Raw genomic sequence first — 144,179 nt, forward strand, 5'->3', positions numbered from 1 at the left:
AGTGTAATCATTCCTAAACCTGACCCTTCCCTGTTCTGTTACTGAGGAGAACTCCCCATATAGAATACAAATAAGTGCTTCTATGTTTGTTCTGCAAAGTCATGCACGGCTCACGCAGTTCGAGAGATATGGTATGTGGGGGTTAAATACCACTAAAGTGTTGCTTGATTTGTTACCCTTAAACCTCTAACCCTCAGCCGGCTCCCATCTAGGCCTTGATCCCTCCATGAGGAGGCCAGTGGGTCAGCGCGGGGTCGCCAGGCGGCCATGGCTTCCTCTGTCAGGCCCCCCCCTGCTCCATGTGGTACAAAACAACTGTCCCCATGTGTCCAGTTAAACTCGGCCCTATTGCCTGGCCATGGAATGCTTAGACATCAGTTTATGGCTCCTGTTGGACACAAAAACAGAGCTATTTTACTCGGGGAGGGAAAATTCTCTATTGAGTTAGAACAGAAAAAATGGAAAACAGCAGATTCAGTTCCTCTCAAGTTTCAAGCCTTCCTGCCATTGTTTTCCAAGATGGCTGTCGCACAAAAGAGGAGCCAGGGTCAACTCCTATAAATTAGGTTCTGCACACAATGCAAACTAAATACAGCTTTTTTTAAATCTACTTCAAAGGCAAGAGCCGACATCAGCGTCAGCTGGCAGTTTTTCCATTGATGTGAGTGCAAATATAGAAGAAAACAAATGTCTGTCTGATGATTTTTAAGAGCCAGACATCTTTATTTTGTGTTTTCCTTGTCCTCGTCTACCACCTCTTTTTAGATTCATTGTTCTTGTCACAACAATGGGCAGTCGAGTGCTCTCCAAATAAGGCGAGTTTGGAGAGGTCGTTTCCTGGGGCAAGGAACACCAGTGTTGGAGAAATTTGATCCACAAGTGGCATCCAGTAATAACAGGACTGACCGTACAGTATTTTCTTTTTTGCAGATATATATAATTGTGTCAATGAGAGAAAATTGAAAACATTTAAATCATGTTCTCCTGGTAAAGTATTTCCAACCTACATTGAGAACTATTTAGTTAAAAAGAAAATGTGTTATAATATTGTTTACACCTCTTTAAACTGAGATGTGTCAGATTAGTTTGATGCAACTCACAGCGTCGTCTGGCATTGGCCTGCAGGCTACTGGAAGTCTACTATTCACTCAGATGTACATATCAGCCCAATCTCTCCCAGATCCTGCTGTTTTATTTCTCTTCAGCCAAGCTGCTAGACCACTGAGACATTGAGAATGAGGAAGAAGAACAGAACCGGAGTTAGACTGAAGGCTAGGTTCTATCCCTCCAGCAGACCACCAAACGGACTTCCTCCATGCTCCTGTGTTATTTATGTGGAGAGCGCTCTGGCCTGTTGCTGCCCCAGGCTGCATAGCGCTTTTAGTCGGGATCCTCTCAGCCTCCCTCAGCCAGCAAGACATCACAGGGTGAAAATAAATAACATTTCTCTTGGAAGATTCAGAGCAGCCAGTTTAAAATTAAAAAAATGATTTTTTTTAAAGAGTGCTTGGAAAACAGCACTGGGAAAAAAAGCAGCCTCTGCCCTGAGCTCAAGCAGATATGGAGAGTTTTTATTTTTATTTTTGGGGAAACTGCCTAATCAGAGACTGTTATTTAAAAACAACAATGGATCATGAGAAAAATGGTCTGGGGGATATTACATGGCAAAGCAGTGGATGTTTGATTGACAGGACGGAGGGCAGATGGTATGTTTGAGGGAAACTGAACAACTATGACACATTAATCCACTCAGTATGGGTGGGGGAGATGAGGGCTCTAGTTTAGTGATGTATGAGTCACTGGTAGTGTGGGACAAGCGGGGACATGGCCGAGAGTTTCCAAAAAACAAAAATCAAAAATCCAGAGCTCTGAACACCCTGCAAAAACCACTCCTGACACTGATGTGACACGGGATCACATGCACCCAGGCTTTGGCCATTGCACTTTTCCATTTCTGACAGCCCTAAATGAGCAACTCAAGTCCCTTTCTGTTAAAAGAAACAGCATGGCTGTGGAAACCTAAATACCTTAGATGGTACACCATGTTAAATGGTAAGGTGTTGACTGGGATTCTTGCTAATTGAGGTATTCCATTTGGTGCCAAGCTCCCATTTGTAAAAACAGTGGCAGTCAGCGTGTAACCCACGCCTTCAAATAAATCCAGGAAGCATATTTGGAGTTCCTTCCAGTGAGACCTGATACATCATGTGTCTGCGGCCATAGCTGTGGCCTGTGACCGTCCAGAGTTTAGCCAAGATGTCACATCAGCCACATTTTACAGAGGCTATTTTTGTAGTCCGCTTTGATTCATCCCCATTGTTTTAACATGTATTGTCATGAATAAATAGGAGTATGTGAATACCGCAGAGCAGCGTAGGGAGTTTGGTAGGGGGAAAAAAAGGTCTGTCAGTGAAATGGAAGGAGCGTGTGCTTGTGGTTGGAGCCAGGGGTGACAGCCTGCACGGAGGCGGCCTGCTCTAGCATCGGCCACCGGAAAGGTCAGCCCCCCTGAGTGGCATTTGGACTGTGACAGAAGTGACCCAGAAACTGTGTCATCTCCTGTTCTCAGCGAGGGGTCCAGAGGAGGCCCCGTTACATCCATAGGTACAGGTACAGGCCAACATGGGGACGAGCGAGGGTGAGGGGAACAGCAGGGTAGAGGAGAGATAGAGGAGGAAGGGACAGCAGAGAGGCAGTGGTAGACATATGAGCACTAGTGACATCCTAAAAGATTAGAGCTGTGTCGTAGGAAAATAAGACGGTGGAAGTGGTTGGGGGGTGGGGAAAGGTTAGTTGCAAGAGGCTGGAGACAAAATGTGATTGAGTCAAAACAAACTCTGGCTCACACGTTCCCTTTTTCCTCTATTTGTGAGCATGATGAGAGCTGTCACAGGCTGGTTATTATGAAATAAGTGCACTCAGGAGGAGGTGGGCCTTCTGTACACAGGCGGCAAAGACCAGACAAGCGTAGATATTATGGGATGCATCAACCACGGGTTTTGATTGGTGCTGAGAGCAAAGCTTGAATCCAGAGCACAATCAGAGTCTGTAATCCAGTTGATCTGGTCCTGCACAATGTGCAAGGCCGCATGCTCTTTCAGAAGAATTTTGCATTTGTCAAAACAAGCCTCACAATCATTTATCACACGGCAATGAATCCAGCTTCAAATCCTGACGCATAGATCAGACGACTCCTCCATTATGTACAGACTCGGCTTAATTTTTGGAAATATTTGAAAGAGCAGATGTGATTGGTTATTTTCTTGAATTGTTGCCATTGGCAACATAATATTTTTGTGCTGGGAAATTGTGAAGGGCAGGAATGGAAGCAGTCGTTTAGCCGGAGGAGACGGGAAAATAAAGAGGCAGTGAGGGAGAAGAAAGGAAGACTGGACTCAACTTTTTTCTTTTTTTTTGTGATGCTTTACGAGTATTTTGTTGGGCCTTCAGTGTGCTGAGCAATTAACTGTTTTGCTGAAAGCACGCTGCCAGCTCCAGTGCTCCTCAGCTAGAGAAATGTGGGCCATTTATCACTTTTACAACTCATTTTCACCCCCAAAACACTCCCCTCTTGGGCTGGATACAACCTCGCTGCTGCCATGTCCTTGAGTTCCTGGTGACAGGTAAATATACACTTCCATCCAAACACATGTCCCACATCGTCTATATTTGACTTATGGGAGGTCAGCCTGCGAGGGATCGATGTTGCAGTTCATTTTTAGAGGCTTGATGATGTCATGTTGCAGTGTACTGTGGGTTATGGGTCCATGAACCTGTTGCTGCAAGAAAGCAGCAGTCATCACAACTGTCTTGACTCAGTGAGCAGTGCATGAGGCAACCCGTGCGCTGCGGTGAGTTTCATGCACACTTTGAGGAATAACTTGAATGAACCGAATCTTGCACACTCTTTACTGTAACTTCAGCACATCACTCCACTGACAACTTCCTAGTCCCACAGGGATCATCGTCAGGTCACACAAGAGGGAAGAATGAATGGAGCGATGTGATGTTGTCATTCAAATGCAATGGATCACTTGAACTCCATTGCCCTGTTGTAATGACCCTGTGTAAGGACCTGTAATGTGGTTTTCCCATTGGGTTTGAGGGAAACCCTATGCCAGGCCATTCAGGTGCGCAATAAAGTGCTTTTCACTTTCTGAGGACTTCCTGTCTCCAGTGGCATTCTCCATTAACTCCTCACAGACAGACAAGAGCCTTTCTATTGGCCCAGACTCTCTTTATCGCAGCAGTTATTCCCCCCAGGTGCGGCGCTACCTGGCCCACAGATAAGATAGGAAGCCGGCTGCCTGTCATTATTGGCAGATGAAGGCTATCTGAATATTGACAACAGTTTACACTCCTTGTTGAGAAACAAAGTTGGACTTGTGAGGCAGTGGCACACAGAGCTTTTATTGTGTAGAGGAGATATGAGAGCCCAGCTTCCCTGTGGTCACACACCCAAATAGCCTTATGTCACAGCCTGCACCCTCCTCCTCCTCCTCCTCCTCCTCTTCAGTGGACTACTATTTATTCCCACCAGCTGTAGTGATGTGCTAAAAAAGTTCTTGACACCAGCTATTGCTTTTCATCACTGCAGCTTCTCACTGCTAACAGGGGCATGTTAGCTTTTCCTTCTTCTCTCATAGGCTGTGTACTGGAGGTAATGCTCATAAAACACACACACACACACACACACACACACACACACACACACACACACACACACACACATTACATTCATCACACTGTTAGATATATAATGTATTTTTTTAAGAATTCTAATAGCATGCGTCATGGGGGTGTTGTGTTCAAAAACACCGGAAATGCCAACCCTAAAAACGGACACTGATGGAAAATAATTAGATGTTACTTCGGGTTGATCTTTTCTTTAAACTGCGACGTAGCTGCGCTTTCGATACAGTTTGTTTTGTAATCGGGAAGATAAATTCAGTCTTCTTTTTATGCTCGTTACAAATGTTGAACGTTTTAGACATTTATTTTGCCCTTTTGATATCAGAAGTCTACAAATTGAAACGAAATCAGTCTCTGCAAAAATAATAAGCCTAAAGAAGAAAATGCGGTTGTTGTTTGTTGAGATACAATTAAGATGACCCGTTTCTGCTTTCGGATCCATACAGTCAAAATGATAATGATAAGAGGTTGCTACTTGTTCATATCTTGTCATCCAGAAATCGAAATGTGTCAAAAATATTGACAAAGCTGTTTAAACAAATTGATAAATAGAGAAAAAAAATGTTTTGCCATTTAAAAAAACATTTCCTTTTTTGTATGTGTACCTTATGTAAAAAATCCGCGTTTGCTTTTTCAAACGAAATAATTGTAATTCATTATTTTGTATTTGATAACGTTACAATATATTGATTCTAAATGATATAGGCGTATACGAATGATAAAAACAATAACCCTAAAATTATTGCTATTAACCTATTTTTTATAGTTATTTAAAGCATTGATATCCATGTGTAGTTGTTTGTTTTACAGAATGATGAGTATATTATTAAAGCAGTCCATGCTACATAATGAAGTGGACCACCTCTGTGTCTCCTTGATATTTCCTCCAGAGGAAACTGTAACTCCATCCCAGTGACACCAGTCTCCCTCCCCCCGTCTTTGGCCCTTTTTTTTTTCTTTCTTAGACCTATATGCCATTACCTTGTTTTGAAAAATAAGGAGAGGTTTTAACTGCCATCCGAGACGATAATGGTTACCGATTCTATACTTTCAGTCATAATCTTCAAGTGGGCCATGATTAATGAGTCAGTGCGAGCCGGGTCCTTCAGAGCCCTGGCTGGATGACTTCAGCCATGCTGCCCTGCTTCAAGCTCTCTCTCCCCACTCTCTCTCTCTCTCTCTCTCTCCTTTAAACACACACATATTCTCGGCCATGCACAGCTCTTGCAGAGGAGATGTTGCGGTCGCATGCTATGAATTGCTCATTTCTCTCTCTCTGTCACACACACACACTCTCAGGAAGGGGAGCCTGGCAACAAGTCCCCAGGTGCGAAGCATAATATTGACCTTACAATCCATCTTTATTGATTTTACCATCAACGTGGACGCCTAATACATGCATAAGGAGCTTTATACATGTAAGTAAATATGAGATGAGCGTCTTTGGAGGTCATTTGCTGCAGCAGGTCAGGGTCTCACCATCTTAGGGGATAAAACAGGGTACAAATGGCGGAGTCCTTTTTGCATGATTTCTTAAGTGCAGGATGAGTGCAGACTGTTTAAAGCACATGTGAATGTGATCTTCTCTGAAGCTGGTGTCACAACAGGCCGTTTCTTCTTCTTCTTCTTCTTCTTCTCTTCCTGTAAACACATTTGCTTTGGCCTCCAGAAGGGGTCGCCAACATGTAATAACAGTGCGCCCAAGGGTGTGGTGGGGAGGGGGTCTCAGATATTTTCTAAAACCAACGAACATCTTTTATATTGGAGTTATTAATTCATTGATTTGAATCGTGCACTGTGCCTATATAGATGTGCATTTATCAATAACCTGGATACATTTAATATTTTTAGAAAAACGCCCTCTCCCTTTCTCCTTTAACTCTCAGCCCTCTTCTGTTATTTACAGTTCTTGTGAAATGTCTCACTTTGCTGCCCTCGGCTACCCGCAAGATATTTCTAACCTTCTTTTTTTCCAAGATCTCAAAATAACCCAAGGAAATTCATTATAAATAAGATCAGTTTAAAGGACAACAAACCATCAATTAAAATGAATCAATATTTTCGCCGTTCACTGTTTGGACTTCCGCCTCATAATGGAATAATGCCAGATTTATTTGCGAATCTTATGGGTACTCAAGCCATAAAGCGTGATCATTTCACTGGAAAAACCGGTCAAATGTTCACAACCTTAGGGGCATTGTAACACAGCGCTGGAGAAGGCACATAATGAGAAGAAAAAAAAGGAGACGGCCGGGCCTGAGGCTTGTCTAATTAAATCTTAACTGATTGAAATAAAGGTTTGAGCACCTCAAGGCTTGACTAAACTCCGGCTATTTCCTTTTTTATTGCGCTTTATTTATTCTGCACTCACATGCCCTCTCTTCCTGCTGCTTCACAACAGACCGAGTGCAGTTTTCGATTTCTTCTCCTTCAAAAACCCCTATAGCTACATTATTTGACTAATTATAATTTTCATATCATCAAGATGTATTTGTGGGGTGAGTGTGTGTTGGGAAGGGGGAGGCTGACTGTCACTCATTTTTAAGAAGACAAGCACCGCTGAAGTGTGAACAAAATCGCCTCTAATTCAAGTAGTTGCAGCCAAGCGCAAAAAGTCCTGAAATCACCCATCTGAGAGATTTATTTTCAATATTTCCCCTAAAACCACACTTTAATTTAACCCAATCCGTCTGAAATATAGATTAATAAAGCACATGTTGTCCATGTGATAATTGTTTTATGATTTGTTTTCTTAATAACGCTGCTTATACATTTGTAAACGTAAAGAAATCTAATTATGCTTATTTAGATAATAATCCAAAATGTCAAGGCTTTATTTTCTAGGATAAAATCAAATTGTTCTATTTAACAAAATGCCATCGAATAAATAAAGAGGCACGTTTGTGAAAGGGCAGTGGAGAGCCATGAGTGAGACTATATCTGTAGAAGCGTTTTCTTCCTCCATTGTCTGAGAAATACTATCATAAATGATAAATAGATAATGGAGCTGTCTCCTGCAGACACGTTCATCAGCGGTAAATGGGAGCTGGCGCGGAGCACCACGGAGAATTAAGGCGAAAGAGTTTGCACCATTCCTGCAGGGGATAAGTTGTTGACAATTAAAGAACACGCACTCACGGAGACACTGAGAGAGAGGTCAAACATGCGTTTACTGGCCGTCTTTTGGGACTATTTATTCCGGTGTAGTATTTCTGCAACCTGGCCAACAATACAAGGCTATTTTTGTTTACTCTTAATTTGTAAGGGATTTCTTTTTCATGGCCGATGTGGATTTGTTGACACTGTATCAGGTGTTCCTGCCATCAAGACACATTATGTTTGAAATCACGCCTTAACTGCTACAAGGTATTTGGCTAAATGTAAGTCATTGGTGAGTTATGTCTTTAGTTTGACTTTTGATTTATCATTAAATAATCACAAGGGAATGATTCACCTTTAGTCTATTTAAATGTACCAGTTGGATCAAAAACGATGCACTCCATATATTTTCTTGTTTAATGAAGGAGAATGTAAATAGTTTTTTTCCCACGAAATAAATAAACTATGGATCGCTTCAAACAATAAATAACACAAAAAGAAAATTAATGAAATACAAGAAAGAAAAAACATTCAGACTCGTGAAATCTGCGTGCGGATGAAGTTTTGCCTCCCACTTTATCTTTCCGGAGTTTGGATTGTGCACATCAACCCTGTCTTTTATTTCCTTTTTTTTTTCAAAGCCAGCCAGTCCCCTTTTTAAAGAAAGCCTTTTCGGTGGTGCTATAATAAACCATTTTCCCTGGGCTTTATTGATCAGTCACTCTGAGCTAATGTAATTATCCTCATCAATAGGGGACTGCAGGGAGAATCATTATGCGGTTGACATTGATAAATGATCAGCCAAATGCGGCCCTTTTCTCCCAGGGACCCCCGCCTCTGACCCGCTCACACAGGCCTACATAACGTAGTCATAGAAACACCTCATGGCAAGAGGAGAGAAAACTGCTGAAATGTTAAAAAAAAGGAGAGAAAAAAGAAAAGGAGGGCAACACACACACACACACACACACACACACACACACACACACACACACACACACACACACACACACACACACACACACACACACACAGGCCTACACACACAAAACCTAAAAACTGTCCCCCAGAGCAAGCCATTTCGGGGAGAGCCAGCTGCAAAGCGAAGGACACTCAGCCCCTCGTGTGCGTCCATTTTTATGACCACTATCCAAATCAGCAATTTGAAAGAAAAACAAAGTAGAAACAAACTTTTTTTGTTGATGCGTTTCTCTCTGGCTGCAAGCAGATGCATGAGTGAATCTAAAAATACCCCTCAGATCATGCACTTTACAAGAAGCTCTGCAGAGAAAACCACAGAGCCAATAATATAAGCATTATTAACATGTTGCGTCTGCACATAGTGTTTCCAGCGAGTAAACTGTGTGTGGACTTTTAATATTGTTGCACGGAGGACCGGGCTGCATTGTGCAGCAGTGCAGAGGGAATATATTCCTTATTTTATTCCTGCAGCAGCAGCCCGGACTGGCTTTGACAGGGAGGAGATGAAGGGGAGGAGTTGTTTAGCTCGGCTGGATCATCCATCATCCCTGTCACACCGAATCGGCAAAAGGAAAGCAGCAGAGGCAATCTACCTTCTGTCTCATCGGGGAAGAGGGGGGGAGGAGGAGGAGGCGAGGAAGGGGGGAGGGTGGGGGAAGAAAAGAAAAAAAACTATTAATATTAAAATCCTCTCCATCCACAGTAATCCTCACGTTTTCTCTCTTTTTCATCTGATAATCTCCGCACAAAACGGAGGGCTTCTTCCTTCCGTTTTATCCACATAATAATAGAGCGATAGAAAAACAAAAAAGGACTTAAATGTTTTGAATAGTTAAGGGAATAAGATGCATCATTCATTAACTAGACGCTGGTGTGAAACTAATACATATCTACAAATGTTCCAACCTGGTTAAGGCCTTAACACTCCTCTGTGAAATTGTTAAACAAACATGAACTGTATTATGTCCGGAATTTCAATAAAACAACCTGTGTAACATTCCAACTAAATGCTAAAATAACTCAGAGGAAAATGAGTTGCACAGTCAGGGTGTTAAACAGAAATTCATTTAAAATCCAAATAAATAAACTGCTAAAAAAAAGTATTTGAATTTTGAGATTTAAATTAATTTACTCTCTACGCCAGAAATGTAACTGTAATTTTTCAGTGTGAGAAACGGATTTAAATCAAAAATATAATATGTTTGTGTATCTTTCTTTTGTTAGGAACGTACATAATCCAACATTAAAATAAATACAATAAAGGCCCAACACGAACTAAACTTAAATACATTATTGTCTAGATTAATTACAAATTAATAAATAGCTAAACATGATTTAGGTCATATTTAGGACAACGTGGGATTTTTTTTAACTAATTGCTGTAAACAAAATAACTTTCAGAAGGCCACAAGAGAATACAAAAATAACCAGCTGTGGATAAACAAAAATCCCAGCTGTTTAAGTGCACTAAAAAATGTAAAAGGTAAACAGCATTATCAAATATTAATCCTATATTTTATTATCCTTTATGCCACGTATTATTTTTTGTTGATTCAAAGTCAGCAGATAAGAAGAGTTTGTAAATTAAATTTAAAGAAAAAATGATTTAAAAAAAAAAAAAGGAGGCCTTGAATTGGACAAAGCACAAGTCTAAACTTCTATGTGAAAGGTAGAACATATTTCAGCCGAAGTGATGTTGTCATTTCTGGTTTAAGGCTATGACTTTGATGGCCGCGGGCAAACACACGCAAAGAGATAGAGAAGAGATAGCCTATCAAAGCCCAGCGGTGCACTCCCACATCTGGCCGACAGGCGGCGCTGCAAAACGGCAGAAACGAGCAGACTACACGGAGAGGGCCAGCCGTGGATCTGGATAAATCACACAGGGGACGATCCTCGCTGTATTGTTTGAAGACTAGAGTGAAGGGTGTATTTACTATATTTGACTTTTCTTTAAATTCCCAAATATAGATGATCCAGCCGTTTTAAACAAACAGAAATATCTGAAATAGTATTTTTCTATATTGTATTAACGTGTGTTTATTTATGTAAAAAGGAAATTGGGATGTTTTAAAGTAAATAAATGTTTTTTTCAGAAAATGTAATTTATTTTTGTCCCCTACATTTACGAGCTGAAAGCCACCAATTACTTTTTTTATTTTTTATTTACCACAATGTCACTCCTCACAGTTTGTCTTTTGGTGTTAAACTAAAGATCTGCTGGTGGTGAATTTGCCCCATTAATTTGTAACCTTCATTTGTGTTTGAGAGCTATTTATCATTTAGAGGACATGTTTGTGTGCTTAAATAAATTGGCATGGCAAGATATATTCCAACCATCATTTGTATTTGTCATTATAAGAGGGCATTTTAATGGGCAGTCTGGTTAAAAGGAGCTAGTGAAAATAGAGTGCTGGAAAAAGTGGTGATGTAACTCTTGAATTTTTCTGACCATTTCAAAAATGAAAGTCTTTTCGACAGGACCTGTTTTTTTGAATGATAATATATAAGCCAATAAATGTTATTACAATTACAATGGGAATGTGGATAAAGTCTCTGTTTATAACACAGTTAATCACACAAAAATCTAACAAAAATCAAAAATGAAATATTTATTACAGCATTTGTGACTGAACACCTTTTAAACATTACGTCACAGTCCTCATACAAGTATTTAATGTATTTTTGACAAAGCTTAAGGGAGACGGCATCTTATCATCTAGTGAGGAACACGTGCTGAAAAAGGAAGGAATTCATGGACATACAATATCAATGCCACAGCAGATCTGAAACTAGCAAAAACATTCTTTTTCAATTGAGGTAAACACATAGAATATCTAACATGAAACAATTAATAGACTGAACTCTGTACGAAGTTTGTTACAATATTCTCTCAGCTTTTCTTCCTCCAAAAGCATTGAGTTCATAATTTAAGTTTTTTTTTTTCCTTTTTTTTGTTTTAGGTTTTTTGGTGCATCAACCATCAAATGCTTCTCCAGTGCCGCAGAATCAACGTTTGTGTCAGTATTGTCCTTATGGCAAGAATGTTGATCCGCAGATAAAGAAGCGCTGTAGGATGTTGCTTTTCCACTATTAAGCTTCCTTCAACAGGCTCTTACCAATGAGAGTCCAGGGTACAAAAAAAATAAAATAATATTAAAATAAAAATGTATAAAACCAACACAATCCAGTGCTTGGGCAATTCAAACAAAGAACTTTTTTCCTTTAAAACCTACAGGGCAACATTCATTCATGAACCAAAAAAAGAGGGGCATGACAAATGTTCAAACTGAATCTTCTGGAAAGATCCGGTGTCATTTAGCAGCCTTTTCCCATCATGCCCTGTTCTTATGGGGGACAGGACCTGATTGCCCTCTATGGTTTGAGATGTTCCATCTTCTTGTTGTTTTTTTTCTTTTATAGTGCTGTGCTGCGAGACAGTTTCTCCTCCAGGAAGGAGCACACACAGTGTGAGAGAAAAGGTTAACCTTTAATTCTAAAACTAGCTCAGGAAACATAAACCATGTGATCAACGAAAAATGCACAAGTTTTAACTTATTTATCTATACTTTTTATACTACAGTAGTTATAACTCTTGGAGTCTTTCTGTCGTTTCTTTTTTAAATCTTCCAGAGTGATTTTATTTTAGAAGCGTTTGAGCGCGTCACATGAAAGTGTACTGAACATGTTTATGTCGGTGTGTGTGAGTTAGTGTGCGAAGAGTGTGTGTTTTTGAGTGTGTGCATATGTCCATTCTTTGCACACGTGTACGTCAAAACATCCTCTGTTGATCTCTACCAAAAGCCCAAGACTTTACAAAGTGTTCTTGTCAGCTTGGTCCTCCGTTTGGATGAAAGTAACAAAATTGACAAGTCTAAAAAAAAAAAAAGAGAGAAGATTTATCACAGCTCATCTGGAATTCTGTTTCTTTAGTGTCAAATTCTGGTCAAAAGGGTTCGCTTTTTATTCTTAAAAATAGTCTCAAAATAGGATTTATTATGGGCTGCTGCTTTCTTTTTTTAAAACTGTTTTCTTGTAATAGCTGCTGTTGTTGTGGTAGCAAAGTTCCCTTATACTATTGGGCATGGATGTCCAGGCCTTGTCCTCCAGTACTGGGGTCAATGGGAGTGAGCAAAGGGGGTCTCTGTGCAGACATGGTCATTCCTGGGTGCGACGAGGGTCCTCCATGCATCAGCATGGCGTGGTGGGGATGGTGATGGTGATAAGGATGGTGGGCGTGGGGGTGGTCCGGCAGGTACGCATGGAGAGGGGGTCCGTGTCGAAGCTGGGAGGGGTGGGAGGTCATCTGATGAGGGTTGGTGAAAGTAGGTGGGGCCATGCTCATGCCCATAGGACCGCTCTGAGGTACGTACTCCCCCGGCATGCCTGGCAGACCTGAGAGAAACACAGAAAGAGAGAAATAAATAAACACACTCAATATAACTTTTGACATGCTCCTTCAAAGGGCTAAGCCGATTTGATGACACTGCTTCAATGACTACATTGCTTTTAGCTCCGACAAGTAAAGAGAGACATTATTGCGCTGAGCTATTTTAGACTATGGTGAGTGGTTTACAATGCCCAATAGCGTTGTGGTCAGGTCTCAGGTTGGAAAATGATCCTCAGTCATCCACAGACACTGCAGTCCTGGAGGATGGGAGGGAAATCAACCGGCGGTATTGATGTGGAGAAGTGCTAATACTCTTACAAGTGGAACAGTCAATTCCCCAGCTGACTTAAGTGACAAAACCGAACAAGCGTTCTCTCAGGGGGACGAGTCTCTGTGAACATATTTGATTTAAAATCCCTTAAAGAGGTTATTAAATCATTTAGGTCTCAGTTAGCTGTACCAGAGAGCGTTAAAGGCTCGGTTCCACCCCCGAATGAAAGCATTTTAAAGCAAAACAAGGCTCTTATATGCATGGGGTGTGGGTTTTGGAAAAAGGGAAACAGTAGCAAGGATAAAAGGAAGGAAGTTAAATGAGCAAAGAAAGAACAAGCAGGTGGGGTATATTGATGATGGGATCCACTTCATATGTGTGGAGACCTCAGCATGCTGGCATCCCTCACACTGTGACAGGACCCAGGACACAGGGCCGCCTCAGCAGTGCCACTGTTTGGCTTTTCACACGCCTGTTTGTCGTAATCAGAAAGAAAAAAGCAAGATGTTGGGGGGGTTGTTCCTGGAGCCCGGGACTGGAGTATGGGAACATGGCTGGTCTACAGGCCTGGACCTTGGGGAGAGGCTAGTGAGAGCAGGGGGTCCCGCTGGAGCCAGGGGGCCTGGGTCTGAGATTGGGTCTGGGCCGACCTGCTTTGTAATGTGAACCCCTGGGGGATTAGAAGCTGTAATAGGAGGGGAGAGGTCGCTGCAAGGTCACTAGGCATGCTCACTCTCTGCATTCCTCCACCTTAGTACACTGCAATTAAGAAATTACACTGGAGGGCCCCGGTGAGGGGAAGAGGAGGAGGAGGACAGAAAGGAGAGGGGGGAAGAAAGGGGACAGCAAAGGCCAAGATTAATGACCAGTCTCATTGGTTGAAAGCTGGGCCATTTTCTAATACTCCCTTTCCATGTCAGTTCATTTGAAATGCACATGTTTGTCAGAGCAGGTCTCTTAAAACCTCACTACTGGGGTCATAAAATAAATAAATCATTCAGGGTGTTGGGGTATGATGGTTGCCCTCACCTCCATATAACCTAGAGCAGCTCCTGTTAAAAGGCCCAGCAGATGTTTTTGACACTGTAAGCTGGTAATCTCCAGTCTTGTAAGATGCAGTCATTCTGTTAAGTAGATCTGAGACCCCCCCCCCTCCTTTATTAACAAGAGTGGTAAAACCATCTGAAGACAATAACCGAGTACAGACTGGGCCTCCCTCCCTCTCCATCTCTCCATCTCTGCATGCTTGCCTCCCTCGCTGGCTGTTCACTTCTGTTATGGCACAGTGGTCCTGCTCAATGGCTGGCCATAATTAAGTACCAAATATACCATATTGTGTGGCTGTGTAATCAAATCAAGAGAGGATAATATTCCTCTGTATTAAGCTATTAATGTAATTGGTCATGAAGCATAAAGTATGTTACGTAATTAAATAGTCTCAAAATTATATAGCCCTATATTAAGAATTAGCCAACCTGAGCAAATGTTGTCTCTGTGTGGCTGTTTTAGGGAACATTGCTTCCTGATTTTTTTTTTTCATGCTGCCATTAGCAAAGACAGGAGGGGACGAGAGAAAAAAAGGGCGAGAGACAGAGAGAAACATAGGGAGAGAGAGAGAGAGAAAGAGAGAGAGATAGGAGGCAACGACTAGAGGGGTGAAATGATCTCTGTCGGCAGAATTGCTGCTGTGACCCTTTGGAAAATCCAGTCTCCATTTACATATAAAGGGTTCTTTTAATCAAGGTAAGTGTTATTATATTGTGCCTCATTGGGCAAGGGAGTTTAGGTGTTAAAATAAAATCTCTTCTGCCCTGCCGCCTTTGGGATGTGATATGTCTTGATTTTCCAAATGTCAGCACTGTGGCACTAGCGGGAGGTGGAATGGCCAGCTTAATCAGACTGCCGCCATTTAGCTGTATAGTGATTGTGTGTGTGTGTGTGTGACAGAGTCAGCGCCACAGAGAGACTGTATCTGAAAGAGATCCCATCCTTTTAGATGCAGTCATGCCTGTGTCTACAACCTTATAAATGTATCTCAATGTCTCCCTGCTCTTGTCTGTGAGACTCAGGTCAGGCTAGTCACTGGCTCCCGCCTCCCCTTAAATCGTCTCCCTCCAGTAAAAAATAATCAAAACACACAGCCCCCCCCCGCACTCATTCCTCCCTTTACACAGCTCAAACCAAACCCCCAGTGAAGGATCGGCCATGTCACCCACGGCCCGTATATCTCGCTCAGGGACCGTAATGTACTGCCGTGTTCCCGTCTTTGCATATAAGATAATTTGGGCATCAATCCTTCCCCAGACAGATTTATGTCACTCGGAGGACAGTTTCACTTCTCCTTCTTTATCGCTTCACTGGAGCCTGCTTAATTTCTCCCCGTCAGCCCCTTCCCCAGGAGATGTTATTTTTTCCCTAAATGTCCAACATTTGCATTGGCTGTCCAGGATGGGGAGAGCGATGGTGCTGTTGTGATAAATAAATGTGCACATGCCATGCCAGCTTGTTTCTTCACCTCCTTCTTGTTGTTGTTGTTCCTGTTGTCTGGCGCCACAAGTCGACGGTTCCTCTCTGTCCCGGGACGGTTCCCCCCTTTTTCCCCCCCAAGTCTTTAATTCATCCTTGGCCACTGGGCCCCCCCTTCTACCCCTAAAGCATCTTGCTTAAACATTCCTGCATACAGGCTCATAGTTGTTGGTGCTAGGGAGAAGGGTGTCGGAGCCTATTGCTAAATCATGGCCAGGGTAAGAAGGGGTAGTGCGGGTGAAGTGAAAGGAAAAAAATGAAACCCACAACCCCAACAGTTGAAAATAAGGAAAAGAGCCCAGTACTTACTTCCCCCTTTTTCTTTGCGTTTTGCTTTACAAGATGGAGGTTACATGTAGTGCCATTGCCCATCCATGCCCATATTCATCCCCATTCCACTCATAGGCCCTAGAAAGAGAAGATAAACGCCAGGAAAAGGGTCAGCAGGAGTTTGAATTATAGGGAAGAAAAACCACTGATAGAAAAGGGTAAGGGTTAGATGGAAAATGGGGAAGTGAAAGGTGTAAAGAAGTGTTTTTATTTGTGCATGCCATCCCACAAATCCCTTTGTTATGATCATTCATAAGGGATTTTCCCAGATGTGTTAGAAGCAAGACAGTCTGGGGAACTGTAAGGGGGTTTAAAGAGAAGTGTTATCGTGGTTGTGAAGCACTTGTTAGTATTAGGTTTACGTTGCCGACTCAGGGACCTGTTCCGTGCTGATGTGACTAGATCTACATGTTACAGACTAGAGATCAGTGTTGCGATAACTGAGGGTGAAACTGGTGTCCGGTAAAGCAGGCATTACGGAGGGAAAGGTGCAAAAGGACAAGAGGTGGACGACCTACCGGCGGGTCGGATCCCCATGTGTTGCTGGCCATCCAGCACGAAGCTGCCCATTGGCTGGCCCTCTGGACTGTATGCTGCTCCTTGGCTCACTGAAGGATCAATAAGAAAACCTGATTGTAGTCAAAACGTGGACATGAAAAAGGGAGGGGGGGAAGAAGAAGAGAAAACACACCAGACAATCAGCAATTGTCCCAGCTCAAGCCCAAACATACTGTAAGACATTGTGCTCATGTTTGTAGACCGCAATGACTGACGCGTGGCATGCAAACACGCATACAGTAGGTCCCAATGCATGCTAGCACACACACACACACACACACACACACACACACACACACACACACACACACACACACACACACACACACACACACACACACACACACACACACACACACACACACACACGCACACACACACACACACACACAGACCGATGTCATTCAAAACCACACTCACAGGAGATACATTGTTCTCTAAGAAGAAAGCATGCAGTTTGACAGGAAAGGAAGAATTTCAGGCAGTTCAGCGAGTCCAAATTTAAGTCAATAGTGATCTAGTCCTAAAGAAAACCCATTAAATTCTTCTTGAAAATTATTCAATTAACTGAATTATTTATCTCATAATCTGTTATAAAACAGAAGATACAGTAGTAATGAGGTTTCTCTGTTGTGTCTCGTTTTGCCTGCTCTAAGCCCTAATGAATTAAAGCTCTGTGGAGACTGTTGAAAAAAAGCGTATTCTAGGACTAAAACATAATTATCTGAGGAAATCTGTAATTTGTACAGATTAGGGGGAGCTGTTAGTCATGCTGTTTTTGTAATGATTGTTGATTGGCACATATCGGTTAAATGCTGACGAATATTTCACAGTGCACGGCATTTGTAAAAAAGTCCCCCACATTTATAAGTGCAGCTTATTTTAATCACGCTTCATGTTGGTTTTGAGCGATTTTTCATCCCGCTGTGTGGTGACTTTATAAAACGGGGAGCTTGCTAATCAACAAAAACAGCTTTTCCCTCCCCGAGACAAATTACTTGGCTTCTTTTGCAAAGCCAAAGTCAATGAAGCTTAGGTTGAGTCAATCATTCAACAGGATCACAGAGCCGTATGTTTACCACTAAGTTAGTGCTTTTTGTAATCTGACCACAATAGAAATGGAAAATGAATGCGTCATCAATTAACAATATGAAGCTTTCCATAATTTTAAAGAAATTAAGATCTCTTTCTGCGTTGGCGTTAAAACATCAAACATCAGATCTGATTTAATCTAGGCAACGTTTTAAACTCATTCTCCCTCCTAAGGGCAGTTTTCATGACTGAAAATACATTAACTGTTACTCTTAAGCTGAAAATTTGACTAAGTAGCTATGTTGAGATCCAGACGTTTAAAATGTGCTGAATGACTACTTAATATCAAAATTCTGAATTCTTGAGGGAATCAAATAAAAACGCAGCAGAAAAAGTGAGGGGAATCCCCCCCTAACCCTCGACCGGAAATAAATTAGAAACAAAACAGCTTAAAAAAAAAAAAGATAACTCGTAAATTGCTGCTAGCATTTCTGGCACTCCTCTTGTGTCCAATTAGTAATTCACAGAGAGAGTGCTAATATACCTCTCTCTCCACTTAGACTGGGAAATCTCCAATTAGAGTCAATCAGCAAACGGCCCGCACCACTGCTGAACGCATCTCATACATAGATGGAAAAGGGGATGAGGGAAGGGAGAGGAAGAGGAGGGAGTAGATGTTTTTTTGGGGGGGGGTAAGATCCCCCTTTTAAAAAAGATCTGGGCTCCAGGCATGATGTGCATGCCAGTAAAGGATTTGGGAAGGGTGTCTTCATGCTGGGGAAAGAAGGAGAGAGAAACAGTACGTAATGTCAGCTGGTCTTATTTTTTTTACCTGCTCGATTTGACTGGTCAATCATGGGCTGTACTATTCTTCTCCTGGCGTTAATGAACCTGGCAGAGGGGGGAGAAAAAACAGAGGAGAAAAACAAACGTTAAATCACCCTGCAATTCACCGCACAGAGAGATTCATCACAAGCCACCACAAAGACAAAACAGTTTTGCATGACTTAATGGCAACATTAGCCACCGAGTCCTTGAGAGAGGCGCTCACAACAAAACAGCAACAAACAAAAGGGCAATTGTATTCTGACTTGGGAACCCAGCGAGGGATACTTTTAATGTTCCTTATGATCTATTCCCCCCTCTTTTAATAAAGCTTTTGATTACGTTTGGTTGCTATGGGCACCAGGGAGACATTCCTCAAGTATTAAGTGCAGCTTGGGCACAGAAGAACCCTCAGCGTGGCACATCACTCTCTCCCTGTCTTCACTGCAGCCAGTCGCCACAGAAACTTTATCCACAGTGTACAGTGTCCTTTCTACAGCTCCTTCTCCAAAACAACGTTATTTCTGTGTTATCACCCATTGGAATTCCAAAGTAAGCTTTAGGTTAGCAAAGTGCAGGATACAAATGGTTCCTTTCATTGCTCCCCACCATCCCACCCCCACTCTACCATTCCCCTCTGTGGGACCCCCACTCTGGCTGCATTGTAGGGGGTTCTGCTCCCCTTCCAGCTGTCTAGAAATGAGGACCAGGCATGGGCCACTCCGTGCTTTCACAAGGTATTGTTATGTCAGCGAGCCCATCAATTAGGCTGTCTGAAGTTTTATCACCACCACAGCAGCGAATAAGTGCAGCTCCACAAAGCCTCCCCAGCCGGCCTTGCTCCTGTGGCTTTTCCACTGTAGAGCCGGAGGTCATCTGGAGGTGACTGCCAGCCAGGGGCAACATTTTTTAACTTAGAATGGAGATGCCCTGGGCTGCGGCAAACACAAGCTGGACACTCAGGTCGAGCAAGCATTATTTATCTCTATATCTTCCTCTTGTATCCCCCTCGTCTTCTCTCTGTGTCTTCCTCTCATTCACTTTTACATACTAAAACATAGTGTGGATTTTAGCACTACAGGTACCGCCATGTGGTTGATATTACAGATCACGTTGGAGCTGTCCAGCGTGGAGTCCTTTGCTGGTTACAAAAAAGGAGAGGAGAGGAAAAAAAAGGCCCCTCTTCTAACGTACAGGCCACGGCACCATCAGAACGGTAAAGAACTGGTCATTAGAAAGAAGGGAGAGCTGGAACCAATTTGGGCTCCTAATCCCCCATGAAGCCCTGATACCTGCCCTTACCTTCTCCAATGAACTTAAACGCCTGTAATCTGCCCGACTCAAAGTGACATGGTTAAACGTACAAAATGCACGGTTGGGAAAAGAGAGACGCGGTGCTCATTTGCCAGGGGGCATCCAGAGTGCAGGTACGCAGGGGTGCCGCGGGCCCCTGAGAGAAAAAGATGAAACGCATCCATATGAGAACGAGTAGAGAACGAAAGAGGAGGTAGGGAGGCGGGGTGCGCCAATGAGTGTTGGATTGGAAATTATATGATTGTAATGCATGGTTTGTGTTTTAAGGAAGGAATGAGGATTACGGTTTATTAACTGTGAAAGTATTTTTTGATAGAACAAAGGGGACAAAGCATTCTTAGATAGCTATGCTGTCAGAAATGCCTGCAGTTGTTAAGATAGAGAGAGTCGCTTCCAGCATCAAAACCAGCTGAGCAAGTAAACAGTAAGACATTCCTGGTGTCACACTCCCTTCTTTAAGCTCAACTAGTGCCTGCTGAAAGATATGTCCTGCTTTTTCCCTTCCTACACGCACCAAAGGGCTCAAAATCACAACCATGTGCATTCTTACCTATTCTGGGATATAACTATAAACACATCATATTTTAAATGTTCTTCCCAGGTGCTAAATTTGCCCATACGGTTTCCAGTGACTGCAGAGGAAATACTTTAAGATCAAAGTATGGATCTATAGATAATATAACATCAAACAGTATTCTTCCAATGTTGTCTCCCCCGCTTCTTACCAGCAATGTGTGACAAAAAAAAAATGCAGGAACATGTTTAGCTGTCAGCGTATTTACTCTCATTGAAATACAATTTGTTTAATTATCAAAACAGCTTATTGCCGTATTCACAAACATATGTATATTCAAATATGTTCCCCCCTGCTGCTTCTGACATGGACCTGCTTCTTGTCAACATTCCCTATTGGCCAACCACCACCATATCACACCCACACACACATTAAGGCTCTGTTTTTGTCCGCTAAACAAGTTGCCACAGTAACTAGGAGGCGATGCTGTGCAATGGAGGGAGTGGGGGGTGACTAAGGGCCCCTCTCGTGGCCTTAGAGCACCTTTTATCAGTCTGAGTAAAGCCAATTGAGATTATCAGAGCCAGTCCTGATAACACTGTTTTCTCTCAACCCGTGAGCTGCTAATGGTGTGTGCTTAGAACAACACAACCTGGAATCCTCCAGAGATGAAGCAAACTGGGATGGACGAATAGATGGACAGATCTGAGGACCCGAGGCCCTGGAGAGACACAGAGGTTGACCACAGGGACTCAGAATTCCCAACCACTCGCTAAAACATACGCATGGGCTGTAAATCTACACATCAACACCATGGACATGACCACAACCACCGCCAGTGTGTCTGTAGACTAACCAGAACACAGGAGGCTCACAGGGGACACTAGCTAAAAACCTCCAAGCCAAAGCCCATGTTTTATTATCTACATCTGGTGGTCGAGCTTATTATGGCCTGCCTCTGCTCAATGTTAGAGCACAGAAACACCAACACACACACACATGCACTCTGAGTACCTCTCAGCATGGGAACTCCATGCTGTCTTCAAACAAATAATTAAAAGCAAGGTTAGGGGGTCGTGTGGAGGTCATTCCTTGGGATACAGCTCAGAATGTGTACATTACCCCGGGAGAAAGCGGGCTGGTGGGGGCAGCGGCCAACTGCTGTTTAACGTGGGCAAGTGGCCTCCTTTAGTCTTAAACACATTTTCAAGTTGTATATCAAAAACTGCTCTTGGAGTGCTAAGAACGAGTTGGAGCGTGAATGTGAATATGTATGCACATGTCAGTCAACATGTGTGTATGTGCACAATGGCGCATTCTTTACATGCTACTGACAATTGGCCGAGAGTAGCACTTCCTGCTGACATACCCTGAAATGGCGTGAGCAACACGAGTTTACAAACACATGTATATGCACAGATACAATATGTCCACTGGAAGACCCTCGCTCCGTATACATCCTGATACAGAGTGCTAAGTTTACGAGCGCTCTGAGTGTTGTGGCTGTGCAGGCCGCAGGGGAAAATAAGCGGCAGATATGACGGATGGAGCCAGGGCAGCAGGAGTCTCCTTGACACGAGGTCTCCACGAGGCTGGATCAACACGGCATCCCTGGTTACTAATATCTGCTCACATACACAGGGTGAAAGGGGGGAGGGGGGCTTCAGAGACTGTCTGCTTAGGTGTTAAATACCCTGGCTAGCATACAATGTTATGCTATAACCCTGTGTGTGTGTGTGTGTGTGTGTGTGTGTGTGTGTGTGTGTGTGTGTGTGTGTGTGTGTGTGTGTGTGTGTGTGTGTGTGTGTGTGTGTGTGTGTGTGTGTGTGTGTGTGTGTGTGTGTGTGTGTGTGTGTGTGTGGTCTGAGACAGAAGTAGAGACTTTATTGGGAACTTACATAATCCTAAAACATGCCTCGATTTTATGAAGTCCTTTCAACTTTATGGCCCTTAAATGCAACAAACCAACTGCATTATCATCATGAAATTAAGTTGACAAACACTATGAAAGTCCTGGAACTTTGAAGATGAAATCACAGAAAACCGCTCTGTATGTCTGATACAAGGCTTGTATTTATTCTTTTTTTTCTTGCTTACTTCCTCCTCTCAATCTGTCAGAAAGGCCTTGTTTCTGGTTAACTGACTTGCAGCCACACCTGGTAACTCGCTCCTGTTGTCAGCATTCCTTCTCTGAGAAATTGTCTTGCCAAACCACCCTACCCTGGAGCACAGCCAAGAGAGGGAGAGAGAGAGAGAGAGAGGGAGGGAGCAGGAGAGCCTCGCTGCTTGACTGGCCAATTGCCGTGGAGATCGGAGGGAGTAGACCAATCAGGAGTAGGGTCACTCGTTTGACGAGTTTGCGATGAAAGACAGAAACCGAGCAAGAGCCAGTGTGAGAGCGGAGAGAGAAACAAATGCTAAACATGTCTCTTAAGAAATAACTGCAAATGTTGCCCCGTCAAGCGTGCAAAGAAAGGAGGCCGTTTTCAAATTGCATTAAAAAAAAGTTGTCGACAGTTCAGTGCCTTAACGGCTTACCTGTGCATGCCATTTTTGAGAGATCATATGCCAGGTACATGGGAGCAAGTTTCCGTTTGTCCGTCAAATTCCTGGGACCCTGTCTGTGTTTGCAGGAAGATTAGATGCAACACAATCTGAACAAGAATGTGCTGAACTCAATCCCTGATCACTGCTTGCAAACATGACTGTCCTCTGGTTCCTATTAGAGCTCATTGCTTCCATACTTCTGCTTTAGACAGAAATAAAGATTCCAAACCCCCAGCGATTGAGTCACAACTCAACGGAATCAAAGGAGGAAGGCTTTAGTTTGATCCACTCCCGCTAAAAAAAAAGCAAGTCAGGCAGAAATGAGTGAAGAACTCCGTGTCCTTTGACCAGGAAGTGCATGCAAATTAACCCCATGAGGAGAGTGTGTTTAGTATAAGCAAACCCTAATTATGGTACAGTCAGACAGTGGGGCAGTCTGGGGCTACTGAACCTCCAACACTGATCTACTGTAGTGTCAACAACACTGATTAAATCAGCTCACATGCTCCTAACAGGCCCCGTGCAACAGTTTATACATAGCTTGCCACCAGGATGAACCTACAGTATCTATGGATTTATCATAAACTATAACAAGGGAGCTTTTCACAGGCCCCACTCCTTCAGGATGGAGATAAGAGACAAAGAGATAGGGTAGGAACGGGGAAGCTTCCTCAAGCTCATCCTATCAGAGACAGAGTTTCCCCTTTTCCATCCCTTCTTCCCTTCTCTAAGTTAAAACAGGAGTCAAGAGACATAAGCTGGGCGAACATTACCTCACCCCCGTGTTTGATTTAGTGCAGATGTGAAGCGGAGCGAGGCAGGATCGTTTTTTAGGAACGTCAGAGAGGGCCTACGTTTAGGGCAGCCACTGTGTTTACATAGTTTTACCTCTGTCTCTCCCTCTCTCTTTTTCTCTCATCCACTGTGCCTCCATGCCCCCCTCCACAGTCTTTTGTCTGCCTCTCAAAGGGGGACTGTTTCACCTCTCCTCCATGCACTTTCACTGACCTGTTTTTCTTTCCCTTTTTATTACTCCACTCATTGCCCTTTTGTGGCATCCCCCCCCCCCTCAGTCCAATATGAGTAACATTTGCGTTGCTCTGTCAGTCTAGCTGCAGAAGTAATTCCTCTCTGAAACCCGGGGAGTACGAGTCATTAAGACTCGAGTGGAAAATCAGACAAAGAATTATATATTTGTGTTGCAAACTGACACGATTTAACGAGCAGCTAATTAAAATAAATCAATAGCACTGCGGCATGCTCGCTCCCTGTCTGTCTCTCTTTTCTCGCTCTGATTTTCTTGTCAGCACCAAAGAGGTGGAATACTGCAGTGTGGAGTGCAATGCTATTATAATGATGGTTGTACCCTTAAAATAAGGATTCAACTACCACCTATGCATTATGATGAACACACTGGTTCATTAAGTAAGGGTACATATCTTACTATCCATTTGAAATGTACAGTAAACATCCCAGAAGTAACTCTCTTAACTACAACAGCAAACACAAACAACAAAGGAAACAAACATAGACATCTCTCCCTCTATTTACCCTCCCATCTAACACCTTCTCCCCTCTTCCCCCTGTCCAGTGAGGGCATGTCACCCCTGGGCCTTGCAGTCCAGCAGCCTGACCCCTACATGGCGAGCTGTGCGGCCCCAGCTGCTGACTGTCCGTCAAACACCTCCAGAGCAGCGTTGGGCCAGGAAGACCACGCTTGTTGCCCCTTTGATCCGGCAAGCAGCAGCTGCTGCTCCACACAGCAGCACTTTGTTCCTCCGTCTCCTCACCACACTGTCCTACGGCACAAAAACACTGATTCCAGTGCAGAAGTAGAGGGAGAGAAAGGAAAAAAATATGGGGATAATGGAGGTGGAGGGGGGGGGGGGGGGGGGGGGGCGAGTTAAAAAAAAACTTGCCCGTTTTTTCCTCCCTACAACATCAACAAGCTCTGACAACGGCAGCGGGGGTTTTTCTTGGCCCCGACACAGCTCTCAGGCATCTCCTTCTTGACGCTTCACCCTCCCTTCTCTTTTAAGAGATATGATAGTTATTGTTCAAATCAGCCAGGGTGAATGGAATGGACTGAGGCCAAGCCTGCCCCAGGCGTCAACACACCTGTATGAAAGAGACCTTATTGTAGCAACCCAACGTGGCTAACCTGCCCGAGCTCTTCCAGTTTTCTGACGTAAGGAGGGTAGAATCATCTCTTCTTTCTCTTTCTTTCTTCCTCAACCAGACAGTCCCCTAATATTTCCCGTCATTAACCTCCCTTTCCTCAGAGGCTGGCACCTCTGCCCTGGATTCTTTTACTAACGCTGTTATTTTTGAATATCACAACCAGACAGGGGGATTAAGGGAAAGAGTTGATGCACATCTCCCCTTGTTAGCGAGGCCCCTCTACTCTTACTCTTGGGCTCCCTCCCTTAAGACAACACCTTATTCATGTGCATAGGTAGACAAAAGGTATTCTCTGCCTGCCTGCCGAGGAGCCGAGAAGACCAACAGCTGTGTTTTACGTTGTTTGAAGAGCTTCAGAAAACATTCAACATATGTCAATATTAGCCACTTGTCGACGAATCCAGCATATAGCATGTGACAGAGGTCATCATCGCTGGAAGGTAACGCTCATTCCTCATAAGCCAGCTTGTCACTTTTTGGGTGGGTGAGGGCTTCCTGCTTTCATGCAGGGCCAACGAGAGAGAGAACAGAGACGTGCTGGCAGGCTGGCACACACACACTGACACACACATTCTCAGACACACAGAAAGGGAGGAGAATACAAAGAAAAAATAAATCCAGCTCTATCATTACCCCTGCCTACCCACCAGCCCTCCTGAGCTGAGAGGGTGAGCTTACAAGATCGCCCCATTTTCTCACTTGTGATGAGTGCCACCCCTATTGCCCGGATTTCTTTTTTTCCCACAATGCCAAGCCTGTTGGGCTCCTTTGTATGCGTCTGCGGAGCAGGCAGGTATAATCTCCGTTTGCATCCACTTCTCCCTGCTATCATATAAATGTGTGACTTTTTTTAGCCTCTCCATCTCCCTCCTGCACTATCTTTCCATCTCGATTTCTTTCACTCTCTCTTTGTCTCTATCCTCTTCTGCTCCCTTTCATTTCCAACCCTTTCCCCCTTTCTGCCTGGTAATCGAGTGAGAGATTCCACGACTCTGTGACTCCCCCTTATTGTCAGATATCAAACAGGGCGGCTTTGTGGATTACCAGGGGAAGCTGATAATGGCATGATAGAGGCGTGATATTTCAAACAAAATTGAGTGTCAATTGCCTGCATCGTCTAGGCAACACAAGTGTCTGCGCCGCAGCAGCCAGGCAGGAAATAGGGCCAATCTATTTCCTTTGCTTCATATCAAACGTCTCCTCTTCTCCCTCTTTTATATGACTATAATGGGTTCAACTCAAAGAGAAGAAGAAGAGGGCCTGCCAAGAGGGGCTTCAGCAGTTAAGTCCTTATGCAACACACATACATGTTTGGAGACATTAACGCTCCTGAATCTCAAAGTGGGAAAGCAATGCCAATGGGAGGTTGCCCCCATTTTACCACCCCGCCCCCTAACATATATCCCCTCTCTCCTCTTGCCACTTTTTTTCTCTTCACAGTATTAACCATGAATTTAGGGCAGTGAGAATGCACAGCAGTTTGAGCAATTAAAAAGTGACATCTAAACCTAGTGGATAGACGACTGAGATTCTTTAATGCCGGGGTTTAGGCGCTGTTGCACTTGCAGCCTTAAGAGCTGGTGTGTGTGTGTGTGCGTTTTGGGGGGTGGGGTGTGGGGGATTCTTCCTCCCAGTGGGATATTATCATCTTCTCATGATTGTGTCTCGGGTGCGAGTGACTGTTTCCACCAAGCACCTTTCCATGATGTGTCTTTGTTAGTGTGTTTGCACATACAAAGTGACCACGAGAGTCATTGGTCAAATGTTGTCAGCGTGCCTCTGACTCCCCTATTGAATAATTGATCTTCGGTTTCAATTGCACATAATCGCTTTGACACACATAAGCATGAACACATGCACACAAACACACATGTGTAGGCTCAGTCAGAAGCAGAGTTTAGGGCTAAAAAGCCCAGCAGCAGGCAAGTGATATAAATAGCTGTTGTTTATTGAGGGGACTGCTGGCAGAAGCAGCACTGAGACTGTGGAGCGGACCACAGGGACCCTGATGTGTCTGGTGGCCTGAAGCAAGCCCTCTGCCTCTCAGATCAGCTCTACCACTGACTGTGTGCAGCTTTTACTGGCCTCTTTCATATGTGACAGCCTAAAACAAATACAACAGTCTCAGTGTTTCACAAAAGCCACATTCAGTTAAGCCTGAACTGCAGAATTATGATCCTTGAATGTAAGTATGCTCTCATGTCATGAGTGATTCCTCCCTATACAGATCTTAATTATTTTATTTTTTAGGCTAAGATTAAAATATCTTTGAAAATAGTCAGTCAAATTAAAATTGATCAGAAAGCATCACTACAGTGAATTGCTCTTGAATAGTATGTGTATGTAAAACTAAGGGTTACCACACGTCTTTACTTCGTAACTCCTGAAATTGCGTGTGTATTTATGATGTTAACGTGTAAAACCAACATAAAACAATGTCCATGCTGCCTCCACATCAACGATCAGGTCTATTCCAATTTAAATGAAATAGGTCATATAATAAAAACCTTCTTTACCTCGCACCTGAGAGAAAACTGCAGAAAGTCTCAATACAATATGAGGATGATGAAGCACATATTTCTTAGTGGGGTAAAGTCAGATGCCGTCCACCCCCACTAGGGAAATGATATTTCCGCCTCCCCCCCTCTATCCTGCACATGCTCACAGTCTCCCAATTGAAACATCATCGTCGGAAATGGGAGGGATAAATATTCATAAGGCTGGAAGAAAGAAACCCTAGATTAGGGTAATGTTCTCCTCATTGTTCTCCCCCTTCCTTTATCCAGCTCTGTATCTCTGCATCTTGTTATGCATGTAAAAGTGTTGGATAATGGTGGCTAATTCCTCGAGCTACGTCTGATAACTTCATCAAAGCACTAACACACGTGTGCGTTGGCGTATGCATGGAGAGAGCGTGTCCGTAGGATTCACCGTTTATTTCTCACCAATCCCAAATTGGCAATTATTGGGTTTGATTTCTCCAAGATTTTGGGCAACGGTCCAATTAAGATTGGATTGTTTTGTGCAGAGGCATCTTTGCCTTTCCCGCCTGGCACTGAATGCACTGATATCTCATCCATAACAGGCCTGAACCAGAGTAGAGCATGGCTAAAACAAACAAAGGGCTATATTGATTTATAGAGTCTTCCATGATGGGCTTATTGGCCTGTACATCAAAGCCACATACAGTAGGCCACAAGGCCACGAATCAAAGCCACAGAAAACACACAACAGGTAAGAAAAAATACATGGCAGTATTCTTAATCATGGGATGAACTCTCATCTCCTTCATATCTAAAAACACTCTTGTTGTGCCTTTAAGGATGGTGGGGTCAAAGGAGGTTATTTTGAATGTGACACCACACAAACAGAGCAAAGATAGATGCTTATTTACATGCTGTTACTGTATATCCAAACACAGGGATAGAGAGAATGCAAAGTGTGAAAGAGGGAGGTAAAGAGAAACAGAGAAAGAGTGAGAGAACGAGCATGCCTGGACAGAGAGAAAATACCTTGTAGAGGTTCACAGAGTTTAAAGAGCTCAGCTAAAGAAGGAGCTCCTGTCCTCTCTGGCTCCAACACACACACAGTGTCACACGCACGCAAACACACACACCCTCAAGGCCATTCTGCTACACCTGGTCACCTTTATCCTCTTTAGTCCCCCCCCCCCCCCCCCCCTACACCCTCACCCCTCCAACACATACACAACATTCAGCAACCCAGAACATATCAGCACATAGATACACACTGCAGCACCCTGTGGCCAACACACAGCTCCTCTGGCTATCTCCCTCAGCAGATAAAACTAATTATGCCAAATCTACTTTGTCAGGTTGTCTGATCCTCTGGGGTTTAAACCTCTCGCTCTTTCTGTCTTTCTCTCACCCTCTCTCTCTCTCTCTCTTTCTGTCTGTATGTCTGTCTGTCTGACTCCGTCTCTCTCAGTCATAAACCAAAAAAAGGCCAAGAATCTGTGCCAACTGACCTCCAGAGTAACATAAACAGAGACTGCCTAGCCATAAAGTAGCTTATAGCACCATAGCAGCTGAAGTGCACAGCTTTTCTGTGTGAAAACAGACCATTCCAATTACCTTCAGAGTGACATTACATTTTTCATTTGTATTCAAATGCATGAATCAACTTCATTCAAAAAAGGCACTCATCAAGCACTCTAAACAACTCTGAACAATCACAATAAATGCATGACATCATCTAGCATACAATCCCAAGGATTTATGCATCTATTCATACTCCTAGTCCCTCTGCTGGCACTTGCCGTTGGCACCCATGTCAGGCCTCAGAGCGAAATAACAGGCCAATATCCCAGGCTTTCCAGCTGCACGCCCTGAAAGCCCATGGAGAAACCATTCGTCCCAATGAGCTCTAAAGGCAAATGGAAGCTCATAAACAGAGACTTGACTGTATAGACTTTGCATTTTATCTCTCAGCAGTTTCCCCTTTTATGGGCCAGGGACCCCTATAACAGGGGACGGAAAGGAGGGATGAGCAAGAGGGGAGGATGGCAGGGAGAGAGTAAGGATGACAGTGAGGATGTTAAGAAAGAAGGAATAAGAATGAGGCACAGGTTGGCAGAATGAGACAGAGGAGAACTGGGGTCACAAATCTTGCTGCTATTCTAGTACGTGACATCTTCGCTCGTTTGCGGCTGCTCATTAACAAACAATACTGCTGTGAAATTGGTTTAATGACAAAGTAATAAAATTGCTATTCTGCTCACAGATGGCCTCAGGCACAGGGAGATTCTGGCAGGCTTACTGTGGCTGCACGTGTGCATTAAGCTGCTTGTTCATGAAAACAGCATCCTACACTTTCTTTCTCACTATCACCAACCTTTTTCTTCTTCTTTTTAAGTTCGCTCTCTCCCTGCAAATGAAATAAATTAACCTACTTTCCTCCCTTGTATTCTCCCTCTCCCACACTCTCACCCTTAGAGTTTCTCTCTCTCTCTCTGGTGTATTCTCTTTCTCTCTCTCGATCTCTCTCCAGTTCTCACCCCTAGTTCAGAAATTACCATCTTAAAATAAAAAAAAGGGAGGCTCGCCCACGCAAACGCAGCTCGACTTCATTTCAAAACGCAGAGCCCCTTGTTATTAAACGACCCACCAATAAAACCAAGCCGTTGAGGAATAAAAGAGCCAAAAGGAGCAGAGGACTACAAAGACCTCCCTCCTCCCATCTCTCTCCATCTCTCCCTCTCTAAATGCTTCTTTCAGCTCTTTGCCTCTATCTTTCCTCGTCTGGCTTCGTTCTCCTCGCATGCCGTCTTTGCTGGGAGAACTCCACAGCCTTGGAGAGTCTTGAGCATGAAATGGGAAAACAAGTAAAAAAAAAAAAAGCATTCGTTTTCACGCATGATCGCCCGACAGTGCCAATTTCTTTTTTTAAAGCTCCACCTGTTTTTCATGACTCTGGGCTCGCACAGAGGTGGGCACAGGGCTTCTCAATTGCCACGGTGGGTGTCCATGCCATGCTATGACCCAATGTGCCCCCAGTGCCTGATAAAGTGGGAGTGGGCCCTGTTAATCACACTGAGCGTTTCAACAGCGGCATGTGTTCATGTATCACACGCAGCACATATACTTTGAGTGCACGCATAAACACTGTGGCGCACATTAGCATCAGCTGTTCAAGACTGCCATGGCTTATCCTGTAAGTACGGCATGTGTCTAGATTGCACCGCAAACAGACATTTGGATATGTAACAACTGCGGAACAAAACGAAAAACAAAATGAAACCTACTCCAACGCCTGATCTGTTTTATTCTGCCAATAAAGAACATATTTTTCCAAATGTGTTTCCCCCTCCAAAACAGATAAAATGGGATTATTATTACAGCATCAAGAAAGCCACCAGATCAAATGAATTTAGCGGGTAGGGGGTGATGGTAGGGGGGCTGGCACTTGGGATCTGACAACAGAGTCAATTCTGCTAATTAACTGCCAATTAGCAGTCCCTAAATGAGAGGGATCATGATGCCTGTGTTGGCAGTGCCCCGATAGTCTCTTTCTCTCTCAGTCAGACTCACATATACACTGATGGTCTCGCACACAGACACACTAGTAGGATACACACACAAACAAACACACACACACACAGCCGCAACCTCTCCACACTCCAGCTGTATATTTAGAAAGCCAGGGGCATAAGATGGTCACTGTTGGGAGTCCCTGGTTGCAGCCAAAAAAAGGCCTGACATTTCCATCTGGGTCAAAGTTAGACAGATAACCAGCAACTTCAGTCAACTAGCTCCACAGACCCAAATGCAAGGAATATGTAGAAGAGAGAGGAGAGGGAAAAGGGACCTACAAAAAAAAGAGCTAAATACTTTGAAAGAATGTGGAAAAAAAGGCGGCTGGGCGAGCTTAATAGCTTTATGTTACATTTGGAAAATATTAGTTATTATTTTGCATTTCATAATGGGTTCGCCTGCCAAACCAGAGGATCATAAAAAATCATGAAAGCAAGTGTTTCTAAGTGTCTCACTGGACTGAGGAATAAGAGCTGGAAAATGCTTTACTAAGTGGAAGAACAAATTTGGCTTTGGTTTTTCACTTTCATGCTTTCTTAAGACACCACACACAATTGTGTTTGACCATATAACACTTTGCAAGCGAACCTGCAGTACAGCTACTTTGTGCTTCTGTGATTTAAACTTTGAGAAGTTTGGAGGGATCCATGAAAGGGAAAAACTGAGGATCTGAATGGGAATGGGGATCATGCTGTGAAGAGAGCTCCAGAGCAGTCAGTTTAGAGCGAGATCAACTCAGTTTATCTGCAAGCTGTATTACAGCAGGATGCAACCTTATAGGAGACTTGGTAATAAAGCTTTGCCTTACTTCTGAGCTCCTATTTTATTTATTCCACCTGCACACCTGCCTCATAATACATGTTGGTCACACTATTAAATACTGTAATTTTGGTAGTCCAGTTGTATGACCTTATTCTACGTCTCAATACAAAGGAATTGAATATCTAAATCTTGATGTAAATGTCAATCAACAGTAAATGAACATGGAATAAAAAAAGACTGTTACTTAATGATGAGTATGTATTTCTGGTGAGCACAGATTATCCAGAAAAAAAAACAATCAGTGCACCGTGCCCTGCCCTGAATGGCCGGAGAGATTGAGAGTCATCTCCTCAGTGGGCACAGGCTGCTTGGCGCCGTCGTCTGGCGGATATCCTTCCCTTATCATGTGACCTGTGCTCCGACAGGGGGCAAAGGTTGGCTGCGATCCGCCCCTGTGTCTTAATAACTCACTCATTGTATTCCTTTCTGCTGCTAATTAGAGCCTCTCCCCTGTGTGTGTAAGTGTGTGTGTGTGTGTGTGTGTGTGTGCGTATATTTGTGTATGTGTCTATGCATGTATTCCCCCCTGGGCAGTAGAGAGGAGGCAGAGAAGTAAAAATAGAGTGTGGCTTAGTGCCCTCTTTATTGTTATTAGTGCTCCAGTGGCACAGCAGTCAGTCATCATAGATGCCAAGAACTGTCATATTCACTCTTTGACTTGCTCTACCTCTGCCCTCTCTCTCTCTCTCTCTTGCTGCTGTGGAAATGACCAACTGGCTGCCTCTGAGATGAGGGAATAATGAGGGGACGATTTCCTTCCTTTTTTTAGATGCTGTTTCTCTCAGTCATCTGTCATCGGCGTCATTTCTCAGGCCCATATAATAACCCTGCGTGCATGTATGTATGTGTGTGTGTGTGTGTGTGTGCACATTACTGCGGTGGTAAATAACGGCAGGATAGTTGGCGTGTGCGTTTATGGCAGTGAGTGAGGGCGCATCGTGCTGGGTCTGACGCTGAGACATGAAAAGACTCGGTCAGGCCCCATTTAGCCCAGACTGATAGCAGGACACCAGGAGCTGCTGAGGCAGGCAAATATACCGCTAGAAACTGTAAACTGTAAACGATTCTGCAGCATATAGACCCCTGAGTCTGCCGTTTCACCTACTTTGCTATCCCAGAACCCTGCGTGTGACACGGCCCTCACCTTTTTCCTGCAATCTTAAACAAATGCAATTACACGTCGGACCACTCCCCGATTCTGTTAGCATGACGCCAGCTGTCTTAAATGTGGCCAGAGCAAACACCAACTAATGGTCAACTAATGGCGCCCTGATACACTGTACACACATCTGAACATACTAAGGGAGAGTAGCGTCCCATTGGAAATAATGTGCACACATACTTACACAGAGACTATACTATTAACAGGATAATCAAGTCTGCCTTCTTGTCTGCTAAACACCAGCGCAGGGAGATTGTGGACTTTAACCTTTTCTTTTGTTTCTTATATACATCAGACAGCTAATGGGGTGTGGGCTACAAACAGGTGAGGCTGGCAGCTAATGGTACAATCTAGATATAGAACAAGGTGGAGTATCTTCTGAAACAAAAAGTTTGAAACCAGCGAGAACTGAGGGTTTTGTTTTGTGTGCTGCAGGTAAAACGTAAAAGAAGGTGTTAGTTGGAGAGTATGATTTGCGGAGGTTTGATGGGGCAAGTGGGGAGAGAGCGAGATGCACTGTCTATTGACTATCACACAGAGCACCCTTGTGCCCTCGCTAGGCTGCGATTGTGCCCGGCGGACAAAGCCCTGATTCAGCACATCCTTTCCCCGAGGGAGAGCTCTGGAAACCGAAGACGGCGGCCATCCCCTCCCTCTCCCCCCTCTCATCCTCTGCTTCTGTCTCTCCCTCCCTCTGTCTCCATCGTCCTCTCCCTCTATTTGGCCAGTAACGTGGCAGCGGCCGTGCATCAAAGGGAACTACAGAACAATGCAAGGGGCCAGCCAGGAATTTGAAGAGCTTTTTTTTTTTTTTTTTTTTATAAACAGGAATTTCATATGGCAAAGTTCTGTCATATCCTGGGTGGACCCTCTCAGCGGTCACTGGAACATGAAACCAAAGAGGAAAAAGCAAGGGGACAACCCAAACAAAGCGATATTAAACAGTCCTGCCTGGTTCAACTCACTTTAAAATAACCAATAACTTTGCATCATCTGAATGAACCAGAGATAGAGCAGCAGAGTATACGCTTCTCTAATGACTTTATTTGTGAAAATTGATTCTTGGTGTGTTTTTGTTAACATGGTTGGTGTAACAGTAGTACACAGCTTCATGGCCACCTATGTGTGTGTGTGTGTGTGGATGTGTGTAAACAGGGTTCATGAGGATGTTGCCCAGCACGAGATTTGCTTTATAAATGGATCTGAGGCATTTCGGAGCCAGGCTTGGATTTCATGGCTTCTGAGAAGGCAGGGACTCTTCCTATATCTATCTCTGTCTCAGTCTATTTCTCTCGCTCCCTCTCTCCTCGCAGGTTTGCAGACTATTTCTGCATTAATCACCATGACACAGGCAAGGCAACTCAATTTTCTGCTCCTGTAGGTAAGGTGCGTGGCGTCCCGAAACGGTGGCACGAGGCATGAAACAGGCAAGCGGGGGCTAATCTTTGGTTACTGGTGTAATTGAAATGCTATCCACACTGTAGGGTGCATTAAAGTCTGATAACAGCGGTTCCTGTGGCCAATTTAAGTAGCTTGACTTCCCTTGGCTAGAAGGGAATAAAGAAAAGGGTGAGAGACAGAGACTGGAAGAGAGAGAGGATGTCAGAATGGAGGGGGGAGGACGAGGGAGGGGGCTGATAGATAAGGCCGACAAACCAGGCTAATTCTCTAGGCATGTTTCTCATTGTGATCGAGGAAAAATGAGAAAAAAAATGTATCACGGAACCAAAAAATCAATTGACCCTCGGGTGGCTTGTCAGGCTGCGAGTCTGATAAACCTAAAAGCTTCGTTAATGTCGGCCTGCCTGTAACCAACAGATAGAGCACTTTGTAAATGAACCCGCTTTGATAAATATATTAAGGAAAGCTGTGAATAAAAGGCACAGACTTGTCATTTGTAAATAGAACCCCCGCTACATGGAATTAGAATGATAAAATGGGGTTCCATATAATTAAGTTTGTGTAAGACCTGAAATCCGTGCAAATACCTTCCCGGAAATTTGAAAAGAAGCTGTCAGTTCAATTAATCTGAACATCACCCTGAGAATGTACTGAACAAAATTAAGCTGCAGATAAAACCTGGGCTAGTATTTTGATAAGTAATTCCTGTATCATTTCTTTGCTTCTGTGATCATTTTATTTAATCCACCACCCCCAGTTATGTGCTAAGCCATCTACAAAGGCCCTGCTGGCCAGGCCACCAAAACCTTAATCCACCATATAGCTTGCGTAAAATGGGGAGGGGGTGGCAGTCAGTTTTGCCTTTTGTCGAGGGCACCAGTGACGGTGCTAGGTATGTTTTTTGGATGAAGGGGTGGGGTGGGTGTGGGGGCTGTAGGGGTAGCTTATGATCGCTGCCTTTCTCCCTTAAATATATCCCACTGAATACATGTGCATCAAACCACAAAGGCCACTGACTTAGCCGCAGAACACTTTGCCGATAACACCGGAACATCCGAGTAGCTTATACGTAATAATGTTACAAAGGTTGTCCGTGTGTAGATTGTCGCGTGCTGCTACGTGTGTGTTTATATGCGGCGAGGAGGGCTGCACATAAACGGTTTTCACACTTGGCGCGGAAGAAGGAGGCGAAGGCTTTTGAAAATGAAAGGCAGAGCGATGCTGGTGGTGGAGATAGGGCGAACGGAAATCTTGACTCACCAGTTGTTTACTTGTAAGATGGTGAGGCCTGTGTCTTGGGCTAGCTGCTTCTTCTGCTCTTCAGAGGGGTATGGGTGCTGCAGGAGCAAACAGAGAGAGAAACATACAGATTAATATAAATATTCAGATAAAAACACTCATTAAGGGAAGCGCTGGAAGGGCTTGCTCCGAGTCAAGTTCCCGACTGTTGCTTGTTACTGTATGTATTCAATATGTGCTCCTGTTTGTGTATTGTGTAACCCAACACTGCACCTTCTTATGACCTACACCCAACCCTGCCCCTCATTTTCACTGTATAGACATTCACAGCTCACACGTGTCCACCCACACAACAACACACATGCACAGTTCAGTGTTAAAACTGCCAGAGCTGGCCCAACAAGTTTGTCAACTGTGATAACCCCCTCCCCTATCCCCACCCCACCCACACACACAAACAACATATAATGTGCAGACTGAGCATATGTACTACAAGCAGAAATAAAACCAACTCTTACAAGCAAACACAAAGATTTACTAGCGGGCCTAACAGCACATACTGTGGTGTCTGAAGATCCTTTTATAATACTGAGCAACATAATGAGTGGGTGCAGATTTACAGTGAATACATTTATCTTTTCTTGAATGTCTGACATGTATCTTGGTATTGGCTCTTTCATAGAGAGCAGCTGAATACAGACTAATGCTAAAAGAACAGAATGCTGTGAAATCTCCTCCACAGCCTCGCCAAGAATTTTACCTGAAAATGTAATTCTGCGACCAGGGATGCAATGATACTATTTGTGTCAGGTCCAATCTAGAGAACATGGGCTGATATAAATGGCAGACCTTGGTCTGCCTTGCTCCCCCTGGGCTTGCTATGAAGCATGACAAAACAACAGTGATCGCTGGTGACAGATGTCTTTAAGGGCCAGATTAGGAGTCGGGGCGCACGCAAATGAAACAAATGAGACACTATGCGTTTCATTCAGCCACTGGAGACAGAACCCATGCATGCAAACAGAGATACACATTCATTTGTGTACAACTATGTGCAAAGAGAAATGCACACAAGCAAATATTCATAGACATGACACCTGCAAATCACAACACACAAAAAAAACCTTTTTAAAGCTGACACTTAAATCCTTCTCTATATTCGGATGGCTTCAAGCTCCATTAACACACATTCTTCCCCTTCAATGAAAACACCTATAGCCACACATCTTAGACGCTTTTTTCAGCCTCACACTCATCGAGAAAGCAAATTGCATGAAGCTGGTAATGTCTGCCTGACTCGCGTTCATTTAATTCAATTTTAACTTGAAATGATAACAGTTGCTCAAGAACAGTTTTCTCATTTATTACTGCTGAAATAATTGATGTAAGTGAGGTTCCATATCAGCAGAGAGGACTATTTCTCCTTTCAGGTAGTACTGCCTGTCTAAATGTAGTCTGTTTTAATTAAAGGAGAGACCAAAAAAATGGGTAGAGGAATGTGCTCAATTAATAACAAACAAGGCTGAGATTGGACAAATAATGAGTCCCGGCTGCAGAAAAGGATTACTCTGATTTGTACTTGTGTTCGTGGTCCCTTTTAATATGCTAAAATTATTAACAAAGGAAAGATGATAATGCTTGCATAGGAATACATTTTTTGATTGCCACGTGTTGACATTTCCTTGGCTAGGCAAGACAGAGCAATGTCTATTGGTTTCTGTGTGTGTGTAAATGTGCTTAGTAAAATGCAATGTGTGCAACAGATATACGTGTGTGTGTGTGTGTGTGTGTGTGTGTGTGTGTGTGTGTGTGTGTGTGTGTGTGACCGTTTTGAACAACATGTAATAAGAGCACAACCTCTCTTTCCCTCCCCCTTACACACCCAAGCTTCCTAGGCGTTTTCATATTAGCTATGACCCCGGTCACGATCAAAACACGCTCGCAAATCCAACGGGACACACACTCCCTCCCACTCTTTTTTGTGCACGCACACTACACAAACATGTACACAAATTGAGACAGAGCTAAAGATGATGTGGTATGGAGGTGTGGGGAGAGGAGCGGCCTAGATTGGAAATGGGAGTGGGTCATTTACATTGTATTAAGGCTTCCTCAGCCTCTCAAACCCAGACCCGGTCATCAATCGCATACTGTCAGCCGGAGCGCGCTTTAGCCCGGTGATAAATACGCCCGGCCAGCGGCATAGCTCGTCCAGCAGCCACCACGTAATGAATGGTTTGAACAAACAAGAAAGATGTCTCATCAAGGAGAGTGGGGACGTTAAAGCCCCCCTCACACACAAAACCCTGAGTAAGGAGATTTACTCTGACCACATAGACACGACATATAAAAAAAAAAAATCCTATTTCGTTCATCTCATACCCCTCCTAGCTCTGGCTCATCCACCTCTCCTCGCCTCCCTGTGTCAGACTAGATTTCTCCCCTGCAACCCCAAGACTTGCATGCACATATGCACTGCCAAGCACAGACACGCAAACACACACATACAAACATACACACACAATATGTCTGTATACAACCTATCCTCACTTCATCTATCCTCAACTCTTGCTGACCCCCCTCCCCGACACACACATACTTTTTATGACTGTTACTGCAGGCCACCCACACTTTATGTTGTGGCAGCTTTTCTTAGAGTATGGGGCTCAGAAATCCCAGCTACAGAAAATAGTGTGTGGTGGCAATGGTGACACACACACACACAGAAACACAGACGTGAGAAATAAGCCGACATGGTGGGCCCAGTGGTTACAGCGCTGCAGCAGCCGTGAAATTGGAGAACGTCTATTTAGACCTCTGGGTAACCTCTTAATGTTAATTGCCTCAATAAAAAAATATATATGTTTGTAAATCACCCAATGAGCACAAAAAAAAAATCTGATATGAAAAGAGTAAACGTGAGATGAATTGGCGAATGCATTTTAAACAAAGTGCTAAATCTGTTCTAATGTGTTTCTTCCTGGATATGTCCTTCCCTACCCTCAGGAGACAGTATGACATGGTTATTTAATGGATGAAACACAAACACGGAGCAAGATCAAAGATGGTATTGATAATCTCCCCACTAGCTTTGGATCCGCTCAATATGTTCAGTTCCAACCACCAAGGCCAATATCCTTAAAACAGGATTGACCGCAAAACGTAAAACATCCAGTCTATAAATAATTAGAGCTAGAAATGAGCAGCCTTAATTTGTTGTCTAGGCAGAGTGGGATCGAAAACACCTCTGTTAATTATGCTGGAGGCTGTTAATGGCACAAGCCTGCACTATCCTGATGCACACATGTTGTCCAACTCCTGCAATCTCACCTAAAAAAGCACAGCTAAACATCAACACAAACACACACACAGGTGGATCACATTCTGCCAGTCATTCAGAATGAAGCTGTGTGTGTGTGTTTGTGTGTGTGTGTGTGTGTATGTGTGTGTGATGGCTAAATTACAGGGTGTGATGTGTTCTGTGCTCTCTGATAGTGCTGGATGTAATGGCCCCTGTGGTTGCAGAACATTACAAGCTGAGGGGGCTCCATCATCTGCTGTGTACGGTCCTTAAACCCCCCCCCTGAGCCCCAGCTTGGCGTTTCACCATATACAATAACCACGGCCAGTGCTGGACCACTCTTACTTCACACCACACCACTCCTATCTACTCCTTCAACATCCCGCCTGCTGTATATCAGATTCATACTCTCCTGACACCTATTTCGCCGCCGTCCTCAAACCCCACAGCCCGATCATTATCCCGGTCGCTCCATTCAACCCTTGCAAGAGTCGCTGGTGGACCCCATTGATTAATGACATCATCAGTGTGTGACATGAGTTATAGAGCCAGGTCACAAGGTCGCAGTGGCTTGCAAACCTATTCCATGCTAATGACTTCCAGGAAATCAAAAGCCATTGGCTGTTTACCCTGTTGCCGGGGCAACACAGAGGATCTGCTGATGACGATTCATGTGATTTAGCCTTTGCTTCTTTCTCATTTGCATTGGGTTATTAGATAATCTCGTGTATATATTTTGTATATGTTTAAAAGACTTTGTATTAAAGTTTTAGCGATTATAAAAAGTGGCAAATGCTTACAGACATCATTTTATATAATAGCTTCTTGCATAGAAATGCGTGGTGGAAATATTTGATGGGCTTCAATGTGAGTTTGTGTTTAGTTTTCAGCATTATTGTATCTCAGTATTTCCTTTCATATATCCCCTCCCTCACATTGATTGGAATCTTATTTGTTTTTAATCAAAGCGACGGGAGGATGATAATAACATTCACTGTCAGAAATAAACGCAATCAAATATAGGAATGACATTTTAATATGAATTCTGCATAAGATTGGCACATTTTAAATATGAAGTTGCCATTGTTAATAATGCTACAATTGGCTCCTTTGACAAATGACAATGAGATTGAATGCATATCGGCATTACCGGGAGATCAAACAGATATGACAAATAAATCCAGTTGGAGATTTCGAATCCATCACGCGTGTTTACTATGCACACAGCAATCTCTGGCTTTTTAGCTGCAGTTTTCTGACAGATTGTGTGGTTTAAATGGAAGCACACAGTTAATAACTTCCATCTGTAAACATCAAATAGATCGATGATTGACAATTAACAGAGGAGCTTCATATTTATATGATAATCATTTTTCAAATGTATCAGCGAAGTATTACCATCAAATAAGAATTCTGACCGAAGTAATGCTTTGTGATTTCAAACTTAAATTAGATTTTTTAATCAATTGTGAACTAATGTCTAGTTTATTATCATACTTAGCCGAGCATTAACGAATATGAATATATATGTATTACTATTTCCACACCTATCATCACCATTTATATCTTTATGCTCAACGCTATATATATCTTCTTTATTCTGTCTTTTCTTCCATCACTCTCTCACTCCCTCTCTTTGTGTGTTTTGTTTGAGGCGGTTTGAGATTGGGGGAGTCAAGTTTTTTTTGTTTTTTCTGTGTTTGTTTTATTTTACTGAGAACTAAACCGCTTCCTGACAACAGTCTGAAAACAGGCAAGAATGCCACATGACTCAATGACTGAACCCGGCTGCTCTCTCCCTCTCTTGATTGCACACACACACACACACACACACACACACACACACACACACACACACACACACACACACACACACACACACACACACACACACACCACACACACACACACACACACACACACCACACACACACACACACACACACACACACACACACACACACACACACACACACACACACACACACACACACACACACGACTTATAAACAGAACTCACATGATGCCAACCTACAAAACTGCACACACTGCATGCCAACCTCTGATAACAGCAAATTAAAGTACATCCATATCTACACCTCACACGATCTGCATTCAGAACATACCACTGCACTTGTGTCTTTCTCACTCCAGACTCCAGCTTCCCCAGTAACTATAAGGGCTCTCCGCGGACTGCCCTCTGACAGTAAAAAAAGTGATGATTGCAAATACAAGGCGGACTGGCGAGGCCCGCGGCATCTATTATAGAGCGAAAGGGCCCCCAGTCTGTCTGTCTGCCTCTCTGACTGGCTGGCCGGCTGGTTGGCAGTGCTTCAGTACTACTACTACTGCTGCTGTTGCTGCCATGGCCCGCCACAACAATCGCTGGCTGGGCTCCTGAAGCCAGCTGCTGGACCACAGCCAGCAGCCTGTTTGCTCTACACCATTAATTTATGTTCACTGGAGATGGCGCAAGGTTGTATGAAAGCTCTACAGCATAACTGCCCTGCTCGCCTGCCAAGCTACAGTAACAGTAAAGCGGGTGAGGGGAGTCAGGAGGAGCGATGTGGGTGAGGAAGGAGCCCTGGAGGATATGCGAGTTTATAGGCATCTGATTGTACAAAGCTCCATGAGGCTAAATAGCAATCACTCCCACACAATCCCAATGCACCTCCAGACTTAGCGGATCGACCAGCAAAAAAAAAAAGAGAAATGTTTTAGGGGAAAAGCTATCATGCATAATGATAACAAGGTATCACTTTTATCCAATAAAGAAAATGAAGATTCATTATCTATGCCGAAATCTGTAAAAGACTCCCAAATGTGGATCAACTGAACTCAACCTATAGATCTATTGGAGTTTGCCAACAGTTATAAACACATACTGTGTGCGTGCTCTGTTGTGGTCCTGGTCTCATTTGTGGCCTGCAGCCATAGAGATGCGCCTATTTAATCGTCAGATCGAGTTCATGGCTTCTTTTTCCACCACACGGCTGCCCCTCCGCTTTCAAGAGGAGGAATACGATCCCTCCATCCTTACAGCAGGGGCCTGGTCTCCTCTCTACTCTCTCCCTCGCTCTCATTTCCGTCGGTCTCTCCTTCTCCTGCCGTACTCCATAGGCCCCAGCAGCTATCCTTTTCTCGCTACACGCTAACCCGCCTGGCCTCGTCTCGTATCCTTCTCACCCTACCTCTTTCCCTCCTCTCCTCTCATCTCGTCCCCCTCTTTCAAAGTTTCCGCTCAAGCTTTAAGCCAGGTCCTAGAGGGCAGGAATTTGGCCTGGTTTTTGAGACCAGTCTGTTGGCTTTGTTGTGGTAACTGCCTGCTCAGGGGCACCCAGCTCTGTTCTGCTCTCCAGCTCGCCTGATGTCAACACACAGCCACTACTTGCTCTTAAGAAATCTTTAAAACATCTTGTTGCAATGACTACAGCGAACCAAAGGGTTTTGTTCCTAAATTCAATACATTTAAATTAAGTCTTGGGTGGATTTTATTATGTTTGATAATTCTCTAAAAATGAACCTCCTGTTCTTGTACTCTCCATGATGTTGCCTGTTGGGAGTGTGAAGTAATTGCTCTCTTGCCTTTGCGAGGGACTTTAAGGGCCTATAAGCAGATCATTAGAGGCCTGGTGGGCCTGTCAAAGCAGAAGACCCACCCACTTCGCCTGCATTGAACAATCTCATATCCACACCACTTGTCACTGTTGCCAGTCATAAAGTCACCGGGAGCACATGCTGTAGCTAAAGTGTAGTGAACAAACCACCTAAGCCACTGAATAAACACCGGCAATGGTTTAATGACGTATGTACACATTGTAAAAAAGCAATGATTTTCTATACTGACTAACTGAGAGTTGGCCTAAAAAACTATACCATTAGGGGAATAAAAACAAAACACTGCGAAATAAGTTTACACAATAAATATATTTTATGTTTTTCAGTTTTAATGGGTAAGGAAAATATACTGTTTGAGTCATTTCAAGAAATAGCTTCTAATAAATGCGATTTTGTTGTTTATGTAGAAATAAATGTATCTGTATCAACAAGTCTAGGTTTTAAGAGACTGTTCAGGCAGGGTAGAGCACTGACAACCTAGAGTCTGTTGATAAAGTGTGTTGGGAAAAGGACTTAATATTAACATACAGGGTCCTTTAAGATTAACCTCTTTCTCTATTGTGTTCTGTGGACTGTGTGTTTAACTTTCGAAGTCAAAGTAAAGTGATGCTGATCTTTCAATTGAAATAGAAACAGAGTAATTTGTGGAGAGATGGACAGACAGAGGGAGAGAAAAGGGGGGAGTGATCACTCTTCAAACAGAAGATTGTAAGAGTTACCACTTGATGGTTGTCCCTTTCATTGTGCATTAACTTAATGAGCATAAGTATTCAAATACACAACCAGGACCCCTCTTAGCTTTCTCTTTCTAGTCTCTCCCTCTGTCTCTTTAAGACTTCACATTCTCAAGAGAAAGGCTGGTACATTCTAATAGCGAGCCTCAGGACACAACAACAAGAGCACAACCACTTACAGAGGACAAACAAGAAACCCCCCGGGGCCGGCTATGGAATGTCAAGCCAATTTGAAGCTATCATAGGACATTTGTAATGTCAATTTTTGTTTTTCAGGTCAAAAATCAAAGGCAAACATGTTTGGTAACATTTGTCCATTACAGTGCAAGCAGGAACACCCCCTCCCCCGCTCAAAAACAGCTGCAGGGGACACTTCCTGTTTGCTAATGATGCTAAATGTGTTCAAGTCAACCATGTCAAATTTTCTCTCCCTTGAATGGACAGCTGGGGTGGAAGGAAAGATTTTCTCTTCCAATGTCTCCCTATTTCTTCTATCCTGTCAGCGAGACAAGCTCTTAGGCCTGTGACAGACAGACAGACAGACAGACAGATAGACGGACAGACAGACAGATTATGTCTCTGTCAGTGAGACAGAGCAGCATAGCTGAACCAAAGGTGCATTCATCTGAGATCACAAGTACTTCCATGGAACAAAGCCAGCCAAGCCCTGATCAGTCACCACCCCGTCCCTACCTGTTGTGTCTGTTCTCTTTTACTGAAAACCGTTTCTGCCTTTCAGAAATGCACGTCTTCAGAGCTCTCCTTTCATCTAGGGGTGCATGAGTCAAGGAGATATCTCCTGTCATTGCTCAACACCCAGGGGCGGCTGGCTGCATGAGGCTGTGTGGACTGACAAATGCCCTCAGGATCTTTCACTTTCTTAATGTTCCTCAAAGCAGAGTCGACATGTGATGTAGAGTTAAAATGCCTTTGTGAAGTGCCGCCAAAAACAAGAGAAGAGGAGGGAAGAGAAAGGAAGAGAAGGGGTGGTAAGGCAGGGATATAGCTTTTAGGCCTGGTTAATAGCAGCCGATCTTTAAGTGCATTCTTCCATCCTCTCCCTCTCTCTACTTGTAGTGCTCTTAGGCTCAATCCTGCCTGGGGGCCGAGGTGACCTTTGACCTGGCTGGCCTGCCTAGCTACAGCCCTCTCGTTTGTTAGGGGCTTTATCCACTGACAAAGCAGGCAGGAAGTTGGCAGCCACCCAGCAGCCCCATGGGAGGATGACCATCAGCTAGCTCAGCTTACCGCTTATTACAGGATGGTGGAGAGCATGTGTGTTTGTGTGTGTGTGTGTGTCTGTCTGTCTGTGCAGTGGCGTGCGTTTGCCCTTGTGCTTGCATATACTGTATGCATGCTTGTTTATAAACATACTTCTGCATATTTAACTGCATGCATGTTCGACTGTAGCTGTACACTCGCATGCACATGTGTAGAAGAGTGACACAATCAGAGATGGAACTGACCTTTTTTTCGTCGTGCCGGCAATTTTGTACTATGTTAGCTAATGACACGCAAAGAATAGGCCTGGAAGCTACGGACGTCCCTGTCTCCAAGCTAACCCGATCAGCTACGCATGTTAGCAACAATCAGGCAACCTTCCAGCCGCCGGACTCAGGGGACCCTGCACACTTCAGTCTCTCTCTCTCTCTCTCTCTCTCTCTCTCTCTCTTTCCTCCTCCTCCCTGCAGCCGGCTCATCAGAGCGCTCAGAACAGCTCACTAAAACATTATATCATAAGACACTCCAGTTTCACTCTCGCCACTCCATAAAAGTCAGGTAATTCATACTTCATTTATATACCTTCCCATTAATAAAGCTGATGAACTTTCACTCCTTAAATCTAATGGGCCATTTTGCCGTGACTGCTAGCACTTGCCGTTTTCTCCGTTTCTCTCTATCTGCCTCTCCTCTTCCTTCTAGTCTCTCGGAGAAAGCTCATCTACAGTCGCTTAGCCGCTGCTCACGTACAGTGTTTTATGGGTGACGAGAGAAAGAGAAGGATTTACAGATTTTTGAGGATTTTGACTGACCTCTGCCACTGACAAGCGGTGACACGTACCATATGGGGATATGTTGTAGCTTTTGGTGGTTCGCCTCCTCTCTCTCTACCTGGTTCTCTATCTGGGTGCGACACAGGGTCATTGACCTCCGGGCCTAAAGCAAGGCATGATGGCTCCCTAGCTCAGAGGCTGTTGACAAGCGTCTGTGTTCTTTTCAACAACTCGTTGAACCACCCCCCTACCCCTTCCCTTCTCAGGAATGTAACACAACCGCTCACTGAGGTAACCCAAGCCCCTCCCCTCTCCCATCCTTCATTTACAGAAAGAAAGAGAGACAGAGAGTGAAAGCAAGACCAACTGGGGGTGTGAGACAGCTGTCCCCCATCTCCCCATCTAACTCTTGCTCCCTCTCTATTTCTCTTCCTCTCTTTAGATTTGCTTCTATCCAACTGCCTGTGGAATAATTAATGATGCAATTGAGCCGAGGAGAGGACTCTGACCAGCAGGGGCCGATCCTGAATGCCTGGGTAGCCGTTTTTTATGGAAGACCAGAAAACAGAAAGTGAGAAAGACATGGAGAGATAGATAGGCAGAGGTAGAGAAAGACATAAAACAGTCAGACAGTGAGAAAAAGACATTGTTAATAGTCTGTTTCCCAACAAGCCTTAACCCAGTCTTTCTGTTTTCGTCCCCTCTAGTCTAATCCTCCATCCCCATCCCCCCTCTCCTCTCCTTCATCCTGATGGCGGGATCGGGGGGCCTGACCTGTCTGGTGATTGATGGTAATGTCTCAGGAAGTCATTTTCCCCGACAGCACCCTGCCGCCTTTCGCCAGGCCTGGTGCAGAGGTGAGCCTATCACATGGACGCTTTTAACTCTTTGCTCACTCGCCGCCGGACCCATCTATCTTATTCACCCACATCCCATTAGCCTTCTCCCTCCACACTGTACCCCGTGCCAACCACCAACCCCAAGCCCCCACTACTGGCACCGAGGCAGGGGTGAGAAAGTTGGTGACGCAAGATTTAAAAAGTTTGCAGAGGAGTATCTTGGCAAAAAAACACAGGCCATCTTGAAGTGGATCTGCCAAGTGGCCCCTAATTCAGGTTGCTGGGGATGGATCCCCACGACTCCATTACTGTCAGCGCTTACCACCTCCATTATGGCAATTAGGACGTGGTTCCGACACTAGGAATGCTTTGCTATGCTGTGGAATTGCTAACATCTGCCGTGTCTCCGCTCCATGTGTCAGAGCAGAGTTGTCTTTTCTTAAACACACATCTTTTTACAGTCACACTCTCCACTCTTTTTTTCCTTTTCCCTCCTGTTTCTTCAACACTGCTCTCCACATTTATTTTCTTAATTCGACTCAAACTGTGCCTTAAAGAGATCCCTCTCTGTTTGAGTCCAAATAACCTAAAATGATCCGTGAAGAGCCTCGCGGTTCCCGTTTTCAATAGGCTTCATTAGTTTTTCTTATCTAGCCAAGGAACGGAGGGGAAAATGGCATGGAGATAATCAATGGAAAGGGGCTGGTAGCCTATTAATCTCCCCCAAAGGATTGTGGGTTAATACACGCTCTTGCATAGGCAAACATGGCTGTGTGGTGAACACATCTGTCTGCCTGGATGGGCTACTTAATGAAACAGCCAGTGTTTGGCTGCTGAGATGGATGTCGTTCCCCCAGTGAAAAATGAGTTCTCTCTCCCACTACGCTGAGCCGCACATGATAGGGCTCCATTCAATTCACTGGAGACCTGACTGTGTCCCCGTGTGAGAGCAGCTCAAACAATGAGGGTGCCGGGCAGGACAGGCAACGCATGGCCACTAGAGCAAGTCTTCATGGAGATCATATCAGGGAATCCTAATGTGAACAAGAGGGTGACTGATCTGGGAATGGGAGAAGACCGAAAGACTAGAAGAGCAGTAGTACAGTAGGCAGATAAAGAAGAACAAGGGAGGAGGGAGATGAATGCTGAGCCACCTGGGATAGATAAGCCGGCTAAATGTGTTGGAGTGACACAGTTTGTGTGTAAAAACCTTGGTGTGTGTGTACCTGATTGTATGCATGTGTGTGTGCATGCAGTCTTGCTTATCTGCTAGGACATGTATGCATGTTTCTTTCAGTGTGTGTGTGTGTGTGTGTGTCTAACGTGACCCCTGGTCAGGGAGTCCTGTAACAGGAGCGCACCTCCGGTTCTGCGAGCTCTCCTCTCAGTGTGCTAAACAGCCACCTGAAGACAGGATTAGCCATTGTGACCCGGCCCCAGAGGTAACCGAGATACACCTCCGGGGACAGACATGAAACGCACACTGTCACGTGTTTGCAGAGACACGGCCAGGTGGGAGGAGACATGCACAGGAGAAAATAGAGAGAGCTGTAAAATGGAGACAGGATGGGACAGGTGGCGGCAGGGATTGTAAGTGCAAACAGGACACCTATAAGAGGATGAATATAAGTAGGATACAGTATAATGTGGAGCAAGCTAAGAAGGTGTCAGAGGTGTTTGCTGTTGTCTACTGCAAACAAGGACTCAGAGCATAAGAGGATTGTGCGACCCAACTCGGTGCCTTGGGGTAGCTGAGATTTGTGCCTGCATGGAAATTGATGCCTGTCAGCCAGTCTATGACTCAACTCTGACAGTAGGCATGCATGTGTGTTTCTGTGTGCACATACAAAGTGTGCGTGCTGTGACAAATGAGCTGTGCTTAATTTGCGACTGATTATGCGGGCTGCTGGTGCCCTAAACCCCTTTGAACTTGTAATTGCCCCTGGTTTCAGTAATGAACATTAAGGAGGATTCAGAAACGTGTGGCTAATTACACATTTGCCCCCTTTTTCATTTTCTTCATCTTTTAATGCAGGATGAGAAAGGGGAAAAGGAGGAGCAGGAGGAGTAGTAGTAGGCGGATGAGAGCCAAGGAGGAGGTTCTGGGTTGCGAGGCATACACTGCTGTTGTCGCCCTCTTTATCTAAATAATTGTACAAGCTGGTTTATGGGCTTAAGAGAGGTGCTTTGTGTGTCAGTCGCTGTAGCCTGGGGGATAAGGGGGGCTAGCTTTCCCCATGATCAATATTCAGAGATTCACATCTGGAGCCAAGGCCTGCTCTGCTTAGATTTGGATGTATATATATATATATATTTATTTTGTATTTGATTTTCTTTCTTTGATTCTCTTCCTTCTCTATCCATCTGCTTTTTCTTATCAGCTATTTTTGATACAGGGGTTGCTATCTATCACATATGCTCATTTGTATAGCCTTACATGATCTTAGGGGGATGTAGCTGCAGAGCAATGTAGATGTCTGAAGTGTATGAGGTCGGCTCTGTGTGGAGAACAGACACTAACATCACACGGCTCAATATATATGCTAGACAGAGCTGCTTGAGCAATGGAGCATTCTGGGTAAATGGCTGCGGTGCAGGGAGGGTCCACTGAGGCCTGTGCGGGGGGAAGAGTCGGGGAAAGAAGCAACAAATTGACCCGCTCAGCCTCAGTCTTTGATGTGGACCGGGCTCTCTCTTAAAAACTAGTCCATATGTTCAGAGAGGAAAAGCGAGAGGATATCAATGGGGGGAAAAAATGAAAAGGTGAGGAAGTGGGGGGAAGAGGTGAGAACAAGAGACATGGCTCCCAGTTATAAGGACCCCACTGTGCAGGAATCCCACTGCCTGCCCCTGGACAGAGCGCTGGGCAAAACAAAAGCACGCATTCGAGAGCAGTAGGAAAAGGGAGGAGAGAAAAATCACACAAAATGGCAGGAGTGGGATTTGGTGCAGCAAGGGTCTCATGACAAACTAAACAGTGAAACACAGGGTCTGTTTTTAATTTCTACTCAATGCCTCCATCCCTCAACCTTTTCTCTCTCCTCGCCTCCCTCCCTCCCTCCCTCCTGAGCACCTAGTTTGCCGTTTCCACGGTTGTGCTGCTCCTTTTCCCTTTTCCATTATTCTTCTCTTGTTGTGAGATGAATATCAAAGCAATGCTGGGGCAGCTCGGAGGCCTGCAGCAGAATATCATTGGCCTCAATGGTCCCCAGCATGTAGCATCCACCGTTCTTGCCACAACCCCGCAATCAACCGTTGGGGGAAGAGGCGAGCCTGCAGGGCGGTACCCCTGCTAGGGTAAGGGGTAATTTGAGGAAACCAGCTCTAAGATGTGAAACCAAAATCCTCTTATTCATTTTGTTATGAGTAAGATAACCCCAAATGTGTAGAAAAGGGAAAACGGCGCAGAATCAGCCACCACCATCTTAATAACCTTGGTTTTCCACCGGGGGCATGTACATTATCACAGCATCCCTTGCGGGGTCCCTTGTGACGTCATTCAGCCCAATTTCTCATGGAGTCGGCTCAGACAGGCCCTAGCAGACGGATCAGTGTTATGACTACAGCAGCAGCGGATTGCACTGCTGTGCTGAAGGCAGGGGAACAGTGCCGGCTTATTCTCCGTGGAGCATTGGGCCTTAAAGAGGTCTCTTCAGCTCTGTTCATGTGTGTTCTTGGAGGAGTCCCTCACTGTTGAGGGATGTGAGTTTTTAAATCTGACTGCCCTCCCCAGGTCTCGGCCCTGTTCTACTTTGTTGTGGTCAGGGCATGTGCAGTCATCTCTACAGGGGCCGGTCAAACTCATGATGCGCTCTGGTTTTCCATGATGACACCAATGTCTTGCACATACACTCTGCTCCTTTGTCACCCCCTTGCTTTTGTCTTACTGGTGTATATGTGGAGGGTTCCCTTTTTTTTCCTTTGGCAAACACTGTGCAGATTCACACAGCTTAATCACCTCCATGCAGTGGGAATGTGTCGTAAACAGTCCCTTAGCGTAGGCACTCATTTCTGCTACTTCATTAAACAACCTGCTTCAAGATGCAAACAACAGGAATGGAAATTAACTTGGAGGGAGGGAAAAGGGAGGAAATATGAGGCAGAGGGTGGAGAAGTGTTGGGGTTTTTCCAGGTATCTCTGCATTTCCACATGCACAACATTTATAAGGTAAACAAGCCTATAGGGGTGAAAAAGAAAAACATACACACTGTAAAGTGTATGCAAGGTTTACGTGCCGTGCTTTATACGTCAGTGGATTCCACTTTGGGTATGTCGGCTTTGAAGTGCAACTTTGACAGAGCGGGTCTAGGGGGCAAAGTGTAAAGGTCTGGTGTCGGAGCATGAAACAAATTAGGGCTTATTACATTATAATGCAACACTAAACCTCTGGAACGGCTACCTACTACGCTGAAGCACACTGTAAACAAGGCTTTCATCAGCCACTGATCTGCAATACCCTTTCACTAGGAAATTACCGCAAAGCTGCTCTGCAATGAGATGGCAAAGTTGATGCGGCCCGTCATATAATTATACAGCCTGTGAAAATTGGACGTCACTGGATCCCTCTTCTAAGCTTTCCTTCTGTGTTCTCCTCTCTGCCTCTACCAAAAAGCATCTTGTTGACATGGTTGATTTGTTGACAAGGAAGTTGAGATTCTTGTGTGAAATAAAGAATTTCTTAAGTGTGTTTTCATTGTAGTGCCTGAGTCTCTTTCCATGCTGTCGTAGCCCCTCTGTGGTGGCCCGGCTGGGGAAGAACAGATGGCAGGCTGAGGTGGCTTGTGTCTCTGTTTTCCAGGGTCGCTGAGCAGCCACTATTAGAACACAGCGACTAGACAATGGCTTGGCCTCAAACCCCCAAAGATCTCCTTCAGAGTCATTATCAATGACTTTCAAAGACTCCTGTGCTAAACATGACCAAACTACCCTGTCATATTGTCACTAACGCCTGTTTTGTAAACACACGTACAAAGGCTTTGGGTGTTTTCACAAAAGTAATGTGATGACTCTTTTTCCTGCGTCTCCCACTGATAGTCACACATGTGGGCAGCGGCAGTGAACCAAACTGTCGCCTGGGTTGCTACGGGTGACTGGAGAGCTGACTTTTGGGCTCCGAGGCAAACGAGCACATGACAGATTAGTGTGTGGGCCTCCTCCAGGCTTCCACCTCTGTGACCCTCAGGAGCCCCCTCTTTACCCCCTCCTCACCCTTGCTCCTACCCCTAAATCCCCCCCGTCCTTCTGCTTTGTCTCCACCTTCTCTTCATCCAAACACACAACAAGCTAAGAAAGTAAAAAGCAAACTTGATTGTCACAGTCGCTTCTTGAGACTTTTTATGGCTTTAAAAAGTTAATTTTTCAAAAATCAACAATGTAATGTGAACTAACTATCTAAGCATGATTTTTTTTCTCATAAAAGTAAAAATAGTGTGATATGTATACTGCGAACAAAACGTGAGAGCGGCAACTATGGAATAAACAGCTTTCAGCAGTTCAGTGTAAAAGGAGAAAGGGCTTGGGTATTTCAAAGTGTTTGCAGATGTGTGTCTCCACCAGTTAAATGCTACTTGTACTGGAACAACACACAAGGATTAGAAGGACTAGAGGAGCTTAAACAAAACTGGGGTTCCAACAGAGCTCACTGTTTAGTCTACTCAAACAACATGCCCTCTCTTTTTGAGGGATGGACTTGTACACTTGTTTATCGTATGGGACAAACATCCGTTGCCAGGGTTTGGCCTTGCCTGTGCCTATGTCTTGTGAATGACCCTAGCTGGCTCTTTTATAAGCGTCTATAAAGGGCGGTTGAGAGAGCGGCTAGGAGGGCTCGACCTGACGATGACACCCTGTTGTCATGGAGACTAATGCTATGTTGGGCAGTGTAGGTGGGGTGTGGGGGGCGGCCACTGTCACTAGTGTCTAATGATGTTTGCGGCACTCATCTCCTCACAAAGTGCAATGTGTCCGCACTGTGGTTAACGCCTGTATTAACAGGGCATCTTTTGAGCTGGCTGTAATCATTTAAGATATATTTTCATTCTGTCAAAGCATTACACAAACTGTTTTAATACTATGGATGTGGCAAACCGATGGAGCATTGCACTAATACAAATATCTGAACATTCATCTAATACCACATGAACGTTTCCTATCTGAACTCAGTTCTGCTGCTCACAGTCCAAGGTCTTTCCAAATGACCAAGGGATATATCACTTCCCTTTCAAGGAGCCCAGGGGACCAATACACCTGGCTTAGCAGCTTAACAGAATTTCCCCAAACACCCAGGCCAAAGGGTGGCCCGACACAAAACCTGAGACGCTTGATGCTTGAGAGGGCTACCTCTTTACTCATCTGACTGACCACTCTCCCCCTCTCGCTCGATCCTTCCCTCCCTCCCTTTTTTTAAGCTAACACATACACACGTGTGCCAACCCTCAACTGGCCTGGCTTGCTCCTGAGGTCCCCTATTTATTTTCATAGGTGTTTGAGGGTTTACACTAGTCAAAAGACAAGGCCAGAGCCCAGAGTGGTATCTTTGTATCTGAGTGCTTCCTGTTTTCATTGCGTGGCCGACCCTTGTCTTTACAGGGGTGAGTAAGGGCTAGCAGGGGGCTAGCAGGGGGTGAGGAAAGGAAGGCCAGGGGCACCAAGGGGCTAATTGTAGATTTTAGAGTTTTCTTTGGCCAAAAAAGGGGCATCACCTAGTGTAATATAAGAACAATTCCCATCACAGCCTCTATATTTCTCTCGCTTACACACAATTGTTTCTCTTCTTCTATCTTACATTCCCTCTATCTGCCTACCCTCTTATGAATTGTGTAGTCCAATGCTTTTGAAGTGCAGTATAACATTTTACCCCTTACAGGGAAGTTTACCTTTCTGATAACATAATCTCCCTGTAGTATTGAAAAGCTTATACCAACAGTCTGGGATTTTCCTTCCCCTAATGTGGCTGGAAGACATCCAGAAACTCGTAGGGAGGGAGAGGGGTATTAGAGAGAGAAAGAGTGGGAGGGAGGATGGAAGGTGGGAGTGGAGAGACAGTCTGACCCTCTTCTGCCAGCTAACACCAGCTGATCTGTCCTGCCGTTTGCCAATTACATATGGGGCATTTAAGGTTGCCAGCTCACGTGCTTTCAACAACATGTGCATATGGGCTCAGTCTGAAAGAGCTCGGAGATATATCAATCCCTGTACACACTCGTCGTGGAGTCTTTGCACATTTCTGTTCTGTTTGGCAACAAAAACGGTATGTTTCCCTAGAACGTTAGCATGGTAGGGATGTTGGCAACCTGCTGACTGTCGTGAAGAAAAGCATCTTGTGATTTCTCCCAAGAGAGTGTGAGGTCAGAGTGAAGCAAAGGAGGGTGGGAGGGGAGAGGGAGAGGGCAATTTTGTTATACTGAATCCAAAAGCCAACAGTTGTTACTATTGGCCTGTGTTGTTTTTCGGTGTGTGAGGGGGGGTCCAGTCCTTTTGAGCTTTTCAGAAGATGTGACAATAGCTGGATGTTGAGAACATATGTAGAGAGACCCCTGTGGCTCATAGAAGAGGAGCTCCATGCTGGCCCCGCAGTTTGAGGAAAATACAAGGCCGCTCCTTTCACTCCTCACCCCTCAGTTAATGAATGCATGAATGGCAGAATGCCGCTATAGGCCATTCAGGGGCCAAAGTCCCCAAGAATTCACCCTTGCACAAACGCATCCAGCAAAGGCAAATACATTTGCTTAACAAATTAAAAGAAAGGAGAATGGCTAATGGGTGTGTGTGTGTGAGGGAGAGAGAGTTTATTGGTGGGAGAATTGGATGGTGAGAAGGGGGATAATTCAATTAGTCCTCTTCCTCAGTAGAGAAATGAAGGCAGGTTAAAAGGGAGGGATTATTATTTGTACAAGACTGGCCAGGGCTTTACACAAAAGAAACAAATAAAGATTGGAGAGAACATCTACAAGCAGGGGATGGGATAAAGGAGAGAGGGACAGAGAGCGCATTGAAAGCTCTGCTCTGTCTGAATTAACCAGCGCTCTGAAAAAATGCGCCTGTGCCCAACATAGGGCTCTCATTCCCCCTCCTTTGCTTTCCACTCTTTCAATTGAGTTTTAAAACAATTCTAAAGATAATCGTTGGCGACTCTTCCAAAAGCTCTGTATGCTTCATTATGTCGGGAGCACTGAAGCAGTTTGAGGCCTTGGCCAGGACAGATGCTAAATCATTACTTTTTTAGTCTTAATTCAAGTTAGGTTAACAGTAAAAACAAACAGTAATATCTGCTTTAATAAAAACGTTGCCAATGTTGCTTGGCCCTTTAGAGCACAAACAAGGCTCCTTCAAAATTATAAAAAGAAAATGGCCTAAAGCACAAACCAAGCAGAAGCAAATAAAGCAAAAACATTTTGGAGTTGATCCTGCCTCCGGCCCTCAGCCACTGAATGGTCTGAACGGTTTGGTGAGAGGTCTCCAGTCAGGGAGCGATGAAGCTGTGAACAGCTGTGAAGTCATTTTGATAATGATGAGAATAATAAGCATGCAGACTAGCGTGGTGGAGCCGCTAAGGCCTGCGAGGCTCAGGGCTTTGCTGTTGCAGCTTCACTGCTCCTGAATAGATAAAAGTGATTAAAGCACTCCTGATTATCCCTGACCAGTATGTAATGGATTACAGGCCTTTCAATTAGGCCGTATTTGCTGGCCACACATTACTTGGGCTTTTGGTTAGGTAATCAGGGTACAGGGGCTTTGGGCAGGTGGCTGGGCATTGGTAAAAAAGGGGGGACAAGGGCTGCCTGACCCTCTTAAATTTGTGGATGATCCATAAGACTGAACCTCTAAACCAAGTCTCCTTTACTCTCTCTTATTGTACTTCTCCCTCCCCCCCTACACTGTCCCCTCCATCTCTGGGACAGGGAGCCACGTGCTCCGAGAGCAGCTTATGTGTCCTGGTGAGGCCACCTCCTTCTGAAATCTGACCTGTGTTGCAAAATCAATACAGCCTGATGTTCTGATAATGTCCTGACATTAGTGAGGGTGGGGGGGACATGTGGTTCATCCCCTTTTACATGACACACACAGACAGACGGAGAAACAGACTGACACACACATAAATGGCTAGGCAGGAGAACAAAAATAAGGATGTACCTGAAACATGAGCTATAATGTCCCAAAGTAAAGAGGATTATAACATGTGAAACTGACCAAGAGATAATAGATTAAGTCTTTCCTCATTTCAAATAAAAAAAATACATTATTTTGGTGTTGGTCAATGTGTACCCGCAAACCTCTACAAATCTAGACTTACTTATAGTAGTTAGTGTAAAAACAAATATTTATGTTTGATTTCAATTTCCATTTGTACTTGACCTGAATCTTGACACACCTTTACACTCACAATAGTCCTGCAGTGGCTACCATTGCTCTTAATCTGCCCCAGAAAAACAAACAGAGCATCTCATATTGGAGTAAATGTCTTGGATTGTTGGTCCCTCTCCCTCTTACTCAGAGTGTGCTGAGCAGAGTAAACAGTCCAAACTGATTAGATTGACCTGGTCACTGTGTCCCTGTGACAGGTGGCTGACAGGTGAGCATCACAGCTCAGCCGTCACTCAGTCCCTCAGTAACGACTACGTGACAGGTGTGTGTCTGTGTGTGTGTGTGTGTATGTATGCGTGTGCTTATACCTGGGTTGTTTTCTTACATGTGTATCTCCCCAAAAAAAGCTAATGGCTGTGCTTACCGTGAGATGCTGGAACAGCCACGCCCTCATGATGTTAGTGGCCACCTTGGGAAAAATGCCACGCTTTTTCTGCCTCTTCTTATCCTTGTCCGGATCATCGTCATCTCCTGTGCCGGGCGATGCAACGCTGTTGTCTAAGCCATCTCCTAGACAGAAACCAAACCAGGGGTTAAATAACATCCCACTACAACACTGGCTCAGAATACAGTTTTTTAAAGAAAATCCTGATCTCAAAATTCTCAGAGCTACAGACACTCAAAGCTGAGTTTAAGGCTTATGAAAAATGGATAAACGGACAAATACCAGAGATATATAGGATTTCAAAAGAACTGCACTGAGGAGTAGAGGATCGCCAAAGCAAAGCCAGTGTTGTGTAGTGAAGATATGGAGGTAGGGGGATTTAGATGGCCTTAGAGGAAGGTCTGTACAGTGAGTGAGGGGTTTACACAGAGGCCTAGCAGAGTTGTTGTATACCCCAGAGCACGGGAGAGGGGAATAGGGGTTAATGACGGTAATGTTATGGTTGGACGCTGAAACACTAGGTTCCTCACTCAGTTCTACAGTAGGAGGAGGAGGAAAGAGAACAAAATGGAGCCAGAGGACAAAAAAAAGGACAAGGAGCCTTCAAGTACAGTAGGGGCCTCGGACTCATGTCATTAATTCAATTAAATTTGCATGCTTGACATAATGTAGAGCATTTTCTTCTTCATCTTTTGAAGGGAGCCAAAGGGGACAGGACGGAGTTATGCAGACATATACAGACCTACACAGACATTCATAGATTCATGTTGCGTGCACAGACACACTCACATACAAACACAACTCAAAAGGAGTTGATCATTCACGGCATCCAGTGTAGACGCATGAGTACTAAAGTAGGGATGTGATTTGGGGTGGTTCATTGTTGCACTTCGATGCACATAATGGACTTGTCTGCCTCCCCCACCCCACCCCACCCCGAGCCCCAACTCTGTTAGTCCTCCTCTCCCACTCCCTTTCCTCGCAGCAACCCCTCCCCTAGGTGATTCCGCCACAAGATTAGCATGACAGGCCAGCGGCGGCTTCGCCTGCATTAATGTCCGTCAGCGTTTGATTTCAAGAAGAAAACATGCACATAACCAAGGCACGATTTCTCTTTTAAACCGAAAGTTTCCATCTTTGTTCTTTGCCTTTTTCTTGTTTCCTCTTCCTCGGCATTAATTGTGCATTAGCAAAAATGATTTACTTTTAACAGTCATAGTTATTTTTTCTTGCCCCCGGGCACAAATGCCTTGAAAGCCTTCCTTGAGGGCATCTAAATTATGTATCTGAAAAACTCCTCCACTAAGACAGCGAAGGACCCTGACATTCTCACAATTCAGACTCGCATGTCCTCCTGTTTTTGGGGAAGCATCAATCACAACCACCGATACAAGCCTTAATCTCGCATAAATATTTGAACTAATAACATTAAAAAGGGGGGAAAGAAAAAGGATCCGACTGGTGGCGTAATCAAATGCAAAATAAATGAAGAATACAAGGACAGCAGGGGCCCTCGCTTCAGACTACTTTTTCCACTTCTTCTTCCTCTCCCTTGTTTTTCCCTCTTTTCCCTCTCTCTCTGTCTCTCTTTCTTTTCTTTCAGTGCACAGTGTTTTCCTTCCACATCATTAGCGCAGAGCCACACGAAAGAGGAAAACAGAGAAGTGCCGACTTTGCGCTCCCCGTGTGAAGTTAAAGAAGCAACAGCCCCTCTGAAGGACATATGGGAATGGGGACACAGACTAGGGGTGTTGTAATTGTAGAATGGGCATTCATTAGTGGCAAATGCCGTAAATCCCAGGCTAAGTACGAATCCTTGTTCAGGAAAGCCTAAAACAATAAACTTTGGTCTGGCCATAGCCCTACCCTGACTGCGAGGGGCTTCCTGAGAAATGCGAGCCAGACGGAAGTCAAGTCTTACTCCCCCAGTTTGCTTCCAAACTTCAATAACAACAACTAGTGAGCTGTGAATTTTAACCACCCTCCCCTTGTTTCTGTGCTTTGAGCTTCACTGAATAATGTTGATACACAGTTTGGTTGTTTGTTTGTTGCCGCTAGGTTTTGTGTTGTTTTTTTAGCTAGTCTCTAAATCCCTCTCCTGCTGTGAGCAGTCAGGCTCATCCAATGGAACCACACAGTGGCCAAAAGGCTAGCAGATTAATTTTATTGACGTTTCCATTTTCACTGCAATGCGATAGCCTCCCCCCTGGCCAGGGCCTGAGCGACCTGTGCGTATTTACAGACTGACCTGTCACTTCATTACCCAGCATGCTCGCTGCCTCCTGCCCTAGCCCGCAAGGGTGAAACCGGACTCCAAGGCTTTCAGCTACTCTCTCCCTCTGTCTTTCTCTCACATGCACATGGATACTGTCAAGTGTGCGCAGATCACACATGTGGCGTTCAAGCACAAACGTTGTACTCAGTATTAATAGGGGCTTTGAACAAAAATATACATGCAGAAATGTGTGTATTCAAAATATAGGAAGATCAAATGTGGACAGAAGGTGAAAAGAAAAAAAGAAGGACAGAAGAGGAACATGAATAAGGAAAGTGAAGGAAAGACGGAGTAGAAAAAGAATAAAGAAGACCCAACTTGCACAACCTCATTACATCTAAAGGAGAGCTGGTGCTTTGCATCCACCCCCACTCCTTTCTTATGAGCGAGAGAAGGAACGCTGCAGGGCAAATTGTCCCAAACGCTAATGGCTTCTGACTGTTCCCTGGCAACTCTGCCATTCTAACCTGTGTGGATGTGCACTCTGAAAAAAAATGGGGAAAGAAAAAAAAAAGTGCAGGGCAGAGCAAGCAGGGGGAAGCGTCCCATCATCTGGCCATGTGACACAGATGGGGGTTGGCTATTAGGAGGCAGCCGAAAGGCCTAGGGGAGCCGAGGTGCTGGAGTGTAGCCCCGGGCACTTTTGGAAAAGCAGCGCCCTTGGAGACGGGAAAAAGAAAGCCCCCCCCCTTCTCTCCCACTCTTTCCCCAGTCTCTGTCTGTCTTCCCTCAGTCTTTCCTCCTCTCTCCTTCTCCCTTACCCACTCTATCAAAATGTTGACCGAAAGTGCCTGCAATGAAAGTTTGTGCCTATTTTTTATTCGCACGGAAATCGAGAAGGTGTAATCAGGCAAGATGGAAGACAATGAGCAGACGCAATGAGGGCGAGAGTGAATGAAAACACTCGCAAACAAACAAGCACCAAGTCCAAGAGCGCATTACGCTCACATACATTCCCTCTCTCATCACCAGTGGGTGGTTATTAAAAATGCATTCAGATATATCGCCCTGTGAGTAAATTGGTCTCAGGGCTGAGCTCATTAACGGGTTGGGAAAGGACTGTAAACACACTGCAACTCTGCTTATCTAATGTTGGCACATTCAGGGTCGCTTCAGGATGCCTTGCTTTAGCACAGTGTGTCTGCGGAAAGTAAGAGGTCTTTTTGGGGAAGTCCTAATGACTCTAGAGATCATGCTTCACATCTACGAGCCACCCTGCCCCTCGGGGAGCCACTGAGGTCAGTCAGGCCTGGAAGCGTTATGGATATGGCCGCGAGTAAAGCATATTGCGGGTCTATCAGAACGCCCTCCCTTTGCTGCTCTACCATTCCGATAAACTCACGCATGAATGAATAATGACTTGTCAATAGTTGGAGAACATTCAAACCCAGTCATGGTTAGTTATCAAATAACACCCCAGACGTGTTGGTCCCTGTATAATAAGACCATCTACTGAAAAGCCTCTAGACAAGCTTTAGATGTTGTGTGTGTATTATTCTAAAGGCTTTGCAGCGATTTTGCACTGGGAGGCTCCGGCATTTGTTTCAGGGTAATGAAGCAAGAGTGTAGAGGCAGTGGCTTATGGAAGCTGTGGTTAAAGCGACTAATTACAACAGACCCCCCACAACCCCTGTCAGCCCAAACTAGTCAGGCATGTTCACCCGAGCTCACCCAAATGAAGAGGAGAGACAAACTCATGAGGGTAGTAAGAAGGAAAGAGTGGAAGGAGAACAGAAGCTAAGAGGCTCCTTTGGCCTTCTCTACCTCAGCACACCACTGTGACCCTCCAACCCTCCCTCCAACACCCTCCTCTTACACCACCTCTAGCCCTGCAGGCTTGGCCTCAGAGAATGGAGAGAAAGGAAGAAGGGGATTTAGAGCCTCCCTTTTCCCTCTTTTTCTCCTCAACTTTTCAGCCAACATAAGCGGCGTTTAGCACATTCAGTCCCCCAAATGGCAGCGAATGAGAGAAGCAGTGGGGGCTCCTCTTTTGTCCGTCTGGTTACCCCTTTTATTTACTCTGGATTTACGAAGGGGTCTTTGCCGGCTCTGGGACCACATGCTCTTGACGCACACACACACAATCTCTCTCACATACACACATACACAAACACGTAGAGGCTCTATTCACACCGGCGGAATGGCCAGCCCTCTGTGCTGACGGGGGATTACAGGTCTTCTGGCTATAACCGCATGCTAGCAATATGCTCCTCACTCACGTAACATACAAAACAGACGAGTGCTAACGAGTAGAACATAATCCCGTTAATGATAAAACACACACTTGAGCGTCCAATTTCTAACAGTAAGTAACACATCGGTGTGACCAAACACCATATGGCTTACTGCGCTCATTCAGATCCATACAGTAGATGAGGGCTCTAAACGGAACTCTTTTAGTGGGGCTGCACCACTGCAGCTAGTGTTTTACGCTGATTATTTCCTGATCTGTGCTTAAACAAGCAGCAGCCCCTTGCACTGGACCATAAAACAACAGCTTAGTAAACAGCAAGCATGCTGACAAATTGGTAGCGCTCAGGCCGGAGTCATTAACAGCCCTAAAACCTGTCAGAGCAATTACAACAAACTCTCTCCTTCAGCAAGTCCCCCTGCCAAACTCAGATGTCACAACCCGCCCCCTCCTTACCACCCCCTGTCACCAACAGGACACTGGCTAAAGGTGAAGCAGAGAGGACATTTTGCTCAATTCTTCAATAGCCATGACACCAGGGAGAAATGAGGACGAGGCTCCATCTCAAACACAGCTGTATCTGCATCCTGAGTGCAACGACTGAGTGGTTCCTTTTGCATGAGAAGTAATGCGTAGTTGTCTCCCCCAAAAACACATCATTAAGTGTTCCCTTAAATGAAGTGGAATAAGAGCTTCTAATTAGATGTTTTTTTTCTATGTGTGGGGAAGCGAGGCAGTCAGGCAGTAAGAAAGGCAGGGAGGGAAGGAAGGAGGGAGGAGGTGGTGGGGGCGGGGGGGGGTAGTTGCTCAACAACTCCTGTACCTCCCTCCCTTCTCCGCCCCTTCTCTAAGCCCCCTAACCCTGCCATCAGGCAGATATCTCTCTGTCATCCCTGGAATGCTGGAGATAACTATCGCCTCTCCACCGGTACAAGGCCTCTCTCCTCTCACAGGCACAGCTTTGACCCCACTGTGCACATCCCTACCATAGAGGGCGAGGTTGAAGTGGAGGCAACGGAGAGAATGAGAGGGGAGGGGTGAGGGTGGAGGGTTGTAGGTAAAACTTGTTTTTAACAGCCAGTCGGGCTATTTTACCTTTTAATCCAAAATAGGGCTGGAGCAAAGCCACCCTCCCCTTACAGCCTCTCCCCTGGAGCCAAAGAAGACTAGTTCGTCCAGAAGGGTGATGGGGGGGGAGGTAGGCTGCCTGGTTACTGCTTTTTCTCCAGAGTCACTGACTGCAACTCTCTTGATCTTTTCATAAGATGATCTGCCTAACTCTTCAAATGTTTCACTGTGTGAAAAAAGGTACGCACACCATCCAATGCTGTACACTGAACACATTATTAGTTTGATTAACCTGACCTAAAACAACTCATTCCTCATGACATCATAATATCTAACGTGTAAGGGTGCAAAATGACTACTTTGAAGTTGGTTTTCTATTCCATGGATATACATGTGTATCTGAATGCACAGAAAAGTGCTACTTTTACACAAATAAAATGATGTCAGCTGAGACAAGACTTTGCCAACCTAAGGGGGCTTTATTTGAGGAGGGTAAAAGACCCAAAGAATAGAGATGGAATAAAGATGTATAAAAGAAAGGAGGCAGGCTGTTGCAGATGTCAGGACCCAATTTGCATGAATGGCAAAGGGCTAAATTGCAGGGGATGGGGGAGCTACCCTCCACCCCTTCACCCCGCTCTTTTTGGGGGGACTAAAAGGGAGCTGTGATGCCCATGACTGCTCCTCACTCAGCAGACAGGGATCAGTGGCTAATGAAGGGCTTTGGGTCTCCACCAGACATTTCACACTCTCTGCCTCGCTGACAACTCCACCCCACGTCCCCCTGCACTCCAACACTACTGCTGTGCTCCCCTTAAACTCCAAATCGAATGGGGCTAATTGGTCTCACAGGTAATCGCAGTTCTTCTCTTGTTTCTCGATAAACAAATGAACCAACCTGCCAATGCACCTGTCCAAACCTTGTTTCTGTCCAGGTAGACTTCGTCCTTCTTTTTCCCCCTTACTTAAAGGAACAATGGAGCTATTCTTGATCTTAGTGCTTCAAATGTACGCTACTCCCTCCATAATTTACAATTGTTATGATAGAAAAACAGGGCTGGGAGTCCACAGAGAAGCATGCCTACGTTCTCAGGTTTGATGCTGCATTAAATATCAAAGAATAGGTATTTCCCAAAAGCAAGCGGGGCGATGTTGAATTGAAACAAGAGTGATCATTAGTAAAACAAGCTGCTTCCACACTTTTCCTTTGTTAAAATGACTAAGTTGCGATACTTTGGAACAATAATGTTGTGAAAGCAGGGAATAAAGAGATGAGACAGACCAAAAGAAATGGAAAGCACGAAAATGCATGAATCTGCTTTAGAATCCCCGCTATTGCAAGCAGCCATGTGTTGGTTGCCAGTCTTAACTGAATGTGGTTTTGTGATTCAGAACAGCTTACAGTGTTTGAGGCAATGTATGACAACAGCATCAGCGGTGATGCTCTACCCTCAATTACAATTCAAACCAAAACAAACATACTCCCTGTTTTTATCCCTGAGAGCAGACAAAGACTTGGATTTATTGCAGACATCTTTGCCACACCTGATGGACGGTGGCATCAAAGTATATTTCAGCAGAGAGCTGAGGGGTTGGCAGAGTAAATGGATGTAAAGGTTTATAAATCAACAAGTCAACCATCAGATTGTAGCCTCTGCTCAGCAGCCCTCTCATCAGGCAAATGCCATGAAGTTTTTTTCTTCTACTCGCTTTCTTTTTTTTCACACAAATGTCCTGGAGGCAGGGAACAAAGCGAGCAGAACTGATTACTGCGCTGCTGCCCCGCTCCGCCAGTCTAAACTCTGTTTGGCTTCCTAATGAGCTCACTAAAAACCCAATTCATCACCCATAACCCCTTCTCAACCTGCCTTGAAATCCCCCGTAGTGGGGGAGTCAAGGACAGTCCATTTACAGGCTTTGGGCTGAGGTCAAGGACTGTGAGGGGTGGATATCAGCGGTAGGGGCAACAGCACGACCAAGGTTATTGTGACACTAGAGAAACTTCCTTTGGAGTTCCTGCCGTATCTAAACGTGTTCAGTGTACGCAATTCATTTCCTTTCAGCCAATCTTCTTCTTTGATCGTCACACTCTATGATTTCAATACATTTTTACTATTTGCGCACAGTGTGTTGTTTTTGTTACTCTTTACACTAACATCCCTCATCCCCTACACCCCCCCTTTTTGCCCAATACCAGCGGTGTCCCAGCCTGAGCGGAGGAATGTCCGGCTCGATGGCTGCAGCAGCGGGAATGTCCCGTTCCAGTCAGCGTTCGCACCAGAGATTTCAAGTTTAATACCCCTTCGTCCCATCCCCGCAAAGACAGGAATTTGGTGGGAAGGGAATGTAGTGGGATGGGGGGGGGGGGGATGAGAGAGTAGATATAGTAGGATATTGTAGGGAGATGACAAACAGCTGAGAAGGTAGAAAAAGAGAAAAGGAAGGGAAGGAATATATCTTAATGAGGAGGTGGATGGGTGTTGGTTGGAAGGGAGGGGGTCAGAGGATGGAGGGTTAGGGTAAACTCCCACAGTTCCTCATTACATGGAGCTGAAATGATCCTCCTGACACCTGAGCTGTAACCAAGAGATTACAGAATTGATGAATCCTTGGTTTAAAATGCAGCTGTTTTATTCTGCTTTAGTAATTAATTCTTTTTCCGATAGTGTATTGATTAAGCGTAGCCCCTGATAAAGTTCAAACTGAGAGAGATCCCTGCGGGGCTTTGGCTCGGCCTGCTCTGGAGAGTCAATGAAAACTTCCTTCCTCCACCTGCATCTCTCTCTCTCTGTCGGCGCAGTTTACCCTCATAAATTAGTCAGATCTGTGAGGAGTGAGTATCTGGCTCAGCTAATACTTGCTTTGTCTGGCCTCTTGCTAATACAATTCTCTGTTATGTTCATACTATCACACCTACACAAATGCAGAGGCCCTTTTAACACAACTCACAAACATATTCATCTTAAGGGGATTTTTCTTTCTGGCATACTGATTGAAATACTACATGTTCTCTTGGATACAGCTCTTGCGTCTCCTTTCACAAAACTACCCTTTCATTATTTTTATCGCTGCGTTTTTCCATACAGCTGTGAGTGAGTCTGATCAACAGAGGGTAGAGTGGGTTTCTCCAGGGAGCCAACTAGCAGAAAAATCAGATACAGCTTTACAAGAGAGTCAGACGCTCATGTCTTGTCAAGACCCCTCACCTACCGGCTCCTTTACAAGTCAATAACCAGGGCCCAGTGTCCTCCACTGGGCCTTGGCACACATTTGCCTTGTTCTATAGGAAGCAAAGGCAGAGGGGAGCCCACAGCTACATTTCCCATGGTGTTAATACTGGATTATTCTGTACAGTATTATGAAAATAATATTGTATTTCTGCAGTGAAACTCATGAGGAAATATATGTCCACATCCTAACTGTGCTAGGACACTACCATTATCCCCAACACATAACATGGACTCCTCTGTCATTCCTGTAATACATAGTGACAAATAATTGGTGACCCTGTGAGGACGGAAGAGCCAGTTAAAAGCCTTTTCCAATATTAAGAACTAATGAAAGAGTGAATGAATTATGAAAGGAGAAAGGAAAAATATAATTAGAAGGGGGAAGTAGTGCTTAATACATTTACTCGAGACTATTTCCTTTCGTTAATGGGGCCGCAGCATGCAGAGAGAGGGTTTTGACGAGGCAAGTATTGACTGTCCGCCCTGCTCCTTAAGGTAAATCCAGCAGGTCATTTCATTAAGGCCCAATTCCATGGCACTAATTTTGATTTTAGGGGCTTGACAGCTGTTGGCAGTGGAAATTGCTATGGCAGAAAAAGTGAGAGAGGAGCCTATTACTGCTGTGAAAAATACAAATTGAAAAGCCTTGGTTCACATTACCGCAACTCTGCCTTTGCCGACCGTTCAACATTCGTATTCTTTGCATTCCTGGACCTCAGCTTTTGGTTTTACACAGCAATATCATTTTAAATAAGAGTCAAATGTAACAAATGCATGCAAATAAAAACATGTCCGCGAACAATTACAGTTATTTTATATTAATTTACCAAAGATTTATTTGTTTTTCTATCTTCCAAACTAGGTATAAGCAACTCTCCATCACACCATGGCCACTGTAGGTGTCCTGCAGTGAGATGGACCCGACTCACAATGCAGGCTCCTTATCTTCTTGGCTTGCAAGTTAATAAGAAGCATTAAAGTTCCAGAAGGAAGAAAAAAAAAAAAGCTTTTCCTCTGATGCTATTAATTAGCAGTGCTCTATAGCTCTCAGCTTTTTGAAGCTCTCCATCTCCTTTTGTTTCAGTCTCTTTTTCCTTTTTTTTGGAGCGGCCTTCGTTATTGACTTTTCAATTTTCCCCCTCACATCCACCCCCTGCACTAGCCGTAGCACCAGCGCTTCTGCAGCGGTGCCCAGCCCCAACGATACCCCCAAGCCCACTCTCCGAGACGCTGGCTGGGGAGCCCGGAGTGCTGGTCCAGCCCTACAGCTCCCACCAGCCCACCACTCACTCCCAACGAGACCAGAATCAAAGAGAGAGGCCCTTAAAATATAACCATGGGTATAATGAGGGTGCTCCAAAGAACAATAAGCATATACACCAAAGGAGAAAGGAGAGTAGGAGTACAAAAGAAAGACAGAGAAAACTATAAGACTGCTGGCCTGAAAGTGTTCTTGAGAAGCGAACAACAGAGGGAGGATGAGAAAAAAGAAACAGAATGATACTTTGCTTTGGTAGAAAGGGCAAAGGGCCACAGCCAGTGGTGATGGTAGCCAGGGCCACGCATCTATCCGACCACATATCTGAACCCAAAACAACAAGGGGGTCTGCCGCATGCCTCTGGAGCCAAAGGGAGCACGACTAATTTCTGCACAACAATAGGCCTGGATGGGCGCCCACACAATGGCAGGTGCTTTGAATAGCAGCAGGGCCCTTGCAGCAGGGATCTTCTCCTCTCTCACTCCGAGGGCTCGGGCTCTGGCTTGTGTAACCTTTCATTTTCAACCGGGCTTCCTTTTGACTCATAAAGGATGAAAATGATCTCATGGGGGGTGAAGGGGGGTTGGGGGGGGGGGGGGTGCGAAGGAGTAAGAGACGGCCAGGCCTGTGAGGCACAATCCAGATCAGATCTGTGTTTTCTTTGCATGTTATCTACCTTCTTTTTCTCTATCTCGAATGTTTTTTTTATTTTCTCTCCCTCTCTTTCTGTATTTACAGTATCTCGTTCTCTTTATTCTGCTTGTCTCACTCTCACTCCCCTTTTCTTCCACCTAATTTTTTCCATCGACTGTTGGTCTGTTGTGTTTGTTGTGCTGCTGCTGCTGGGCTGTCCTGTAGGCCATGGTGCAGTGGTAAAGGCAGTTTTCCCCCCACCTTAAGAGCATTCTTTCCGGGGTCACAAGGTCAGGCTTCACAGATGTCTCCTGCAGACACTCAGTTGTCTAAGGACTGCATCCCTGGGAGTAAGCATTCGTTCAAAAACAATGCAGCCCCCCTTCTTACTTTGGAAAATGTTAAATGTTTTTTCTTTTTTTGTCTCTCTTTTTCCTACCTCTCTGATTTCATTGTTTTATTTTTGAATGAAGCTATGTAGTGAGGGCAATTTTTCCAAGGTGGAGGTTTTTGTGTTTAGATAAAGAGAGAAATAACTGGTTATCACAAGATAGTGGTGTTTTCTGGCTGCTTTCATTCTTTGAAACAGTCCCCGTCTCCCTAAGTTTCCTGCAATTGTTCTAATGGGGCCTTAGTCATCCTTGCCTGATGGCAGAGGGAAAGATGCTTTTAAAGGTCTTAGTGTGTGTGTTGCCATGGGAGAAAAATGAAAACATGTAGGAACTGTCCTGAAATTCACACTGAGAGACAGATACAAGCAGCCCCTAAGTAAGCAGGACAGAGGCCAAACAAAGAGCGACCCTAAATGAACAGAAAGGCAATATTTGAACTACAACTGCGAAGCCTCAATCTCAACAAAAACATGTATAGAAGAGAACTCCTTTGCCAAATGGCTTTCATTAAAAATAAATCAGCTTCTGCATTTCTAGGGGGCGGAGCGGGACACTGGTAAAAGAGAGGAGATTTAACATGCAAGTTCTGCCTCAGAACATGGAAAAGTGTGTAATTGGAACAACATTTAAAAAAATCCAGGCAGTGAGCTATCCCTGAATATCTTTCTCCTTTTCATCTCGCTTTTCCTTGTTCCTTTTTCTCTTCCCTCATTTTGATATGGTGTTTTTGCTTCCCCCTCCAAACATCCTCTCTGTATTCTGCAAATTGATAACCCTCTAAATGAATTATGTTAAATGCATAATGAAGGTTTTCTCAGCTTCAGCCCTGCAGCCAGCCAGGATGGAGCTTCTCGTTTGGCATGTTTGATTCGTTTTGTTGCGCATTTAGCCCCAGTGTTCCTTCGGAGTGTTCACTGCTTGGGGCATGTAAATAAGAAATTATCCTTGCTGACTAACATGGCTAATACCTCCTCTGGGGTAATCAAAAATTATTAGACGCTTGCTTCCAATAAACATTAGGGCTCATGGCACTAACCACTGTCAAATCGCTCACTTCCGCCTGCTCCCTAATAGCCATAAAATGGGTGAACAAAAGTGATCAGGTGTGGAAAAAGCACTCTGGCTACGTTGAAACTGAGAGACTGCGGGACTTCTATTATGCCTAAAAAAGCAGCCCTTGGCTTTAAGAGTCATTAAAGCATGTACTAGAGTGGGAATCAGACGAGAAAATGAGCTTATCTTGCATAATGCCCTCAAAAGCTTTGCATAAACGTGAAAGATGTGCGCGTGAAAATCAGCAGCAGAGAGGAAGAACTCGGGATTGTAACACACTTCCTTTATGATCCTCCCACTCTCTTGGATGGCGGCAGCATGGTTAAAGCACTACCTGTAGGGTATAGCTGCTCTGCTATGTTCCAAATATGCTTCAGTGTGTAAACCCTGGTTTACACAAGGGACAACCACACAGCAAGTGAACAAGCTATAGCTGGCCTTGCTAAGCCACTCTACTCAACCGCTTGCTGTCTCTGGGAGGGACCTTTTCTGTGATGTGGGGTTCGGATATTAGGGGGAGGAGAATTGGGAGGGTGGGGGTGGTGGAGGAGATTAAAGAGCCAAGGGAGGCAGAAGAAAGGAAAATAAAGTAAAAGAGCACAAGGCCCATTGGTCAAACACAAAGGAGGAGAGAGGGAAAGGACATTTGAAGTCAGGGTTAAACTCCAAATAAGCACACCTTAAACGGGCCTGTGTAAGCTGGCAGTCAGGGTTTTTGGACTTTCCCTGCAGGTGTGCCTTTGACAGACTTGGCCTCCATAACCTCTCTCTGATCTAGAATGGGGCCCGGGGTTGGACACAGAAGAAAACCAATGGCATCTTGCTGCCTCTGCTTCCCATTCTATGCCTATTCCATTTACACACGCATGCTTAAACTCTCTGTAAACACACATACGGACACAAGCACACTGCCAGACAAGCGGAAAACAAATCTGGTGAGGACATGAGCAATTGGATTATCACCTCTTAAGGGTGACTTCTTGGCTGACCCCCTTCAGGCAAGCCTGCTGAAACAAGACAGAAAATATCCTGGGAAAACACGCTCCCTTTAAAGAACTGAAGCACTGTCATCCTTGTGAAAACACAGCGGCAGCAGCATTAATGGACGAGGAAATGCCCTTTGGGGCACACGCTCAAATCCCTTTTAGACGTATTACATCAGACCCTTGTGCACTCCTCCTCATCACCACATGCACTGGAGTAATCAGCAAAGGAACATGGGTGTGTAAACCCGATGAACTGACACAACAGCACTGCACTCAGCTTTGTTTTTGGCCCAAGCCTTTGCATAAAAGAGAGAAAAAGTCACTCCCTCTTTTTTACTGTCAAGAATACTTCCCTGAAACACCTTTTGAATTATTCTCAACTCACTCACAGATAAGCCAATCTTCATCTACTTCCCATAGAAAGAGAAGAAAAGAGAACAAATGTCTCCCCCCAAGCTTTCCCTTAATGGTGCAAAACAGACATTCCCCTCAGCTGCTGTCAGAATAATCTGGGTAATTTTTTCCCTATGTTCTCCAAACATTAGTTTGCACATTAGGCTGACCCAGTTCATGTGCCTTTCCTGCTGTGTAGGACCCAGTTCGCAGCCAAGCTAGGCCAGGCTGGGTTGGGCCGGGTCGCACTGGGGGCCTGTTCGTGATTATGGACCAGAGGGACCAGGCCCCAGCCAGAACTGAGGGAGAGTGGAGTGGAAACGATAAGAGGAAAAGCGGGAAAGCATGAGCTGCAGTGTGGATGGAGTAGTGGTGATGTTGTGGGTTCAGAAGTATGTTACTGGAAGTGGAGCCGAATCTACTGGCAGCCCGCATCCCTTTTCAGTTCCTTTGCTTTCCTTGTTTTCATGTGTTTTTTTCTCTCATCATCTATAGACTCTAAGAACGTAACACAGGGTCAGGAGAAACACAGAGAGACGTACAAAAAAAAGGAAGAGAGAGCGGAAGGAAGGAGAGAAAATCACATTTTGGACAGGGGCCAGGTAGTCTGCGGTGCCGAGCGCGAGACAGAGATGGGTGAGAGAGGAGAGGAGTGTGAGGGAGAGGGTGGGAGAAAGAGAGGTGGAGGAATAAATGGAAGGAGAGGGAGAGAGAAGATGAGAAAGGGACTTATGGAGAGAGGGAGAGAGGGGATGAGCCTGAGAGCAGAGCCCCTTGAAACAGCTTGAAGTGCAGCAGCGCTTAAGTAAGAGTGCACATATGCCCACACACACTATGTCTATGTGTGTGTGTGTGTGTGTGTGTGCACAGGAGAGTGACAGCCATTCCCGTAAATGCCCGTGAATGCTGAATCCAGCAAGAATCTGGTGTTAGAGCAGAAGCAGGGAGAGATCCATTTTAAAACTATGTGCATTAACTATACTTTTCCCCATAGATTAAGCACTCCACATGAATAATTTAGCCTCTCTTATGCTAATGGGATCATGAAAGTATCCCCTCCGTACCGTGTTTTCTCCCCCTCCACTGCAACACTTCTCAGCTTTCAACAATGGCCCTGCCCCTTCCCAACAAACCATCAGACAGACACACTGCACTGTTTTCACAACAGACACCTGACTAACATGGAGCTGACATGTAGTGACAAGGCTAAAATGGTAGCCTGTTGAGGAACACTGTGGCCTTGTTATCCTCATTAGGCAGGTATATTTTGAGCTTGTTTTCTGTTGAAGTGCAGTTTACTTGCTGACACTGGCAGAGATATAGCCAGTTATAGTTATATTATTATTTGAATAGTTGGCTGCACTTGTTGTAATGTTTATGTGATTGCTGTTGCCATTGAGCTGGTTTTGTAAAGGGCTATGGTGGCAAACTGCTCCACTTACATTCTGCTGAGGTCATGTGCATTTTCTTTCGAGAGGGGAAGTGGACATATCCTGTGTGTTTATGTGTTTCTCTGGCCTTTTTTTGTTCGGCCTCTGCCATCACACACTAAAATATACGCATACACACCCTTGTTGCTTCAGCATTGTTTTGTGGCGAGGTGGGGGCACTGTGTAAAAATTATCAGTGCTCCAACAGCTGGGAGTGAGAGCCATGAAACAGCAGGGCTTGGGTCTGCTTTATTGTTTATCTGTTGTTTATGGGCCAGTGTTCAGCTTTAATTACTACACTAAATTAAACTCTAACAGGCACTTAGAGGGAACCAGCTAACACACGCACATGCACAGAAACTCACCCACACACTCACACTATATACTTTCTATACACAGACACACCTCACTGATCACTCCAGAGATGGAGTATAGGCTACTAAAATGCATCAAGGCTTCCATCTTGCGTTTAGCACAGACTGCTGATCTTTCTGTTGTGATTGCATTTCTTTTTTTAAATGTTCCTCACTAAGTTTGGGTCTTCTTTAGCCCTTAGTGTTGCTGTAAGAAAAGCCAAAGGTCTGTAAAACGCCAGATTCAACAGGCCTTGTTCATGTTGGCGCTCTCTGGGCTGACCCGGGGAGTCGTGTCCCCACCAGGAATGACCCCCCTCTGGTGAGCTCAACCACAAAGACCTTGCTGAGTGGGGCCCCTGGTCAGGGCCAAGGGAGCTCACCACACTCCCCACGCATACACACACATGTACCACAATACCATCAAGCGCAGCATGCTCCCTTGGAGCCGAACACTCAAGCTCTCCCTCTCTTCCTCCCTTTCTCTCCATCTCAGCCTCTCTCAGTCTCTCTGGGGAGTCCGTGTATCCGCAGAGCGTGGGGATTGTTCAATTGCTGAGAAAATGTACAAAATGCTTTCTCCTCTCTTCTGCTGAGCCTTTCCCATTTACAGTAGAATCGTACAGAAAGCCCCTTTGCTCACCACTCAAAATGTCAACGTGGATTTTGGTCTTCATGCATAGCTAATAATTACAAGTGTGGACTGGAGCTGAGGCATGCACGCACACACACTCAAACACATACGTATACACATACAGCAAGAGGGGGGGAAACGTTACCTACCATGCTGAATCAGAGTTGGGGATTTACAATTCATGACTGAGTGCTTTTGACTATACTATGTTTGGTGTGGGCAAACGTGCAGAGTATTTCATCATGCTGCTCCATCACACTTTGGATGTTTAACATATTACGGACACCTGCTTGGAAACGACTGCTATTTTAAGGCATGCACATTTATCAAGTTTAACTCCCTGCAACTGATGTGTCTGATGTTTCTAGATAAGCTAGCTTGGAGGAGCTCCAAAGGACTGTTAATCAAAATGAAGTGCGAGCAGAGCCAATGAAGTTATTGTGTGTTACCTTCTGAACCATCTCCCGTAAATGCTGAAATGTGTTTATCTAGCTAGAACATAGGGAGTCACTCTCTAAGAGTCAGTAAGTGAGAGTGCAGGATTTGCCCTGAGGGTGATAATTCATATTTTCTTTTTTTCGGAGGGAAATTCTGAGAAAAAGCACCAAAAGAAAAGTATGTTAAGAGCGGGGGTTGGGGAGAGGTTACAGATCTTAGTACTCAACCGAAACCTTTTTCATATGTGTCAGAACTTTAACTGGCAATCTTTACTCACAGCTATGAGCATGCTTCACCTTGGTTTACTGCTTGACAATAAATTATTCCACAAGAGGGGCGATACATATTTGCGCACTTGTTAAATTGTTTTTTGGCAGAGGTTCAGAGCAATGCTCAATGCTGAGATACAAGCCGAAGATTTGTGGAAGTGAATTCTGCTCATAGCAACCACCCTGAGTCCTGTATGTACAGTACTAAAAGGTATGCGAGTGATACTGATATTTATACTTCTGTACGTGCCCTAAGAGCAGCCAAATGAAAAGGGAAAGTTAAAACATTTTACTCTTTTTGCAATTGACTGCTTTACCATTCTTTGGGAAAATGGAGTGCATTCATATAATCAACACAGTGATGTTTCTGGCATAACATTTGAGTTTATTTTATTTTTTTCACCCCAACACCTTTTAAAGATGGAAGATGAGAAGGGGAGTTAATGTTTACCTTGGCAGCTAAAACCAAAAAGCACTGAGGGTCTCACGCACTCTTTCTCCCTCTCCTCCCGCGCCCATCTATCCTGTCTTCCTCAACTGATCCACATCGTCACCCCTTTTAACAGGGGCCAAGCTGTTAAAGACCCCATTACTGAAGTGAAGCACACATTTCACATTTTCTCTGTGGACTTGAGAGTGTGGACTACAAATTTTATGTGGAAATGTATTGAGAAAGGAGGAGAGTTCATGCGTGGAGTGGAGTGGAGGAGAGAAGGGGGAAAAGGTGGAGAGGTTGGGGAGGGACGGCTCTTGTCAGAATGGAAGGGCCAGAGTCGGGAGTCAGCGAGCGCTTCAAGCGTTAACGTAATTGCAAGAATGTGAAAAATGAGGCGGCGGGGCTCCCGAGCGGAGCGAAAGGTCAGAGCATGCCTCACACAAAACAACTGGCTGGAGGACGGCCTCATTAGACCATTAAATCAGCTGCCCTCTCTCTTTTTCTGCTTCTGCTTTTTCTCGCTCTGCATACTTTTTCACCTTCTATACTCTTTTCACCTCTGTACTTTAATGTCTCTTGCTTCGCCTTGTTTTAAATCTCTGCGTTTATTCTGTGATGCTTGCTTTGTGGGTTTTTTTCACGAAACATTTAGTGTGGGTCAGGCTCTGGCCCTGATCTAGTCCAGGCCTATCTTGGCCCGATGCGCGTTGCTGTACCGTAACTGTCTTTGGCCCGTATTGATCCGCTGTTACTGGATACGGTGGGGAGAGGAGTCGATAAGTGCTCTGTGGATTACAGGTCACTTGTACTTATGTGTGTAAGATAATCAATAGGCAGTGCATTTCTTTCTCTCGTGCCCCCCGCCCCCCCTTCCTCACTCTGTTGTTCCTGCTGCCTTCATCTCCCATGCTACTTGTAATTGCACAGATGAGTGCAAAAACTCCACTCATGCTGTTTCTTCTGACCTGCAATTATGCAGTGTTTTTACATAATATTATTACTACCAGATATCCAACACTTTATTTTGTCTTCTCTTTTTGTTTCTTTTCCTTTTATTGGCCCACTATGGAGCGGCAAAGAACATGGTGATTTATCCCTATTCTTATTAGTGTAATTTTATTGTACCTAATTTCTCCATTATGCTTATATTGTCAAATAGACATATCCTGTTGCTTAGCCAAGGCCTAGCTATCATCAACTAGCCTGTGATCCAACTAGTCCTGACACAGCCAACCACAGAGGTTTGCTGTGGCCCCTGGTCTGTGGTCAGTAATGGTTCAACTGCTGCTTCTTTCTGAAGAGGAGAAAATGATTTAAACGGCCCCACCACAGACAAACATCCCATCGATACGTTTGATCGCTTATCGGCAAAACGATAGTCTTGAATGGGACAAGACAAGCGGCCTCAGTCTGTGAGCGAGCTGTTATAAGTGTGTGTCTGAGTGTTTGAGCCTGTTTGTGTGTGTAGACAGCGTGATGAAATTTCATGCAAAACCGTGGACACTGCCAGAGGGTACACACGGATACAGACACACACACACATATTCTTCTGCCATTGAAATGAGATCTTGCTGCATTCAAAACAAGGGGAAGGCACGAAAGGAAAGGCCAAGAGCTTATCATCTGTTGTCTTAGTTCAGGCAGCAGTTGCATTTAATAAACAAATTTAACCTCACAATGTTTTGATGCTTGTCCTCACCTCTGAATTTAACTAACAGCATATGCTTCTGTTCGTTTACATGTCAAATTTGATATGGACCGTGACAAAAATACAAGGCAGATAGATCAGACTTGCACAAGCTATCTGTAAAAAATTCAAATACATTTGTTTTGAAATGCATTATTACAGTTGGCAGGTCGTGTACTAGATAACAGAAGGCTCACTAAGACATTATGAGTGGCTGTTGTGTGAGCAAACTTGATATGCTTTAAATGCAATCAAGAACTGGCAGAAACATAGTATTAATCACCAGCTTTTGTTAGGCTCTCTAAATAGCAACATTCTGGAAAGCCCTTTACTAGGCTGGTGTATGACAGTCGCTGTTGCTTGCTTTTGAGAGAGAGTGTGATAAGCAGGTTCATTTTTAGGTGTGACTATGTGTTTACATGGACGCCATTCAAAAAGCAGGATAATCCAATGTGCAAAAGAAGGGACTGGGACGTATATGTATAGAGAGATGTGCCATCTATTCAGTGTAGATCTCACATTAAACAGGGTTGAAGGGAAGTGTTGGCAACTCTACCCATGCATGATGATTAATATGTCCTGCATGGACCTGCTCCTGCATCTATGTATGTTTATGTCTCCGCGCTTGAGTGCACAAGGGCATGTGGAAATGTGTGTGTGCGTGTGTGTGTGTGTGTGTGTGTGTGTGTGTGTGTGTGTGTGTGTGTGTGTGTGTGTGTGTGTGTGTGTGTGTGTGTGTGTGTGTGTGTGTGTGTGTGTGTGTGTGTGTGTGTGTGTGCATGCCCATTTCTGTGCTGGCTCACCTTGTTCGCTGCTGTTGTCACCGCTCTGTGAAGCGTGTCCCCCGCTGGAGGGCCCCGGTGTGCCGGCGGAGTGTGTGGAGGTGGCGTCATCATGGTCTCTCCAGGAAGCTGGGTTCTGAGGTTTGAGAAGAGCGGAGCGAGCGTGGGATCCATCCGTGCATCCATCCACATTCCCCATCCAAACCGCAAACCAGGAGCAGAGAGAGCAGGGAGGCGGGAGAAGGGGAGGAGAAAAAGAGAGAGAGAGAAAGAGACCATATGAGTATACTGGAAAAGTGAGTGACATCTGTAAGAGTCTACAGGCACTGTGAAGGTCCTTGGCCTGCTTACATTCTCCTGGCAAGCCGAAGAGCCCCATCGCATATTTCCCTGCTAGCAGACAATCAACGATGCCACTAAAATCTTAGATGAATAGAAAGTAACTAATGCACTAAAGCAGCTGGCAATAAGTCAAAACACTGTAATCAAAGTGTTTCATTAATGCATGAGAGCAAAATGCAGCACTGTTAATGTGGCGTCTGATTTTGAACGTTGCAAGTGGAGCACTTGTGAGTAATTGTCTAAACACACATGGCAGAGCCCAGTGGAGTTCGTTTATACCATAACCAATTGAGACTTCCGTGTCAAGTGAGAAATATAGAGGTAAAAAGTCCAAACACACCACAGCCGCCATTAATCATTACCACTGTCAGAAATGAAAATAAGATATGACAGTGATTCTCCTGCTAATCTGCCAAAAATGTGTCCACGCCCACAGCGACATAGACACACGCCCACAGAGGCTTGCAGAAATACACTTACGCACACATGCTAATGACATAATAGAGCAAGAAGTATAAACACACATGCACACACACTCACTTTTATATATACAAACACATGCTGAAAAAAAGTGTTAAATCTCTGCTGGCTAACTTCAAAGAAATGTCCATAAACAAATTCATAGCTTTTAAGGCGTCTTTCTTTTTTCGTTCAGCTCAGTTTCTCTCCTTCTGCTCTCTTTCCTGGTCATTCCCTCTGCCCTGTCGGTGCTCACGGGGAAACAGGATTTTCTACTGTACAGGAAAGGCTTTATCAGTGCCACATGAAGGCAGGCTGGAGGTGGAATTTCCTCTGCCATTCAGGCAAAAGAGGGACAGACGGATCACGTCATTTACTATTCTCGATCCCATACACGCTGAAAAGCCTCTCACACAGAGTTAATACGGTTTACAAAACCCTAGCTAGTCTTTCCCAATTTAACCTGTCACCTGAGCACGATGACAACATGTTGGCGAACGTAAGCCCAACGTTGTCTGGGGCCCCGGGAGAAGCGGCCCCTTGAGCCGAGCCCAAGCCAAACAAACACAGGCCTGCACCAAGGCTTCCCACAAACCTCAACCCACTTCTCGGTTCCCGCTATGTATTTTTTCTCTCTCCCTCAAACACACAGCAACACATATACATACATAAGAAAGCAGGAGGAAAATGTACACGCCACAGAGTATTCCAAAACAGAGACCGTTTTTACCATTTTGTCTAACTTCAGTTCCTGATGAACTTCTTTTCCTTCAGCTCCCGCCAGAGAGGAGCCTGCCTGCCTGCTGTGGTGCCCCAGTCAGAGTGAGCTGTACTGGTGGAGGACAGACAGGATAGTGCCCGGAGACTATGATGGTTTGCAGGGAAACAGAGGATATAAGACAAGCGGCTGCCGAGCTCCCCTGGGTGTGCGGCCCTGATGTGCTGCTGCTTGTTCTGCTGTTGATGCTGCTGCTATGCCTGTGAGCCAGGCCCTTTTATCTGCTAAGTTTTTTGGGGAAGGAGGGCTGTTTTCTCAAACAGCTCGGAGCTGAAAACAGCAGACAGAAACACACAAGGCCCTTCAGACCCTCCGCTCCACTCAAGGCCCTCTCAGCGTCAGCTGTTCACCGGATGGCAATCAGATAAAGAGCTCGGAGAATTGCTCAGAAGTGGGGTACGAAGACAGGGTGAACAAAAGCCTGTGCGTGGGTTTTAGCCCTCCAGAGTGAACGGAGGGGAAAATGTCCCTGCTCGATGTGGCCCTGATCACCACATGGCATACTTCATGGGAACAAGGTCTGTTGTCTGTTATTCTCAACACAGCATGCTGCGTACAATCACTAATGTGGGAAAACCTCATCAACCCTCTGAAAACAGTCTAATTCTGTATGTCATGTGGAACAAACAGGGAAGGAGGTAAGAGTACCAGACTGTATAATGTATTTAGCCAGAGCTGGGCCGTTGTTGTTCCAAGAGAAGAAAATGACTGGGTTCTACTTCCTCACAATGAGACATCCACTGTCGGCAAGATGCGAGACAGACCTGACAAACTATGCTGGCTGCTCTCACACACTCTTGTTCACTCTCTCTCTCTCTGTACCACTCGCCAGCAATGGCCACAGCACAGTTTTAATGCAACAGCTGAATCGATAGGACTTAATTTAGCTATCATTGCAGAGTAATGTGTCATTTTTAATGGTGCTGGCACTAAATTAAATTCAAAGACACCACAGCTAATGGTGTTAAAGGGAATGATATTTTGCTGTGATTTGCTACCCTGGGGGTTTAATGGGCCTGTATGCAGGGATATAGATAATGCTTTGTTGGTTTGTTTCTTATTGGGCAAAAAGCAGAGCGCAGCACTTTATATGACCTAATAACAATAATACAGTACACTCTACGCCCAGTGAATATGCAGCAGATATCGTTAATGAAGAACACTCTCCTCGTTTAATACCTGTGAGTCATGTCTCATTCATAACGCTGTCTGCAAAACAAGACAACAAAATATCACAACAAAAGCGTTAACTTTCCACGCTCAACAAGGCGACAAAAGCAACAGCCTTTCCTCCCCATGAATAATTTAGTGGGCCTCTCTGAGCTATGGAGGCTGCATCAACAGACGCCGCACAGCGCAAACACACACAACCATTTTGTCACAACCCTCGTGGGTCTGATAAAGTTCAAACAAGTTGGGAAGAAAAAAAATCATGTCACCCAAACAGTCTTCTTCAACATACACAAGGAGATGAAGAAAAATAGAGGAAGAAGCAAAAGAGAAAATAAGGCCTCTAGCCCATGTGACTATTCCCTAAAGCTGGGCATAATTAGGAGTCAAACATGGTTCACTCCATGCTCTTCACTAATTGTGTTAAAGAGCAGTGTTACCAGGAGGAGGAGGAGGAGGAGGAGGGGGACGGCAGCAAGCAAAAGCACATACATGTGCAGACGGGAACGCACACACACTCACACAATAGGACTAGATAGAGAATAAGATACAAAAGAAGCGTGGTCTCTAGGGGCAGCCTTTTCTATTTGCTGGGGTTAGCAACTGGCAGCTGATAATACAAGTTGTAATTAATATAAAAGCAGGAGACAATATGGGGAGGAAGGCTTGTAGTGGAGCCAGGCCACAGGAGAGCCGGAGAATGCTGCCGTCTCCTCTGCTCCTGTCCCCTGTTTCTCATTTACAAACACCTGCCTGGCACAATCTCACTTCCCTCTCTGCACTCTGCCTACATCCCTAGGAATTTCAAATAAAATTGATTTAGCGGCAACATTGAATTTCCCTCAAATTCCCCTGGAACCCGGAGGAAAAGAGAAGAAATCTGTTGGTGTGGGCTGAGAAACAACTAGCCTTATGTGTGTGTGTGTGTGTGTGTGTGTGTGTGTGTGTGTGTGTGTGTGTGTGTGTGTGTGTGTGTGTGTGTGTGTGTGTGTGTGTGTGTGTGTGTGTGTGTGTGTGTGTGTGTGTGTGTGTGTTGCACAGCCACAGGAATCCTGTGCTGAACATGTACAGAATTGCTGACACACCAGAAACACACAGGAGCGTAAATCATAACGCCAGCTGACATTTCAAGACACATCTTGCTACATAGCATAAACAGAGAAAAGCTACTTTTCTGTTGGGTTGAGCTCGTAATTATACACAGCCTCTTTAGAAAATGTGTAGGTGCACCTCTTCTAAACAACTGAGTATTTACAACACCCCCAATTATCCAGAATATAAAGAGTCCTTAATTTAGAAGCTAATAATTCACCGGAGCGTGTTTTAACAGACACCAGGGATTAAGTGATTGTATTCATGCTTCAAAACTTGCTCTGAGGCAAAAACAACCTTCTTCACGGTAGTGGATGGCACATTACATGTGCAAATATGTACTTATAACACACACCCAAATGACAATTCAAAAGTAGGAAATAGCATAAATACAAAACACATCCATTCAACTTTCAGTTATTCCTTTTCTAAAATATGGGTAAATATACCTTTCACCAGCCACTTTACTATGTTCACCTGTACAAACTGCAATAGAATATACAATCAAATACAACCATAAAGTCTATATGTATGATGTCTGTAATTAACTTTAGGTTGTTGACAATGTCAGAGAGGTTTAATTAAATTGCATGTTTTAATAATGAGGTCATAAAGTTGAATTGTACTGCAATTATTATGCTCTACAATACAGCATCTGTAACTATGACTTCAATAATAAACATATAAGTGAATTTACACAATTGAATAAACATAAACAAAATGTGAAGATTATTATCTTATTAGAGTCAGAATTATTGATAGAGCTGTGAATACTGAGTATATGTAACAATATCTGTATATCGCATTTCAATATAAATAAACATACATGTCATGACTGTAAAACGACTGCCCGGCAACTGTTTTCATTGCGGTCGTTTACAGCATGCATGCAGCCAGAGGAAAGGGAGTGTGGGAGATGCAACAAGTGAGCTTAGCCTCTCTCTCCAGCCGCGGTAGCGATGATTAGATATGCCTGCCAACAGGGCCCTGCCTCTGAACACTAATCAAAAAGGAAATGTAAGGCCAGACATCCCACCATCACAAAACAATTGTGTGGAACAGACAGAGCGGTCCAAGTCAACGCTGCACTGTTTTCATGAGAAGGGGGGAGAGATCCAAACGTAGCCGGTCCCCGAGGAGAACAAAGCTAGTTGAATTAGAACACCTCCAAAACTGAGAAATTCCACGGTTGAGCAGGCCAGCTCGGCCCGAGGGTTTTCTGTCCACGGCTGTGTATGCGCTGCACCATGCATAGAGACATACAGAAACAGGACATTACTGGGCACACATCTCCGTGGATACACACAGTAAATCACTGCATGGGCACAAGATGAACTATTGCTATTACGTGACTGAACCTGTGACATCAACATTTCTGACCACTGTGCTCAGAGCCTGTAGCAGAAAATCAAATGTAAACAGAGAAAGCTTTTTCCCCCCCTTCTCCTTTTCCAGCCATGCAGGGGCAAGATAAGCTACACCATAAACTCTATGGGAACTACTATCACTCCCTGAGAAAAAGCTCTCCAAAACAAAGCGCCGGGACCTGCAAATCCTACACACTTTCTCTGTAAGAAATCTGAAACTATGCACAAATTCAAAGCCACTTTCAGAAGGGTAATGCATATGCATGGAGGAAATGAAAAGCCTTCTGCTAATATGCAAGCTTTACTGGAGAAGCGGCACAATAGCACAGGAAGACACAAAGGCTAATTCATTAGAACAGATAATATTCAGCCAGTGTTAATTCTATTTGCCTCTCTAATTGGATGTAGCACAGAAGAGACAGAAATTGTATTCATTAATTAAAAGACAAGAGAGCAAACCATTGACAAGCACACACACTGTATCAACCGTTTACAAATCTACACCGCTCTGTGTTTTTTTCCTTCTTCCCCATCACCCTTCATGTGTAATACAACATCTTTTTTTTCCTTTCTTTTAATTGGGATGGGGTTGATCTGAGGAGGGGCGATGAGTTAGGAAGCCTTGGGTGGGCTACATGGTTGAGATAGTCACCGCAAGCGAAAATAAGGGAAATCAACAGTGTCAGCAAGGCCTCATCCCACTCTCACTATACCATAATCCAATCAGCTCTAAGACAATGCTGCATTCGAGTGTAAATAAAACTGTGCTTATTATGCTCTGCTGTCAGGTATGAAGAGGGGAGAAGAGGGAAACCGTAAGAAATACAAAAAAGGAAGGAAACACACACACAGATGCACACACACATACAAACAAGCTCAACGTGCCGCCTCCTTCACAGTGAAGAGCCTCATCATCTCCAGAAAAACCAACTTTCACCAAATGAGATGTAGCCCAGGGCTATATATTAAAAATGCATATCAAAGCAAAGAAAAATGGACGTGAGAGAGTCTAACTAAATAAATTAGCATATCTAACTATCAAACTGCCTTCCTCTCCTCAATGAGAAGCGAGGACAGAGATGAATAATAAAATATAGACCCAAAAACAAATGAATAAATTAAATAAATAAATCAAGACAACTAGGACAAAAATTGCTTTCCATTCAGCGGCACAGTTTTGCATCCATGTGCATTTTTGTGCATTGTTTGCAATATTCAAAACACATTTTGGGCATGAAAAGCTGGACTCCTTCCAATTAAACATGGAAATTATGCTGAAGAAGTTAACTATTTACTAGAAGGCTTGTGGATCATGACGGCACTGTTTTCACTTTCAATATGTTTCACTTTGTGCAAATATTATTTCCACTAAAGCCTCACCAGGTGCACACATGCTCTCACACACTGAACAAAAATAAGGCATTTTTATTTATACAAATATAACTATAAACTAAAGCGTGTATGTTTCCATAACATGCAGTGCTCAGCCTTGAGCCACTCTCAGCTCAGACAGAGCTAAAGCAAACAAGAGAGAGAGAAAAAAAACCTCTTCTGCTTTTGTCAAATTCAGCCCAAGCAGTTAGGTATAATAAAAAGTTTACTGGTGCCACAGAAGTGAAATAAATCCTTCAAAACTTAAATACCTAATGAGGTGGTCAGTCCAAATGACTTCAAGATAAATGGCTTGTCATGCAACCTTCTTTGTTTATTGCTGCTCCTGATGTGCTTTATTGGCATATCTAATTTTCTAATTATCAAAAATATTTCTTACAAGTGGACTGATGACAAAGCTGGTGTCTGAGCACTGGAGGCACCATTGGAAATTGGCTTGAGTATCAACCATCTGCCATGAAACTAAACAGGCTAGTTTATCTAATCTCTACAATATAAACAACAGCATGCCTCATTTCTACACTTGTGTTGGAGGACCACAATATTGCCGTTCTGACCGTTTCTCAAACCAACATCAGTATCGTCGGTCTAATTGTGTTTTAATGCACCTTGTGCGGGCGCTGCGTGGCCATGTGAACGCGACGGGCTTTCAGAGGGAAATCCGCTGCTATTAGGCCTATAGCCAGAGCCAACAGATGCAGCGCACCGACTTTGCATAACACTTACAACTGCTTTATTCCTAATAGGCTTGGCCTCGTGCTGCACCGATATTAACCAGTCACTTACTCGCAACAGCCCGCTCCTTTTTTTCCAACCAAACATTAGCTTTACCACAGGCATGCAAGACGCAATAAGTCACAGAAATCAACTCAATAATACACTGTCAGCTGAATCCATAATGCGGGAGGAGCCAGTGTTTATTACACCGAAAATGCACGATTTAAACCAGGGAATCGATTCTCAAATTTAAAGCTACTGTACTTCAGGTGCATATAATTGAATTCAGCATTATGGAGCCTCCAGCCATAAAATGGGCAGCAGAGGAGAGAGCCACTGCAGAGCAAACCGCACGGCAATCAATACGAAACAATTAAACACATTAACATCAACAGCAATGGAAGGCCTCCAGACGAACCATCAGATGTCTTGTGAACTTGACATTGATGGTAAGCCTTTAGCTCTGAGATCTATTTCAATAGACTACCACTTTCTCCACCTCTGCAGCAAAAATCCACAGCTTTACGCAAAGGCCATATCCAGCTCCCACAGCCCCAAATATAAAGCCCTTTTCTTTTTAAATATTGGCCTAAAGCTAAAGCTTAGCACTGATACCCTGCTTTAACGTTAAACCTGCGTAACAGATAATTGCCTTGCGTTTTTTTTCTCAACAACTCTCCATAATGCACGGCAGCGATTTGCACACGCGCACCCTCTAATGCACGCGCACAAACACACACACCCTCTTAGACCCCGGGAACACAAGCAAGCACGGACGCATTATGCACATATGACTGCCCCTAATCAAAAGACTAAAACAATAACTCAGTCTATTGTATCACATCTAGCTTTTGACCTCAGAACATCGATCGGCAGATTTTCCTTGCAGAACAGAGCATGCTCTATTTACTGATAGCACAGCAGGGTCACACACTGAGCACAGGCTAAGTAGCCCAAAAGTTGGCGTTTGGAGACACATCAAACAAATCTGATTATCTAAAACCAACCGATTACTCATTGGCATTGTATTTAAAAAAAGACATAAACATGCTCGGGTGTTCTGTCAGCAGCAGAGACACATGCAGACAAAACCAGCACAGCACTTGTTATGAATACAACGCTGTTACTCACGTGATCTGCGAGGTTAGTCGACGATCCCGAGAGCTCTTCGTGATCTGATTTTGAGCTGCCATCCCGTTCGTCAATAACTAGATCTATTGGCATTTTTCCTTTCAAACAACTGATGTACCGGTGGCAAAAATTGTCGCAGAGCTCGTGCACCTAGAAAAAGAAAGAAAGCACCTTTTGTCAGAATGGGGAAACGCTTGAGTCAGTCCAAGAATAACTCCAATTATGGGGGCATTATCGGCGTCAAGGAAACAATAGTGAAATTGTTGCAGTGCTTATTATTCTCCTGAGACTGGAGCAACAAGTTAAACGACAAAAAATAAACAGCATGCCGTCTAAACTGCAGGAATAATGAGCAGCTGAAACTAAATCTGTAGATCGATAACAATGTGCAACGTGTGCAAAGAGGCTTCAGTATATTTAATCAATAATCACATAAATAGTTGGCTAAATAAAATAGCATATTTTATGAAAATTAGATACCTGAAACTTTCTCCTAATGCATGCCGGTTTATTTTTAAATGTATACAGCATTGCAATGAATATTGAACCACAATTAACAATATCAGTTGCATTAAAATTAAGCTCAGATAAGTTTAAAATAAAGATACAAAATATTTACCTTTTCTAATTCCAAGAGGTGAAACCGTAATACTTGTATGGCTTGTATCATCTGGAAAATGGCAAAAATAAATACAGTTCACATCACAGAAATTAACAGGAATTTATAATTTTTTACAGTATTATGTAATAATCCCCCCGTCATAACACTATGGAGTGCACTACAGCCAGCAGCAGCAAATTATTTTTTTAAGTATACAGGAAGCTTTCACAATGTAGCTGACCATCACACGCTGGTCAGCTGGGTCAGATGGACTGAGCAGTGACAGCGGCAAATGTGGTCACACTGCTTCACTCCAAAACTGATCCGACATCAGTGTGGAAGTTTTAATCATATGTTCACATATTTACTGTGTGATGCTGCGGACACTCCACAGTAGGCCTATCCCAGAACAAGGCAGAGTATAACCGCAGCGAGGCGGCAATTACATTTGGAGACAAGAGAGGTCAAAGGGTGCTCTTACCAAATTGTCCAACTCTGGATTTGATGAAAATAAAGGTTTTTCTGCTCGGACCTAAAATAATACACCAAATGTCAAAGTTAGTTTGGCTTTAAATGTGCGGCATGTGTGTCTATTTCTATTCTGAAATGTAACCTGATAATACAACAATTCTCACGAATGGGTTTGTGTTACATTCTGCAGCGAACACACACTATTAATTAATCATATCAAGAGAAAGTGTTATTGCAGAAACACAGACATGAAGCAGGCAGAGAACTATGTGCCATGACGCAGCCACAACATCCAAAATATTTATTTTTTAATATTTTTTAAATTGACCTGTTTGGCAAAGACTGCAATGTCCTCATTGAAGGAGTCTGAGGAGCAGACATCGCCGCCTGCTACGCCGGGCTCCCTCGGAGTACACGTCGCCAACTCGCACTTCTCAAAAACCAGAGCGAGCAGTGGGAATAAAGGGTGACTGCAAGAGGGGAAACACAGCCTGAGAACAAGCAGCACACCGGCTCCACAATGCCCACTGCAAAAAATGTCCCATCAACCTGCTTATCTGTCGGCTACCTGGCCATACAAATTATATTTTTATAAATCAAACATAAAAGTACGAGAGGAATTCTACTTGTACCCCGCTGTGTAGTTTTAACACACTTCTGACCACATTTTAAAAATAATACTGACAACTGATTAAACAATGCAGTCCGGATTCAATCTTAATTTTAGAAGCGGTTCTGACTTGCAAGCATGGATACACACGAATCTGAAATATGTTTACTCATCGTTTAGGGAATGTAAAGATTTTACACTTAATATTATATTTATCGACTTGTTGAGACTGACATTTTTTGCAGTGCAAACTACAAAACGTTTATAAATCAACAAAACTCAACAAAAACAGGAATGACACACTCTACAACAGTTACTGTTTGTTACAGATAAATTATACGGTCAGTAAAAAAGTTTAAATTAAATAATATGTTTTAAGAGTAACACTATAGAAGCACTGAGGCACCGAGAACTATGGCTTTAAAAGTGGAGCAGAGTTAAATAAAAATACGACTGATACCACTCCAGCAGCATTATGAGACCAACAGTGATCAAGATAATATTTAAAAGATAACATATAATTTTAGAATAAGATACTTTTAATGGAACAAACGTTAATTTTCTAAAACTGGCTTCCTTTTCTATATGAATGTCATTTAGATGTATGTCAGTATAAAATATAAAATGCGAGTAAACGAGATGAAGAGGATTTACTCTGCACTACATCCCAGATTATAATGATACACTGTGGATTATAGCACCTTCTGTGCACGTGTGTTAATTAGTTTTTTTTTTTTTACAATTAGAAGTAAAAGCGTCTATTATTCTTTAATTGTTGAGAATAATGTCATTTACGTATACATATAAAGACACGAGGTGCGTTTTAACGCGCTGTGTGTGTCTGTGTTACATTATTTGAAAACATTTCAGAAGTTTTTCAGGCAGCAACGAGAACATAACAAATATTCCAGACTATTTTAAGGATTGAAAAATTATAGAGGGCAGTAATATTAAACGCTAACTTTATAACATGGAACAATTGTTTAAGTGTTGAAAATACATTTTATTATTTTTCCAATGCAGTCAGTGACTTTGGCACTTGGACTGAGCACAGAGAGCTTCCCTATTATTTTATAGCTTGTATTTCCAGCTCGAGGCTTACTCTTACTTACTGCAGGCTTCACGATGTCTTCTACAATGCGTATAAAATTACACATCAACAACAGCCCTGACCAACAATAGAGTTCCAAACTGGAAACTTAGGAAAAAATAAGTTTACGCTTATTTGGTTCATGCAAACCTTACCCATAAATTTGATCTTTATCCCTCTTTAAAACGTCGTTGACAGCAGAGCCCATGCTGCTGGGCATAACGTTTGGATGAGGCGCGTGGGCTCCGTAGTGCTGGCTGGCGTGCAGCGGCGGTCCGTGGTTCAGGTGGTGGACCTGGGGAAGCGGCCGGGGAGCATGCGGGTCCCCGTACATCGACGCCGAGACTCCGTCCATCCCACCGTAGTGGGCCAGCTCATCGTACTGGGAACAAAATCAGAGCAAAAGTCAGCGGTCTGCTCGGTTACTTTTTAAACAAATGTGAAAAGTACAAAAAGCATGCCGTGTCTTTTTGAATATACGCAAAGGAGAAACTAACACGCGATACAGCGAGGGCAGTTAAAGTGTCTAATATTCAATCTGATAAACTGTTTGTCATTACCAAAAACATGATAACTTCCCGAAAAAGAGTTTGGTGGGTGAAAAGAGCGAATTAGTTTGGAGTCTCCTGTGAAACTGATCCACGACTGCTGTGGAGGCTGTCGGTAAGAGCACAGGCTGTCACTTTGCCTGAAGAGTAGGGGCGCTGCTGAAATGTCAAATATAGCGACTTTGATATGAATACTTTGTGAATTTGCCACCGCCCGACAAGAAGTTATCGATACGAGTGCCTCCCTACAGTGGATTTGAACAGGTAAGTGTAGGAGATTTAAAACCTACCCTTTGCGCCATCAGGCTGCGCTCCAATAAACTCCTGAATCTGTCGTATATTTAATATCCCAGTCCCGTTTAAAAGTGATTTAGAGGCAAGATTCCTTTTTTTCAACCAACTTTGCGACTTCTCCTATTCGCCAGTGTGGTTCAGTTGAAATCGTAGCATCAGGGAGTTTTGCAATTTTTCTTGTTTTCCCTCTTTCCTCGGAAAAAAAAGAAAAAATGCGCCAAAGTGAAGGTTACAATCGGCCCATCAACAACCTGCATGTAACTAAACTGTCGTGTCTCATGGCTTTTTGCCACTCCAGCTGTCAATCAAAGCCAGAGGTTGTCAAGGTAATGAATGAATGACGGTTGGTGATGATGTTCAAGAGAAGGACGAATCTTTTTAGTCCGTTTTCATCCCGCAAGTCCGCGTCTCCTTTAATGCTTCCAGATCGCTATCTTGTTTTATTATCACTGTAAAAAAGGGGAAAAAGCAGTAGGAATTAAGAGATAGCGATTCAGATCTCTCCTTTCTTTCCCCCGTAGGTATTTCGTCTATCTGGCGAGACTGAGATGAGTGAGTGTCAGCGAGTGTTGGCAGGTTGGCTGCTAGCTTGCTTATAGAAACAGAGTCAGTTCGCAGCGCTGAGCGGTGGGCGAATGAAATGACGGATCCCGGAAGTAGCGGTGGCCATAGCCAGTCCTACAGCAGCTCCAGAAAAGAGAGAGGAGAGACCAAATCTTGTGATATGCAGAGTATATGCGAGGCACAGGGACGGATTCAACTCCACACTGGGGGTAAAAGCCAAACCAACAGCTCCAACTCCCACCCAATTTCTTTTTGCCGTGAAGAGTCCTAAAGAAAAAGAAGAGAAGACAGAATGAGGAAGGTTTAACAACAGGGACACTTCGAGCTGCAGCTCCTCTGAGTTCAATCACACACAACACTGACTGGTTTTAATCACAGGAATCATGACAAAATAATATATTTGTTTTTAATCAGTTTTACGCACGAAGCATGCACACTTTGGGAAAGACGAAACGTAACATTTATAGATAAAAGAAATGCACATTGGGACTTTTATTCATTCTTACAGTCAGTGATAGAAGTTAAACTAAATATTATAAAGCATCTGCAGGATATGCTGAGTTTAATATATGAGCATGACGCTTACGTGTTATCTTTTTTTGTGGTTTAAGCTGGTGTGCCTAATATATCAGTAATACGTGCTAATCTTACTGCTAATTATTGCTCTGCTTTTTTTCAGCAAATTAAAGGACACACAGCACCCCTCTAAGCACAGAATGAACTTTTCCAAGAGGAAAAAAAAGAAGCTTTTCAGGAGAAAGTAATTTTGTATGTTTCTTTCGTCCAATCCCCTCTCTTGATAGAAATCCGTGCCTTACCTCAGAGTAGTCAATTATCAAAGCTCCCCAAGATCATCAATCATGTGAGGAGATTGAAGTTTAGAGGAGGAGCAACGCTCCGGCCATCGATTGCAGTGAAGCCCTTTTTGGAGCCTGAGCACTTTTACGCACAACACAGAAGCAGGCCATCTATTCCTTTTAATATTTAGCTCCATCAATGCTAATATGGCATCATGGCTGTATTGATAGGTGCTCTCATAAAGGCTCCGTTTATAGCTCCGTGACATTTTTGTTGTACGAAATTAATTATTCACAGGTTAGGATTAAAGTAGACACACGCTCAGGGAGAGGGGCTGTGGCTACTGTTGGAGGGTCAATAAACTCTCCCAACAAACAAAATCCCAAACAGAGTTGCTTGAGGTCGATCACAGAAACAGCAAGGGCTTTTTTTTTAAGGAAAACGATTCAATAAATGAAACCGTGACAACAGTTATGTTTGTTGGCATAAAGGGGGGTGGGAAGTGTAGGACTGCAGGGTTTGACAAACGGCTGTGTGGACATTTCAACGTGCAATACCCCGGGAAGGAGCTGCAGAGCGGTGCGCAGAGCCAAGGCATTCACCGTCTCCAAGTCTCTCTTAACACTCTGTAAACACAACCAGCCCGGCAGACTCTGCTATTGAAGACTGATATTTTCATAAGCTAAATACTATCGTTCACATTGATTTGTGCACTAACGATTGACTTTTTTTCATCCTTCTCCTTTGGACAACGACGGTAAGTAGCACAAACCTTATACTGTATCTAACGCTTTGTTGTGAACGCGCGTCCTTTCACGGCGCAGTAAAGGGACAGTTTTCAGGCTGGACTATAAAACAATGGAATATATTCTCATATTTATGTTTAATCTGCCGTTAACGCGAACAATCCTTAAAACTCGAGCGCTTGAATGATTTTTTAAATATACATATTTCCAGATCTTAAGCGCATTCTTTCCGCATTTATTGTGGAAATATGTGATTTGCCCCCGAGGAGAGTGATGTAAACACCCGAAGAGCGTGTGAAAATAGCAGAGGCTAATTATGCGTGTCCAATGTACAGCTCCACAGAAACACATCCTTCCCTATAAAACTTCCAGCAACGACTCCTAACGACGTGGACATTTTAAACTCCTTCTTTTGTGAACTATTTATTTGAGTAATTAATGGAAGCTATAAACACAAGACATCATCATTAACAACATTTAGGTGGCGAAACGGGTTAATTTCGCTTAATAACAGCTTTTAATGCGACATCACACAAGTCGGTGTTTAATTTTCTAATTTTATTTTAATCATCATTCACTCGATAGGTAATTAAAATTAATTTTCCTCATAAACAAGACCTGTGCCAACTTAAACTCCCCTGCTTATAACCTGGACGCGTTTTACAAGCCAGATAATTCCAGGAGGACAACCATGGCAGACAATTACATGTTTTAAAGAGTTTTAGATTTCTTACAACGATGCGAGAATTTTTCAGGTGCACCACTATACTCTTACGCATATGAAATAAAATCAGTGGACGGCATTAACAGGCGGTAAAATTTCATCTGGTGGTGTCAAATTGAGGTCAGTTTAGGGTTAAAGCTCTCGGTGTCCGTGTGGGACATGGCCAGCTGCGTTTGGATTCATTAGGGGGGGGGGCAAGATCCATTTCAAGGAAAACACTACTGGGACAATCACCAGGCTAAAGATCCACTGCATGTCACATCCTAAAGGTGCACGAGGACCGCCTGCATGCGCCCCAACAGCAGCACTGAACTTCCACTCCTCTGTTTACTCTTAGCAGGATTTACAATCCCTCTCCCCCTCTCTGCCCTGCAGGGCTCGGTTGTTCACACACACAAGCCTGTTGCTAAATATGGAGAGAAAAGCATTGTTGATTAATTCCCTCAAAAAGACCACTGATATGAAACGAGCCTCAAATCCTCTTAGTGACCTTAAACACTCCTGGAGAAACAATTGGCGCTCAACCGCAGGAACAAATAAAATCGCCCTAATCTTGTTTGTAACTTTGTTCTTCTTTGGCCCTCTTCAGTATTTGAGATTATGCAAATAAGCAAAGCTATAATGTACAAAGGCGCTGGGATAAGACTGGATCATAGACTGACTGCTGGAGAGGCTTGGAAAGTAACAACCTTGCAGCCTGCCTATTTCTTTCTTTTTTTCTGCAGCAGTTTTAAAATTAAAGAAATGCAGCTACTGATGCATAATTTAATTTAAAAGTTTACTTTCTGTGCTGAATAAAAGTAATGGAGCTCGGCGTTTTTCCAAAGAAGTCAACGGGGTAGATTATTTTAATCATCTCTACAGACTGCATTAGATGTTCCTCTTTTGCGGACATGCTTTTAGATTATTTTATTTATGACTTGTTTATAATAACTTCGATCCTCGGTGTTTTCCTCTTACAGAAAGCATTACCTCAGTCATCTGAATCTGAACTTTTTTTGACCCCCTGAGTGAAATGTGACTATAGGGTTTCAGAAAGTGCAGTGAGCAACTCAAATACTTGTAAAAGTTTCGCGACTAACTGTAAATTCTTCAGCTCCAAAGCCTCATTTTCCCCTCCACCGATTCTCAGAGTCTAGTGTCAAAGGGTTAGTAAAGGGAGGGTGGAGAGAGAGAGGGGGAGAGGGAGAGGGGAGGCCAACACCAAATGTAACTGTGGCTTTTCCCTTCTGAGACCAGATAGACATTATGCGGCCCTCTAGCGACACCTGGCGGCCACAGATAATGCCGAGCTGCCGAAAGCTTTGACACGAATAAGAGAAGGCCCATCAAATAAAACAAAACAAAATATCGACTAAATTTCAACAAAATCCATCCCCAAATATTAACAAAATCGTGAGTGATCATTCAAATGAAAGTGATTTCAGTCAAATCATTAACACAGAAACGTAAATCGAAATTATGAATAGGCCTGTTATAAAATGCAGATTTTGTTTGTGTCCACATCGAGCGTCCCAGGGAGTCGTTTCCGTAATTCTTAATTTATTTGCTGGCAAAGCTTCGAACATAAATTCGGTTTAACTGTTTACACCCTTCACATGTGAAGCTGTTAAATAATTGTTACTGTGTCAAACAACCCAGAAAAAATGGGGCCCTTATTAGTCCTAGTGTGTCTTTAATTACGTGTGCAAGAATTATTTTCAATTTGTGAATTTATGAGATTTTCAAAATTAATTTTAAATTCGGTTTTCATATCAATCCAAATCAGTTGGATATATAATTATTTAATACACAGACTGATAAAACACACTGATGTTGGTGCTAAACGATTATTTTAAAATCGATACAAGCTGGACGAGTCTTTTCATCTGATATTAAACACGGTGTTTCATGTTGTAATAAAGAAATACAACATTGAGAATTAAAAAATCGAGCGAAGCCTCAACAATTGAAATAAAATAAAAAATGTTAAGATTATTAACATTTTGATTTGGAAAACAGCGCATTTATGAATTCATAATTATAGTAATAATGTTAAAAAAATCTCCTACATTTTCTTTTATGAGGATACAAAATATTTAACATTAACAACTACATTGCGATTTATTTGTCTTAAATGTATTTGGAAGCTGGGTGCATTTGTACAAACTAAATGTCTGCTGTCAGCCACCTCTCTGTGTGTGCAGCTCAGAGCCTGACACAGTCTGAGCAGGTCACCGCCGAGATTAGAGCCCGTCGTTAACGCCTGTGCGGAAACACCAAATGCTGATTTAATGAGCTTGCATTGGGTGTTTGTCCCAGAATACCTGGTGTGCATGTTAGTAACGCCACAGACTATAATCCCTGTGTTTCCCCCCTAACACGTGGCTTTAGGGACAGCCTACACCTACATCCGCAAAGGCGCTTGTGGAGATTTACGTAAGATTTCTTCCTTTTTTTCGCAGTAAGATTGAACAGGTCGAAGCCTATAAGGCCCTTATCCAGCCACATTACCAGATGTAATTGAGAGAAGTTTAAGTGGAGGCCGGGAAACCGAGGAGTTAATAGCGGTGACCCTCTTGCTGTGCCTCTGTCGCTCATCATTTATCAGGCTTAAGGGGCTTAAACAGGCAGCACAGATCCACCTTTTATTACATATCAAACCCTCTTTCCCTTATCTACATTATAGGAAATACATGCTTCGTTGCCTGTTATGCGGATTTGGAAATAGAAACATGTCCAATAAAGTCGCCCTCCTCCGCTGATCAGAGGAAATATGGCTTTAGGCGCTGCACAGACAACCCCAGCAGTTTAAGCCTTTATTCAATTGTCTTAATTCCCCTCTCCACTTTGAAATGAATAGAAATTCCACTCGTGTGTTGTTTTGTCCACGGCAGGGGCAGAGGAAATGTTTTCATGGTTTCGATATGATTACAAAGTGAATAAAATGTTAAAGCATTGAGTGCCACACTGTTAAACTTGTCCCCATGCGAAATAATGCATGCAGCGTCCGGGAGTGTCAGAGACATGTAACAAGACTGTAAAGGAAGTAGATGTGCATATCTTATCCTAACTTACGCCGAATAGACCAGGCAATAACTATATATACAAATGCACACTGCTTTATACCATTAATTAAGAGGTGAAGAAAAGATCTTTGTGAAAAGTTGGCATATATTTAGCCTGTCTTCTGTGACTTGCGTCATTCTCCTTTATTTATAGCCCTAATGAATTACTTGCCCTTCACAGGGAGGCCATTAAAACAGCTGTCTTTATTTATTTTTGTGATTTAAAAAAAATGCTCGAATAGATAATGCTTTCAAGACTAACATTTGGATTTGATATTTGAGTACATGAGTGATATGGTTTTTTTCTTCATGTAATGTTGCCACAGTGTTCCAGTTCAACTTTAGGACCAAGCCTAAATTGTGTACTGGTTTCCTCCAAGGAGAGTCAGCCTGAACGCAGCTGCATTCACCGAGTGACGGATTTTGATATTCTAGTCACACAACAGAGTAAACACTGCTCTCCTGTTCAATAAACATCATCGACAAGGTTCCATATCCAGCTATTTAAAATACAGAACTTAACCCTCATTGATCAGCATTTTTTTTTAAATATGTAAATAAATTAGTAAACAATCCCATTGGCATCTTTGGTTAGATTACACTATTTGTTTAATCTGTATGTACATGTAACAAATGATACTCTGTTCTCTGAAAACATATTGTAATGTTTGTACTTTCTTTATGCTTTCATAAAACATTTTTTAACAGTTCCTTGGTTTCCTCTTGTCTTTTTTTCTATCTTGCAGACGACACACACACACACACACACACACACACACACACACACACACACACACACACACACACACACACACACACACACACACACACACACACACACACACACACACACACACACACACACACACACACACACTATAAGCTCATCAAATGACTGAACCCAAGAGACAAAAACTATCCATTGGAGTTATAATAAACCTGCACTTAGTGTATCGTCTCTCTTGTTGAATGCATTTATGTACTTATCCACCACAGTATGGGACAGTCCCGGCAGAAAGGAAACACTGCTAACGGTCTAAAAACACACACGACTTGCTTAACACAACACAGTCTCGCTCATGACTCCCCTTGTCTGAAAACAATGCAGGTAAACAAATGCAGATGCTTTGCTTGTTTGTTTTGTTTCTGTCCCCATGCTTTTTTTCCCTTCCTGTTTACATGTTCCCATTTCCATCTCCTCCATGCGATACCCAGAGCCCGGCTCTCCCTGCCTCCACTCTGGTTCTGCAGGAGTTCACACGATCAAGCAAGATACCCAGGTAATTACCCGGCATTGTCAAATAAAGAGACCACTGATTCAAATAAGGAGTGAAATATCAAAGACCGGTGTTGCCTTTGCAGCCACTACTTATCCACACAGGAGACAGAGAGGAGATCTGAGAGCTCGGGGACCTGCAGCGAGGTAACAACAACACTCAGCCTCCCCTTCCTAGATACATATCACCAATGGAAGCAAAAGAGCCAAACATGCCCAGGTTCACAAGTAACAGCACATTTATTTGTATTACATACTTGTTCGTTATTAGCTCCTAGAATCCTTTATAGTGGCCACAGTCAGGGGCGCCGCCAGCGATTTTGGGCCCCATGAAAATATATCACATTGGTTACTTCAACATTTTTTTCTTAATGTTCTAAAATAGTTTGGGCCCTTAGAATCGTCCTAACTTTTCACCCCCTTACGGCGTCCCCTGGCCACAGTGCAACTTTAACAAGAGGGATTTTGCTATATTCCTCGACCTTCCTGCTCTTTTTAGACGTCAGAAGTTGGAAATCTGACCGTGCTCAGAAGCCGACACAAGCAGGCCATGCAAAGTTTCCAAACTTCTGTTACAGCATTGATTCTATAATTTCTGCATCAGACCCAAAAGGAGGAATAAAGAGATGCTGGACGGTCGCCAAGATTAGAATCGAATAGCAAGTTAATGTCTGGCTTTGTAAAAGTCCAAAGTCCTCAGCGTAATTAGCTCAGATAACCGCAGCAATCATTTATAATTTGCAGAGTTTGTATTTTATTTTCCTCTTGCTGAAAGTTGCACAGGCTCGAGTGACCTTTTCTCCCAATGCTTTTATAACATAATCTAATATACTATGTAATTTCTTCCGCTGATTCAAGCAAGGCTGACAACAAGACCTTTGACACGTTGACACAGTAAGTGGAAGGTGATCTCAATGAGCAATGTCATCGCTCTGGAAACAACCCCTACCAAACCTAATTTCTGCTCCCTTCACGTTCGACTCGACAAGCGGCGTCCTGGGATTTCAGTCGAGCACAGAGAGAGTACCTGTAATTTGACTTGCCACGTCTAAATGGAAGTTGAATGGGTTACATTGTGCAACAACAAATAAAATTCTCACAATGCTTTAGTGACTGTTTTCCATGGTTGGAGGCGAAATAGGGCTGGTGACGATGTTTGAGTGTTTAATGCTATAAACACACACACTTCCCTCCCTCTGGCATATGCAAGGCTCCCAGGGACACTTTGCATGTTAATATTCATAGGGTGATGGGATGGGCTATTAATTATTAAGCACAGTAAAGAAGTGTAATACTTCAGCATTTAACACATACATTTAGTTTTTTATTTGCTGTACCTGAGGACAAACATTTCAATACAATTGTCGTGTGGCTGAAAATATATGCTTGAAATAAAGAGTTTAAAGATAAGTAGAAGACGAGCAATGAGTACATACATAATTAACATCTAAGTAAGCTAAACTGAACACAAAACATATATTTGTCTTTTAAAGTTGATTTTTTTTCTTCTGTTTAAATTTCCTTTGATTTGTCATTTTTAATTTTTAGTGGGAGTTTGAGCTCTTCCTATGTAACTTTCCAGGTGAACTACACCAGCACTCATTCCTGCAGCTACGCCTCATGACAGACTGTCACAGTGTGATTGAGCTGGAGTGGGGCCACCAGCGAGAGGTGGTTAGAGGTCCATACCTGAGCTTCACACATCTGACAACTGAGCAGAGAACGGCTCCTATATGACCGTAAAGTTAGAAAAAGGGAAGACCAGCGACCACACTCATGTTTATTTCCTTCTATATTCCCTCCATCGTGCTTTTCTATTATAAGCAGAAGATAGAAATGACCCAGATAACATCAGGTCTTTGAGAGTTCACATCATATTGTGCCAGTGACAGAAATGAACCATTGATCTACATCATCTGTGTTGACATGAGGCGAAATCAAAAAGGACACTGTCATTCCGTAAGATCGCCGCAATTCAATCCAATTCATTTGTGCTCTGAAAAACTAAGCATCATCTGAGTGGAATTGAATTAACAATTTCCCTAGCTGATTTGGTCTTTTAAAACCCTCATTACACAGAAGCATTGTATATATTATCAAATCCCTTAGAGGAATATGGAACGAGGAGTCTGCATTCATCATATCATCACCTAGTTGTAATATTATAATCAATTAGCATGGATGAACTAATTGTCCAATCTCTCACTTGCTAATTAACCCTGGAAATATAAATGGGACAAACTAATGCACCATTCTTTTTAAAGGGGATGCACAAATTGAGCTCATGCTTTAGTTAACATGGCTGGTTTTCTTCAGCGGGTCGTCAATATGTATGAACCACATCAAAGCGTAGAGATAGAAATGAGGCCTGCACAAAAGCGGAACACGTTTCAGATCCAGAATATGCAAATGTGTTGGTTTTTGTTGAACTCTGCTGTTTGCATAACATCGGTTGACACACTGTATGAGAGTTTTTCTGTGCCACTTGTGTACAGAATACAAAACACACCGTCCTCTGGGATATTTTCATTTTAAAAAGGGAGCTCTGTGTAAATACGCTGAATTTCAATGCATCTAGTTCTTATTTACGCGGCCTAAATATGTCTTAAATTACATGACTTTATATGGAGTAGGGTGTGTTTAATGAGCACTGATTATCATCACTCGGTTACATGAATATTATCCTTTGTGTCAACATGTCACACTGCAATTTACATTTTGGCCAGACAAAAGGGGTGTCAAAAAAAGACATAAGCTGGTGCTGTAACGCAGAGCAAAGGTTCCCTACGACTCCAGACAACAATCGAATTCTGAATGAGACACTCCAGGAAAATCAGTTAGATGTTTGCTTGTGTAACCGCACACTTAAGTTTCCAGGGAGTTGCCCTCCACTGACTTACACAATGATTGACTAAGAGAAACCCAGAAACAATAAGCCTAGTGTAACAGCAGCCACTGATTAAATGTCTTCTAATTTAAACGTGACGGATAACAAACACAAATATTTAACCATCTTTTAAAAGCTGTTTTTATAGCAGAAACACCACAAAGTGCTTAAAATTAATGTCACACTTATACAAGACCACTTTTTCTATATTTCATGAGCCAAGGAATAGAACAAATTGGTCAAAAATGTCAGGCAACTTTTTTGTTTTCGCTCTTCGGTCCTTTGTTCTATAGTGTTGTCAAATTTGAAATGTAAGACTTTTTTTCACCTGACTCAATCTGGAGAAAATATATCCTGCATTCTCCTTTAATATTCACTGGTTGTTAATTATTAAAGGTATGTATTTGAATTATAAATATACTAGTTATACAGAAGTAGGCAAAGCAGGCATATAGCCCGGGGCTAAATTCCTCCATTACCCATTATTTTCCAGTCTGCCTTCTCCATATGCCTGCCTCCTATTCCTGTGTCATCTCAAAAAACACGCCAGCATTCCTTTGTACTTACCTACCCCTCCCCACTTTGGCCACCCGAAAAATCTCCCCCCCCCCCCCCACCCCTCCATACATACGTGTGCTGCTACCTTGAAGTAGGATGTCACACTTGTCTTAAATATAATGAATCACCATCTTCAAGGCATCCCTGGATCCCAAACACTCCCCACAGAAACCTGCCTAGTCCTCCCCGTTTCGAGCTTTCCTACATGTCACAAATCATCCGTTGTGGAGGGCTCTCTACTAAATCATTAACATTGTCAGAAATGACTGGGCCACGAATGGGAAGAGCCCCGAGATGCAGCAGAAGCGTGCGTACGTATGATGGGAATATGGAATGGTAAACAAAGAGAGGCAGCCTTATACGCACTCGTTCCCCTTTGCCTCCTCCTTTGGTTGCCTTCCTCTCCTCTTCCATGGGATTTCTGAAAAAACAAAAAAGAATTACAGTGTGAGAAAAAGTAAAGAAACTGTCAAATAAGTTTAACAACTCACAAGAAATGTGTAACTTCTATTCTCTTAACTGCTGTGGAGTTTCTACTTTTTACCTTGGAGTTTTTTCCCCAATAGCTATGTTGTAAACACACTGTAAAGAAGAATGATCTGCAATATATGAGATTATGTTTCTTGGCCATTTTTATTACAGGTATTTATAAGTCCACTGGTGAGGATAGTCAAAAATACGACTTATTTTCCTCATGTGGATTCTCTAAAACTGTAGTGGCTTTGTTGTCACAGAATGATAATACTCCTGTCATACAGCATTAACTTGTTCCATATATGTGGCACGTCTTAAAATGCAAGCTCCTCATGCAACGCTTCTTATCAGGCGATTTCTATTTAATGCTATGGCCACACTTATATCTAACGCATACACTTGTACCTATGCTATCATCCATCAAAAGGATTACTAATTCTTCTTCAATTTCCGTTGCTCTCCTTAAGAATCTAAAGGATGATTGATAATGGATAAAGGAAAAGCACAGTGGTACTGTTTTTAACCTTGCTCAAGTCATTAATCCGCTTTATACCCATGAAGGTAGTAAAGGAGACAATGAATTAGTCATTAAAGCACAGGTCAGTTTATTAGAATTCCTGATTGAACTGTAAAACGACTTCTCCTGGGCTGCACGGGCGGACGGCGGAATCTGCAAAAGCAGGGAGAAAAAAGGAGCTGAGGGAAGCAGACAGGAATTCCTGCACGAGTGCATTTTCTCTTGAAGAAAATGACAGAGGGGCGTATCGGTAGCCATCGTTCACCTGACAACAAAAAAAGCCTAATTAGCGCATGTTGTGTATCTGTACAGAGAAGAATGACATGCCAAGGATCACTTGAAAATGATCAAAGCACAGAAATGATGCCGGCATGACAAAGGAGGAGACACACATACATATAAATACACAGAACCTGTAGTGACCATTTATTTGGTTGAACTTGCTCCATGTCTCTGTTAGTATGTAATGCTGCAGTTGTGAGTGCTGGCTTATGTTTGTCACCATTTATTAAGTCATGCGGTTGCTGGCTCCACTCCACAGGAAAAGTTCAGAAGGTCTCGGATGTTTGCTGCTCCCTAAAACAGAGTAATGATCTAATGACTAGTGGGGGGGGGGGGGGTCACGTAAGGACCCGACAGAGAGGATGTAATGGATAGGATCAAACCAAAACACAGCGCAAAGTTGTTGGCACTGTTAAACAATACATCCAGTCTGTTCACACTGCAAGAAAGAAAGAAAATTGTTACAAATCATGTCAGAAACAAAAATATAATATGGAATAATGATCAAAAACATTCTATTTTTAAATCCATATGTTTTGCCGCCTGAGGATTATCACAGGAGCACCTCTGACATTAGTATTCTGAAATTACTTGGCGAACGCAAGTGTTACATTTAAGAGTTGTAGCTCGTAAACACCGTCTTCTACTGCCAGTAGCCGGCCTGGATAAACACACAGCCCAGTTAAGAGAGACCAGAGTCTGACAGCTGAGATATGCCATTATTAGCCAGCATTCTCAGGCATGTAAACATCTTACCCCATTAAATGGTGATTTTTGCAGCCTGTGTACACTCTGTTTCCATAGCAGCAAACAGAATATTGTTTATTTATGTAAACAAGGGTGTTTGTGAATGGGATATGAAGATCAATATAAACAGCCTATCCTAAATCTGACCTAAATGGGGATGGAATATTCTGTTATCAGCATGCATCACTTGCAGCATTGTAGAATGGCTTTTGAATTCAGTAAAAAAAAAGTATTTACTTTTATACCCGGGCTGTGAGATTGTTTTGAAACCAATCACAGCCCGAGGGCTTTCAAGAGCTGATTGCGAGATGTCATGCTAACCAGGAAGAGCACTTATCGCAGTGGCGGACTTCAGAGGAGCTGGCAGGGCAGCGGGGCTCTCCTCTTAATGTTTTGTCTATGCCACAAGAACTGAACGCAGTCAGTTTAAGGAATGCTTGCAGCAGCCACACCAGGTGCTGTGTGCATGTGGGCACAGGGCCTCGACTCACACCGCGGTGATTTCTTGTTTACAGTCGTTTCTACACATTGTCATCCCAGTCCGTCTTACTCCCTAACTAAATGGAACTTTCATTTCCTGGTTTGTAAATGAGTCTCTCCTCTCTGCTTTTCTTTGATATTTATTTATTCAGTTTATGTGACAGGAACAATGCACATTAATCAACATCTCAGCTTTCACATCACTGTAAATGTGTCAGAGCCTCTCTCCCGCTCTCCTCTCCTCCTTCTCTCTTTCCCTCACAGTGCAGTAGCCTCAGTGTAACTCCAATCAGCAAATCAGCAGCGTAACTCTAATGAGTGAAATTGCTTATGAGGGGAATCTGTTTCCGATGGTGGGCCCGATGATTAATGCGCACTGACAACATGTCTTTCCTCAAGGAGCTTTGCTGGGCTATGGCAGCTGTGTGACGCCACCTCCTCAAAGATGGCCCCCTCTTCCTCTGAGAGGCCGACATCCCACAGGGACAGGGACAAACTGGAGATGCTGCTGAGGATTTCACCACAACTCAACACTGAACACAATTAGAGTGGTAAACACATTTTCCTTATACTACATTCATTCAAGTTGTGCTATGCCATCAAGAACCACATCAAAGTTGCTGTATAGGCTGAGCTGTTGTTATAAAAAATAAAGTGATGTACCCGCAGCCTTAATTTGGAAGTTTCATGAAGTTTAAGAGATTTCCCTGACTAACGGGGTTGTCAAAACTGATTTGACAATCTGCATCTTAAATCAAGTTGCTTATAGATTCTGAATCAGCTATGGAGCTGTGATTTTCCACAATCATTTTGAGTTGGCACTGTAGTATTTAGAGCCGTTCATTTTAACTAAAAACTGGCCATAACATAGACCTCTATGACATTTAAAACATCCAAGAGAGTCCTATGTTTTCTGTTCTAAAGTTATATTGAGGAAACTTAAATTAAATAAATGTAGGTAAAAAACACTCCTTCAAATACAAGTACCCAAAGAGAAGGGATCATATGACATTACTTGGCATTTTGATTTACTGCTGCAAGAATTGAGTTGGAAAGATATTTTTAATTTAAGCTGTATGAATCCATCCGTGAAGATGAACCCAATATTAGACTGTGATAGCATGCTATACAGTACAACTTTGGCTACACAAAGTTGCCAAGACAAACGTTTCATGGTGGATGTTGATCTCACAGGGGACCAATGAAAAAGTGTCCCACCATTGTTTCATATGGAGGGGAATGTGGTAGCTGCAGCTCACACCTCTGGCCTCAGCTGTTCAGCTGTTCCCATTTCATCATGGGTGTACATTTCATCAGGCTCCTGTTAATGCTGAGAGATTGCTCACAACTATTGTGCATTTATGAATGTCTTATTAATGCTACATGCAATTAGTTGTTGTTTGGACAGTTGCTTTAAACAAGTGAGACGATAGCAGAAACAATTATACCTCCCCAACCGCTTTGGGTCTGCACCTCAAAAAGACGTATATATTATCTGCAGTAAAAGTGTATTGGATTTGTATGAATCTATTCATGTTGTAACTTGGCTGTAAAGCATGTGATGAGTCTAGATTAATAAGGAACTATTCATCTCCATACTTCACACTTCAAGAGAATTTCTTATCTACCATAACCATTCAGTAAATTACATTACACAGACTCTGAAACCCTTATCCTTGGTTTGTAAGGCTCTAATGTAACATGCACCATTATCAAAGAATTTCTACCTAACGACCCAAATAACCCGAACACTCTTTACCTCATTCCATGCTTGCAGATGAGAAGAGACCCCACTGAGCCAATGAGCTTCGACAAAACTGACTTGATTGCCAGGGCTTTAGCGTCAATGAGCCTAGAATAACAAGGAGCATATTGTACCATCAGCACAGTCTGCCTGCTGCAGGTTAACGGGCTCTTAGAAGCCTGGGCTCAATGATGGAGCTAATGACAATCTCATGATCCAGCAATACAGGTGACTAGGCAACAATATAGACAGAGGAGACTACAGAGAGGCAACAACTGTGTAGCAGAACAACTGAGCATTTTATATTTTTAAATAATGTGTAAAATTACGTTGATATGGGGGGTTATATGATTCTTAACCAAGGTAAATGATGTTGTTTCTATCATATTCCTTTTAATCTTTTTAAGAGGTCACAGTGTGTTGCACAGAAAACTATTAAGTTAAACAAATAGGACATAATAAATTGATCATGAGTGATTAATTCTGGGGGATTAACAACCCTAAATGAGGTTTGGCATTGTGTCTATGCTGCACATGTTCAGTATCAGCTTGCAAGCAAGTCATTATCACAGTGAGACCAGCGACGCATCCCTGTCAATATTTTGAGTGAAGCTGCAGCACTTTGCACAACTCTATATGAAGTCATTTGACACTCTTATCAAGCATGGAAAATCCATTTCTGTAATTTCCGCTGTAAAGACACGTCGTCAGCATGTCCCTGCCAGATGCCAAAGCAGTGGCGAATGAGAAAAAAAAATCATTTTGATTATTAAGACGTGATTGACATCAAAACAAAGAGCAGTCATACTGCATTGTGCATTTGTTTTTAATTTTCCTCAAGTTTTTAATCACAGCATATGACATCTGTCACACGGAGGCCTCTGATGTGAGTGAGATGGGAAATGCACATGGGGCTCTATTTGTGGTGTTATCATTACAGTATGTTTATCTATGGCTTAATACATGTGTGCATACATGCCCATTTACAAACAGACTGTTTCATTATATTTATCTATATACCTCTTGTTGTTTTTGTATAGTAGTAGTAGTAGTAGTAGTAGTAGCAGTAGTAGTAGTAGTAGTAGTAGCAGTAGCAGCAGTAGTAGTAGTAGTAGTAGCAGTAGTAGTAGTAGTAGTAGTAGTAGTAGTAGTAGTAGTAGTAGTAGTAGTAGTAGTAGTAGTAGTAGTAGTAGTAGTAGTAGTAGTAGTAGTAGTAGTAGTAGTAGTAGTAGTAGTAGTAGTAGTAGTAGTAGTAGTAGTAGTAGTAGCAGTAGTAGTAGTAGTAGCAGTAGTAGTAGTAGTAGTAGTAGTAGTAGTAGTAGTAGTAGTAGCAGTAGTAGTAGCAGTAGCAGTAGTAGTAGTAGTAGCAGTAGTAGTCTGGTATGTGCTTTCTTCATGAAGGTTTTTATGTTCAGCTTTGGTTTACACTTTTTTTTAAAGTTGTTGATTAAACGTTACGGTTATTTGGGAGACTGCAGTTTGTAGTGATATTGACTTGTATTGCGTTACTTTAACCTAAATGTATTGAATAAACTGTCAACCAAGCAATATCCAAAATTAGGGTTCCAAGAAATCTCAAAATATCCCTTAAAAAACACAAAAACATTTCCAAAAGGGTTATTTGTTTAATATTGACCAGTTTGGGCCAATACTCTGTATTTGTCCTTCATTAAGCCAAATTATGTTCATTACATTTTCTAAACTTAAAACTATGTTGTAAATTACCCAATTATTCAGACAGGTGTGACAAAACGTAGTAATATTTGTTTTAATTTCCCACATTCCAACTGAGTGTACATACCTACAGTAGGCTGCTGATTGTGTCCGTTGCTTTACATATCTACCTGTCTGCTACCACCTCTCATGAGTCCCTGTCGCTAGCCGCCTTGGGAGTTCAGATAATGTTCCTTGGCTGGCAGAAGACAGGTTGATAGCTGTCAGGGACAGAAACAGAATAAATGACAGGGTTTCATTGGGGCGCCTCTAAGGCGCATTAGGGACCTCAGGATCCCAATCCCCAAACACGGGATGAAGAATCATTTTCTCACAAAGGCACAGGGTCGCCCATCACTGTCTAATGCATGCCTTGATTAATCGTAGGGATGGATCAACATTATGTCCTATTCAGGGTGATGCTTAATTGCCTCCACCATCCAACTCATCCATTGCCCTAATGATTGTACGTCTGCTTCCCTGGACACATGGTTAGTCTGGTGGACTGTAACTTAGCAGGACAGGACCCCCTTAAACATCATCACCAGCTGAGAGCTTACCCTCTCCAGACACCTTTACCTCCCCCTAACCGCGAATATGTGGATAAATGGAGCTGGGTTCATTGCCCGTAGCCCTGTGTTTATATTCACAGCAGAATGTCTGCGAGTGTTAATGTATGTAGATTTCATTTCTGATGAGTGATTATTTGACTGCTCATTTTGCCTGAGATTTATGGCACTCTCTCTATCTCCTGACTGCAGTGCCACTCTTATCTTTAATAAAAGAGATGAGGACATTAATCAGGTTTTGTTGGCGGCCCTTACTAAGACATTAAATGTATTGTATGGGGTAAGTAAACACGCTTCACATCCTTCTCTCTCATAGTCAAGAGAGAGAGAGTGAGGGAAGGCGGGTGAGGAGGAAAAAAGAAATCCCTCATTATATTTATCATAATTTCACATCTGCTGTTTTTGAAGCAATGTACCATGAGCCCATAAAGTGTATTACAACTGTGCATAAATTCAACTGATTTGTGGCTGGAGTAGCTAATTCCTTGAGTACATTTTAGAAAAACAAGCACTGAGCCCTGAAATTGCAATTCCATACAGGCTTTAAATTACTGAGTACAGAATCAAGAACTTGCCTGATGTGCCGCGCATGGTGACCGTGTTATGGGGAAACGCAGCGCTCTCCGAGATGGAGACAATAAAACCTGAGATGAGTGAGCAATATACTCAAACAAAATAAAGGAACAGAAGATAGGATGGCTATGTGATGAGGGGGAGTTACTATCGTACCCCTGCATCTCATTCTACCCTTTTAACCATGAGGATGCATTTGAGAGGACAGGTTTAGACTTCTTCCCACCCACCCCCCCCCCCCCCCCCCCTCCATTATGGATGGTTGCCAGCAATGCATGCAAAGCCTCCTCATTCACAGGCAGTTTAAACGATATGAATCTCATCATTAGCAGAAAGGGGAGGATGTGTACTGGGGATACTCCTTGAAATACTCAAGAACAAACACACAAAACATTCACACCTACAACTGAAGCTTGTGCACACACACACTCAATCTTGTCTAACGTCCATACATTCATTCATTTCCCAGAATCACTATCAGACAGACACATTCAAACCTCTGGGAGGTTTATAGTCTCCACCTCAGCTGACTTGTATGTCTTGGTAATGGTTTCTTCATAAATCAATAAAAAAAATCCTGCACTCACATCTGGAACAAGGCCTTATTTTGTTATCATGAAAACTTTAGGTGTCACATTGGCTCAGATCGTATTAATATTTCGTGCCATTATTTCTAGCCACTCTCCATCCTATCACCTCCTCTAACCTACTTCGCCCTCTCTCACCTCGCTGCTTTCTCCCGCTTCTATCTAGAGTCATTTGGGATCGGCATGAACAAGATTTTCATATCAGGTAAATGAATATCTTTATCACCGAGGCAGGAGCGTGGATACTCGGGGAGCTGGAGAGAATAATCACACAGAGCAAACAGTCATGGGGAAACAGAGAGGCACTCAGTAATAACAACCTCTCTCTGTCTCCCACACTGCTCTGTGTACATCTAAATAGCCTACTTACTGCGGAGGATGCTCCAGGATCAATGGCTTGGCTGTGGCTTAGCCCTGACCTTTGACCTTTAATGAGCCCAGAGGAAAAAATAAATGGATATGGTGGAGTTACAAAATGAGTCTTGACACTATTTTGGATCAACAAATTGAATATATGTGTAATAATGGAGACATGTTGGCATGGCCGTTGATCTGTCTGTCCACAACCTTGGTCCACACTAAAATACAACACAAACACTATAGGATGGACTTCTATGACATTTTTCACAAATACATGTTCCTCACAGGATCAAATTTACGAGCAACAGAGTGGGGATAATGCTTGTTTTCAAAGTGAAATCTTTAACAATTAATACGTTAGTTTAAAAAATTAAAATTAATGTCCTCTTTTGGATGAATTGCCAACTCTTTAGGGTTTCTCAGATTGTTTAAAGTGGACCTATCATGCTATATTTGAAACATATATTGTAGGGCCATACCTATATAAAACATGTCTGTGAAGTTTTTTTTTCAAAATACCAAACAGATCATGCATTTTAGCCATGCCTCATTTCGCTCTATTTGCTCTTTTCCAGCCCTGTTTTTGCAAGGGCTGATTCTGCTTTTGTGGCAGACTACAGCACCACTTACAGGCCTGGCATATGTACTACAGCGTCTCCAGCGCTTTGGAGCGGTCTCTCATTCCCCTGATAGGTGGAGAGTTGCCCATATAGGCGGAGCACCCCTTTCATGACGTCAGAAAAATTCAAATAATAATCAGATCCGTTGCAGCCCCGTTTTTAGAGATTTGGGGTATGGAGGAAAAGAGAGAGGGTTGTGTTTTCTGACACTTGGTGAGTTCCCTGACACACCAGGGACACATATTCATGTATAAAAGACGTACAAAAGTGCATTTTGCATGATAGGTCCCCTTTAACTGTTATGTCAAACCTGAGTTTTCTTTGATATTTTGGTTCTGCAAAAAGATGACATTATTTCAGCTTTAACTGCCACCTACTTTGTGTTTTAGGCTAATAACCAAATGAAAAGTACCAAGCTAGACTAAGTTGGTAGACGTGCTAAGCATTCCACCTGCTACATTTTAGCATGTTATCATTGTGTGCACATGTTAGCAAGCCGATGTTCAAACCACCACTGTGCCCAAACATGGCTGCAGACTTAGTCTTTGTTCTTGTATAAAAGGTATGCAAATTAATTATTGATGTGTGCATTTCAATAAAACAAAAGTTTGAGGCCACCTTATTATCTTTCCATCACTGGATACTAGAATAATTTAGCACCATTGTGTGTAATGTTGGCATTATTGGTGTTTTAAAAAGAATACTAAAACACTTTGTTTGTTTTTTACTGTTACTTTGACATTTCATTTACATGTGTGAAAACATTAGATGAAACTAATTCAATTTTAATGTGGAATGCAGAACAAAAAGTAACCATCTCTCTTTATTACAACGTCCAATAATATTTGATTTAATGGCTGTAAAATGTGTTCATTAGAATGTTATAGATAAGAAATATTGAAAGTATACCTAAATGTGTCACTTTTATAGTGAATGAACAGGGTAATATAATCTAAAAAGGGTGTGATAATATTCAAGTCTTGTCCTCCAGCATTATCTTGGAGCTCATAAAGAGATGAAGTTTAATATGATGCTTTCAGTCAGTTTAATTGAATTTTAATTGCCACTTTGGACAGAAGGTTTAGATCTAATCAATACAAAATTAAACTTTTGGGGCTTTGACGTGGAATGGTCTCCCTGTCGCCCCTGGTGCAATGCATTCTGGTACCAAAGGGTATAAAATGCCTGTTTATGAGCTGAGGTAGCTAAGCCAACACCGTGCTGTTTTCCATAGAGTTTCGGCAGAATGGAGTGGATAAATAACACGCGGCGAACAAGCTGAGATTCCATTAATTACACTGGTGTGGAAGAGCGGTCGGTCACCTTCAAAGGAAGGCCTTTAATGTGCCAGAGCTATAAATATTTTGAAATGTCACACCTTGGGAAGACAGCATCAGGCCAGAGCTGGGGTGATAAATCAGAGCCTGTGAAGAACCAGGAAAGAAAAGATGGCTCTTTGGTATTTTAGAAATAATTACTGATACAAAAGGGGTAATGAATGAAGCTATAAATTACGTTAAAACAGACCATTAGGGAGAGGATTAGTTTATAAAACTCATTGCTGCTCTCAGAATTACCCTCTCAGAATATCGCGTATTTTACTCCTTACATAAATCATGGAAATAAAAAACATGTATGCATAATATCACACTGTTGATTAATGCTAAATGAATTGATTTTGTTCAGTGAATATTCCTAAAACGCCATATATGACATCATCATAACAGTTCTTTTTCACTAATATAATGCCAATGTAGTAATGTTCATATTCACCTTTTATGGCATCTACTAAAATCTTAAATGAATCAGCGCTTCTTTTACTTATATCAAATTCGAGAAAGTACCGTGCAGATGTGACCCGGACAGAGACCCAGGTGCTATGTCCTAAATGTGGCGCACCACCAGAATCACCACTATCATATACAGTTATAAATCTGAGCGAGCCTTGGTTAGGCTGCTGCACGGATGGAAGGAATTTATCCTCAATCCCTATAGAGAGAGAAAAATGACATGGCCCATCCTCTAAGGCTCATAAAAGTCTAAATTAAATATCAAATGGAACCACTGATGGATAGCGTCCCCTCCATGGATCCCCAGCGCCGCCTCTGCCTCCACTCCCTGACACGACAGGTGCTGCTCACATGACTGGAGAGCCAGACAACTTTGTTAGCTGGATTGTTCTCGGTTCAATGTAAAGCTGCAGTGTACAAAATGAGGGAGTCGAATAAGTGAACGCAGCAAGGAACCATTATTCCTCTCTGGTTCCTGCCGTGGCTGGATCCTCCCTTCCTTGCAAAAGGATACTTAAATAGTGTGCATGTATGACTGAATGAGGATGTTTCCTAAAAGTGCAATTTGTCACATTGTCTGAATTACAGAATATACCATTCTCTGTATCCATATTTATAAACGCATGATTCTCCCATGCTCAGCAAAAGAACACTTCCAAAGATTGCTGTCAGGCGGGAACACCTCATCGGGAGATACTGTAATACTAATACCAACCCCGCCACAATAGCTGGCACTATCGCCAGGCTAAAACTGTACATTATGAATCATCAATTGTCGCCCTGCTTTGTATTATCCCCAGAGAAAATCCCAATCTGGGCTTGAGCCCACGGCTGATGGACACCCCATTATTCACTCGCGCTTCTTCAGCTCTGAGACAGGAGTGGGGATAGGCAGTAAAACGACGGCCTTAAGATTAATCCTCCGCTCTTTTTCCTGCTTCCCGAATCAGAATGAAATAGAACATTCCCTTCCCTTAATCAAAAAGTTTTTATCATCTCCCTCCTCTCCAACTCAGGAAGTGGGGATAATGCTCGTTCCATTGCTCGTCCTGTGAATTGACATTGGGGAGGGTGATGAGAGGGATCTGCTCTTGCTGCCTTTTGTACTGTAACAAGAGAGCACAATTTAGATGAGCTGGTGGTCGTCGATCAATACGCGCATTATCTCCAATACGATGCAGCACACAAGCCTAATAATGGGGTTAGCACTCCACTACAAACCCTCGGAGCACCCCCATCACTGAATGGTCTTCACAATTACGATAATAACATGGTGAAAGTCAAACAGGGAGTAATCTACTGTGAAATGCAGGAGAAAGCAACGACGAAGGAGTTCAGGGAAAAAGTTGACCTCTAATATTACATAAGAAGTGTGCTCATAGCCAATTATATTACCTAAATAGGAACTTCACACTCTTTTTCTTTTCTTCTTGCTCATAGAACAGAGGATGTGTAGCACGAAGTGAGATGTGATTTGGTTCTCAGCGAGGTCACAAGCATCAGGTGAGCTGTGAAGTTGTGGCTCGAGCCTCGCCTCGCAGCCAGCCTCGATGCCCTCGCGCCTCGGCCCGCATCACTTAGCAGAGGGGTGTGAATTTGTTTTCGCCCAGGCGTTAATGAACTGTGGGCTTTGTGTGCTTAATGAGAGCAGGCTTCTATTGAGCAAGAGGTACCTGGGAGGATAATAAGAGTTCACAATTCACAAACTTCTCCCTTTCCACAGTTTAGGAGGTGTTTTAAGTAAAGGGCTGTTGACGGCAGCTTCTGCAGTTCATCTCTGACCTGCCAAATCAACTGCATGAGGAAACAAAACTCCGGGAGTATTCGTCATCCATCAAGAACACGCAGTTTTGTGCCACGGCTCCTGGCTTCCAGCCAAGTCTAAAGCGACTCATTGTAGAGCAGCCAAAAGACAAAGGCAGCTCCCCCTCCGCTGTGTGAGAGCCGTGCGTGGAGGTGTGGGTGGTTATGCAGATCACTAATTGTACAGGCCACCGGGGGGAAAAGAGAACGGAATGGCAGCCTCTCTGCAAGACATGCCGAGGGAGGGGAGGGACGGACTGGTGTGAGCCTCCCCTCCCTCCCCGTCTCTCTCTCTCTCTCCCTCTCTTTCGCCTTCTTTTTCACTCTCTCTACCCTAAATTGGCAGCTGGCAGGCAAATGAATGCGGTGTGAAGTGAGCCCACTGAAGTGCAGGGTCCTGCTGTTCAGGCAACAAAGGAGCTCCATGCGAGACATCTGCTGTTCAGTTATCAGAATACATTTAGTCACGTGCCTCCTTTCCCTCCATTCCTCTTCCACCAAGGCCCCGCAACATCTATTCTGAGAGCTGAGCCTTTTCTTTCTCCGCACTTCTCTTCAACGGCATTCTTCTTCAGATCACTCCTCCGCTGACACTCCCCCCCCCCCCCCCCTCCCATCCCATTCTCATTCTCTCATTTGCCACCGTAATCCCTCTCTCCACCTCTTCTTTTGCTGCCTTTATTTAAACAGTTTAGGTCTGGCAGATAACCCCCGAGTGCTTCCTATCTGGTCCAAAATGCGTTAACCCTGTGTGAATGATCACAAGACGGCCTGAGGAGACGGCAGACTGAATCTTAATGAGCCACGCTCGCACAAGCAAAAGTAAATTGAGCTTACCACCATGATAAATTAACCTAATGAATGCAATTGTTTTGTAGCACGCTAGCTTGGGCTGGAGCCAGATGGTCAATACTTAGCGCCGAGTTTTGTGTTTCCTGTCTTTTTTCTCTTCCTCCATTCGATCTTGCTTTTACAGTCAAGAAGGCATTAAGAGTAAAAAAGCGTAACAAACAAAACATTTCAATTTTTTTTTTTTATACATTTAACGGACATTTTCTGTGAAACTTGAAATCTCTTTATTTTCTCAATGTTATGCCTGTAAATTGGTTTGCAATGGCTTAATCCCTTGTAATAAAGCATCCTTCAAGCACCTCGGTCTCGGGCCTTGCAGCTGAGTAAAACAAGCAACTGTGGTGACATGACAGGGCTCTGCAGAGGAGATGGCGGTGTGTATTTCTTCCCATTTCCTGTCCCAACTCACGATATCCGTGTTTACTTTAACACTTAATCCCTGTAAAGTGTGTCATTTGGTTTGCACGCTCTTCACTCTTCACTTCGTCCTCCATCCTCTCCCAGTGGTGCAGGCTAGCATGAAGGTTGCACATCCAGGAAGGGACAAACCCCCTCCTGTACTGCGTGTAAACTAGATGACTTCCTCTAGGCAGGTGGCACATATCCAGATGTTCTCTCAATTTCCTCTGTGTGTGCGCGCCTCTGCTTATGTGTATGCCTGCATGTATTGCTTGACACACCCCGAGCTGGTGACCTCTCTGCTCTCCCCACAACATCACCACTGGAGCAGTTTACACCATAATGACTTGTACCGCCCGAGGCCCCGCTACATCTGTGGCTCCCTTCCTCCATCTCTGTCTCTCAGTCCTCCCTCTTTCTGTCTCTTTGTCTTTCTGCATCCCTATCACACAACCTGTCCATATTTCTCCTACTCAAAGTTAATTTCATTTAGTGTATTGTTCACTTTGCTAAACGGTCTTAGACATTACTCCATCACTTCTTCCTCAAGCAAGAGTTTTCCTGCTTTGGTCCACAGCATTATTACCGGAGAAGAAGAAAAAAGTGCATGGCTCACTGTGCAAGGACTTAATGCATGTCTGACATGACACCTATCAGACATAATAAACAAACACATCATTCAATGTCAGCAAGCTTGAGAAAGTAGTTGCAGCCCCTCATTGGAAGCGCCTAGTGTCCAGGATAAAGCACAGGGTCTGCTGTGGCAGCATTGAGTGAGTCTAATGTCACATGGAGTGACGTGTGCTCCACCAACAACAACTCAGCTCATTACCCACCCAAGAAGAGAGGGGGGTGGGAATGTTGCGTCCAAAATGTGGCCATGTGCTGACAGAGCATTCTGTCCCCCCCCCTCCCCCTCCCCCCAGGCTGGATATGGAGAGCAATGACCTCTCACTCAGACATTGCGCCATTCGATCGATCATAACTGACATTTTTGGCATTGCATGCATCCAAGATATGCATCTCCACGGTGTCAACTTATCAGTCAAACCCTCTGGCAGGCAGGACATACATATCAAATGTAATGTTCGGCAGCTTTTGAGTCCCAAGTGCGGTTTGACTTGGATTCTTGCACTTTTTACAAAAGGTAAACTGTGCCGACGCTCATTTCACCTTTACAGCTAACATACTCCATGAAATCGTAAACAAACAAACACATAATTGACTTCATCATCATAACAGAGTGCCTATTCCTCACCAGAGATTCACTGTGTTTTTTTTTAACTACACCAAAGCCAGCTCTAAGGTACTGTACAGTTCCCATCTGGATTCATGCACACATGCGCACACACAAACACACACACTTCCCTCACCACACACAGTGTCTTGTTTTCAGGTTCATTAAGCCCCTGTGTTACCGAGAGTGGCTGACAGGATGAGGAACAGTGCAGAAATCTCCCCCTGCAGGTATCCATTCACATTATCATTGGGGAAAAGCCTCTCTCGTCAGTGCCCTTGTTACGGCTCGAGGGGGGACCACTAATTAGAGCGACAAGAACTGCTTGAGAATAAGTCCATTACACCCATGTGGACACAAAAGCTTAAAATACCTGGAATATCAGCCAACTCCAAGCATCCCTTCCAATCATTCCCCTTCTGCCGAAGGCATCTTTTAAGACATGGAGAAATATGGTGAAAGAGTTGCAGGGATGGACAGAAATGGAGGACAGAAGCTGTCAGCTATTGTAAAGTTTTATGAAAATGATCTTCCAATTAGAGGTGATGATCAAATCAGGCATGAACCCTACTCTTCAGTTCTTGATGGTTTTCTCTCTCTCTTTTGCTCCGTGTGTGTGCGAGCGTGCGTGCGTGCGTGCGTGTGTGTGCGTGTGTTCGTGCTTGCGTGCGTATGTGTTAGTTGCACAACTGCATTTCCGATGATCTCATGACAAGAACATTTGGTTTACTTCCTCATCACTGGTAATTATACTAATACATAATTTAAAGTGCGAGAGCCATGTGCGGCACATCATTATAGTCATATGAAATACGACTGAAATGTATATCAAACTGATTATCACCATTCACTGTTTATCCTCCAACACACCGACTGGAACCAAAAGAAGCTCAATACAATGAGAGGCTTGCAGAGTTTGCAGTGGTGAAATTAACTAAGTAAATGTACTTTGCCATTTATAAGTACTTTACTTGATAATTATATGCTACATTCTTCTTGTTCTACATTTTAGTTGGAAATATTCTGTATTTTACTTTTTCAACATGTCATTTAAATCCATAGAAACTAGTAAATAGTTTTTTTACTAAAAATGTATATTGAGGACTTTTAATAGTGACAGAGTATTTGTACAATGTGGCATTGTTTCTGATGATGTTATACTCAAAATCTCAAAATGACTTGTGAATTAGCAAACAGGTGCATTGTGCAAAGTTCTCAATTTCTACTTTTCTCAATAGTTTTGCCTTTGATTTCATTATGAAGCAACAAATGATTCATTAGTTTTGAATGCAAGCTGTAAGTAGGCAGTTGAATTCAGCCCGCGGTTGGCAGTATTTATGCAGGTTGATTTAACTGCTGGATAGGGTCCTCTTGTGAAACATGAGTCAGTTCCAGCATTTAACCTCACCATACTAATTTATGCACCATGGCATAGGATACTTTATCATCTGCTCTTTGGGGAGAGACAGTCATCTCATTAGGCAGGATTTAATGAAATGCAAGGATAGACTTCTTAATTCCATAGATGGCTGAAACAAAAATCCCAGCGTAAATCCTGCACTCCTCCGTGGCTCTATAAATTGTAGCGGCCAGAGGAGGAACCGTGAGGGAGGGAGGATGCCAGCGGAGAGACTTTCCCTCAGGGAGAAAGCAGACGGAGGTTGATATACTAATGTGTAACTGAGTATGTAAGTCCATAAATGGGTTTTTGTAATTGTCATTCCTTGCTTTAAAGTTGTACTAAACAACACCTTGGAAACATGAAATTCAGATATATAGGTTTAAAAAATGTAAGATGTATTGATTAATCATATCCACAATATAAAGGATGCTACTCAAAGCCTCTACACAAGTGTTCCTCCTGGCCAAATATGTAGATATATCTGTACTGACAGCATAAGGCCCGTACTTACAAAGTCCCACTACTTCTCTAGCCTCAAGCTAACTAAGATATGTTAAATCCTTTTAAATATACAGACAGTGGCGGAAAGAAATTAGGGCAGACTGTTGACTGTTCTTGGCAAATGTACATGTTCATTTCCAGCTGGTGACTGCCGGGCCCACAGACCAGAGAGGAGGAACACCAGCCTATCATCAACAGCACAACGCAGAACATTAACACTATCATTTACATAAAATTACTTACATACTGCTGGGGTAATTTAATTTGTTTGACCGGTACAGTGCAACTGCGAGGAATATATTCATACACCAGGGAGCTCTGCTTACTCTTCCACATGGCTAATTCTTTCACACAATATTATGAGGGGAAAATAGAGTCACTAAAGAAACCTTGATTTCATTTACAAGTCGTGTTCCCCGACCAAGACACATTAAGACGAGAAATCACGCGCACACATGCATGTGCAAATACAAATGTATTCATACAAAAGCGCATGCTAATACAAAGATAACATTTGGTGTGTTTGTCATATGCTAACTAACTAGACAATGTACATATTAAGCTACTTCAGTACATAATGGAGAATTACAATGTCTCAGGTTCTCCTTCCCTTTGTTTGGATTTCCCATCTATAAACAGGGGCTTCTGAAATCAGTCAGTTGTACAGATAAAGGGAGGATACAAAGAAAAAATGCTCCATATGTGCAGCAACATTTGCAATGGTTTGTCATGCCGGTTAAATGTTAGCCGGACACTAGCAACATAGAAAAGACCATTATTAGTGTCCTGCGTCCACTGGAAAATTAGAATATGTATTCATATACAAAAAAAATATTAGGGTAATGTGCTTGAAGTTTGCAATGAAGCTTGAAAAGACTTGAAGTCAAAATGACACGTGGGCCACGGAGCTCGCGTATGAACATTGACAGAGCTAGCGGACACAACTAAAACAAATTATTATTACAGACAAATGAAAACACAGCAGGGTAGACCAGTGGTTTAAACTTTTTAGGGCTTTGCAGGACGAAATAATTTCCAAGGGCCCCCTCATATCTTTAACACTGATTAGGCATATGCTAACTACCAATTATACTCTTAGATACCATTGGAACTACATAGATATCTGAGATAATGGAAAAAGTAATATAATTCAAATCTATTTCACATCTTTGCCTAAATTACAAATGGATTAGCCCACAACGTCTGTTGTCTTGTGTTAAACAAGCTGTAGGACTGGAACGGCGTGGTCAGCCAACTTTTCAGAGTCATTAGGTCCAGTGATCACTCTGCAGGGTACCATAACGGCAAACGAATATGAAACCATTTTACAGGACTAGAGGGACCACTGGGTGCCAACACTGTTCTCTCATTATGTTTCCAAAATTATAATGCCCTCATACACATCCCTAAATAGACTAAATAAAGTGTGGTTTCTATAGCCAAGCATGGTGATGTTTAAGCCTTTATCCTGCAAAACACATTTTGAGAAATTGGGAAGGAAATAAAGATGACATGAGAAAGATTAAACTCTGGATTATTTTCTTTTTGATCATCGCTACTTATATTCATCGGACTGGTTTACATAAATAGTGTGATATTAAATACAGTTCACAGGTTTAAATGTTTATGACAATGCATGCCAGTTTTGGCTAAACTGCTGCCAACTTGTCTGAGGATTACTTCACCCATCAGACTTTCCTGTGAAGCCATGTTGATAGTAAAGAATATAATTGATATTAATAATGGTAAACACTATGAAAAATAAGACCAAAGTTGTAAAACATCTAAAATATTTATGGGGATTTTGTGATACCAATCCCAATTCCATTTATCCATTGAGTACTCATATTAAACAATGCCTATTTTGCACCTGGCACCTTACATCTTATCAGAAACATATCTCACCCTTTCTCTCCCTCTCTGACTAAAATCCACAGCCAGATTTTTGTCATATAACAAGGACAAGTATGAGCGAACATAATATGATTCTCAGCTTGTTTTCTGAATGGATTCTTGAACTTAAGGGAGAATTACAGCAGCTCTTTTTCACCGTGGGCCATGGCTGACCTGACAGGAGAGCTGTCACCCTCCCGTCTGCTCGGCCGCTGTTAGCTTGACAGGAAAAAGAAAAAAAAAAAACACCACCACTACCAGAGAAAATAACTTAATGTCCTATTCACCCAGCCGCCCTGCACCGTTTCGAAAATTGCTCAATCTTTTCTTTTCCCCCTGTCCCTGTGCCATATTATTATACATTGTTTCTGAGGAAAAGCATTTCTATTATTGCCATTAAAAATATGAAAGTTTAGAGAAAAAAATAAGGGGGCATGTAGGGCGTAGAAGAACATTTGGGGGAGAGAGGTGAGGGTAAAAAGCGATTGAAAGGCTGTAATTATTTGAAATAGTCTGCTAATGTGTATAATCATGTCATTAAATGTAAATGAGATGGAGCTAAAAGACCCAACGCAGAGGACTTGTGGCTTGCTGTAGAAAAAAAAAATAAGGAGGGGGAGAATAGAAGAGAAAAATCTGTGATAAAAAAAAAAGGAGAAATGTCAAGGCTATCAAGGTTCATTTGTGAGAACATAAACGTTTAATAAGCTGCCCAGCCTGTAACAATGAACTATAACATCCTCATATGATAGTGCCATACATATACAAACAGCTACTGCAACTTACTAAAGCTCTGAGGCTGCTACTGAAACACAGATAAAGAGAGGGCGGATGGTTGGAGCGATTTAGTGGGAAGATCCTGATGCTGTCTGAAGTCCAAAAGACAATTGTCTTGACTGTGAGTGGGTGTGTGTATGTGTGTGTGTGCGTGCATATGTGTTTACTCTTGCATTTGATCCCTGGCGTGAGCGAGCATCATTCCACTTCAGCTGCTTAATAAGGCTGTCTGGGCCAGCGGCTCCTCATGGCCTCCAGCCCTGTTATCAGAAACATTAAGCTGAATATTAATGGCCTGGCCCGAGACGCATGCCATTAAGCTTGGTTGGCCATTTCTCTCTGTCCTTTCCCTACCACTGTACAGGAATTAATGAATCGTGGGTAAAACAGGGAACACAAAAGAAGGAAGGACATAGAGAAAGTGAGAGAGGAATGGGGGGGATTAGTCCGTGGCTATTTCTCAAAAAAGCAAAAAGATAAATACGAGCAGAAATGTAGCGTGTCATGTGTGGACAAAAGAGAAAGAGGAGAAAAAGAGTCAGGTGGTAACATATCTTAAAATAAACTCCGGGTTGTATTTCTCTTTTTCTCGCACTACATTAATAAAACAGGACAGACCTTTGTGTCTTACTCAAAGAAAGAAACAACGCAAAATTATTTGGTAATGATTTGCTCGTCTCCATTTCCTCTGGCTGAGCAGGCGCAGAGGTTTACATTTGAAATGGAACAGGGAGAGGGGAAAGCACTTATTGCTCCCTAAGTGCTGTGCTGGTGCAGCCTAAGCAAAGTGAGCTGTTAACGGATATAATTTGTGTAGAATAGCCAGAGGAGAGCTTTTGATATGCAGAAGAGCTGACCTCTGGACTGCCACTTTAATTGGGTTTTTAATTTTCCAGGCCATCTGACAGTATCAAACATGATCCCTGAGCTTTGCTCCGCTGATTGGAACCACCGTGACAAGACGAGCCTGACGTTCTCTCTACGCTTCTCAACAGAGGGGAAGACAGCAGAAAGAAAAAGCGTAAAGGAGCGAGAAGAGGGGCTATAAAAGCAGGCACGGTCAAAGGAGAGTGGAGGGCTTGGGATGGAGATTTTGCATTAATAGTGAGGAGAGTAGTATTGTACGGGACTGAGACCTAGGCTGTGTCGTTGATGGGATACCACCCTCAGAGACAGGGAGGAAAAGTGCAAGCTGCTAAAATAAAGCCTGTCACTTCTGACTAGCAACAGTACACAGAACTAAACCACACTTCACTGAGGAGCGCAGTAATTGTATACAGAACACTAAAGAGAGGGCAGGCCAGCTAATAGTGACAGATTGTGGCCCTGTGAGAACTTAAAAGAGTTACGTCAATTGTAACTATACAATCATGCAAAAAAAGAAATCTGAGTTTCGAGGTGTGATGCGTGCTAGTTGAGAGAAACCTCACCTCTAATATGTGGAAACGTAATTGCACAGAGCGGAAAGGCTTTCAAATGAGGCTACATCCAACATGGTCCATCAACACGCCAAACTCTAAAATGATCACCTGCGCCAGTCCATCTGGCTCGCTATCGTCACACAGACAAGAGTCTGTCTTGTGGTTTTTGGACAGGGGTTCCTTACTGGTGCCTGTTTGTTCAATCTGCAAGACCACACAAAGAGTTTCAGCCCTCTAATCTCCTAACCAAACAAGACAGCAATTACACAGGCAGATAACTAGAGGACATTTTCATCCGCAGTGACAGTACTGGCACAGAAGTGTTGTAGACAGAGGAAGACAGACACAGAGAGAGAGGGAGACTGTTGTCCTGTTTGAAGAAAAGAGAGGTTCACCTGCCAGTCAGAATACACAAGAGTCGACTGCGACACACACTGTAGTCATTACAAATGGACAGGGTTATCTGGAAGACCACTGGAGGAGGTTGAGCAGGTCCCAAACCTGCCAACAGCATGTGACAGTTATTGACTAGCGGACATATTTAGCCACGTTATTAATGTAATGGAATCTATTTGTTGTGGACGTGAAACATGATGTGCGATTCTAAATTGGATTTCCCTAACCGAGCCTAACATCAAACTCTTTGTACAAGTTACAGTGAATATCAAATTGTAACTATTAAAGTTGAGAGAAAATGACTCATGTCCTTGGAAAGCGTGAGAATGTGAATGAAATCGGTGGACGAGATCATCATTCAGAGTTAAGTCGGTTCCATGACATGCATTAGACAAATGTAGCTATTTTTCACTAGTAGTGGAATACATTACAGTTGAGATTGAGAGTAATGTACCTTTCTTGGCACCACTGAGATTCTTCAACCTTTAGTCATTAACAAGTGGGAACTTTTCCACCTTTTCCTTAAAGTTCATGTTCTCATCGAAGCTAAATTACTCTGTCCAAAGATACTCGTAAAAAACCCAGCGATGACAAAACCCTTTTAACGTGTCATGAAACGCAGAGCTGTTATATATTTGTACGTGTGAGGCGCGTGACTGCTAACACACACACACTCACACACACACACACACACCGTGCAGTCAAATCTGCATGCATAAGCATTCGCACACACACTCAAACAAGGCCCCCATAAAGTCACGCTCACATACACACACGTACATACGCAGAAATCTCATTAGAGCCTTTGTTAATTGCAGCAGACAAATGCTAATGGTTCAGGCAACAAAGCAGCTGTGTGTATGAAAAATGAGAATCCACAAAGTAATTATTACATCCAATATTAATTTAATTATACCGTTTTGTGCGATACAGTAATTTAGGAGGGTTTTTCTAATCACACACACTCTTGAAATAAATGAGGAGTTACGGAGGCACAGGGGAGCAGAGGATTTCTCCAAAGGCTCACTAGGGGGGAAATAGCATCATTCTCTATCAGAGAAGTGGGATTTCACATTTAAATTAAAACGCCACCGTTGCTCTCTTATCAAATGTGAGACAAGAAAAAAAAGAAGTGGGATGTCTATGTGTTTTTTGTGCAAGAAAAAACACAGAAATGTAGTATTTTTTTTGTTTCAGGTGGCCATGCTTTGCACTTGATGAGGGAACCAGTGAGACGGTGTGGCTGTCAGTGCATTGGCTGCGTTTGAATACAAATTTAATTATGAATCATCTCTCCTGGGCCTGGATTTGCCTCTTCGCCTCTCTCTTGTGAGCGCAGAGATGTAATTGCAGTTGTTTTCTATATAATCAGTAGCCAGAGAGTTGGCGCTATTACAGACACTCGACGAGGGAGCTTTTGTTTTAATCTTTTCATTCCAAAGTCAGGTTCTTTTTTATCTGCTGTGGTATACACAAAAGCAAGTTTGATTGGCAGGGAGTTTGCATCTTTTTTTTTCTCCCCTCTCTCTGTGTCATGTAAATTGTTTTTGTCTTTTACCTCAAATTGCCTGAGAAGTTTGTCAGATGAATAGATCCACAACAGCACCCTTTCTTCTAAGGATTTGTACTCTACACAACATGCATGATGGCCAGTTATAATTCAAACAAACACACCTCGGCCCCAGCATATGCAAGTCTGCTTCTCTGCATGTACAAATTGGATGGATGCATGTTAACAGTCTCTGCCATTGAACCTCTTCTTGCATGTGCGTGTCTCACTCTCTTTCCTGCTCTCTTTTTTTTATATTCACACTTTTTAATAAAGCAGAACATCTCGCCTTTGGACATCACATGGAAGGACAGCTGTGCCGGTGGTCGAGGTGAAAATCAACCCCAGGACATGTCAAAGAGTGAGATTTCCAGTCCTAAAATTAGATGAGAAACCTGGGTGTCTGTGAAGGGTGGGAAGGCGAAGAAGTGAGAGGAGGGAAGGAGCGCAGAGGGGTGAAATAAAGTGTTAAAGAAGCACGTCCACCCCTGGCTAGTTACAGTAAATCAGGTCCCTCCATGACTCAGGGTTAGACCTCAGGAAGTAGCTTCCTGGAGTCAAAAGTGCAATGGTATTTATATAATAACACAGTTTCATTCCAACATCCCCCAGTAACAGAGTAATGGGGCCTCTGCCAGCAGGGTCTTTTATGCTCTAATGGCGGAATTAAAAACCAGGGAAGGCAATGAACGGATGTAAATTAACAATCACCTCGCTATTACAAACTTCTACGCACACACACTCTCACACACAGGAAGTCATCACGCCAACTCCCTCCCTGCGTCAAGCCAATAGGGAGTTAGAGGAGCGGGCCGTTGTTTTCTTAGCTGCCTGGAGGACCCACTGGGAAAGAGCTAACTGTTTCACATCATGTTCAGCCAGTGGTGGAAGAAGATTTAAATACATCTAACCGGCTTTAAGATTACGTTTTTATTACCAAAATGCAAACAGCTGATTTTCAGGTATCTTACACTGAGATTTGTTTACATCCATGTGTGCTAGCTAGCATCTTTCTTCTTCTATGCTTTTGCTAGAGCATTGCAATGCCTCCTGTCAAACAGTGAAAGGGTTTGAAACCCTCCCATACAGTAGGCTATTTGTCACTTACGCTCACACATATGCATGATTCAGTCAAAACAATGATTGACTCATAAAAACATTGCTCTATACAGCGCTATTAGTGGTTAAAGTAAGTAGATGTAGCGATACTACTATAAGAAATGCTGGTCATGCAGAAAGAATTACCACTGTTAGTGTTTTTTATGATACATGTCATGCATATTATTATACAAATATTGTTGTTAGTGTCTGATCGACATTAATCTGTTGTATATGACACACATAAAGATAATTTTAAGTACTTGATATATTTATTTAACATTATTTAAACACATTGGAATATTAATAACGTGGCTGCTTTCTTGTTTGGCTTATATTTCTGTTTGTTTATTTATTTTTGTAATAAGATTTGGTTCTTTTTATATTCACTTGCAATTCTGTCTTGTTGCATATCCTCAAATATTTCAGGACACAGCAGGTCATGCAACCTGTGTTGTTAAAATTCTTTGTACCTAATTAACTGCAAATGTTATTGTAATTAAAGGAAATCCACACAAGGGGATTTTACCCTCCTTTCATCACTGAGCCTTATGTTCTCTTCTGGGACAGGAAATGTTTGAGGGATCAAACTAAGTTCACATGTTACAGGTGGTTGAGATATAGCTACAATTCAAATGATATTCCTCTGGGGAAACACTAGCCGTTGAGTATTTACAGTAACAATGGCTCTGGCATGCTGCCCGTGTTACTGCCACACATAGGCCATGTGTGAGTGTTTAGTCATACGGTGAAATGGGGCAGCAAGGAACAAATGGGCAAGCCGGGTGAAAAGAAGCTGGCAGACTATATTTAGGATTTTTTTTTCTTCTTGCAAAAGGTTTAAAAAGAATATCCAGGTCCCTTCTGAAACAAATGATGTCAATTTCTCATGAACTTATCTGTACTCCCTAATGCTCCTTCCAGGACTGATATTGCGCCATTATTCACCACCCTAAGTAGAAATAAATTGATGGATTATCATTTGAGTTTATTCAATGGCTCAAACCTTATGGAAGGAGAAAAGAACAGTCCTTGCTATTTAGGATAATGGTTAAAAATGTGTATGAGTGTTTAATGTCCCTGCAGTGTTTGCTCTGTAGGGGTCTCGAGGGGAGAGGAAGATGGCTGTTCTGGGTCACTGGGGTGGGTACGGCAAGAGCTTAGTCGATTAGCCAAACTCTTTTTTAACCACATCAGGTCCGACTGGCAGGCAGGCGGGATGGTGGGTTTGGGCACACTCAGGCTTTTTGTTGTCCTATTATTCCGCTCGATGATTGAGATAATAAGCAAGGCTTTCTCTCTTACCCTTTACTCCCCCCCCGATTCCTTCTGTCTCGTTTCTCCTTTAAATGTCCTGTTGTTCCACTCTGTCGTTTCCCGTTGCTATTTGCATTTTTCCCTCTCTTCTTTCAGAGACAAGGTCATTTATGGATTTGGAGCTGCTGCTGTTACTTTTTTTACATCAATCCTTATCAGTCCTTTCTTATCATTTTTCCTATGGATCAAAGTGAGAACCATGTCCACTAGTTTTAATCATAAATGATGTTTTATAAATGAATCTCTTTGAATTACGTTATATCCTATAGCCCCATGTTGAAGCTTTGGTGTAGTGACTCATGGTACCTGTGACAAAAAAACACATACAGGGTAAATCAGTTCACTTCGGTGTCCTGGTTGACCTTAATAGCCTTCCTGTTAAGAAGCAAGTCAAACAGGCCAACACATGTCCACAGACACACACATTGGTTTATCAGAGTTTCTTGACAGATGCACAGTGAAACCTATACTGTAATTAAAATGTGTTCCTGTCTAAGTGTTTGTCCTGTTTGTCTCTAAGCCCATCCATCTTACAGTATAATGCTTTAGTAAAGTCGTTTGACCTCAAGTGATTCAACGTCTAACTGCATTGCATATACTTGACTGAACTGTACAGGGCACACAAACCTATTTACAGTCAACACGGTAATTCTGAGATAATCACATTATGAAAGAGCTATTCACTTCAACACATTTAAACAAACTCTGACAGGGATCTTATTTCCAGACTACATATGCTGAGGGATTTAAATACAAGGTACTTTAAGGTTAAGTGGTGCGGGGCTTGCCCCTCCCCCTCTAGTACCCCCTGCAATGATTCTTCATTTGCTTTTGTATAAAGCCAAATAAGGAGATTGGAGGAGATAAAAAATAAAGGACACTTAAATCTGCTAAAACACTTAGGGTATTGAGTAGTCTGGTACAATGCAGCACATCAAGCAACGTCTGGGAAATATCAAACCTGTGAAAGACACAGAGCCTCAAGAGTCACAGAAGACAAGTCAACTAAACGTCATGCTTTATATCTATTGAGTCCTCCTTTAATATCTTGAAAAAAAATGTAAAACAACATTTATACTTGGTTTTAGTGTTAATTTCCTTGCCTATAACGATAACTGAAAGGGATGCCACACTCTGGACTTGACACTAACATACTGTAGAGCTTGTAGAACATGTTTATCTGGCACATTAAGGAAAAAGGGTAACAAAAATAGGTTTATGTAAGTGAGAGCGCACCTAACATTTTTAGCACAAACATATTTAAATTCTACATAATTTACGTGCTAATGTACACATTTCCATATAATAGAAGATTTGAAATGTTTACAGATCTGAAGATTTAAAGTTTTTCCTTAATATAATCAAACATTGGCCATAAAGGTAACTGCTTTATCTGAATGAAGAATTACATCAATGATGCTCTACGATTCAACTTCTGCTTCACTTAGGGATGTTTACCTGACCCACATACTGTATTTAACTGATCCTGCAGATTGATCCAGATAAGTTGTAGGGGTCAGTTAGGGTTGAGAGGTCAGCCGAGGACAGGTGTTATAGTAGGAGTAAACCCAGGCCTACTACATCCAGATATCATCATGGTTGGGGGGGACCTTCACGTGACCCCGGCCTGCCATGGGGGACTACACAGATAGATGTCCTTATCTCTCCCTGCAGCTCCCCTGCAGCTAACTGACAGAACTGGGAACTGTCAATCACCGCTGACATGTGATGTCTTACCCAGCCAGGAGACGGGACAGCACCAGACGAATCATTTCTAAATGACAAATCACTGTCGTGGGGGGGGGGGGGGGGGTTTATCAATGTTTTGTCTTGGTACTGAGATATCACTGATTGAGGATAAATCTGTGTTTGTTTGGGAGTGATATTTGGGAGTTTTGTGTGATAGTCCACAAAGGGGAACTTTAAAGGAAGACTTAGCTGACAGAAAACACAGAACGCATTAGGCTACTGTATGAAGTGTGAAAGGTTCAAACAGCTGATTTCACAAACAGGTGGCAGGAATAAGAAGGAAGATTCACTTCAGTTAAGTGGTGATAATTGAGTGTTGATCTCTGGTCCTCCCTGTCCCTGTGAAACTGACAGCCTTATTGACCTCCTCTTTCTTTCCCTTTCTCGTCCCCGCCGCTTCCTTATATGGCGAGCTATAATGATACACGTTGTAAAGTCTGTGTAAGCACTACCTTCAGACACTAAAAGTGACCCTCAAGAGTGTAATGGGGCTATATTCCTCCTGGCATTGTGAAAAGGTGAGAAAAAAAACAATTTATAACTCTTTGTACTGCCACTTAAGGTCTCCCATCACCGGTTTATTTGCGGTGAATGAGGAAGCTTGTAATTTTCAGTGTTTCTTCAGGAAAATAGGTATGTTTAAGAGGGTGAATAGCAGGTTAAGCTGCATGTTAAGGATGGGTGTTTTTACGGCTCGAGTACATGTTTTTGTGTTTGTTTAGAGCGGGGATTAAAGCTAAGCAATGAAAACATGTAATTACAATATGGACAAACGTGGCCTACAAAGGTCAATGTTAAGAGATACGTCTGGTTATATGCTATATTTTTCTTATTGTCAAAGTCACACAAATCCTAGAATCCAAAATGCTTATTCATTGGTGTCATAGACCATTATTGTTGCACAAAAAAACTTTAATAGGGAGGCGTGTGGCGCAGTGGATAGAGCCTTGGTGTTGGGATCAGGGGGTCACAGGTTCAAACCCCACTGCAGTCAGCATGTCGTTGTGTCCCTGGGCAAGACACTTCACCCCAAATTGCTCCTGTGGGGATTGCCCACAGTATTGAGTATGTAAGTCGCTTTGGATAAAAGCGTCTAACAAGTAACATGTAATGTAATGTAATGTAAAAACAATAATGTAAAAAACAAAACAATTATAATCAATAAGTGAAAAGTGTGTGCATTACTGTTTTAGAAATGTTTGCTAAAGACTACAGTGCACAACTGTTTTGGGAAATGTTTCATTATAGTATAATCTACATTTTTAAACATTTGTGTCTTCAGTAGGAACCAATGCACTTGGGACTGTGATGTACATTCAGTACGGGATAGGGAAGTTAAAAAGTGTTAAACAATATATTTGAAAGTGTTCAGAACAGACTAACACTGCAGTCTTGACTCATTGGATTCATCTTAATCAGGTTTTAGCTTCTGCTTGCAGTATTTTCTGTACAGTACTCAACACTGGCATGAGTCAACCCCAATAAGCTTGCCTATTAACTTTTAAAACGGCAAGCTATAATAGTGTTTTACACATGGCCATTTTCAGAATCAAAGGCTTCCTCATCTCCAGAGCAGGTTTAATTCTCAATAAAGCCATAATATTTAGCTCCTGTTCTCATAAAGATTACATTGCAAGTAAGAAACCCAGGAGCTGTTGGTATTAGCAGGGCTGGGAAATTACATCGTCTTTGTTCAATAAGTGCTTGGACTGTTAATCGGCCCAAGTATAAGACTATGGACCACAAGTGAAGTAAAAGCCTCTGAAAGCCTAGTCCACATGATCGTCTAGGAGAGGGAAGAAGAGACGAAGAGAGAGGAGAATATGAGCAAGTTGGAAAGAGAAAAGCTGCTCAAAACAGCCGAGGCTCCAATGTATTTATATGAAAGATATTTATTCAATTTCTGAACTCGGGGGACGGCGGATGATAATCCGTTAAATGTCTGCACACACCTTCCCCGCTACTGGCACCTTATTAAAATATGTAGATTAATTTGCGACAGGTTCTGCATGTGATTAGAGCGAGTGGATTGGGTGCTCGGGATTCAGCTCATATTTGTAATCTTCTAAATTTAACAGCCAAGTGAGAGCTTGTCAATTAAATGGGATGAAATGATGGGGAAGAGTAAGATTCATCTTCATCTCCTTGTTTTATGCTCGAGTGGCCACAGAGTTATCATTTACAGGGCTTCAGATAATTGGCAGCATTTTTGTTGAGCACCTCCAATCCAGGATGAATTTGTATTCTTCAACCAGATAGCAGCTCAATACGCCTTGGCAAAGTGCAGCCAGGCTTTGTCAATTATAGCGTGTGTCACAGGGAAAAAATATCATGTCACTCCAGATGAGAGAAAGGCATTAAGAGTGGAGTGAGGTAAAATAAGATCTTATGGAATTTAATGGTATTTATGTCATTTTCTTTGAAGGTGATTGATTTGCACTTTTCATTCTTTGCGTATCAGGCTTTTTTTCCTGCTAATTTGACTTGAAACGGTTGGAAACGGAGACTTGATTTCAAATATGGGATGCTGTGACAAGAAAGCAAGACCAGTTAAAACTGCCTTAATGCTATATATATATACATACTGTTTGTCCTCCTTAGTACAGCATCATTAGTGGGAGTAAAGTCAAAATACTGAAGAAGTTGAAGATGAAAAGGAAGTGATGTCAGGCAATAATGAGTTTTTCTTTTCTTTCCATGATGACAACAATTTCCATTTATTCAAAATGTAGGGTGCCTTATTTGTCAGATTAATTTGAATTGAAAGAGAACTCTTAAATACATCCAGGCTCTTTATTTTAAGCCTATGGTCAATACACGGCCTTTCTGTCCAGGTATCCAGCAGCCGCCCTCGATTAACAATAAAGCAAGTCCTTTGTTTCCCTCTATAGTCCATATTTGCAGCTGGTCTTTCTATGTCAACCTTTGACTGAGCTGAATGAGACAACAGAACAATGATCTGACAATGAGGTTCCCGCACAGAAACCTCTTTGTCATCAAACACAATAACATGATTTGGGTTAATTAAATCTAAGCTAATAGGCAGTGATTGAGCCCCACATTTGACTCGAATCAAATTAGCTGTGCCTTCAGACAATGCCAGTTTTCCATGTGTGTGGTATGGAGGGGCTGCATAGGTCTCAGGAACCAGTTAGGATTGATCTGTCCAGAGGAAATTATCTCCTGCTCAAGCCAAGATCAATATGGCAAAAGGTACATGACAATAGTGACATACATGACATTGTATTAAATTATTTGCCATTTTAAATTATTTCACACTATTTTTCTAACTTTATCTAGGTCACACCTAACTATCAAACTCACTGCAAAGTTTTCAGGGGGAGTTAAAGTGGACCTGTTGTACTGTCTGTGTGACAGATATAGCCATGGGGCTCTCCTTCTCTTTGACCAGACCTCAATACAGACCCTAGGGCTCAGGAAAGACCGAGGTGAAACACACACACATACACACACACTCACACAGAGCTGTCTTGACAGTGTCTAGTTTCACCTCCCCTCAGCACTTTTCCATCCCTCCGGCAGAATTTTGCCATTCCACTTTTTACCCACTTTGATGGTCAAAAGTTTTCCAGCTGAAACTAAAACTCTTCTGCTGCATCATTTTGTTGGTGCTTAAAAAAAACTAAATTTGACGACCGAGTATTCCGGTGTATAAAGTAGGTGGTCCTTCTCCATGAGAGCGTGCAGCAGAGTTGAGCTGAGGTTGGTATGTAGGTAGATTGGCCTTGACAGGAAAGGTAGTCTGGTGCTGAGTGGCCAACCAGACAGCTAGACAGGATTAGAGGCCGCTCCTGACATTTGGCACAACACCCAACTGGGGGCAGAGTTAATTTAACAGTGAGGGGTCAGGGGTCTCGGGCTTGACCCAACCACTGCTGGCAGGCTGAGAGGGCTAAAAGGCGTGCTTGAGTTCCACCATGCTGCTAAAAAGGAAAGTACACTGCTCTATAAGACTTCTACAAAAACATACAATTACACCATGAATTCACCACAGAAATGCATGCAGATATACTTGATGTGTATAGTTGATCATTATTGTACGTCTCTGAAGATGGGTGTGCCGGGAAAAGACAAAATGCTGTTGCTGTGCGCGTGTGTGTTTGCACATGCGTCTGCGTGCATAAGTGTGTCTCACAGTTGGGTGTGTGATGGGTTCAGAGCAGGAGCGGCAGGGCCTCCTTGGTCCTTCAGTCCTTCAGTCAGTCACTTCCTCGTGCTTGACTGCTCTGCTCAGCCAGGCTGAAAGCTGCTCCGTTGTCAGGTTGGAGTGTGCTAATTAGGCTCCAGTTTAATTTTCCAGGATGCTCTACTGCCCTTTAAATGGCCATTTCAAATCCAAAGTGATGGTAATTGTACCGTGGCATGCTGATCTTGTAATCACCCTGGGATTCTTTTTTGCTTGGTATTTTTTCAATTTCTCTGTCACGTTCTCTCCATTTGTTTCATGTTGTTTTCTTTTTTTTTTCTGGCCCTTTGTTGCTTTCTGTAGAGATCTTAAGTGGTGTGCACAAACAGTGCTGCTTTTCTGGCTTGGCAAAGTGTGCATTGGCAGTAAACAGACAGCGGGTCAATTAGATATCTTCAGGTGAAAAGTGAGGAATTTGGTTATAACCAGGCTGGTTGCATGCAGCAAGCTAAGTAAGCATTTAGATCACAGTGACAGTTCTCCTTAACCAGTTCTTGGAAGAGCACATTTAACTCAGAAGTCACAAACTTTGCAAATCTTCTACAAAGAAAGCAATGGCTAACTTTTAATTACACATTCAGCAGGGTATAGTGTGCGCACACAAAGAGAAAAAACAGAAAACGGTTAAATTACACTACTCAGAGAATGTACTCAGGGTGATTAACCTCATGTTACATTTTTTCATTTGGCTTACATCCCAGTCTAACTCGCCCAGATTAAACTGGTTGATGAGGAAAGCAGCTGGAGTTATGAGAACACTGGAAAAAGAGTAATTTTGATAGCCTCCTGGAAGAGTAATTGGGGTTAATGAGTGGTACTGTACAGTATTAGAGGAAATTATTACATTTAGACTACAACTATGAAACATTTCCGTGGCAGACATTACAGCATGAAAAATCCAAGGCAGTGATTCTGCTAATGTTACAACATGCATTAGCCCAGAAAATGCTTTATGATGCTTAATGAGACTGTTTGCCATTGGAATCACCTCAACTTTCAGTGAAAGCAACTATTTTCTGCATCTGCTTGGAGCAGAGCAGATTTTTTTTTCTTTATTTATAAAACGACTGCCCAATAGACCACATTTAACTTTTTTTAAATTGCTGTAGTAAAATAAAACTTGTAAGAACTAAATCAATTGTACTTCCTGCATCTTAATTGATTCCAGCGGGTGCATTTCCTTTTGTTAAAAGTGGAAATACCCTTGCTGTTTGATGCTATTTACTCTGGTCCTGGGCTAGCTTTGCTTTGTCAGGTAAGGTTTTATTTCTTCTTGAAAGGGATTCCTTGAAGTGACTCGGGTGTCAGGTTTGTGACGCTTCCTCTTTTCAATTGTCTTTGCACTGCGAGGAGATGTGAGGACGGGCGGCTCCTCAGCCGTCACAATATTGATACTGTACGATGGCTGTCGAGGCACAAGCCCCTGCTTCTAATCTGCCCTGACAGACCATGCAGCACATGAATGATAGCAGGTGTGACATCACAAATAAGAGAGGAATCAAATGAAGTGAATAAAGACACGAAACAGAATAAAAATGAGAAAAAGTTTTTGGGGAGTTTTTTCAGAACTCTTTCATAGAAATGACGGGTAGACGGAAAAGAAATGGTAGTCTATTGTCAGGTTCTGTATACACCCTTGTTTTTTCTTCTTTTTTTTGTTTTGATCCAGCATCTGTTATCCTTTTCTTCCACTGTTCTGAGCTGAGAAGAGATGGCTGATGGGACGGTGGCCCAGGCCATTCATTGTGGCAGTGTCAGCAGTGGATTTATTTTCTCTTTAGTGTGCAAAGGGAGACGCAGGACAGGATGCTTAAGAGTGTAGAACAAAGGCATACAATAGACGTCTTCAAAGACACCTTGAAGATACTGATTCATCAGTCAGACAAGGAGCCTGTGGGCAGGTGTCTGGCCACAATGGGTCACTCACAGATATACACACATGCACAGGCACACACACATACATACAAAAGGCATAGACAGAAAACACACATGCAACCTAAATCAACTCCTAGCTTTCAATGAGATCCTGTGAGATAGATGGATCCTGCGATGGCACCTTTGTCCCAGAATGCAATAGTCCAAGCATGAGGTTCTTTGTTAAGTTGTGGATCTCAGTTACAACACGGCCAATACCTTCGCTGTCTTTGAGTCGGACATAGGTGGAAAAACATAGCCAATACCATAAATTGTTCATACGTCGTTAATAGCTCTGTTAAGTAGTTTATAAGGTATTTCATAAAATAGGTATTCATCTATAATGTGACAGATAATTGCCATGTTAAGAATAATTATTCCCATAGAATATAGTAAACTATATAGACTGCTTAATTTCTTCCAACCAAGAGTCTAAAACCAAAATATACCAAATTTATAACAAAATAAATTCTGTAACATTTTTGAAAATCTAGTAATCATTTCAAGCTTCTCAAATGTGAGGAACTGCTTATTTTCTAAGTTTTTTGTCTTATAAAGTACATATCTTTGGATTTTCGAGTGTTGATATTACAATAATGTAATTTACTTTGTTGTTTGAGCTCAGAAGAGCAATTGAGCAATTGTTGGTGTTATGTTCCAAGAGAGTAGGCTTTAAAAATAAAAAATATATATTACAGATTTCTCTCTGGTGTCATTTCTGTTGTTTGAAATTGTGAAGACTGATATGTGTTTGTATGTGGGAGCAGGTGGGTAAATAGAGAGCAGATCTGTATCCCTGAGCTGTCAGAGTTTGATATGACCAAAAGAGGTTTGCTTGGTCATATTGTTCGCATTCAGGGTTATTGTGGGGCAATGTAGATTCACGTGTGAGTGACAAGGTGAGAATGGGGTGCAAATGTCTGATTGGGCACCATTTCAATTTCAGTCCACGATGAACAGAATGCCATTTTTTAAAAGGTGTATTCCCATGACATATATAGGTTGCTTGTATTGTCCTAATGTCTAATTTTCTATGACTCATTACAATTCAATATAACATATCAGTATTCATAGTCTTCACATGCAGAATACAGAAAAATGCTAGCGATTACTGTTGGGGAATACGTGTGCATTATATAAATATGTATATTTTATTTGTATTGCATTACAGTTTCCATACTGAATGTCCATTAGAGCTAAAATAAGGACACAGTATAACCTTTATAGCTTCAGCAATTGCAGTCATCCCTTCTCCTGAGAAAATGATGTTGTTTTTCTCTTAGTTTTTGGTCTCGTTGCCAATGTACGTCCCCCCCCCCCCCGTCCCCCCCTCTTGTCCCACAGGAAAGACTCTTGAAATTGTTCATTTACCGAGAGGAAGAAGTTGAAGGCCAGGACATTCTTTTTTTCCGTCAGATTTGTAAAGATTATTCCCATCATGATCCTATTAGCCACAGGGAGAATGTGACTACTTAAGATGGATTTATGGAAAAATAGTTATCCCCGAAAAAACATTGGTCGGAGGATGAATCCAACCCGGCCCCGCCCCCCTCTACACAGAACCTTTTCCCTCTGCAAATTTAATTCAAGAGGCTACATTTGTGTTCTCAAGGCCAACAAGTCTGAAAGTCATAATCCCAGACCACAAGTACCACTTCACGTTCCCAGCAGGCTCCTTTCCTGGAACTTTGAGATTGCTGAGGCGGAGCTGATTTGGCAAGGGATTAATCTGCCTCAGCACCTGCAGTCTGAAACAGCCGCTGCCTGGCCCAGAGAGATCTAACAGCGGAGGTAAAACTACCAATATAACTACTAATTAAAAAATTATCAAATCCATTTCAAATGGTTTCTTATAATTACAAAAAGAAATGTGTCCAAAATATTTGTCAACCACATAACTTTGCTGCGTGTCAAAGTCCACAACTCCTTGCACACAAAGTTCATTCTTGGCATGTCAAAGGACGGACTCGTTGTCGTGCACTCATCCTAATGAGTGAAGCTTACCTTCCTCTGCCCTTCCACAGTCTATTTTCCTCAGGTCACATCCACAGCTCAAGGCCCCCATGGCTGGCGCCATATGTGAGCCAAGTAGGGGGTGGTGCAGTGGAAGCCTGCTGGTCATGCCACTGAGCTCAGGTAGGTTCCTCAAGCCGGATCCCCCCCACCCGGGCACCCAGGGGAGAGGAGGTGTTAAAACCTGAAGGGCCTTTGCCCGGTCCCCCCAGAGCATGCAGCCATCTGCTCCCCGCCCACACCCAGCTGGCCACCTTTGATCCCACCAAATTTGAGCTAAAACGAGGATGATGACTGAGTTCTTCCAGTTTGCGAGAAACAGGGGAGGGGGGGGGGGCAGAGAGAGGAACAGCGGCGGTTCACGGACATGAGATGGAGAAGAACTTGGCGATGACATGGCTATGAGTCCCGTTTTAGAGAACATGCATTCTCTTGCACGGATGTGTTCTCACCTAAATATTACACATGTTGTGAATGTGTATTCAGTGTTAACTTGAGATCTGTCCACGGCTTGTCTGTGAAACAGCTCAAGATTTTACACAGTCGAGTCAAACTGTTACCTTCCGAAAGAAATATAGAAAATCATATTGTATTGTATTAAACATAACATTGTCAGTGTACATGAGCAAATTACAGGTAAATTGTCCATTAATATATGAAAACGTATGAAAACCTACCATTTATCTTCCCTAATGGCTAGGAACACACTGTGACCGTGGCGTTGTAATTGCATCTCATATCTCTAATTAAAACATGTCTCTCAAACAGATGTAAAATGTGACCCAGGGTCGATTAAAATTGATATCAAAATGATCAGAATTACTCTCTTACACAAAAATGTATGGATCTGAGCCAAATGGCTCATATTCCCCATGATTAAAAGAGGATTTTGAACTGAATGACCAATTCAGCGATGAATCAGTAAGAGTGCACACAATCAGCATTTGGCTCCTGCGACCCGGGACCAAATTGATTCCACAGAAAATATCATGTGAATAATTAAACGCATTGATTAAACAGTGAGATAATATTTAATTAAGGTGGCTCATTAGAATTTCTTGTGCACCACCATTAATGGGTCATTAACACAATTAATTAATTAAGTACCCTCTAACTACCAAAAGGAATTCAATCTATAATGAGTACATGTTTTTGAAGAAGTTAATTAGGTAATCCCCGCTCCGACAAAGACTTGTGTTCAGAATCTAATGTGAACTACAATTACTGCTAAAACTTGCAGAAGTTCTTGTCAAGTAGCCTAAATAGTTGGACGTCTTGATATGGGAAAGAATGAGAGTATGTTAATGTAAAGTGGAACCTTAAATAAATCATTCCACTCAAGTTGAGCTCCTCCTAAACCGTAATACCCGAATGTGACCTCCATGTATTGCCATTAGGAAATTGTTCACTCTTTATAAAAGTGATAATCCTCCAAAACAAAGTGAGGTTTGACCACCTCAGAAATGTCTTTCCAAAAGGAAATAAATGACAAATAGATGTTTCTATATCAAACTTTTGATATAAAATGTTAATCCTCCACCCAAATAGATATTCATGTGGAAAATCTTGTCCGATTTGATTCATCAGTAGCAATAAAAGTAAAACAAATCAAATAAGGTCTGCAGCAAACCACAACTCTATTTGTCAATCCTTGGCATGTAATATTTGGGAATGCCTGATCTATATTCTACAGAGGGAAAAAGGCAAGGTGGAGAAGTGACAGCTAAAGCAGCGCTGTGTGTGATCAGGGGTGAGCTCCCCCGGTGCGATCCCTCACCCCTGTAGCGTGAACAATCCTCAGACGTGATCTGCCAGGCTAACCGGCTTGCATAAATAAAATCGGTTATCTCCCCATCCCTTTGCCTCCCTGTCCGCACTCGGGCTGTATTTAATCACGCGGGGGCCGATGGGATAGGGCCGTTTTTCTGCCGGAATAATAAGAGGGCCTCCATGTGTCCTGGTCATATGTATTAATCCTGCCTTCCTATGGCTGGCCTTATCAGCTCCCAAAGCCCACCTCTCATGGGATCTGGGCTGCTGTCTCAGCGCCCTCTAATCTGCCCTGAGAAATTGTTAACAGGATGTAAATGCGTCCAGGGATGAAATATGGTTTCTTGTATAACATACATGTTATTGTTAAGCGTTTTGCATGCAGGTTTCTGAGATTATGCACACAGAGAATGGAAGAGATGGTATTGATTGATGGAATAACAAATGTCGAATATCGTTTTAGATGCAAATGATCACACGGGGTTATGGGGCAAATCTTTTTTGCTGCTTATAGATATGGACAAAGATGAAATAGTGGAGGGATTGGAGGACTTATCTCAGGCAGCTATTTTAGTTTAATGGAATGTACATGGATGAGAGAAGGAAAGGTGGATTCTGCCATTAAGATTGTTTTATTATACATTGTGTGAATAAGTGTGGTCTGATGAAGATTTAGATTTTATGAGCTGACCGGGTTTAAAACCCTCAGAGGAATGATATGAGTCATGTTTCATTTTTTAAAACATCTTAAAATGTCATTTGCAATTAGTGTTTGAGACACTGAGGGAGTGCAGGACGTGTGCTTTGTTTTTATATCACCAATCCAGAAATGTATTCACTTCTTCTGTACTGTGTTGGAGCATTTTTGACAAGAATCCTCTCCTGCCAATTTCAGTCAGAACCAGGTTTGAGTCAAAGTCAGCTTCAGCTCACATTCTGATGCATTTCTATTTTGATGTACACTGTTTCATCTTCATTCTGTCAGCAGGAACGGGTTACCACTGCATTGGAAATGTTCACACAAAGCTGTCAAGAATTGCATTTTTTAAACATCATAAAGTCAACGGTATAGGCTGTCAACCGTTAGCATTATATTGTATCTTACCAGCATACATTGTTATCTGTATTGCCAAAGAAAAGCTCAAATGAGAACCACTGTGCTTTCACTCTGAAATAGGAAAGGATTCATTAATCTACACCCTCCAATCATGAATGTCTTCAGTTTTGTTGTCTTTTACTTTTCTTTGTTTTGTTGTGTTCAGAACAGACAGTCTTTGTTGTCACTTCCTGTCAAGGTTGGTTAGGACTCAGCATCAGTTGCAGCGGACAGGAAGCCGTGTGATTTTTCTGTAGTTCAGTAATTAGACCCCCCCTTTCTCTTGCATGCAAATGTGATGTGAGGCATCTCAAAGTACTGTCTCCCATGATTAAAGGCAGCTCATTATCTGTGGCTAGTCTCCGTCTGATTCCAGCCCCCACAGAGCAATGTGTACAACCCAAAGAGAGACGCAATTGTCCTTGTCACCCAGAAGAGGATCTGCTTTTTTCATAATTTAGGTCCTACTCGTTCCAGAACAGGATGCTGAACTGGATTTCTCCTTTTGGCTCAACTATTTTTCTCAGCCTAAAATCATAAACTTGTCTATTCTTCACATTGCTTATTTGCCGTTTGCTTGGCATGCAACTAATGATTTTCTTATCATTATTATTTTGTGTGACAATTAATTAGTAGTCTTTAAAATGTCAAAAGAAAGTGTCAAAAAATACTGTTCACAACAGCCTATAGAGCCCTGACCTCTAATTTATTGTTTTGCTTAACTAAAAGTCCGATACCTAAAGATATACATTAACAACAATGTGTAACAAAGAAACGCAGCAAATAAACTGAATAGATGATGATTTGATGATTATATTTCCATTGTTCAACTTAAAGATTAACTCACTTTTCCGTATTGTTAATGTCTTTAAAACACCGCAAACAAGTAAGAAATGAAATTGACAAAATGTTAACATTTCCAGCATACTACCCACTGGGATAGCCTGACAGCATGCTAGGACATCGTACCTGGGGGGCCTGACAGGAATTGGCAGCACCGTGGACTCCTAAAAATATGTCACAGCCTCCACTGAGAAGACACATACAAAAATACATTTGTCCACCAAACTATAATTATCAAACAATCTAATATTGAGCCTGCCTGCATGGTGGCAACTTTTAATGGAAATGTTACAAATGAGGCCCTCACATAATGAATAATGTCTGACCACTCTCAGCAGTGTCTCAGCAAGTGGGGGCCAAAATGTGGACAGTTTGCAAGCTGGAGACTGATTAGGCCGAGGATGGGACTCGGCTGGAGGACGGACATCGCGGCGCTTCCCCGGGGAATACATTTGCACCTGGTCCATGCGGAACAACGGCCCCGCTGCCTTCACACTGTGCACTGGGCTTAATTAAAAGAACATGGCTAATTTGCACACTCTACTTTGCTTCAAAATTGGAATCTACTTCACCACTGAGTCTGTTAATTTACACAGGAAACTACCGACTGAGAGGGGATGGGACTGTGATGGGTTTGACAGGAGACTGGACAAAGAGCGGACACAGTGAAAACATCCACTCCGAGGGGTCCGGCAGCTTCGCTCGCTCCCCCTATCTCTACTACATGTGGTGCTCAGGGAGGGAAAAACTAACTTTGATTCAACATACCAAAGGAATAATCCTAACTGCTTCATAGTGTGGGATAATCTCCATAAAGTGAAATCACACAAGGGCGGATGGTGGAATGGGAATCCTGACACGTCTTTTCTGACAGGTGACCGGATTGATGATTCCACAAGAAAATGTATATTGCGGGCAAAGGCGGATGAATTATGACAGTTTTCATATTAAGCAGACTTATCTGCGGCAAAGAGCATTAAGAGTGCCAAGTACATCGACCGATACTATCACAAATTGACCTGCCAATCACCTCGCCCTGGCTTCAAAGGTGCAGATAAGGTATTTAAGGTCATTGAAAGCAGCTTCCACTGTCTGTTGGCCTTCCTCTTTAGTGTTATCAGAACCACGTTTTGCTAAAGCGCCTTGCAACATGAAAAAGATTGTGGATTATTCACCAGGGCTCAAAAGCAAAGGCTATTTCACAGCTAAGATTTTACACGCTAACTGAAATAGCCCTTTAATACTCCCCCCATGTCTGAGAATACTTGGTAGCTGTGGGGTCGTGGGGGGAACTTCCAAGGCTTATGAAGGTAATCTCATTGATATTTATTCTTCTAATGATGACTAAGAATGTAAACTGATGGCTACATTCATTCCAAGATGACCCCAATGAGTCTTTCATATTAAAGTAATGAATTGTACATAAAAGGAGCTCCAAATCTTCAAGTCAGACATAGCATAAGCTCTAATGCAGAGCAATCCCAGCAAGGTATTAAAGTTAGCAAATGGTAGATAATACCACAAGATTCGTAGATGTATGTCCAACAATGATCCTGTAAGGGTGAATTAAAGCTCCTGGCAAATTGGATGTAACTAAGACTTAAATAAAGGCTCTGATAGTGTCGACTGAAATTTATACTGCTCTCCCCCCATGTTCTCTATTTGAAAACCCTCACATGGAATTTAGATATAGACCAAAAACAAATTCCATCCTCAAATAGCTTAGCGGGCATGTGATAATTACATATTTTCACAGCTCAAGTATGATTTAGAGGAAGGGAAAGACATCAAATGTGAGCCTCGAGTTGTTCCTGAGAGATAGGGGAGGAAGCAGGAGGAGAGACAGAGCGTTGGAGACAGAAAGTCGAGGACGGGGAGAGTGTTACTTTTTGGGGGAGATCACTCCTCACGTTGAGCTGGAGCTGTCGTACCTGTCGCTGTGGCGCTGACAGGCGGTTTGTTTGGACTGGGGGTCAAGCAAGGAGCAGGGGAAGTGAAAGAATGCTAAGGACACTCAAAGTTAGTGATAGCATGAGGGGATTGGGCAGCAGAGGTGACATCGTGATTTATTGACTCCTCGGGAGGTCATCTTGACCCCAGTTTGAGGTCACTGTAACAGCCACGGGTAATGGGAATTTTTTTGCCCTTATCTTCACTTTATACAAACTGTGCAGCATGCGTTATGCAAATAAGAATCAGGACAGCTCACGACCTATACTTAGACGTTTTACACTACACATGTTAAACATTTTATTATGTCATAACCACCACATAACATAAAGTATGCTTTCAGGCTTGCGTGAGTAAACACTGAACCGAATGGATAATCTTTTGTTTAAAAGGTTACAAAGCAGCAGGCCGTCTCACTTAGCCAGAGGTCCGCTCCTCTTCAGCTGTTGTTTTTGTCTTGTTTACTCAACATTCACTGTTGTCATCACCTGTGAAATGACTAAGCTTAGAGTATAAAGCTCTAATGAGAAAGCACACAAAGGCGCTCATTTGGCAATCGCAGCATTACACAGAGATACAGTATGAACCAAATCCCCCCAGCTATCCAAACATGTTGCTTTTCATACGGCCCGTTGTTGCCGGCCGTTTGGCTTGCGTGGCCATGGGGGCAGCTGTTGACACTGTTACCATTGCATTTCCTGTTAAGCCTACCAGCTGCCTCTCCTCTATTCTCCACGGCCCCCTGGAAGGGTGGGTGAAACAAGTGTTACCAGCCGTCTCGACGACAGACAGCTCCTTTCTGCCTCTGGCTGTTACTGTATCGCCGGGCTTTCATGGCACAAAGAAAACCAGCGAGCGTGGAGACCACAATGGCCTCACAACGCACCTCACCAAGCCCTCTCTTATTAACACACACCCTTCGTGCTGCAGGTTTAACCTACAACTGGAGAGGGGCGTACGCAGGGTGGACCGTATGCCATGTGCACAATGATAACATGGCTGCAGATGTGTGTGTATGTCAGCGTTCAATCTGACCACAATTGAGATGCAGCTGAATACATAGAGGCTCACTATGAATAAGATGTTAACCAAAAAAGCAGGCTGCTAATGAGTCTGTGGCCATATCTTTGTAAGAGCATCAGTTACCAGGTTTGACTACAAATAACAACAGGCAAACCAGATTTTAAAAAACAAGGAGAGAAAAAACAACTATGAAACAGCAATGAAAATGTATCCTTATATGCAAAGTCTAACTATGTGCATGCTTGTGAATGTGTATAAGGGCCACTCCATCCCCCTCCAACTTCAAATATTGACTGTCAGAAAGAGTGAAGAGCATTCAAGTAATTATTTGATATGCATAAGGAAGACAGAGGAGGACTTTTGATGTATATGTTATGGATGTATGTATAGCTTCTCAAAGTGAAGCCAAAACAATGATTGTCTAATGTGCGAGGAAGTATCTTTTTCATAGCGCGCAATCGATAATGGAATCTGACCATTTTGATGGGACAGGGGCTTTTAAGAGTGGACTTTGAAAAAGTTCCCGTCGTTATTGATGGTGGCAGTTTTCTGTTGTGGATGCAGGAGGCGGAGGGGGGTTGCTGAGAAGGTGCCACATGATTAAAGCAGCGATTGGAGATAGCAGGATCGGTAGGGTATGGGAAGAGATAAGAGGAGAGTAACCATGTTTAAAGTGTGCTGTGATCAGCCATTGCATGAGGGAAAGCAATGACAGGTGTACCGTAGATAGGCTTGCTGCGAGGAAAACAAGAATGGGTGACTCCTCCAAGGCTCTGCCGCTAAAATTAGAATATTTTAGAAGATGTGAACAATGGACCGTTAGATCAGGGGATTAAGGATTCAAAAAAAGTATTTTTATTCCAACTGATAATGACCCTCCCTGCTTGCGCATATTGTTAATTCAACAACGGTGGGAAATATAGCTTTACCGAGATGAAAGGAGCTGTTCTGTCTTGCTTAGGAATGACAAAAGTAAGGCCAGGCAACACTGGAGGACAAGGCCAGCCCTGCGGTAGAGAAAGAAGGAGAGGATGTTTATTTCCTACTTTACAGACCTGCCTTGTCAGCATCTCATACTCCGAGCCAATGTCTCAAACATGAAGCCATAGCGAGAGAGACACCTCAACCGCTACAACATTCAATAAATATAATAAACATCCCTGTGAAACAAATTGTTCATAAGCTACCTGTTTAATTTTTCAGATCTCCTTGAACCATATATTTCCTTATTAGTTTGGAGACGTTGGCTTGGCTTGAGTGGATGGATGATGCTGTCAGGGGCCTGGGCATTATGGCGGCTCTGTGTGAGTGATTTCTACCAAGGAAAGCCTATTAGGCCTGACAGGGGGATGATGATATTAGGCCATCATCATTCAGGAGACACCGCCCCCACCAACCCCACTACACCCTCATCCATCAGACAGCTCAAAACACCCAGCCTTGCTCCTTCCTTTCTTTGCTCCTCCTGACTCCCTCACACACCTACTCTCCCTTTTCACTCCTTCCCTTCTTTTTCTTGCCCTCCCTCCTATTTCCTTCTTTCCCAGACTCTCGCAGTATTCCTCTCGCATTCTGCCTCATCCAATCATTCTTTATTTTTATTGTTCAAATCTTTCCATCTTCCCTCTCTTCGCCTCTCCCTCTTCTCTCTCCTGATGGCAAACACAAAGACAAATTCTGCCCTTTTCTTAGCCCATGAAACATTTAACATTTCATTCCAGCTCTTGGCAGACGCAAGTAAAAAATGACCTAATGAATCTTACTTATTGTCTACCCTGAGTGCAATCACGAGCCAAATGTGAGATCCCTGTCCCCTGGCCTGTATCCATTGTCTTCTTGGCCTCCTCTGTCCTTACTCATCCACTGCAGATTGAGATCTTTACCTTTGAGCTACAAAAAATGTGCAAGCCAGAGAAATCAGTGCAATCAAGCCTTTAGTATTGTTACAATGAAAATAAATGAAATATGTCGACCTTGCATCCAGCAACAGTCAACCCAATTGAAGGGTGTAAAGGGTCATACAGTGATTCAAAGAAGCTTGGAAGTAAACATGGAGGCTACAGCTACAGAGATATCATGTGGCGCAAAAACTACAATTGGTCAGCTTTGGTGAGTTGTGAGTAACCCACCATCTATATTTTACAAAGTGAATCAGTCTGGGGAATATAATTAAAGCCCAAAAGCACAAGATACACACCAATCAACATCTGTCTGGTGCAAATCCAACGGTTGAAATCCAACTTTAAATCAACTGCCGTTAAACCCAGCTCAAGTGTCTTAACTCCTACAGACAGGTTGACAGGTTTGATTCCCATATAAATCACTTCTTACTCAGTTGCATGCCATACTTACTTGTTTCTCTTCTGTATAGAGGGCAACAGTGACTATTTTCTGTTCCCAGAGGATTAGACACCGAACAACAAACGGACTGAACTCTTTAGTAATGCATCTGACCCGCCAGTCTCACTGTGTGCGTCTGCGCTCTTTTGTTGAGGTATGAACCTGAGTCAGCCCTACTGACCTTAGCTTTGGGACATGGTGCCCGTAGCTGCGACCCCTGAGACCCCCGTCCTGCAGGGGCCGGAGGAGATCCATTGATGAGAAAGCTTGGCTGGACCTTTGCTCTAAGCTTGTTTCACATGGTGATCAGAGCAGCCAATGGCGGCCTGTTGGCCTTGACAATGGACGGTTTATGTGCCAGCAGTCAAACGTTGTCAACAAGGCATCGCTCTGTCCATTGTCAGCCCTTTCTGTTTTAGTTTTGTTAAAAGCCTTGATCAATCAATTCATTGTTTTCGTGTTTGAATAATCACCGCTAAATGTAGCAAATATTGATAGCCTATATCTTTCTGCTAGAATTTGAGTCCTATACAAGTGAGCATTTAAATACACTGACACATTTATAAAAATGAAACCTCTTCAAGAGCATTTAATCCATCCTCTAACGAAACAACAAGAGGAACTGAGTTCTCTATGTTAAGTGAAGGAAGAATATATTTAATTGGAGCTCATTATGCACCATGCACACATCTATTGAAAAGCTGATGATTCCAAAACATTCAGGCCCACCAGCGCCTCTGAAGGATGTTAGCAAAGAAAGGTCCACCACTCAGACAGCCTTCTCCCAGGAGAGCATTACACAACTTCAAACGGCATTCATGGTTTACTGCTTTCCATCATGTCCTCTTTGAATATTGTCAAAACTTTCATTATGACATGACAGGGTTTGCTATGCAGATGCAGGTCAGATGCTTTTTGAGACACTCCGCCCATAGATTCTTTGTTTTTGTCAGTCATCCTCAGTAAATGGCTACTAGGTAAAGATACTGCTCAAGGCATTAGTCGATAGGGTTTCTGATGTCTTCAGGTATTCAGAACGTCCCTCAGGCCATCACAAGGGGCCTGCACATGACAAACTGTCAGATTTTTACCAAAACATATAGCAATATTTAAGATAAAAACATGTCATTGTTCTTTCATGTCCTCGTATCCTGTGCTGTCACAATAAACCTAAATGTGTCACAAAAATCAACGTTTACTTAATGAATCGTATGTGAAATGGTGATTGCATTTATTTACACATTAGATATTCCTTCTGACCTGGCCCATGTCAAGGATTATGTATATGGCTGTACCGTGAATTCAAATGAATTGTGTGACTGATCGGCAACATTTCAACACAATCATGTTATTGTTAACAAAGCTCTAGTTTTTGTGAAGGAATTATTGTATTCTTTATGTTGATCTACCTAGTCCAACAAAAGTAGCATTTTTATAAACATGATGTGATTGTAACAGTGGTTTTGTATAGAAACATGCACAAGGCTTCTCAGAGTCAGATCATCTTCAGTCCTAGCCCCAAAATAGATTGGGGATTACCTCGGATGTGAATATGTCAATGTGATCAAAATGAGAAAGGCAGACCACGTTGTGAGGCAGTGGCTTTAAAGGTTTATGCAAATCATGATATCTCTCCCTGCCTTTCCATTAACTGGCTGTATTGAATTACTTAATATGGTATAGACATTTTGCCATGAAGCAATTAAAGGATTACTCTAATATAAATCGGACTGGCTGTTTTCTGTTGTGCACACCCATCCTGTTTCAGAGCTAGAGCTGCAAATGTCGGCTACACATAAGACGTGCTCGAGGAGGGGGAAAAAAACACAT

The 144,179-nt window shown here is 43.0% G+C and overlaps 1 protein-coding gene across 5 annotated transcripts; it reads right to left on the bottom strand.

Moving 5' to 3' along the window:
• Positions 1-11,369: 11,369 nt before the first annotated feature.
• meis2a (Meis homeobox 2a) lies at positions 11,370-88,430 on the bottom strand. 5 transcript variants are annotated; one of them, XM_034115414.1, is made up of 13 exons: positions 87,740-88,428; positions 87,057-87,283; positions 85,530-85,671; positions 85,212-85,262; positions 84,749-84,799; positions 84,130-84,279; positions 75,703-75,817; positions 56,152-56,297; positions 35,959-36,035; positions 18,712-18,770; positions 16,808-16,918; positions 16,269-16,367; positions 12,907-13,167 (listed from the first exon to the last, which is right to left on the bottom strand). In XM_034115414.1, the coding sequence occupies exons 1-12, from the start codon at positions 87,749-87,751 to the stop codon at positions 16,309-16,311; spliced, it is 1,200 nt and encodes a 399-aa protein (XP_033971305.1). In that variant the 5' UTR covers positions 87,752-88,428; the 3' UTR covers positions 12,907-13,167; positions 16,269-16,308. The 5 variants fall into 5 exon arrangements, with proteins under 5 accessions (XP_033971166.1, XP_033971091.1, XP_033971242.1 ...); XM_034115479.1 differs by having other exon boundaries at positions 16,808-16,897; positions 87,740-88,423; XM_034115275.1 differs by lacking the exon at positions 16,269-16,367 and having other exon boundaries at positions 11,370-13,167; positions 56,152-56,294; positions 87,740-88,430.
• Positions 88,431-144,179: the final 55,749 nt, after the last annotated feature.

Source organism: Trematomus bernacchii, unplaced genomic scaffold (genome assembly GCF_902827165.1).
Source record: "Trematomus bernacchii unplaced genomic scaffold, fTreBer1.1, whole genome shotgun sequence".
NCBI lineage: Eukaryota > Metazoa > Chordata > Actinopteri > Perciformes > Nototheniidae > Trematomus > Trematomus bernacchii.

What these genes read in the sequence shown, in the direction of transcription:
- meis2a (XM_034115200.1), bottom strand. An exon ending in ATCCAGAGTTGGACAATTTG is followed by an intron (nt 84,800 to 85,211) that starts GTAAGAGCACCC and finishes GCCATTTTCCAG; the next exon opens with ATGATACAAGCCATACAAGT. An exon ending in ACCTCTTGGAATTAGAAAAG is followed by an intron (nt 84,280 to 84,748) that starts GTAAATATTTTG and finishes TTCTTTTTCTAG; the next exon opens with GTGCACGAGCTCTGCGACAA.